A 144,179-nucleotide genomic window follows, 5' to 3' on the forward strand; every position below is an offset into this window, starting at 1 on the left:
ATAAAAGAGTGAGCGGAAAATCAATCTCAGCCATAAAAAAAAAAAAACATTAACCATTTTTTTTGCTCTTTCACTGCTTGCTTTTTTAATCCACAGCACTTCAGAATACAAAGCAAGCACTTTGTTAAATACCTTTGTAAATCAGCTGCAGGACCAGGTTCAGTGAAGCTGCTTGGGCAATAAATCCAAACCCATTTGTCTATATATGTACACACCAACTCATCTAAGCTGCAGTGAAATGTACATTGTTGTGCTAATAACGCTTCATAACTGGCATTAATGATGATCCGTGCAGAGAGCGGTGGGGCTTCTTATCCAGTTCTACAAATCTGTCCTGTGCTCCTCCAACAGAGTCTGGTTGTCTGCAGCCACGTGGACAGCAGACAGGAAAATCCCACACCATGAAAACACTGTTCTCATCATCTACTTATTTACAGTTATTTTTTTATTTGCTTGAGAAAAATAAATAATGAAATTTGGCAAAGCCTGCCAAAGAAACCACAAAAGTGTCATGGCCGGGCTATACCCACATGTCCCCCAGAACCTTGAGAAGGATCCGGCGTGGGCGGAGGGGGGATTAGCTCGGCAGACGCGTGGACACGGACGCGGCGCTCAGCCGCTGAGGCAATTAGGCGGCAGATCCCTGGGAGGCCGGGCTGGAACATGCAGCATGGGGACACGCCACCGGCCTTGCCAGCCAGGATAACTTGGACGCCCAGCTCATCAGAGCTGACGAGAAGTTCTGCCAGCCGTAGTGGTGTCTTCCCCATGTACCCTGAGATCACAGCGGGTTTTCATACATGCACACACACCTAACCACAAACATTCACACGTTATTGCCTCTCGTTTTATTGCATTATTATTGTTACGTCCCTGGACATACGCTCCCACATGTTCTGTGTGTCTGGCCGTGTTTTTGTGTAGTGTAAGGGTGGTAGTAGCCTAGTGGGTAACACACTCGCCTATGAACCAGAAGAGCCAGGTTCAAATCCCACTTACTACCATTGTGTCCTGAGCAAGACACTTAACCCTAACCCTAACCCTACAGGGTGACTGTCCCTGTAACTACTGATTGTAAGTCGCTCTGGATAAGGGCGTCTGATAAATGCTGTAAATGTAAATGTCTCTTTTAGGTTGACTTTGTGGGAGGAGTTGAATCCTACAAGCTCCGCCTATTGGTCACCACCACCTATATAAAGAGACTTCGGATGGTGCTCGGGAGGTCCCCACGGTCTGCTAGGCCCTTACTCTTTCAGGAGGTCCCCAGGGTCCATGGAGATCTGCATTTCCGTTGGGGATCTCATTCGTGTGTCTTGTTGCTTTGTGTGATAGACCCCTTTGTTGTTAGCTTGTGTTAGCCTGTTAGCTTTATGTGCCCTTTTTGTTAACTTTTGTGCTTTTTTGAGTTACACCCGCTGGACCACCCCTTCCTTTAGGCACTACTGATGTTGGTTAGCTGTCCTGAGTCCACTGTTGTATTGAAACCTGTTAGCACTCTATAAATAAAAGCAATGTTTTGATGCTTTGTTTGGTTGTGTGTGTAGACCTCCTCCTCTCCACACCCTTGTCGCGTTTCTTAGACCCCAGACTTAGGAACTTGAGAATTATTTTTATGCAATATTTCTGTTTCCTGTGTCTCCCATCCGGTCGCTGATGATGTCACTTCCTCAATGTGCAATTGTTACATTAATTCGATTTCAGGATTTTTGTGATATGTAATCAGATGGCTTGGAGAAGATGACGAAGTGGTCTTTCTTTACACTTTCTTTACAATGAAGTGGAAAAGAAAACTGAATGTGTGGTCAAAAAACATGAAACAAATCAGAACTCCTTCCGGGTCTGGAATGAATGTAGAGAATTGTTGAGTCTATATGGTAACAATAATATAATATTAAAATAACCTTGTTTTAATTATGAAATGGGTTTGGTTTTGTCTATTCTGCTAGATACTTGTTCTATATTGATGTGGTTAAATAGGATTGCATTACTTAAAAAAGACTAAATTCAATTTTCATTGACTAAAACTATGCTGAAATTGTCATGTATAATCCTGACTAAACTAAGACTAAAACTTGACTATTAAAATGAGTCTGGACATGACTAAAAAACGACAGCTTGACACAAAGACTAGACTAAAACTAAAATTAAGACAGGCCGCCAATAACAACTACACTCGGGTGTCACACTTATTCAGATGCATCAACCACAAATATCATGTGAAAAAAAACTATAGACCTGGGTGAGCACTGTAGTCTGTAGTCTTCTATGCTCTTTTATTTTCATGCTTTATGTTTCCTTTACATTCCGTGAGAAATGTAGAAACGGATCTTCATTGTAAATTAATGTCATTAGTAAACATGCACATCCCACTGAAGCTCAAACGACCATCAAACACAAGGCTTACATTCTCAGTTCTGGACTAAATCAATTCATGTCAGCGTAAACGACTTCATACAAAACAATTTTTTTTAATTCAGCAGTTGACAAAAAAAAAAATTCATAACCAAAAAATGTATACCGATAGGACCTTACAGCAGGTCCAGGTGTCCCCATGTGAAAGGGCAGACCGAGGATTTAATACCACTGATCCTTTTTTTAAATTTTATTTTAACGCTGCCTGACAAATACAAAGCCTCTTTAATGTCCCATCAGCCCCGCAGTTTCAAGAGTTCTTCAAAGGGTGCGGTGCCGGGGCGCATTTCACATTCAGGCCATAAGGGTGCTTCTGTGTGCCCCCCTAAATACCTTGAAATGTCCTCCAGAGCTCCCACTGATATCGCGTCCTCCTTTAGAGAAAAAAAAATCCTGCAATAAATTATGCTGATGCCCCTGCTCAGAATGAGGCAGGATATTAAAAAGCTGTTATGCTTCCCATTGCCATTGTCTGTAATGTAGCCCATGGACAGGAAGACATTATGATTCATAGTTGGAAAAAAAAGTCTGTCTCTCACACACACACACAATCATGGCTCATTGATCTTCAAGGCTTGGTGGAGATGGTGCGGATGGTAACCGCCTTTTCCCGTTTCATCCTATAGCAGATGCGCATGTCCTCCTGGATTCCCGTACTGGCGAGCATGTAAAGGACGGGGTCCACCATGCTGTTGAGGCTGCAGAGGGCCAGGGAGGCGGAGAAAATCCCGTGCAGCTTCTTCTCCGTGGCGCAGTAGGACTCCTCATCCATCAGCTTGTACAAGGAGCGCGTCAGCAGCAGGGCGTGATACGGCAGGAAGCAGATGGAGAAGATGACGATCACTCCCACAACCAGCCGCTTCAGTTTCTGCTTGCTGTGCTCATCTAGCCCCACGCTGGCTTTGGCCTTAGCCCAGATCTGGGTGTAGCATGGCACCAAGATCAGGAGGGGCAAGCAGAAGCCGAAGCCCACGCGCAGAAGGTTGAAGATGGCCTGCTGGGTGCTGATGGGGAAGGCCTCGTAACAGGTCCTGGTGACGCTGTTGAAGCCGTTATCTTTACCGTTCAGAAGAATAATGACATGCAGGGCCACCGTCACACTGAAGATGACCAGGCAAATAATCCAGGCGGTGCGCAAGCGACGGATGGATCTTGCATGGAGAGGGAAGCTGACTGAGACACAACGGTCCACCGAGATGCAGCACAGGAAGTAGATGCTGGAATACATGTTGGTGTAGTAGAAGAAGCCAGACAAGCTACAGGACCATGAGCTGATCAGCCACTGGTGGTTGTTACGATAATAATAAATCCACAAAGGCATCGTGCCAATGTAAAAAATGTCTGAGATGGACAGGCAGATGAGGTAGACGCCTAAGACATTCTTTCTTCGAATCTGCTGGACGATGGGAGCAAAGGTGAGCAGATTGAAAACGAGGCCGAAGATAAAGACCAGGATATATACGCTCATCAGTACGTTACTCATCTCACGGTTATCGTGTAGAGTGTCGGACGAATTCGCAGAGGAATTGGGACACATCTTTTTCTTTCCCACCTAAAAGCAAGGAGAAATGCAGATTAACGCTGGTCCTGTAGCCAATCACCTGAGAGCCTTTATTACACTGTCCAAATGAATTCAAAATGAAAAGAGAAATTAATAGTAATATTTGTGCAATAGGAACAATCAATATATTCCTGCCAATCTGACCAATAAGCATGCTCATTACATGCTAAATTAACATTCTAATTACATGCTCATGTACGGTATACAAAATGTAATCTTAATGTTTCAATTTACGCAGTTACACGTTACACAGCACAGTAAACTGAAGCAAGGACACAGACTTTTAAATTACAGAAATCATAATCCTATATATGTCATTATCATTAATATATATTAATGTAATTATACACACACACATTTTTCTGCATCACTATATTACATTTTCTTCTGACATCTTGTTCATGTGACAGCATAGGAAATAAAATATAGAGACTGTTCATTGTGTGCAAAAGGAACATGATCACATATCTGGAGATAACATAATGCTGGAAGCAAAATTTTAAAAATGTGCAAAAAAAAAAAAAAAAAAAAAAAAAAAAGTGTTATTCATAAACTGCCTGAAGCATCAACATTCAATTTCAAAATGCATGCACCATGTTTAGTTTTTCTGGTTTGTGTAGTGCCATGGAAATAATACTCTCCTTACCTGCTAATAATTTTGTTCTACACTGAATATGCAGAAGAAAATGCAATGCAAGCCATGGCACTTGTCTACTAATGTGTTTGTTATTCCTTGGAAGTTTCTGGAATGCCCTCTCTAATATGTGAGGTCATCGCTGGGGAAAATATATACATTTTGTTGACTCGGTTGCACCATAAGGTGTGATTCATGCTGCAGGAGCTGCATTGATCATTATGATTGGTGCTATTCTCATTGGGACTATGGCTTGGCCCCATCTGTATGAATTCCCATTGTTTTTTTGTTTTTTAAGTGAAATGTTTCATTTGGTTTGTTTGATTGATCCAGACAAACTCAATTTGTTTAGTTCAATTCAGACTGTGGCTGGAATACAGAAGGTCCAGGAAATTGATCTGTCAGCTCGCACCCTGGGGATTATCGTGAAATGAGTCCCGGCTTTGATTGGGATTTCAGTGTATTGCATTGTTTTGCATCGTAATGCTCTTAAATTGAATCAGGAGTTTGATCATCACCTGGGAAACGCGTTTAAATTCATCCCCAGCAGTGAGAGAGGACCCAGGCAGCGGAGCAGAGTGAAGGGACGTCCAATCCAAGTCAAAAGTTTGCATGCACCTACTCATTTATGGATCTTGCATCTTTTACTCGATAGAACAAATCTGAAGACACAGGACCATGAAATTACACGTGTTTCATCATTTGTGTTGCTAGCAGGAAGTTGCTTTTCACACCTGTTTTTTTTTCCCTGTTTTTATGCCTTCAGATTATCATTTAACCACTTGGCCAGTGAACGATTTTGTGGTTTTAAGCGTGGGTGGAACACAAAACTGTAGAGAAGCAGTTTCTATCCATCCAAGCTTTGAGGGTCTGGAATCACCCAGTTGGGACTCTACTGCAACGGCCATGCTGGATAGGACCTTGTTGTTCAATTATGAACAAAACTATTTTAACAAAGAGAGGTTCCATGCACTGCAGGTGGTGTATTTCTGGAGCACTGCTTCAGTTTTGTTGATAACCATTAAACAAACACCCATCTACCGAACACAAATCGATAAAACGTTTCACGTTTATTACATACTTCACTGCTGCAACGTCATGTGACAAGCTGCTGCCCTACATTGTGTTGCTAAACAGCCGAACCAGACTTTTTTTGTCTCGTCACAATAATACATCTGGGGTATTTGTTTATTGCGACCATGCTGTCATCTCTATGCATGTTTTTTTTTATTATTATTATTTCTATACTTCATGGTGCTAACTAGCCAACTATTTTTGTACATCCATCCTAAGCTGTGTAACACCGAAATTCAGGTACACGTACCTAATATGAACAGCTTGGGTTCCATCTAACCCAGATTATCAGGATTGTGTTGTTATTGTTGACACTGTCCCAGAACACACGTTCACACAGGGCACGGCAGGTAAGTGGTTATTAATGATGGTGGCAACCTGAATGTTTTACATCATCTGGAAAGCAGCACCTAAACTTCATTTACTTCCTGATGATATCTAATTCTCAAGCACCTTTCCCACTGGGTTCTTTTTTGTGACATTTCAAGACAATACACACAAAAAAACATGAACGATTTCATCATCTTCTTGACTTTTTGTTGAAGATCGTTGTGGTAATGTGGTACTGATCCTACTACTGTAGAGCCGCTCCCATCGGTCACTGAACATTTAAACTGGACAAGTTTACATCAATTTTAATTTTTGTTCATTCCCAAAGTGTTCCACCCTCAAGTGAAAGTCAACTCAACAAATAAAAAGGTCATGCAGTTCAAGAACATTGATAAATCCAAACTTAGGTTAATGTTCAAATTGTTAATAGCTGGACATGGCTGTACTACTTTTTACCAGAGAACGGTGTTGCTACACGATTTGGACTGCGCATGCGCAAAATACCATTACCAATAAGAATCGGGTCACCACACAAGAAACCATAGAACCGCCTTCCGGTTGTACTAAAATGTTTTCACTCACTCGAACATGTGTAAAGCTTCACTAATGCTATTATGGGGGCAGTGGTGGCCTAGCGGTTAAGGAAGTGGCCCCATAATCAGAAGGTTGCCAATGAGGTGACAATGAGCAAAGCACCGTCCCCACACACTGCTCCCCATGCACCTTTCCACTGCTCACCAAGGGTGATGGTTAAATGCAGAGGACACATTATGTTGTGTCACCATGAGCTGTGCTGTGTATCACAATCACTTCACTTTCATTGTGTTACTTAACCCTGAGTGTCTCATGGGACTTGCAAGTTGTTGTTGACCATAATCTCCTGCTGTGAGTCTTTGCCATAAAAAAAGTCAGGGTCTCAAACTGAAATGAATCTTAAGAGGTCACGGTGTAACATAAATCAGCAAAATGTATTTGTAGTTGAGAAAGGTGCTCAAGATATTTGACAAAAGGGTACAAAGGCAATACCTGCATGATTTACTTATAGTGTCTGACATTGACCTTTCCCCTTTTGTCCTTTGTGATTTTCCTCTTTTTGTCCTTTACCTTTTTGTCCCTCGACTTCACTGATCTGATGTTCATTTTGCAAAAGCATGATCATTACACCACTGCAGTGGTATGAAGCAAAACACATGGCCTTAGAAGGTTTGACGCAAATGTGCAACCGTTGCCATCCTGACGCTTCTGTACCTCCTCATTTCCTGTTTTGGCCATGTCGCCGCCCCGTGCATTCAGTCCCGTCGTCTTGGTGACACGACACGTTTCTAAATCACATGATTACGTCATCTAGGAGATTAACTAACAGTTAATAGTCTCAACCTCATCCGTATCAGGCAGCCTGAAAATGTCATGTGCACCAAACAAAGGTACATCCGCCAATTAGGAAATTATTCTTAACCGCTCAGTTTCAGTTTTTCTGGTATTTCAGCCAGCGATCTGCTCAGTCTGTTGCACAGCATGTCTTTCTTCATTCGCCCATGCCGACATCTTCTGTGGTTTGTGAGAGAACACGTGAACTGTGGCCGGCAGCCAGCTTCAAGTTCTGCCTGTTTCCACTGCACATTAATTCCATGCCAGTCTCAATAACATGGATATGCCATTTTTACTTTCAAAAATCAATGTCTGGGTCATCAAGTTAATTTGTTTGTAGTATTAAATTTAATTCCAATAAAAAATAAATTGCACATATTTACAGCATATTTTTTGACATGATTTGACAGAAATTTGACATGATAACAATAATAAAAATCTTCCATGGTAGCAACGGACTGACTGAGCTGTGGGAACCCCATTTAGAAATGGACTCACCTGTTAAAGCAGCGTGGGTCTCCTTCACCCTGCCTGCCTCCCTCAGGAGCAGCTCCTGAGAGGGTTCCTGGGCAGAAGGTGGTCAAATGAGACCCTTCAGGGTAGACTTGTTCTCATCCAGGGTTTGAGCACATCTAATAGCAAAAGTCGGAACATTGTGGGCCCTCTTCGTGGTTCTCAGAATCGTAGCCGTTAAGAGAGGAAATGTTGCATTTGGAGCATCTGAATCAACTGTAATTCCGTCTGATGCGGTTTTCAACAGACCCGGCAGCAGAGGGGGGTGGCTGTGGTAGTCAGACGTCTGCTTTGACTTCCTGTTTGGACTTTTTTTTTTTTTTAAGAGTAAAATAACATTTTTGTTCCTTCAGAACATCTGGTCGGGTGTTACTACGTGCAGCACACCAAGTAGCATAGGAAATATCCCTTTCTTTTACTGAGAATTACAAAATTCTATGCACAGAATGACGAATGTATTGCTGTGATCTGAATAAATCACCTGTATGCCTGGGGGAGTTTGGGGAAAGTCCTGCTCTAAGGACAGGCACAGATTTGGTGACATGCAGTCTCTGTGGTTTTTCCTCTACCTCACAGGGGAAAATGAATCTTCAGTCCCCTAAACGGGTTACCCGAAGGCCTTCACCACTGCCGTGCGTGTTGAGCAGGGCCAGACTCAATGACAGAGACACTTGGGTGAGAAAATGTCTTGGGATTAAAGTGCGCATTTTGTAACGGCTGCGTTGCGGTTCGAGTCTTGCGACAATGTAGGGGAACTAAAACAACCATCAGCATCTTATATCTACGCAACATCTTAATTTCTCAATTTAACTGACAACTCATTGATGCCATGACAACAGCTGTAATTCAGATTGTAAATCAGATATTTACTAAGCAGGTATAATCATACAGACCCTATACATAACATGTACTTTTACTAATACATTTACAAAACAAGCTTCACTGCAACATGTTCATCCAAAACTACTTCTCGATAACATGCAACATAATGCCATGCTATGTTCATACTGTAGTTAGTAACAAGTTTTATATTAATAATATTGCTCTCCTTTGAGGAGGGGTTTAACTACTGAGTTAAGTTAGGAGGAATACCTGGACCATTTCACCCTAGAATAGGAAAAAGATGTCCATCCCAGTCAAGTAAAAGAAACCTGGACCGCGCCTTTCACTGCTATACAAAGTAAGTTCAACTATCGCGGTCTTAATATTCTCCACAAACTCCTGCTGGAGACCGTCAGTGGGCATTATTATTTAAACCAAATGTTGTGTTCGGGTTTTTGATCTAAAAGAGAAGGATTTCAGAATAAATCTGTGGACTTGGAAAAACATACACATCAGCACAAGAGTGTGCGCACAGAGTACGTCTTCAGACTGGAAATATCAGAGCACAGAGGGGGCAGAGTGTTTCTGAAAAAGCCTTTTCCAGTCAGAATGGAAGTGTTCATTCATCATGGAAGGATCATTTCTCCACCCAGCATCTCTCTGCATCTTCAGTTCCCTGGTTACGTCACTCTCACCAAAGTACAGGGGAAGTACATTAGACAGAGAGAGAGAGAGGAAACGAAACTGAGCTTCTCCCAAAGTTGGGTCTTTTTTATGCCCTCCCCTGAATGAATGACTTGTGGAGGATTCCCATCAGTTTCTATAGCTGACAAAGCTACAGCAGACTGGCAGGGTTGGATGCAGGAGGTCATGGGCAGAGATGCTGTGTTATATTAATTAGCAAGCGAATCCACCTCGGAGTCCTGACACCCACTCACACAACGGCATTTTATTTTCTGTCTCCTCATCCTCAGAGGATGCTGACGCGCTCGGTCAGGCCCTGCAGGTCGGCGTCCTCCCTCCCTTCCTCGTCGTCATCGGACGCTCGCGTCGGCGCCACCAGGTGAGCCGGGTAGGGGAGGTTGTGCTGATGGGCGAAGTTCTGCCAGCGGCCGTCGTCGCTCTCGTGGGTGATGTAGCGCTCGCGGAGCTTGGTCTCCAGCTCCCGCAGGTCCAGCCATGTCTGGTAGTCCTGATGAGCAGAGCAGAGGGAGGTTCAATAATAGCGGTTCCATATCTGAAGCCAGTGATTTTAAATGGACCATGTTAATATATACGAACATATAACTCACATACTGGTTATACTAACATATAACTATAAATAGGCATCTCAATGATTCTGTGTGATGCTGCCCCCACTCAGCTGTAACTTCTTTTTAATTAGATAAGAGGCTTCACAACACTGGAATTGGATGTACTTATTGAACATGCACTCATTATGTTGTGTAGTATATACAAATTTTTAATGATCTTATATTTCATCATTCTTTAATGTCTGTGCCTTTATATGATTGAGGAGTCTCTCTCATGCTTGGGCCCTGTTTACGCAATGAAATTTCCACCACCCCCCCAGACCGCAGCGTGATGAAATCTGTCATGCGAGGAAAAAACCCTGCCAGACGAACAGCTCTTATCTGAGTATCTGTAACCCCACTTCGATTAAATGTACATGATCCCTCACCTAAAATCCTTCTGCTGAAATGCTAGAGAGTGAAGTACAAGCACGCGGGGTTTTTATCCTGCGGGGAAAAGAAAAGCTTCTATGCTGTGGAGTGAAGCCGGGTACCTGCAGGTATGTGTGACTGAGGCTCTTATCCACACTGTACCTCTTCCTCATCTTCACCTGCAGCAGGTTGTTGATGAGGTCGATAGCTACAGAGAGCATCAAGAAATGAATCATTCATGGAAGCAAACATCAGAAACGCTGATTCCTTTATGCTCAGTCAAAACTATGCACATAATTTACATTTAGGGCATTTAGCAGACGCCCTCATCCCACAGTTACAGGGACAGTCCCCCTGGAGACACTTAGGGTTAAGTGACACAATGAAAGTAAAAGTGAAGTGATTGTCATTGTGATACACAGCACAGCACACAGTGCAACCATCACCCTGAGTGAGCAGTGGGCAGCCATGACAGGCGTCCGGGGAGCAGTGTGTGGGGACGGTGTTTTGCTCAGTGGCACCTTGGCTGATCAGGATTCGAACCGGCAACCTTCTGATTATGGGGGCGCTTCCTTAACCGCTAGGCCACTACTGCTCCTGCTCAATGGTTGTAAGTGGGGTTTGAACCTGTGAATTTGTGGTCTTTTCTTCTATAGGTGGGTGTTTTTTTTTTACCACCAATTCAGGCCTGCATGCTAGCATCTTAGATGATGCTGAAGTTGTACTTTTTTCCTTTTGTGGCTGTATTTTTGTAGTAGCAGTTTAATTGTTTCAGTCGCTGATTCACCTACACCACACCAGAGCTTTGGCCCCATCCTCAGATTGATTGGTTGGTTGATTGATTATATATTACAAAAATAGATATTGCTGGAAGAGATGCAGTAAAAATCTGTACTGCTGTGAAAAAAGCAGGGTGTTTTTTTTTTGATCACCACACAATCAGTGATGGGCTTTCCTGGATCAGAAATTGAAAATCCAGTCCATGTCCAATCAACTAGCTGAGGCTTTTGTCATGGACACGCTGCTCTACTTCTTGGCTAAATCCGAATTCTGGTCTGGATTAGCAGTTTTTGATCCAAAAAAAATTACATTTTGGAGGAACAGCATATATTTTCTTTTTGGTGGTTTTCGTTTTTCATGTAGCACCTTCAGGGGAGATCTGCTTCCAGGGGTTGGGTGGATACATGAAGGCAGCGTTGTGGATCTGGTCGTTAATGTCTTCATCCTCATTGAATGGGAAGGTGCCACTCAGGCTGACATACATGATGACCCCCACCGACCACATGTCCAGGGAGCGGTTGTAGCCCTGGTTAAGTAAAACCTCAGGGGCCAGGTATGCTGGTGTGCCCACCACGGAGCGCCGGAAAGACTTTTCCCCGATGATCCGAGCAAAGCCAAAGTCACAGAGCTTCACCTGTGAAAAAGAGGAGAAAGGACGTGACCCAGTGAACAGAGGGAACAATTTACTTTAATTTGATTGTTGTTCTCAGTGATAATGGTGATTTGGTGGGAACTGACTGAGCGGTAATAATCTGTACCTGAGGGAAGGGTTCTGCTGAGGCGAGAAGCACATTCTCAGGCTTCAGGTCACAGTGCACAATGTTCTTAAAGTGCAGGTGCCTCAGAGCAGCCAGGATCTGAGAGAGAAACATTTACCAGTTAAAACCATTAAATAGCCAACAGTCAGCCATGAAAAATGCAACATCACACACACACACACACACACACACACAGACCTGTGTGATAAGGAACTTGGTCAGTCTCTCTGGCAGCCTGCCCTTCTCACTGGATAGAATCATTTCCAGCATGTCGCCATGGAGCTTCTCCATGACAACAAACACCTTCTCCGGAGTCTCAAACATGCATTCAAGGTTTACGATGCCCAAGTGTCGAAGACTCTGCAGAGATGAGAGAGAGGGGCTCACTAAGACCTTTCACAGGCCACTCGAGACAACACAGACAACCACCTGATATCACAATAAAAAATAAATAAGACATTTAATATTATTTTAATATATATATTTTTTTATCAAAACAGAAATAAAAACTGTAGAATTGTGTGGTATAAGCATCATGCCAAGTCCTGACATGTGTTTTAAGGTGGGACGCTGTGCATGTCACGTGGGATGAAGGGCAGCACGACTGAAGCCTCTAAAACCCAGACAGTTGTGATGCAGGCAGAAGGTGTCAGAAGATAAATGGAGGTCGAGGGTATGAAGATGTGAAGGAGATCAAAAATATTTTGACTGCAAGGTCATGGACTGCCTTTAAATATAGAATAAGGGTCTTCAAATTAATAATAGAGATAAATGAAATACATAATATATAATATTATACTAAATATATAATATATAATGCTTTATATTGCTTTTGACATTATAGCCCAGGGTACCAAATCTACTACTTGATTTCCAGTCAGAGCATGTACTCAACCATCACAGATATCACATTCAATCCTGATTTAAATTCTGTGCAACTCAGCATCACAACATAACATTATCACTTCCCTGTCTGTACGTTAGCCGTATTTCAAGGCTGTGAAAAGGCAGTCACTGTAGACCATTTCAGGCAGGACTGGCCAGGCCCCCTGCTGTCATGTGATTCATTCATGCTGCACCTCAGCCAGGGAGCAAGTGAACGTCTATTTGCAGCGATTTTGTTCACTCTGGTCATGTTAGAAAACACAGCACTTCAAACTGAGAGCACCAGCCCTGAAGGGAAGTGTGGTGCATGGTGTCGTGTTTTGAAGCTGCTGCAGGGTCTGGAATACAGGGAGGTCAATAGGAAAAACAACCCAGAAATATCAAGACCTCAGCCCCATGAAGACACTTTGATAGCTTTCCCAAGGAAGAAAAATAAAAACGTCCACGTGGAATTGTGTTTACATCACTGAGCTCTTTGACCTTGTAGAGCATCTGATGTGAAAATAGGAATAAAAATTAATTACAAACATAATAAATAAAAAGATTGGATGTATATGTATAGTTTGCTTGAATTTACCATATGAATTTAAATTAGATTAAATATGCAATATCGGCTGTGGCTTGCTGGCAGCCTGTGTATCTGCACTGACTCGCTGTCGCCCCCTGCGGGTGCTCACCTGCAGGATGGCCACTTCGTTCCTCAACTGGCTCTCCTGCTTGGTTGGGAAACGCAGCTTGTCAATCACCTTCACAGCCACGTCTCTGCCAGTCTTTCTGTGCTTGCCTGGGTAAAGGTATACACATTTTACACTTGCATTAAAATAGTAACACATGTATGTGAACTGCAATTAACTGCATTTCAGCATTTTGGTGCATTCACCGTGAATTATGCACCTAGTGGGCATGTCACAATGCTGAAATTTCAAACTAAGGATGGAACCTAAGGATGGAACTTGATACCCGATACTATTTTTAATACAACAGGGGGAGAAAATACAAACACAGAAACTTTTAAATACATTTTAAAAAAATAAATAAATAAATAAAAAGTCAGGAGACACACAAACACATAAAACCGTTACATAAACAAATTAATAAATAAATAAAAAAATTGACAAATGGATAACAAATTAACAAATACATAAATGAAAGAAATGTATTTTTAATGTTTTTGTGACAAACTAAAAGTGAAGCACTCCTCGCTTCTATATATTCTGAAATTATATGCGAGTTCAGCAATTACAGCTTTTATCGGGCCTGAAAAGTAAACCCAAAAAGGAACGGCATTTGAAAAACCTGGCTTTCTTTGCGCGAGCTACTAGAGCTATACTTTCACCAGCTATACTTCCAGGGCTATACTTCCAGGAGGCGCTCTGGGTTCTGTACGGAGCTATTAGCAATCTGAAGAACGTACACCCCTACATGACCATTCGTCGTCGCTGGAGAATTCAACCATGCGAATGCGAGTCAGTTCTCCCTACCAGATGCGCTGAATGACTTCTCTGCACGATTCGACAAACAGAAGAACGTGACTGCGAGGAAAACCAACCCTCCTTCTACTAATCAGAGTTAACTCCCGAAAGGCCGCTGGACCAGATAACATCCCTGGAAGATGCTCAGTGTCGTGTCTCAATGACTACGTCCCATTGCACTTACACCAAATTGCTTTGAGAGGCTGAATAACATATGAAGACCCAGCTGCCCTCCACCCACTGCAATTCGCCTATCGTCATCGATGCCATCACCACCACCCGGCATCTGACCCTCATCCACCTGGACAATATGGACACATACGCACTAATGCTGTTCATAGACTTCAGTTCAACATTCTACACCATCATTCTTTAGCACCTGGTCAAGAAGCAAAGGTACTGCAAGACTGTGCAACAGCTTCATTCCACTATGTACTGTCTAACGTGTATGTAGCTGAAATGACAATAAAGCTCAACTTCAACTTCCTCACCATTTTTGCATCTCTCTTGCAATAATTGAAACAAATCACCTGATGACGGTGGCCGAGAATTGCAAATCAAATTAACATTTTATTAAAAAAATAGCATTTAAAAAAAAAAGAAAAAAGAATCAATGAATAACATTTCATAAGTAAGATTTTGTCATCTGGTGTGTTACAAAATTGTGTTTGACATATAACGTGTTCATGTTACAGACAAGAGCGTGTCTTCCCACCCCCACCTCATAGGAAAGTTATACTTTGCAAAGTTATACAAGGAGGCTGTTGGTGGGTTACAGCTACCCCCACCACACAGGAAAGACACCTGGATATTTGCAGTTCTAGACAAAACTATACAAGATGCCTCTGTGTATGGACCTGCACTGTCTATAGTTTTATTCAAATAAGCAGGTTAATGGATGTTCATCTTTCGTATTAAATCCTCGTCTTTATTGTGTATTGTATGTAATGTGTAGTTCATTGTCTGTACACAATATATTGTGCCTGTTGTTTTGGATACACACGTAAATATAAATGTGTGAGTGGTAATGCTACAGGTTTTTTTTGTGGTGTTTGTATTACCTTGTTCTGCTTAAAGTAGGGGTATAGTTCAAGTTTATTTCGAATGAAAAAAATACCTATATGCAGATTACAATTTGATCATAAAAAAACGCTTCTCTATCAATTTATTTGTGCCTCAGAAGTAAATACATGTTTGAAATTTGAAACAAACCAAGAAAAAAAAAAACTCCTTTCAAATTTGCCGGTTTATGGTCCTTTAATTCTGTATGCCACTTTATCCCTGATAGATGTTCATTTAAAAGGAGCACTAACACTCCCAAGAGGGCGGCTCTATTGATGCATTCGCTCCCATAGACGGCCCTATTCAACACAACATCAAATGTATGTATCTATGGGGAATGGGCTGCTCACTGCAATGCCTGTTGAAAAATAAACCGGCAGATACAAAACTGGAATTTAAGTATCGATACCAGTTTGAATTGGTATCGAAATCAAGACTCAATTTTAGTATCAAACCTGGCTAGTACTACTTCAAAGGATCAGGAAAAAGTGCTGTCAAACATGAAAGTGTTGGTCTTTGTTTATGGATCTATGCATAATTATAAATGTTAGGACATTTTGCACATACTCACCTCCATACACAACCCCAAACTGCCCAGAGCCTAGCACCTCATCAGCAAAGATCTGGTACACGGTCCCAATATCCTACAAGAAACATCCGCAACAAGACCTTAACCATCAAGTGAGTGTGCCAGTAATCTTTTCAACTAATCTTCAACATATCATAAAAAATGTAATCATCACCAGACTTGCGTACTGATCTATGCTACAATTTAACCCAAATAATATCGGTAAGTTACTGAATATCTGAACTCATCTCCTTAAAATTGTTTCACTTTATCACTATGTATATGGTCATTATATAATGTGACGAGGTGCTGTCTGAATGACGTTGCTTAGCAACAACACCAGCAGCTGGATTACAGATTGAGCTCTTTTATTGCAGAAGCTAAATCTCAGTGAAATTTCAGGACTATAAATAGATACTAATGGGTAACAGTGGCTTAATTGCAATAATACACTTGGGGTTGCGTTATAATGTAGCACACCAATCACAATTTCTCACACACCCCCCTGCATAATATTTCTTAATTATACGGCTAAACGGAGTCCTAGCTGTACCACTTTGCCCTCTGAAAGCTGCCAGTAAATAGCATTTAAACTGCCCAAGAACCTGCATATGAAATCATTCTCAAGACTAAAAATGAATGTGATAACATCAGATATTATACTCACCACATTCTCCTGGATCTGACTGTTGGACACAGAGATGCTGACTGATGCTTGTCCTGCAAATAGGACGTAACATGACACAATGATTAAGCAATTACACAGTTCTGCACTCATGTCAGGAAATTAACACAGCGTGGATTAATAGAAACTAGGATTCATTTATTTAATATATTATTTAAAGCTTAATTAATCATTTTATTGGTCTTACCTCTATATTTGACCTTGTTTCAATATTTTAAATTGATTTTAATTAACATTTTAATTTTGGAGTTTTAAACTCCACTCGTGCTCAGGGTCAGTGTATGTAAACATCTGACCAGATCTTCATGTGCATCATGCTTTTTAACACACACCTAGTTAGCCAGTTAAAGATGGTGGTGCTAGTAGCCTATTGGGTGAGACACTTGCCTATAAACCAGAAGACCACAAAGTCCCAGGTTTAAACCTTACTTCGTACCATTGTGTCCCTGAGGATGACACTTAACCTATAGTGTCTCCAGGCGGACTGTCCCTGTAACTACTGATTCAATAAAATAGGACTTCATCTCCTCAGCTTACTGTGTGGGGTTTGTCCCTCCACAAGGGGGGCATCCTGGAAGATGACTGGCATTAGAGCTTGGCGAATAGCGCTCTCCCAGGCTTTGGCGACCTCTTGCCCGACCCCACTATTGGGTGCCACACAGCTGGGGGAGGCAGGACTGGTTTGATTGGCCATGTTGGATGACAGAGAGCTGGAGGGGTGGGGGTCCTCGCCCACAAAATAGATCATGGTCCCCGTCACAATCTCAAAGCAGTGGGGGCTGGTGCCTGTCGGAACCAGCGTGAAGTCGCCTGCTGGACGCAACTCCAGGATCTCTGAGAGAGGGATCTCCTGTAAGGAGAGAGGAAGAGTCGATGATGTTTTATGAATAGATACAGATACAGGCTGTAAGCCAGCACTGATTTAGAATGCTGGACTACTCTCAACACAGCAGGGACACTGACGGGGAGTGGGCTGCTGGTGTTGCGTTGACAGCCCAGTGTCACTTCTGGGTAAAGAGGGGTTCACTTCACTCAGTCACTCTACACATACCAAAGCGAGTGACACTTTTGATACTTCAAGAGAATCAGGACGATCACACTTAGCATAAAAAGCAAAAAGACAACTGCACCCTGAATTACGTTTCTGAAAAGAACACTTAACAGATGAAGAAACTGTTTGAAAAACACAGATTCCCTTCAACTGTGATGAATGAAGGATGTCAAGCAGCAGGGAGAGGGATCAACAGCAAGAAGTCATTCTGAAAGCACTTTTGATGCTTTTGCAAGTTGTCATATCTTCTTAGCAGCGAGAGAGGACTGCTGCAGTTAATCATTTGAGCAGGGGTGAGTGTGAGTGTGTTTGTGTGTCACCAGTGTATCTTGCTGTGGTCCAAATCTCATTTTAAAGACAGCAATCACAAATTTTGTAAAAGTGGCTCCTCGCTGGGAAATACTTATTTACAAAAGATAGAAATTTCATTTTAGGAAAAATAAAAGAGAGAAATATTTGCTTAGCTGAGTGCAGTCTAGAGATTTTATTACCCTGGCCTCCCCTCAAAGATAGAAAGCTGTGTGCACGTGTTTTTACCTTGTAGTATTTGTTGGTGGTGTCATTCTGGAAAAGGATGATGCACTTGCAGTCCAGGCGCCAGTAGTGACGTTTCCTCTGTGGGGTTGGGGGGAGGTAGAGGTCAGGGGTCAAGGGTCAACAAACGAGCACTCTCAAAGACTGGCGTGTCCCAGAGGCAGAGGAAAAGAATATGAGGCTGGAGGCATTTGGAAAAGAGAAGGGAGGAGAAGAGAGGACAGAAACCGAAAAGAAGCAAGATCAGTCAGGAAAAGAGGAGAAAACTACTAATTAATGGCTGAAAAAAGCATTAGAAATTGGGACACTAAAAAAATATTAGTGACAATGTCACTGTCAAGAGAATTTAGGGTTGTACAACACAGGCCATCTATTCTCTAGAGGCAGACAGAGCAAGTGTTTGTATTAAATGCCAACTAGCACTTTAAATTAAAACAGAAATGGCACTCCACCCGGAATTGGGTTTCAAATGCCAGTATACAAAAGGCGTCATGACACTAACAACTCTGCTATGCGGCTAAAGAGCAACATGTTCGCGAGCTGCCCAGAATGGTGAAATCTGGGACTGTACCAGGGTATCCTTGTTACTGTAGTGCACCATCCATCCTTCTTTGAGGGCAGTACTGGAGCGCCGGGTGGTCTGTCGGACGGACTGCACCACCCTCATCAGGGGTATATACACACTGAACAGACAGAGTGAGAGGTGATTAACAGTTATTTCATCTTTTTGTATTATGGTAACATAATACAATAAACAAACCATAATAAACAACCCTGTAAAGTGGAGTGAGTGCGTTTCCGTGCAGTTCAGTGGAGCTATCATTATTTTGTCACATCCTGGTTTAACTTGGCCAATACAATCTGACTACAGTCCTCGTCCCAGTACCCATGCAGAGGAGATTGCTTTACTTGGGTGTGTTATTTTTATTTAATACAACTTCAGTCAAATCTGACTTCATTTCTGGATGAGTAGTTGTTTAGTTTCACAAAACTATATATTTACTGAAAAGATTTACTATAAATATACATATATAACTATATATTTTTTTCTCAAACGTTTTATTGTATATAATCAATAAAATGCTGTAAATGCCAGAACACCATTTTTGTGTAAAAAAATACACTAGCGCAATCAGGTGTGTAGGAAGCCCATGACATGTCAAATGTTTAATTGCCTCAAAAAAACAACAACTGGCCAGACATCCCTCAAAAAGTGGTTGAGTAATATCAAGTATTTGGAAGGCGGGTGATCAACATTACCAAATGATTAAAAATGCTATTACTTTGCTGGCAAATTAAATTTATAAAGAAACTCAACAAATTATTAATGCAAGATAATTCATATATTTATTCATCTGAATGATGTGATTATATTGGGGGGGTTATATTGGCTGGATCTGACTTTTGCAGGGGTCATGACCGCCCTAACCCCACCTCAAATTACTCTTCTCTATATATAAAACAAAGATGCAAATACAAACAGCTGTGTACACGCGTGTGAGGGTGTGCGTGTCTTTAACTGACTTCTGATCTCCACTTGTTCCGCCCTCATTGCTCTCCGGGCAGAAGGAACCGGGGATACTGCAGGCCTCGTCTGAGTCGTCCATCAGAGAGGATTTGTCCGAGTCAGAGTACTCACTGCTGTAGTCCATTGGCACGTCGGCTTCCACGCTGGGGCTCCGCATGTCTGCACGAAGGATACGGCATGTAGGAAAATAGACCTTCGGCTCCACAGACAGTACAGTAACATCCAACATCCATTAACCACAGGGCCAAATTATCCTACCTATTGTGTCTCCTAAGCAGTCGTTGGGAACCTTGTAGGCACAGCGTTTGTGGCAGTTGAACTTACAGTCTAAAATGGGAAAAACAAAGCATTATTAAATAATGATTGAAGCCTTCAAAGTGCAAAAATAAAACACTGAACACTCAAGGCAACGAGTGTAGAACATACTCACTGACCTGTGAGTATACAACATTTATTTCTTATTTAGCCCAAAATCCCATGCAGTATGTCTCAATGGGCTTAATGTGTGTACACAACACACATCCCAAACATACTGGGGGAAATCCCTGTGTATTTGTTTTCTCTTCCCACTAAAAGTCCTTTTTTCCCTAACTTTTCTCCCAGAGTAAGATGGTGGTATTTCAGGAAATGTAATTTTTCTAACCAATTCTACTATTTTTGCAAGGGGTGGCAATAATAGATGAACACAAATACATGTTTATTTACCTTATGAACTGCTCTCAGTTCTAAAGAAAACGGCAAAAGGCTGAGAGACTAATTTAGCTTGGTCACCAGTCACTTTATGACAGGTTCTACCTGCTGTAGGGAATGAGCTGTGAGGGGAAAAAAAGCTATGAAGTCTGTTAGTTCTTATTTAAAGCTGTCAGAAAGGATGACAACATTGATTAATGTGAATTCAATTTTGAGCAGGGATGCCAGGATGTCAAAATCCATTAAGAAGGAGTTGGACTGTCCCTGTAACTACTGATTGTAATTCGCTCTGGATAAGAGTGTCTGATAAATGCCATAAATGTAAATGAGTTACTGCAATGTCAAGTCTGCCCCCGATCCTGCATGACTCTTTTCCGTTGAATGCTACTGACATATATACATGTTATCATATTTATAATAAGTTTGATGTTTCTGCTTAACTGAGGTCCAGATCTAAGCCGGAGTTTTGGGACACCGGATGTGCTGCTGAAAGATCAACACTAATTGCAAAATCAGACCCACGTTTTTAATATAAACACACAAATCCCAACCCTCCCAGACTGACCTTTGCACTGCAATCCCTGACGGAAGAGCCCTCGCAGCAGACGTTTGCAGTACTGGCACACCGTGGGCCGGGTGTAGGAGTGCACGGCAAATGTGTGCGGCACTTTCACCTTGCTCATCAGCATCTTGTCTAAATGCACAGGCCGGCCCGTGTAGAACCGACGCGTCTCACTGGGAGTCCGTGGCTGTGAGGAGTGTCAGAAAGGGCTTTATTTAATCCCGAATATCCACTGCTTTAGTGTTACTTTCTACACTGTGTGTGTATATGACTTTAAAATGAACTTCTGAACTTGATTTGACCAGGAGTGAGAACACATAGGTGGAGCTGTGGCACAGAATCCCTGGACACGTGTGATGTGATGGACATGGCATGTCCACAGCCAGGGTCCCTTGGCCCACTCTGATAGCCTTCACGAGTCATACCGCACCGTGGTTGGGGCTTTAGAGCCGTCGGTCCCAGCTGAATGTAAACAGACTCGTGACTAGAATTCTACTTCACTAAACTCCCTGGAAAGAATACCAGGGAGCGGAGAGCTGCAGCTGTAGGGTTTACAGGGCAAGAGGGAGGAGCATTCAACTCGGAGCACAGCCTACAACCAGACCTAGAACAATTTAACGCGGTCAGACTCATCTGCATCGTCTCTATGTGTCTGGCTGTGTGTGTGTGTGTGTGTGTGTGTGTGTGTGTGTGTGTATTGGAGAAGGTGGCATATGGTGACATGCAATCAGATAATTATGTTGCAGATGGTATTACAGCATTCAGTTAGATGGAAATGGAGGCTTGGCATGGTTTTGAATGTGTGAGTGTGTGTGTGTGTGTGTGTGTGTCTGTGTTTGATAAAGTATTATGTGTGTGCGCATGTGTGTTTGAGTGAATGTGCATTTGCGTCCTCTGTACCATCTGTGTGTGCGAGCGGATGAGGCTGGCGTCGTCGGCGGTGATGCTGGTGGAGGAGCTGCTGATGGAGTCTGTGGTGGACAGGCGCAGCGACTGGCTGCTGGTCAGAGACGTGGTGGACAGTCGACGCTTCCGTGCCCCGCTGCAGTTATTTGGGATACTGAATGCACAGCGCTTGTGGTAGTTCAGCCCACAGCCTGAAAGAGAGAGAGAGAGAGGTGGAATAGAATGAAGGGAATGAGAGAAATGACAAGAAGGCACATGAACTACTGTAGATAACAACCGGTCCTGGCACAAATACTGGCACACTGTTCAAAAAACATTCTGTCTTTCAAACCAAACACAGCAGAATGAATCTCACCATCACATTTCAGGCCTTGGCGCACCAGGCCAAACAGCATCTCCCCGCAGTGGTCACAGAACGCCGGGGCGCGGTACGAATGCACATTCAGGGCATGCGGCCGGATCTGGAAATCCTCAAAAGTGGCGGCCGCTAAAGGATGCACACACAATCACAACCGCAAAGCAGAATTAGTACAAGCCCCATATCAGTCCTGTATCCGTTCTGTTCTGCTTCCCGGTTTCCTTCACAAACACAACCAAACACTGTAGAATGATTCTTTCCACCTATGGATCTGAATGGCTGAACAAATGCAACATGCTGCAGGATACACGGCGTCCATTGAAAGTCTTTCTACAGCAACGCTTTACTTACTTCCCTTATGAGGACTGGGATAATCACCATGTACATAATTAGTAGACATTGGTACTATGGATCGTTGTGGTTTTCCACAGTTCTATTGTCCAAAAGGGGACACTTCAGTAAAATGGCCATCGCCGTGACCGTGTATGACACCTCGCCCGTGCTGATTCGGGATGGGCTCCGGCACCCGGAACCCTAGCGTGGATTAAGTGGCTCCTGAAAGTGAGTCAGTGAGTGTATTGCGAATGAGTGTTTTCTAATGAAACAGCATCTCCAAGATGACCAAACTGAACTGAACCTCATTATTCATCTTCATGCTAACATCTCAATGTGACTGAAATGATTTATTGTGGCTTAAAGTGCGTTCTGCAATTGAGTAAAATAATTATTAGGTTGCTTCATGCTGCCTAATGGGGCAGAGAGAGACCTGACAAAACAACAGAAACGGCAGTTGTGATCAGTCAAGAGATTTTTTTATCTCGGCCTTTCAGTAACACAGATGACACATGAAGATGTGGATGTGTAGCTGTGCAGCCTTCATTCACAAGCTTTAAAATATATAATATCATTATTTTTCTATATATTTAACTACAATCATGACAGACAAGACCGGTGGAGAGGGAGGAAAAACGAGAGAGAGAGAGAAGTTGGGGGAAGTCAACTATTTTTGTGACGGTCAATACACTAAGGATAAAAAAAAAAAATTGAGTAGAGAATATGCAAATTGACCACAATTGAGAAGAATTAAACAGGAAGTATGCACAAACTCCTTAGCTTCAAGTGGCATCATCTTCCAGAAACTGCAACCTTCCTGGATTCTGCAGCAGCATGGGGTGCAAATTGCACTGAATGACTGTCATTGTCAGAAAAGCAGAAAATCTGCCTCCTTTAAATGAAAACAACGCACGCATGTGACCTTTCTGATAGGAAGACAGATTGAAATCTAACTCTCAAAACATAAAAAAACAGATTCTGTGAATGTGACACTAAAGGAAATGTTGTAAAATAGCATTACTTGCAAACAATACCTATATATTTTTAAATATTTGAGTTTATTGTGACGTGACACCTCCAACTCTTGTCTGTGATTGGAGTCTAGGGAATAACAAAAATCTCATCTTGTCACCAGCTGTAAAATTATGCTGGTGGTTTGGACTTTTATTGGACTTTTTCACCATCCTGATTCCATAATAAAAATCTCCATAAACCATGTAAAATAAATATAAACTTTGGTTTGTAAACTTTTCGGTCTGATATTTAAAATGGATCGTAGGTACTTTTTTGTTGAGGGGTGGGAATTTAGTTCTCTCACCCCTCAATAAAGACCTGTAAAAAGGAGCTGAAGAAGCTAGACTGATTTGGGGCTACACAGCAGGAAATCTCCCTGGACAAGCAGCATATATTAAATATACTGTATATATTTTGCATGTGCATTTATGTATTATTTTTTACTGGGTACATATGTTGTATGTTTATATGTTACATTTGACTTTTTGCACTAGTTATTAATTTATTGTTGTAATATTGCAACAATCTTTTCCTTTATTGTGTACAGTGATAGTAAAGGCATTTCGAATTTGGAAGCTTCTGGATGTGATCATGATGCTTTATTATTACTCAGCTTAAAAATAAATTCATAAACAAATAAACAAAGGAAACAGCTCTGTTCTGGACCAGCAGGGGATCCCTTTTCTACTAAAAAACAGGCAAGTGCACATAAACACTTTGCCTTTGTAGCCACCGCACATCCTTTCTGAAATGTGTTTACAGTATCTGTCCTCCACTGGTGTCACTTTAGGGGCCGTGTTATGTAAAACACCCCACAGGGGTTGCACAGCGGAATGTGTTTCAGGTGCAAGTGTGTGAACAGCATAAAAGCTTTGTCAGGAAGGCCTGTCTGTTGCTCAGTGCACATGGAGATTACTGGTGCTTGACAATGGTCATACAGCACAGTCCGTCAGTCTTATTTCTTTATTTGTATATCTATACCACATAATGACAGGAGAAACAAACTGGAACCAAGGATCTGGGCCACAACGAGGACCTCAACAGGTTCTCTGCTACTTTGCTTCCACAGGTACAGTACAGGGCAAAGGTTTGGACACACCTTCTCATTCAATGTGTTTTCTTTATTTTCATGACCAGTAGATTCTCACTGAAGGCATCAAAACTATGAATGAACACATGTGGAGTTATGTACTTAACAAAAAGTGGAGACCCGACCTCCACAGTCACCGGACCTGAACCCAATCCAGATGGTTTGGGGTGAGCTGGACCAACAAGTGCTAAACACCTCTGGGAACTCCTTCAAGACTGTTGGAAAAGCATTTCAGGTGACGACCTCTTGAAGCTCATGGAGAGAATGCCAAGAGTGTGCAAAGCAGTAATCAGAGCAAAGAAACTAGAATATAAAACATGTTTTCAGTTAGTTTAACCTTTTTTTGTTAAGTACATAACTCCACATGTGTTCATTCATAGTTTTGATGCCTTCAGTGAGAATCTACAAACGTAATTTGGTCATGAAAATAAAGAAAACACATTGAATGGGAAGGTGTGTGCAAACTTTTGGCCTGTACTGTATGTAGAGAGCTGATGAATTATGGTCATGTCATATGATTTACAGCATATCATGGATCGGGGTGGTGTCATCGTCATCCTGGAAGTGGCTTAAAGGTGGCCACACAGTACTTCTCATTTTTCACCCGGCCTGTGTTTTATTTCCAGATTCACCCATTTTGAACAAGGGAAATGATCAACTCACCAGACAGCACCACTTCCACTAAATCTCCTTCCTGAATATCAGATGCAGCTTTGACCAGCTGAAGGATGTTGTTGCTGCATGTGTCATGCTTGAACAGGAGAATTTTGTCATATATTCCGTAGAAGCCGCATTCAGGGAACTGCAGGGGAGAGGAAAAGCAATAAAAATCCAATAATTTGATATAGTATAGTGTGGTTTAAAGGATGACTAAAAGGCCTTAAATTTATTTTATGCAAGATTTGTGTACTATTTTTGTTTTATACAATTGTACAGTAAAAAAAGGAACACCAAACCTTGCATGGCACAGTAAAAACTGTAACAATGCCTATGTAGAGCACAGCAAGATCATCAAAGGGGTGATGAAGGTATTTAAAAAGTGGAAAACATGAGCCCACCTATAGATATATTAGGGTTGTGGGGCAAGCAATGAAAGAAAATGCTAAACAATCCAAGAAAAATGGTAAGGCACATTAGATAAATACAACATTTTATTAGTAACATACTAGCAATTAATAATGCAATAATTTAATAATGCAAAATAGGTACTTGTATAATATAACATAACATAAGAATGAATGCTATATGACGCCAAACCATGGTGACACACACGTTGCACTCTTCCTGTTACAACCTCATTAAAGTGCATGAGGTTGTAATGTGTAATGTGTTCCCAGTTTTAAATGACAACTATGTCCAAAATGGGCTTCCAGGGTTGCTTAGGACAGGTGTTCTCAAACTTACTCACAATGAGAATCACCTCCAAATTTTTCCACATTATTCATTATATGGATATTATATATATTAGACAGTATATTTCAATACGGCAAACACACAGGAAATGAAGATATTAACTGTACTACACAGAGGATATAATGGATAATATCACACAGGGATGCTGCTCAGCCCACTGCTGTTCACTCTGCTGACACACGACTGAGCTGCACAGCGCAGTTCAAACCACATCATCACAGAGGACACAACAGTAGTGGGGCTCATCACCAACAACGATGAGTCTGCCTACAGAGAGGAGATAGAACATTTGGAGGACTGGTGCCGCAGCAACAACCTGACTCTCAATGTCACCAAGACCAAAGAGACGGTTGTTAACTTCAGGAAGAAACTGACTGTTCACACCCCACTGCACATCGATGGATCTGCAGCTGAGATCGTCAGCAGCATGAACTTCCTTTGGATCCATGACAGACAACCTCTCCTCCAACACCATCTCCACCACCGAGAAAGCCCAGCAACGTCCGCACTTCCTCAGGAAGCTGAAGAAGGCGACCCTCCTCCTCCCATCCTCACATCATTCTACCAAAGGAACATTGAGACTGTTCTCTGCTGCTACATCACTGTCTGGTTACGGGAACTCAGTGGCACCTCAGTGGCAGGAAGGGGCCGCTTCCTTACCCGCTAGGCCACCACTGCCTAATTTGTACCATCATTTGCATACCAAGGGCTGAGCATTACAATATATTGGTAATTATGACTTTTACAAAATGACATGAAAAAAACAACACTCTGTTTTGATGAGGGGTGTCGCCCACTGGCCAGGTAATTGTGATTGGGTCTTTAAAAGGTGAGAGTGGTGGGGCAGTGGTGGCCTAGCGGTTAAGGAAGCAGCCCCGTAATCAGAAGGTTGCCGGTTCGAATCCCGATCCGCCAAGGTGCCACTGAGCAAAGCACCGTCCCCACACACTGCTCCCCGGGCGCCTGTCATAACTGCCCACTGCTCACTAAGGGTGATGGTTAAAAGCAGAGGACACATTTCGTTGTGTCACAGTGTGCTGTGCATCACAATGACAATCACTTCACTTTTACTTTTGCACCTGGAGTACAGAAACACATATGGTGCTAAAGCATCGCCACTTTAATGAATGGCTGCCCCCTATGCAGGTGTTCTCTCTTGGGAGCCACGGCGACCCCCAACAGTCACTGAGCCGTTGCCATGGCAAAATGGAGCATGTCAGCATGAGCGCCATCTGTAAGTGTGGTCTTGGTGTAGATAAAATGTAATTCTGTATACAGAATTATAAAGAAACTCTGAAACTTTAGAACCGAGACTGTAAGAAATCAAAACTGATCTCTTTAAAGGGCTTGGTGAGAAATTAAATAATCAGGAGATTATAGAATTGATGTCTGGATTGAAAATGTGTCTTAAAAACAAGTTTGTGTCCTGCACGGGTACCAGGTACCAGTTGGCTGGGTGTAATTCATGAAGCTTCTTCTGCAAATCCATTCTAATTTGAACCGAAACAGGAGCGCCTTTTTTCTTTTACAGTCTGAAAGCCCCTCTGCTCAGGTTTCTGCTCGACTGCATTCAGGCTTTTACTGAAGCCAGGCAAAGGGCTGCGTTTTCAACGCAAATGAATAGAACCGACTGAACCCAATCAGCCGTGGTGTAGCGAGAGCCGAGCGCGTCCACGCGCTGGTGGTTAAAACCCTCGCAGCCAGCAGCACCTGGCGAACCTCTGGAGGAGGGCCAGCCTGACAGCGGCGGTATTCAGTGGAGGAATCGGATCCAGAGTAAAGAGATACAGCAGAGCACGCTCAACAATGACCACGAAGAAGAAGTGGGAAAAGAAATTCACCTGATGGTGTCGATAGTGGCAGACCCAAGCTCCTAAATCTTTCATACCGCGCCATTCACTTCCTGTCATCGGGGTAGCAAGACCAAATCTGACGCCATTGAATGACCACACAGGTCCAAACCCATTCGCCTCAGTCAGACTGACCAGGTCAGGCTCTGCGACAGACGGTGGCGGAAACAAGAACGGTGGGCGAATGGGCGTTAGTTATTTATTTACACGGAAAAGCAAATAAGACCGTATTTAATATGGAAGGTGGTATTGGCAAAGGAGAGGGAGGGGGTTCTTTTGGCCGCCCTCGAGATGATGAGAAGAAACTCAATCTGCTGTCACTCAAACAGCCTGCTCTAATTAGGCCTGGGGAAGTGACCGGGGAGCCGGCCAGGTGGTGAACTGGCAGCGGGAATTAGTGAAGGGAGGAAGAAATCAGCCGTGAAAATGGGGTCTGATACCAGTGTGGAGATGTTAATAGCCAGACATGTGGTACGGTGGTGGTGGTGGTGGTGGGTTACCCAGGCAGATATTAAATCAGATGGACTGAAGTGCAGAATGAGTTTTTTTTTTTTTGTTTTTTTTAATGACCACCTTCTCTGGCACTGTGGATCCTGACATTTCGGTTTAATTTCCTGTCGTTACAGTAGCCCAAAATTAGGAAAATTTGGGCCAAATGAGAGGAGAGAGCATTTAAGTCAACAGATGTGAAGAGCTGAGCTGGGTGAGAAGGCCATTAGTTGAAAAGCCTTACTCAGAGTGGGTAAAAAAAATATAAAAAATATTAAAAGAGGAGTGCCTAGTTTGAAACATGAAGGCTGCAATAATGAAGTGCCCTGCATGGTGCACTATGGATTATGACTCCCAAAGGGTGACCACTAAAGGAACCTAAATGGGATGCACTATTTTTCTTACAGGCAAATAAGCAAATTGATGTGCCCAGTGAAGAGGTGTCTCTCAAATGGACCGAACATGATGCAGTGCTGAATGAGTGTCCCTATACACTTAAATGTTGGAAGGTGCCCTACTTTGGTGGCCTTTCAGTAACACAGGGCCATAAGTAAAACGGGGACATGCTGGCTAATGTCGCACAACTGTGGTCACACAATGCCTGTAGTAGGAAAGGGACATTTTGTAATGCCTACTGACACACTCCCACAGACAAGGGCCATTATGAGTGTAGAGAACCAAGAGAAATGGAGGAGGAGGAGGAGAAGAAGGGATGCGGCCACCTGTGAGATCTTGACAGTAGGCACAACAGTGCTTTGCAAAATCACCAAAGTACATCTTCTATCTTTTGAAAATCATTAGAGCTGGATAGATATTTAGTTCCTCCTCTCAAAGTTCCAGATAAATAGCAAGCAGTCCTCTCCTGCCAGTATCTATTTGGATAATTATCTTGGCCCTAAGTATTTCCTTTAATGCGTCTCAACCAAATAATGAATTTCTATACGTCCAGCTGCTCAGCAAAGACCCAAGCTGTACTTCATGCTTCTGTTTTGTCCCCTGGCCATGCCATTCCCTACCCACAATCCCCCAGCGTCCTTGCTGAACATCTGGAGGCAGCTTCTGCGTTAACTGGAAACGGGGAGCCTCGCGGCCACAACACATCCCTCTATTTCTCTCCGTGGAATTTTGAAGGGGACCACAGTCCTGCAGCGGGGGTTGACTGCCCACCAAAAACCACAGGCCACGCCCGAGTGTATCATGCTGCTACTGCTCCAGCCACTCGCCACATCCAATTATCCTCTCTCATCCGTCAGAGCGGCTCCTTCTTACACCCACACACCCATTTACTGTCCTAAATCTGGTGCAGAAAAATGCCAGATAGGAATCCGACAGAGCCTTCCTTCACTGTCTTCATCCAGACCTGGGTAATGATGGGATATTAACCGCAGTACCGTAAAAGACGGTTTGATGGGAAATTATAAAACTCATTTTTTCATTATGTCAGAGTCGCTAAATTTGGATTTAGCTTTGGCAAGCATAAGTAGGTACAAAACAGCTGAAGGGAGAGACATGCTACATACTTCAAACTCCATTAACAAAGTGCTGCCATTATAAATGGACTGTTCATAAGGACAGATGCTTCTACAAAATATTAAGAAAATGCATTGAGGTCTAAGCAAATGACAACTTTGGAGAAAAAGTTTCTCCGTGTGAGAACTGGTTTAATGTCTGTGAAAGCACCGGTGGGAGGGTGTCTGGCTCGCCGTGTTTGTTTGTGTGTATATATGCACCGTGGACACATAAAAAAAAAAAAAAAAAAAAAAAGCTGCCATCAAATCAGGCATTTGCCCCGGGGACAGGGTCGCGTTTCCAAGGGTCCTTTGTGTCGCCGGGCGGATCGGGTTCCTCGCCCGTTCCCCGGCCGGCTGCACCCTTTGCGGTTCCTATGAATTATGAAGCCCTGCTTCCCTGCTACAACCTCCATGGTCTTCCTTGTCAGCCTGTACTAAGCACCAGGTGTTTCCCATCATGCACTGCATGTGGGCCCCACCTGCAGCAAACACCTTGTATAACAACTTGTCTGGACTTTGACCTTGCCTTAACCAAATCAGACACGCCAAGAAATTGACATGACATGATTTATATGAATAAACAGAAGACACAGTATTTAGAAATAAAATTTTACTTCAGTTCCATTCCAATTACATTTTAAATTCCATACGGAAACAGAATAAGTCACGGGTTATTGGTTATTTCTGTTTTGGATTACAAGGCCTATGTACACTGCGCTCTGTATGTGTATGTTTGTGTGTATGATGCAGCTGGAGTGCAGCACAATACACACAACATGAATCAGACGGCCAGGCCGAGCGCTGTGCTTATTTGGATTTTAATGATGAAACTAAACCAATAATCTAGAGTTTATTTTTCTTTTTTCGTCTTTGACCACAGATGCTGCAGGATGTAGGATGCCAGCAACCAATTTAGGAGCTGACAGCACAGTACTTTTCAGCATGGGGGAAAAGTCTGTGTTGCTCACGAGTCGTGAAAACAAGGCCCAGTGACCTCTCTCTCTGTCTTGATGCAAGGCAGGTAAGGAAGTGGGTAAGGAAATGGACCCATAGTCGAAAGGTTGCGGGTGCCACTGAGCAAGGCACCGTCCCCACACACTGCTCCCCGGGCACCTGTCATGGCTGCCCACTGCTCACTAAGGGTTAATGGGTTAAAAGCAGAGGACACGTTTTGTTGTGTCACCGTGTGCTGTGCTGCAGTGTTTCACAATGACAATCACTTCACTTTCACTTCTCTTGTGTGATGTGCCTCGTAAATTTCTACAAGCTCTGTAGCCAGTCACTGACAAGTTAGCTTCAGGTAGGTCAAGGGTGAAGAGTGACCGGGATATTATTGCCCGGTAATATTGTATCTAGTGTGCTGGTTGATGGTCACCAATGGAACATCCACTAATTCTTCAATTAACACTGACATGAATCACTGCTTATTGGGTTGGGAAGTGGATGTGGTACAGTGGTGACTACAGTGGTGTTTGTGAAGTAGAAGAAACTGCAATATGCAGAAGAGGGAAGGAGGAAGCAGGCTTTGGGTGAATTGAGGTATTCAGTTCCTTCAGCAGCACACATGCCCTCACCATAGACATGAATGTGATTGTATGAAATCTTAAATGCTAAAAAATAACAAAATACAAATTTGGTGGCTTTCTAATACCTAAAGTTTAAAAATGGAAGTGGGTGTATGTATGTGTGAGCATCTATGTATGTTTTTTTCCTGACATTGGCGTATATAAGGATGATCTATGCATAAAATGCTGTCCTCAAGGCTTTCCTTTTCCTTAAAATGCCAAAAACAGTATGTGAAAAAGGGGGGGGAAAAAAGACAGAGAACCTGTGAACCTCCTTCTGCAAACACTCCCTCGGGCATAGAACACAGTGGGACTCTATGGCCATGTAATCGGAATGCCTTCCCACACATTGATGTCACTCTGTGTCATCTCTCGTCCCACAGAGAAAACACAAATGCTGGTCCACAAATCCCTCTCATCTTTTTCATTTCTTTATCCATTTTCCTTTGTGTATTTCTGTTCTCATTTGATCAGACCTTGCGTTCACAGGCAGCTTCAGCTGCGCGAGGACATCCTGGCGAATCCTGAAATTATGGTTTTCGAACGGTGCGCTTTTGGATATGGCAGCTCAATATTGTCCTTGCTGAAAAATGGAGAACACGGACACAGCTCCCCTTCTCTATTGTTGTGCGGAGTCCTGCCGAGCCGCATGCAACCTGGCAAAATGGCATTAAAATGTGTGGATGTGCAGTATGAACGTGCAGCGCTGACACACAGATGCTGATGAGCAAACATCTATACACCACAAAAGAAACTTTTTTCCACCAGTACAGAAAGACATTTCACTTTTAAAAAGATAATTTTTCTTTGAAAGCCCTGCATCTGATACACAACTCTGAGTGGATTATTCATCCCATTTATACAAAGGTCACATGGCAAAAAAATATGGAATTAGATTAAAAAAAAAAAAAAAAAAAAAAAGGCACCAGTCCTAGATTTTCGTACATAGATGTCTTTGGTACCTTATAGACTAATTAATAATGGATATTAAACATGACAGGATCTTCCTAGTTTAAGACATATAATCAACACTAAAGTTCATTTTTAAAAATCCAGTCATTTAAGGATCACAATTCAGTCCCGCCCATTTTCCCTCCTTACAACAAAGCAACTTGAACTTTGCATTTGCAAAACACACTACAGGCTGATCCAACTTTGATGTGATGTCCTTAAAACAAGTCAAAATGAGGCTCAGTAGTGTGTGGCCGCTACGTGCGTGTATGACCTCCCTACAACGCCTGAAATGCCACCCCACACCATTACTGACCCACTGCCAAACCGGTCATGCTGGAGGATGTTGCCCTTTCATCTGTGAAAAGCACAGGGCACCAGTGGCGGATTTGCCAATCTTGGTGTTCTCTGGCAAATGGCAGAGTCCTGCTGCTGGGTTGTTGCCCTCCTACGGCCTCCTCCACATCTCCTGATGTACTGGCCTGTCTCCTGGTAGCACCTCCGTGCTCTGGACACTACGCTGACAGACACAGCAAACCTTCTTGCCACAGCTCGCCATGATGTACCATTCTGGATGAGCTGCACTACCTGAGCCACTTGTGTGGTTTGTAGACTCTGTCTCATGTTACCACTAGAGTGAAAGCACCAGCAGCGCTCAAAAGTGACCAGAACATCAGCAAGAAAGCACAGGAACTGAGAAGTGGTCTGTGGTCACCACCTGCAGGACCACGCCTTTATTGGGGACGTCTTGCTAATTGCCTATAATTGCCACATGTTGTCTTTTCCATTTGCACAACAGCCTGTGAAATTGATTGTCAGTCAGTGTTGAAATCAGATTGATTTCACAGATGTGTGACTGACTTGGGAGTTACATTGTGTTGTTTAAGTGCTTGTGGACAACATCCTGTGAAATTACTCGGTCAAACAAAGCACTGATCACAACACACAAACTACAGATCCCACAATGCAGTGCTTCAGTTGCCTTGCCAAACGCAATTTTTACACTGCAGCTGAATCTGTTCAGGAGCAGATTCAATATCGATATCAAAGGGGTTGTAAAGCAGCTCAAAAATCTTTTATTGTGCTTCAAAGTCACCAAATTCATCTATATAAAGTGATGACGAGAGATGAGGGCCGCGAGTTTGACAACCCTGCTCTAGTGAAACAGACAGGTGTATATATAAGTGTATGTAGGACTGTGAAGACCACTTCCCGTCTCAGCCTCTGTCATGTTGTGGTTACAGAAAATAGACCTGAAGATTTTCTTCTCTGCCAACAGTCTGCCAACCACTAATGTTCTCTTTTTCACAGTCAAAAACATTATACATTTAAGCATCATAAGCACTTTAATTCACACTGAAAAAAAAAATAAATAAATAAATATATATATATATATATATATAAAAAAAACAAAAAAAAAAATGGTTTATACAAAATGTCCAAAATCACCCCATGCTTGGAGAATGACGTTCAGCACAGACTTTTGTGGACTTCAGGCTACTGGCCAAATAAGCCAAATAATGAGAATTTCTAATTTAAGAAAACCATGACTCATAACTTCAGGGGTGCAACAACGAATCAATAAAAATCGATTACTAAAAGTGTCAGCAATGAATTTCATAATCGATTCGTTGTGTCGCACGATGGGGAGACATTTGATTATTAAAACAAAAAAAAAAATGCGGAGCAGAGTGAACATACTCAGTCTTTCTCCGCACTGGTGCTAGCAGAGCAAAAATAAAAAAATAAAAAAACTAACAAGCAGCGGTAGAGGAAAGATACAAGGTCATAACAGCCATAATTCGCCTGGATTTTAACCTGTGGTTTTACGCCTGTTGCCTGACGCCACCAGTGGAAGCAGGCAGCAAGCAGTGGACTGTGCACGTGCTCAACACGACCACGCGTTACGGGCGAAAGGCACGGTCCACAGCGTGGTGGTGTTGTAGCAGACGTCTGGTCCGGCCCGCCCACTTCTCCTCCCACCACAAAACAGCGTGCTCGTCAGCCCACGTGACAACAGAATCGCGAAACCGCCAAGGTGCCACTGAGCAAAGCACCATCCCCACTCTGCTCCCCTTTCACGCTGTTTCACCAAGGGAGATGGTTACAAGCAGAGGACACGTTTCGTTGTGCTGCCGTGTTTCACTGTGACAATCACTTCTGTTCAGATGGCACTGAACAATACAAATAAAAAAAGTCTATATTTGGCAGATGTAAAGCATACATGTGTGTGTTTTTTGTGTTAGTCCATTTTTATGTTATTATTATAACAGCTAGAGGAGCAAAATGTTTGTGCACTTTCTAAAGATTTTAGTTCTGTTTTAAATAAAGGCTTGGAAATGAATGTTTTTTATTTTTTTAAATCCGATTCTACGATTAATCGATTATTGAAATAATCATTAGTTGCAGCCATACTTTATTTATGAGTGCTAATTTTGTTGCATTACTTTTGGTCCATTAAAACATGGAAGGTACACATACAAACTGTTGTAATTCTTACAATGTTCATCTGATTTGGGTGTAAATACCCTGAATTTAAAGCACATTGTTTCAAATCCATTGTGGTGATGTTGGACCATGTTTGGTCCAAAATGTGGCAGCCCGTCTCATCTTCAATCAGCCAAAATACACCCATGTCACGCCTCTTCTCACATCTCTCCACTGGCTCCCGGTAGCTGCTCGCATTGAGTTCAAATCCTTGATGCTGCCTACAGGGCTGTAAAAGGAACTGCGCCCTCCTACATCAACACACTACTAGCCAGCTACACTCCAGCACACTCTCTCAGATCTGCAAATGAAATGAGACTGAAAATGTCCTCTTCACGGGGTCTCCGATTCCAATCAACTCTGTTCTCCTTTGTTGTCCCTGGCTGGTGGAACAACTTGCCCTCCTCCATTCGACTAGCCGAGACAACCACCACCTTTAAGAAGCAGGTGAAAACCCGCTTATTCAAAAAGTACTTCAGACAAATCTAACACTTACACACGCACATGCGTACACACTGCACAAAATACATCAAAAAACCCACCACCCCTTTTTTCTTCTTCTTATTTCTTAACAATTTCCAAGCATGTTCTTTTTCTAACAAGTTAGGCCTTATCAGGGCTCTTAGTTTGTAAACTCTAAATCTATAGAAATCGAACGAGAATTGCTGGTGTCTTCCTCCTATAAGTCACTTTAGATAAAAGCGTCTGCAAAATAAAGTAAAGTGATGTACTGAGTCAAAAAGAATTGTGTCTATGGCCCAATATTTATGGTCCTGACTATCTCTAGCCCAGTCTCCAGTTCACAGAACTGCTTTCTGGATCCTGTCTAGAAGATAAAGCAATGGCTCCAATGCTCTGTGGCTTTATATCCACGAACAGCACTGGCACCTGTAACCCTAGAAGAAAAATATCACAGTGCCAGTTCTGTGGTACCACAGGTTGCAGCTGAAAAGCGCCCATCCCACAATACAGGCTCCTCCTGACCTGGGACGTGGCCTGTGCCTTCGTAGGTTAACACGTTGGAAGTCAAGCTCCCACCTGGCCCACAGGTAACTTTGGAAAGACGGCCAGGACCGGACCAGGAAAAATACAAGGAGAGGAGCTTCTGAGATGTGTCATGGTACAATGTGTGCTGTGTGAAGAAGAGGAAGTGGTGGAAACTGATTAAAATCACAGATATCAGTTGTCCAGGGTGCCATCATTACAGATACAGACACACACACATGCACAGATTGTAATGTAAAGCGGAAGAAAATGGAAGAACAACAATACTCCAGTGTTCTCCAGCTGCCCTGCTTTGGAAATGCACAAACACAAGGCATCAGAGGTCTGGACGTAGTCCTGCTGGTGACGTCCGCCCCGGTGGAAACATGGCCCGGGAAAGCGGGGCTGTAAAGCGTCTACAAACACACATGATTAAAAGCCCCATTGTCTCAAGGCTGGGGAAATATCCTACTAGAGCGGAGCGCCTCTGATAGGCCCACCATGACGTAGGCTATAGATAGAGTATCCTGGCTTGTGAATATGGGTGGCTGCACCGCTTTCGCTGCCAAAAGGGTAGGGATGGGTGTTTAATGACTCATCGCCGTGGAGACCCGGGTGTAAAAGACGTCAGCGGCCTGGCTTCATTAGTGGATGAGGGTGAAGCGGGACGAGGAGGTGTCGTTGGGGACTTGTGCAGTTTTTGTCTGCACCGCGTGTCACAGCAAACGCCGATGTTATTTTTGGAGCGGGTGAGGTCATGGTGATGCAGAGCAGGTGAGAGGAATGCCAACTTCTTTTATTCCGGGTTTTTTCTTTTCTTTTCCCCCGTTTGGCCCCAGGGCCCAGAAGCCAACATGGTGGTGACAGGCCGAGCGGAAACAGGTTCTCTCTTACTGCTGTTTCATGGGTAGACAGAAGAGACTTTCAGCTCACTGGTATGACCTGACATCATTTTTCCATCAGCATTTTTGCACTAATTTTGATACAACATTATTTTTATTACAAGCAAGCATAAGCATAAACTTACAAAACAAATATGAAGGGTGAAAAACTTCAACATCATCATCAACTCAACAAAATATTCATGGAGTGTCAAAACGGTACTCCTAAAAATCACTGGGATATCAAAACCTTTTGAAATGAGCACACGACCACTGCACCTTTCAAACAATGGACCAGGCAACGTTGGGGTGCAGGGTGCACCAGAACACAATAAATAATACAGTACATCCCTTTTCACACAAGGTCAAATGGCAAGTTCAGTAGATGCGCACACCAGGGCCAATACCTCACCTGTGAACCAGAAGACCACAAAGTCACAGGTTCAAGCCACAAATGCTACCATTGCGTCCCTGAGCAAGACACTTCGGCAGTGGTGGCCTAGCAGGTAAAAAAAGTAGACCCGTAACCACACACTGCTCACTAACTGTCCCTGTAACTGCTGATCCCAAGTCGCTGTTAGCCATTTCCATGCATCACTACTCCGCCAGCAGTTGGTCACGTGACGTAGCGTCAGTAAACAACGCAACAAGGCGGAATGACAGTGATGCGTCAGAGGGACGTGATGGTGTGATGTGGTCACGCCCCTGTGTCCTCTCAGCAAAAGAAAATTCCAAGGTATATATGTACAACACGCCTGTCCATGGCAGGATTATGGGAAAGCTGGAGCCAGTTCCAGTTATCTTCGACAGCACACCAGTAACCAGTCTGACATAGGATGAACGTACACATGGGTCATTTCCCCAAACCAGCAGGTAACAGAGAAAACCACAAGACCATCAAATTATATTAACCGGCAGTTCCCAAACCACCAAACAAAGCCAACAGTGTCTGTTTGGTCTAACTGGACCAGTTTAGTCCAGCCATTAATCTTGGGCTACATACACAATAAATTACTTCCCATAGAGGAAATTCAATAAATTCAATAAATAAGGTGTGTTATAGCCGCACAGGGGCACCCAGATCCCACCCAGTCATACATTTATCTTAAGCTACATTTAATATTCATTTTGCATGTTATTATTTCAATTTAAAAGTCAAATTTACCCCATTGGTATATTAACAAATGGCAGTAAATATTCGGTCTGACAGTGTTTTCTTCAGTCTGAATGTATGATGCATTGCGAGTGAAGCACGGGTACAGAAAGTTCAGGAAATGGGAATGTACTTTTTTATTTTTAAAAATTCTGCTGCCCTCAATGCTGTGATGTGATATGAAGAAGAAAAAAAAATCCAGACAACTCCCATCTTGACAACTCCCATGATTCGATTATCATTATAATAAAAAGTAAGATAATATGTAGAAGCGGAACATAAGAAAGCTGCAGAGCGTCATGGAACCGATGGATGTCCCAAATGCACATTCCTCATGTCGTTGTCCACATTCCTGAGAGTGAGCGAGTCACATGCTGCATGTGTGCACGCAAACCGCAGTAAACAAACGCGCGCACTTGCGATGGAAACTTAATCTTCCCTGCGAATGCAGCAAGACAATTTTACCATAATCATGTACGGCTTTGACCACATGAAATGAGCTACTGCATACTGTCGCACAGCGCAGACACACACTTTCTCGACTCTTGAAACTAACCACTGACACTAATGGTCAAGCTCAAAAATGTATTCGTTATGAATGTTGCATGCAGCAGTGTGTAGCAGTATTCATGTGGATGTGTGAATGCGATGTGCTGGTGTGTACTGGTAAAACCACATAATTACATGTCCGCATTTGTGCATTGCAGTATGGCATATTCCTTTCCGCATGTTCCTGAAATGAATTTATATATTTTCTTTGTGGGTGTATTCTTGTTAGCGGGAGTCGGACAGACTCTCCTATGTTTAAAAAAAAAAAAAAAGTGTCTGGAACTGTGGTTAGGAAAAACAAAGCCCTGTTTGTCCTGTTCAGGGGCAGCGGAAACGTGAGAGGAGAGGCCGGCAGAGCGAAGGAGCGAAGAGGACGGGGGGAAAAAGGGGGTCTGAAGGGCGTGCGCTCAGCTCCACTGAAGCAGGCTGCTATAACAAGGTATGGGAGGAGGAGGCAGGGATCGCGGGTAAGTTGAGAGGACGCCTGTGTGATCCGCAGGGCACTGGTCCAAACACAGGCCATGTCTATTCATGACATGAGAAATGAGAGCGAGAGAGGACAAGAGCTGGCGGTATAAGAGGATGAGGGGACAAACGCTGGTAATAAAGGCACAGGAGACAGAAAGGGCGGGAATGAAGGCATGAAAGACGGCAGCTAGATGTGAAGGGGTTGGAAAGAATGGGATCACTGTGACTCATGCTGGCTTCTTTTTATTGCTCCATTCACCCTCATTTGTTAGAAATCCCCACCGCCCCTTTTCTCCGTATGAAACATCTACGCCACCCCAGGCCTGGCACATTCACTTTCTTACCCCCTCAACTGCCAAAAACACACACATGGACACACACACACACACAAAGCGAGCCCAACCTCCCAGTGTTGAGGTCATGTGTTTACCTACTGTGGTGCCCCACCCTGCCCTCTCCATCAAGTTTTCACACCCCAAATAAAGACACACACAGCGCTGGTCTAGTCAGAATCATATGAACGATCCTCTACGTGATGAACGGGACATTTTGATGACACAAGTGACTTTATCCCCATGACTAGTGGTCAGAACTATGAACAAGTGTGCCACGTATGTAGTACTTACTGCTGGGTATTTTAGTGTTAAATTAGGACAAAAGCCATACAAGCAGTTTGAAAACTTGGCATGTGATGCACGGGACACAGAAAACTAGTCTCACTGGTTAAAAACAATTTCCACATTAAAATTCTGTGAACTCTACAAGCGATCAGACAAAACTATTACACCAAATATTTCAGTGTATAATGGGTGTCACGGGACAACAATGTCAGTGCTCTAAAAGCTACACGAGTGCTGTTAAATTTAACATATAATAGCCAGTCCTAACAATTAAAATGTGGACCATGATGCAGTATTCAATATAACATAGATAAACTGGACTTTGAATGTCTGGGTTATGATAATAATTTGCTTTGAATCTCATTGAAAAGAGTAAAATTTCTGCAAATCCTTCAGTTCTTTTTAAATACATTGAAATTAAAGTATGTTCCACATTATCTGGGACCCATCTTAAAGATTAGGATATGTAAAAGTGCAAAAATTACAGATTTTTTCGAAAGCGTTTTGGTGTCATTTTCCAGAGAATCGCAACTACATACATTATTTTATTTATTAAATATTAGAATATGATTGTGATTTATTGATGATCTTGACAGCCCTCATTCACTATAAAATACTTAGCGAACATATATTATTATAACATCTTCAATTTAAAAATGTATTATAATACCACAGCTACCGACTGGAATTTCTCATAATATCTTTCACACGTCCCTTTCATAAATCATTCTGTCTTGTTGACAAGCTGCCGCCTGAATTATCCCCAGAACATGCTGAGATCAGAAATACGTACGCTCAGTTTACATAAAATCTAATTCCTCACACAGTACACTCAGCGGCCTCGGCCTGACACGCCTTCATCACAGCACTGCAAGTAAAAACACACACTTCATATAGGAGTAAGAATTTTAGCTTGTGTTCTCATGTGACTAAAACTGAATGCCATTCAATCACGCTGCAGGGCCAAAGGGTTCTGCTTTATCCTCATTTCCCCATCAGTTGTCTTTGTTTACTCCTGTTCCTGTGTGTGCAGTAAAGAACCCTCTTCCTATTACTCAACACATAACACCAGTTGCCCTCTTCTTCACAAAGGCTCATCATCCCATCTGAGGGCTCACCCAGTTACACCCAGGAACACTTCAGCACTGAGCTCCATATCCAGAACGGCCTCTAGTTGCAGGCCTGCACGTTTTCTCCAACTGGTTTCAACTCGATGGCTAATCGCCGTACGCAAACAAGCAACCACCCTGCAACAAAAGCCTAGGTGGAAAAGATGTGGACGAGTCTGGCTTAAACCGTTACTACTAATTACTATTAAATGCAATATACAGTTTTTTTTTTCCACACAGCAATGTGTTCCGATAAAAAAAAAAAAAAACTAACTGTTAATTTCAAGTTCAAATAACGAGTAAGTCTTTTATTTCATATTAATACCTTTTAAGGATTAAATGTACACTAATTAAACTCATTGGTTGCTTCCAAGTTAATAACTGAGAGTACAAAACACAAAAAAACTGTTAATAAGAATGTATAAGCCATGCTTTTTGCAAATCTACCGTGGTTATCAAGTACGTTTTTAATACACTTGACTATTGTTATTACTGATGGTAATATGTAGGTACAAACAATTCCATTTAGGTAGGACTGTAGACACCAACACAAACCCTGTACGGTTTATTGAGCATTAATATAACGTTGGCGCAGAACCCACCGGACAGGCACGGTCAGGCTGCTTCCCACAAACTTCCTGCATCTCGCTTTTTTCCATTCGGTGCTTTAATGGCTTGTTTACTTCCTGCAGGCCTTCCTAAACCTCCCCTGCGTGTGTTTGCGCGGGCACGCGTGCTGCACAGCTCAAAGGGTGCCGTGACACGTACGGTGGGAATTACCCACAATATTGCATGTGTGCAATCGGGTAACGCAAATATTTGCGCGCCGGTGAGTTGCGTGACGGCTGCTGCCATCTCTGACCTCATTAAAAAAAAAAAAAACAATCTCAGTCAGAGAATATTACCTCCTGGCCAGGTATATTACACCAGTCACAAACACACACACACACACACAGAGGGGCGTAAAACTGTGCACAGTCCGCACTGGGCTACTACGCGCAATTCTAAACGCAGACGCAAGCGGTCGGCGAAGTGGTCTGTACCCGACGCGAGCCATTTCTGAGGGATAGCATATAGCATTTTATATAAAGCTCACAAAAAGGTTGGAGAGTGGTGGCCGAGCGGTTAAGGAAGCGGCCCAGTAATAAGAAGGTTCCCGATTCAAATCCCGATCCACTGAGGTGCCACTGAGCAAAGCACCGTCCCCACACACTGCTCCCCGGGCGCTCACCATGGGTCGTGTCACCGTGTGCTGAAAGTGAAAGTGATTGTCGTTGTGAAACACTGCAGCGCAGCACACGGTGGCACAACGGAATGCGTCCTCTGCTTTTAACTGTCCGGGGCGCCCGGGGAGCAGTGTGTGGGGACGGTGCTTTGCTCAGTGGCTGCTCAGTGGCACCTTAGCGGACGGGGATTTGAACCGGGCTGCTTCCTTAACCGCTAGGCAACCACTGGCCAGACAATGACAATTACTTCACTTTCACATGGATGTTTTGGTGTAAATAAGAGAGGTCGAAATACGACTTTACAGATTTGTTGTGATGTCCATTCACTGGTTACTTTAGGGACACCCATCCTGACTCTACAGCTTGTAGATCTAGAGACCGCAGTCCAGCCGGTGATGTGCACAGTTTCTGTCCAGAGTCTTCAAGCCCTTTCTCGATGGTCCACTGGTCACCACATAAAGGCTCCTGTCCCTCATTTCCACCACGCTGGTGCCAGGTGCTGAACTGGGAACCAACCGAGAACGTCTACACTAGACCGGAGCCCAGTGCAAGCCCCATGATAATACACTAAACAGAAGTCCCAGCACCCCAGAGTCCATCACATCGTATTAGAGATCTTTTGGGACCTCCGCCTTGTTATGTGACATGCTGCCGCCTGAATTATCCCCAGAACATGCTGAGATCACACAGTACACTCAGCGGCCTCGGCCTGTGATTCCACAATCACTCTGACACGCCTTCATCACAGCACTGCAAGTAAAAACACAAACTTTATAGAGGAGTAAGAATTTGTCTTTCTTCAGTTTAGCTGATTGACAATTTTGTTGTTAGTGTGAAGCCTGCGACTTGAAGTTCTTCCCTTAGTTCTTTATACACTTCCTTCTAGTGCACTTTTTAAATTGTTGTTGGATTTTGGTGGATGTCCAGATAGCTAGAAGAGCTTTAATTTCTTCAGCGCCCCACGTTACCGTGACGTCACCGGTCGTCGCTGCTAGATATAATATAATCTGACGTTATTTCAGCTTTAAGCAATAGCGATAACGATAGTTAATCTGTGATTAAACTCTTCGTCTATCTTCGCAGCTCACATCCAGGTGATTGAGTGGTTTTGGAATAGTCAAATATTACCATAGCATAGTGCTACATTCCGGAAATACTGCGCTGCCATGCAAAGCCACTCCGCTTTCAGGCAAATGATCACACACACACAGTCACTAGTGGCTTCCCTGCAGACACCGGACACCGTGTCCTCCACCACACCTGATAAATGACACCAAGACAAGGCCAGAGCTGCTGCTGCCGCCTTTGGGTTTACTGTCAAACGTGGCCTGGACAACCTGACGTTATTACTCACATGCTCTCACTCCCGATCAGAAAAAGATTAGCCCAAATCCAGCTTCCTTTCTCAGCTCCATCTTGCCGTTAATGAGTCAAGCGAAATGACAAAAATGTGCGTTACACCATGTTCCTTGCTGAAGATAATTACAAATATCTATAAACAGTCATTATGGGATAATCATGGAGAAGGTTGGCCTTTGGGCATATTACATTTACAGCATTTATCAGACGCCCTTATCCATAGTGACTTACAATCAGTAGTTACAGGGACAGTCCCCCCCTGGAGACACTCAGGGTTAAGTGTCTCGCTCAGGGAATGATGGTAGTAAGTGAGGTTTGAACCTGGGTCTTCTGGTTCATAGGTGAGTGTGTTACTCACTAGGCTACTACCTACCATATTACATTAAATACATTTTAAATGGACATTTACTAAGTCTCTGGCCTGTAGTGAAGTCCTATTATATATAACATGGCTGCTGCACTTGGGATCACTGCAGCATTACTGCATCTGGTAAACAGGAGATGAGACCTGTTCAGGGAGAACGATAGAAGATCTGTGCATTCCACCTCCTACGTGGGAACAATGCACACTCCGGAAGTTTCTGCACAGGCTGTCCTGCATGACCCGTGTCCTCCTCGAACCCGCAGCACCTTTTACTCTCGTACGTGAGAATATGACATGTCATCAGTCATGATCCTTTTCATCCTTTTCTCATGAAGATTCATCCCGTTCATAAATTGGTTTAATACGCTATTAAGGCTTACGTATACTTTTAACAACTTTTATTTTGGTGTGTACACCTTACACCGTGGTGTGTGCATCCTGAAAACCCGAAATGTCAATCAGAGCGTGGCAATAAGTCCCCGAATGTCGCAGAGAGTGACACTGCTGGCACAAGTCGGCCATGACCGTGATGATTGAATCAAGGCGGCGACAGAAAGCCCGCCGAGGCACCTGAACCATTTCGCTCCACACGCGGGCGCAGAAGGCTGCGCCACGCCCCGCAGTGGATTCTCTCGCAGAGCTGGGACATCCGTGCTCAGCGGCAAACGCATTAAGCAAAGCTCAGCCAAACCTACAAAAAAAAAAGGGGGGGGGGTATTGTGTTCGGAAAAGCGACCTTTCAGGATTCGCGCTCTGTTGGTCAACTGTGGTGCTTCATTTTGATCTCCAGCTCGCTGAAAGTGACTCCCGCCCATTCACAGCGGCTAAAGCTGCCCCCCATGTTCCCAGCGGCTAAGGGGCTCAGCACGGGGCGCCGAGAAGCCTCACGCTGGGACAGGCGACCCTTCAAAGTTCCAAAGGGGCGGTGTAGCAAGGGCAGAACGTCCCAACAATTACTTAGGATCTCTGAAGACACCACACCTCAGCGTCCAATGGGAAAGGGAGGGAACACCCCCCTTCCCCCCAGGGAGGAGTGTAGAGAAGGACGAGATGGAGGTGGTGGAGGATGTGTCATGGCCCCGAGATCCTCTGGGAGGAAGCCAGCCCCATTTCCTCCTCTTTATCCCACAGACAATGGCAGGCCAATAGCGAGCGAGAGAAAGGAAAAGAGAGAGCGGGCGTCGGCGCTGGCGACGGCATCAGCTTCTCGATGACGATGAGGCATAACCTGGGCGCACTGTAATCCCAGCCCAAACTGGTCTGAATGCAGGGAGGGGTGGCTGCTTTGGGAGGATGTTGCCACAAGGAAAACCGTGGAACGGGGAGAACGGGGTGACTCAACGTCTCGGGAAGGGGGGCGACCAGCGGCCTTCTGGGAAAACAGGAGCGTGTCTGGGTACACAGATACGCCCACTCACCCGCCCTATGAAAACCGGGGCCCCTCGGAGAGTGACGGAGGGCACAATGGCATAGCTGTGTTGCAGATTATTCAGCGACTGCGGTGAAGGAGGGGAGAGAAAATCTTACAGGCGCCTTGCCGGCCCGCCTCCGGATTGGCTCCGCTCCACGCACGCCAAGCAAGACGCGATTGTGGCCCCAATACGGTGTTGACTTAGAGATGAGGTCACAGCGAGCTCGGAGGACCTCATCCGGCCTGGTCCAAATCGTGGTTCTGGAAATCAGAACTATTGTGTGGTCTTATTGGCAGAAAGAGGGGGGGACATCCATGCCTTTCCCTTGTCCCTCCACGTTCCAGATTTAAATAGAGAGAGTGAGCTCTTGTAAAAGGGACGTTATGCCCTGGCCTTGGTGGGCTCTGTCCATTTCGATTATTTAGAAGGGCGTCCATCTCACTCCATCCCAGACTTTCCTCCTCCACTGGCTCGCTCGGAGGGAGAACAACCGTGCGAATAAAACAAAACCAAAAAAAGACAAACGCAGGATGACTTCTGTTATGTACGACTGTGGATTCCGACAGACCTGCCTCACATTTACAGCATTTACCAGACGCCCTTATCCAGAACGACTTACAATCAGTAGTTACAGGGACAGTCTGGAGCAATTAAAGGGTTAAGTGTCTTGAACCTGGGACTTCTGGTTAATAGGCGAGTGTGTTACCCGCTAGGCTACTACTACCTACCTGCTTCTGTTTACATCTACATACGCTGCACAGTGTACGGCATAAATAAAAATGTGGTACAGTCTCATTGGTGCAGTTGTGGATTTTTTTTTTTTAATAAAGAATTTTTAAATAGCTGATAGCTCGTAAAACTGGCAGCAATGTCCAGAAGTGGGGACAGTGGGGACGGCGGGGACAGCGGACACTCACCTTCGTGTCCACGATGGAGCAGGCGATCTGCTTGACGTAGGCCAGGTCCGCAGACTGGGGGAGCAGCACCGACTCGCGGGTCAGACCGATCTGGATGATGAAGGACACTCCGGCCGGAGCTGGGGGCGCCGAGGACAGGGACGCCTGTCCCCCGGGCCCCTGGTGAGCCCCCATGTCTACGTGCGGAAATCCTGGGGTCATGGAGGTGGACGGGGACGCCACCGGGGGTCCATGCTGCATAATCACAGATCCCGGAGGAGAGGAGCCCCCGGGGGGGAAGAAGACCTGAGAAAGGGGCCCGGATGAGATGCACCCACCGGCGTTCGCCATCGGGCCCTCTGGGACGTTGCGGTCACACACCTGAGGAGGGGAGTGACACTCTCACACACACTCACTCACTCACTCACACACTCCCATTCAGTATGGTGGCGTTGCGTCCCCCAGAAAATGTCCCCTGTGTACTAGGCAAGAGTCCCTCTGTTCCAGCGGCCCGGGATGAAGTAAGTGTTCAGCTTTACAGCGTCTGTCTCTTCCTCCCCTCCGCCTGTTCCTCTTCTCTCAGAAGCTGCGGAGAAAGTCCAAACTTCAGCAGGAAACTTGCCAGAAGAATAACAAGAAGGTGGGGGACAATGTCGAAAGACCGAAGAGCAGAAAAGCAAGCAAGCAAAAGTTTTCTGGCGTAAGCTGGTCCTTACAAAATGGCCTCCTTCCTCAGGACAGTGAGCGAGAGCGCCCGGTCGGTCTTGCTTTACGAGTCGACCTCTGTTTCAGTTTCTTGCCGAGGTAAGTCGGCTTGATGTTCGGAGAGGGAGACGCTCCGCAACGGCCACGCCTTCTCCCCACAGCCCCGCCCCTGTCGGCGGCGGACTCCGTGAAGGCCAGAAAGAAGTGCAATGATCGGCAGGTCCATCAGCCAATGGGCACGCGGGAGCCAGTGGCCTCTGTTAGCCCCGCCCACTCACCCTCCTCGAGTTTCAGCTCGGCCCCTCCCCCTCCTCTCCCGCTTGACTTGTTTGCTCGCCTTCCGCGCGCAGATTATTTCTTTTTTTTTTTTATTTGCTTCTGTTACAGTTTTTTCTTGCCATGTAAACTTGCTGGGCTCATTAAAAAGCCCATTTTCCCGTCAGGACAGCCGCATACCTGCTAAATTCGGTTCTCCGGGGACACGGCGGATCGCAAGAGACCGGCCTGGCCGGTGCGGGGCATTGGGGATTATTCCGTGGTGTTCGATTAGCTTCTCGGGCGTGGCTGGCTCTGGGTGTTTCTTCAATAAACAGCATCTGCAGAATATTGCACTTAAAACAAGGAATAACACAGATGTCGGTAGTTTTAGTGTAATAGTTTTAGGAGTCGGAATGAGTTTCGACTAAATTTACACCAGCAGATTTCATAATCTGATTTCTTTTATCGTGTACAGAGTAAACTAAGGTTGTGTTTTCTTAACCTGTTTGCAACGAATTGTAAGAACTTCTTTTGTTCTGTACAATTTTATATAATTCACACATTATATTCTTCCACTATAAAAAAACTGCATAGAGAACTCGCATTGTCATCAACTCAATGGCACCTTTTTAGACCAGTTACCTTATATAAGTAGTTTTAAGTTTCTGAAATATTATATGTAAGCGTAATTAACTTGTATCTCTAGTTTCTGTCGGTCAGTCACGTGGGTTTTCTGTGCGTGACGTCACAAACGCGCCATTTTTGGGGTGTTGTTAAAAAAAAAAAAAAATTTAAAAAGCCCACTGTCCACGCATCACCTTATAAGGGAGAAGCGTCCCAGATATAAATGGGCCTTTAGATCCCAGATCTAAATGGGCTTTCTGTCTGAACAACATCATGTTTGCTTCTCGTCAGATCAGGTTAAATTCAGAAACACAAAGCAATTAATCTCCATTGGAATCGAATGATTAATTCTGAAATAAACAAAAACAGCAGAACAAAATTCTCTTGTTATGCATTACTCTTTCATACAGAACAAAACCAGGGAAAACGTTCAAATGGGTGATTCTTCTTTTTTAAGCACTTTGTCTTGAATGAGTTATAGGTCACCCATTACAGATCAGTCATAGCATTTGCACTTGCAGCATTTATCAGACGCCCTTATCCAGACTTACAGTCAGTAGTTACAGGGACAGTCCCCCCTTGGAGACACTCAGGGTTACGTGTCTTGCTCAGGGACACAATGGTAGTAAGTGGGGATTGAACCAGTGACTGCTTAAAAGCAGACGCATTGTTATTTAGGCTTCATACAAACGAAGGAAGATGGTTATTTTCTAGAAATTCTGGCCACGTCCTCAATACGAACACAGCAAGACAAGGCAGGACTTCAGACGTCTATATACAAAATTGTATCTTTTATTTGTGTTTTAAGTGACATACAACACAGGACCTGTAAAAAAAAAAAGAAAAGAAAACTACAGAAAGAAGGAAAAATAAATGTCAGCTAGAATGCATTAAACTATGTAAAGAAGTCGAAATAAATACAAGGCAGGTCTCTTATCCCTTGAAGGTAGAGGATATTGTTTGAATACAGCTTAATATGATGTACAAAATATCACACAGTGATAAATTGTTATTACAAAAAAAAAAAAAAAAAGTCCTTTACCTTGGCGTTGGACTGTTAATGTTTTTTATTTTAATTTTTTTTGCTCTTTTGTCCTATTTCCATTCTAAGCATTTTTTTCCTCATTGCAATTTTCAAAATCACAAGCAAGTTCTAAGCAAGATCAAAAATGATCCACTTGTGGTACTACAGTATTCATACATCTCAGTAAATAATTCTAGAAAGGCAATGAACAGGGCTGAAAACAATGGACATTTACATCACACAATGGCAGCTCATCTTCTCGACATTTTTTCCCCTTTCTTTTTATGCACAAAGATTGATTTGTCTCATTATATTAAAGGAATGCTTTTCTACCCCTCCCACCCACACACCCGTTTACTTCATAATTAGGGAATTTACAGAAATTGTCATCAAAATTACAAAATGGAAAAAAAAGGAGAGTAACAGAGTATGTTTAATGCACCCATGCAATCTGAAATGATGCAACACCCTGTGAAAGTGAAAGCTCAGGTAGTGTGCCAAAGAGCTAACTGTTAGTGTGTCTAAGGAAAGAGGGGAAAAAAAAAAAAAAACTCCAAAAAAGGAGTCCGTCGCCAACATCCAGCATTTTTGGCAGCTCCATTTTAAACAGCTAAAAAAAAATCTGCCATCCATCCCAACGCTTATTTGGCTACAACCACAAATGGCAACACCCGGCGGGGCGTGCACAGGATCCCATTAGCCGGCTTAGCTTCGCTGGTTAGCGTTTCGAATCCCAGGCTTAGGTGATGGCCTGGAGCGCTTTTAATGCGCACGTTTTTGCCCGGTTGAATCGGTTACTGATTGACCGCGCACCACGGTCACCATCACCGCATCACACGCTTTCCACAGTTCCACACTGGCCTGCAGGAACGCAGAACACAAATTTAGCAGCCAAGCGGAAACCAGCGCGTGGGACGACCCCTGACCTCCTTGAACACAAGGGACCAGTCCTGCAGACTGAGTGAGAGAAAAGCCCCTCCCTCCCTCTCTCTCATTATTCCTCCTATTCCAGGAACAAGAACCTCCCAACCAGCCGCTACTGGTTTGGTAACAACCGTATAATAATTTCAGCCACTGTTCTGGCTCCTCTCCCTTTCACGTTCCCACGCTATTTTTCTTTTTCCCTGTGGGAGGGGCAAGTGTTCTCTGAACCATGGTCCATAAACAGAAATGTGTGCAAAACTGTCACTAGAAACAGTTTGTACACAAACTAGCCGTTTTACAGAAGTGTTACGACATAAAAAGCTGTTTCTGCACACGGTTTAGTCACGATGGCCCCAGCACTCGTATGCCACATACTGGACTTCTTATGGAAAGGTTGGCTGCCTGAAACACCCTGTATTTGTGGCCAATTTACAGTAAATTGGCTTTAAATTTAAGGTCCTATGGCACCTATCCGTTTAACCCTTAAAGAAACATCCAGCCATTTGATCCCCACCTTAAAACAGTTGTTTATATACAGGTATAAAACCGGGCCACAAAATCAGAAATCATTTGAAGAAAATGCAACGCAACCTGCAGTACACAGTAGTGTTACCAAAAATTGGAAAACTTTGCACCCTGTACTTCACTGCCCTCGTTTTATTTTCTTTTGTAAAAAAAAAAAAATGAACAAACACCACCAACAGGTCCCTGAATCAGAAGATATCTTAGCACCACGGTAAAGAGATCGGATGTATGAACATAGCATGTTTTTTTTTTTTCTGGCTTTGTGCTCTCTCACCCCTTTGGAGTCGAGGGGTTAAAATCCGCTACTGATGAGACCTGGATGAGGATGAGGGTGTGTGCGGCACAGCTGAAAAGATCCATGATTGCAAAGGAGACGATCATGATGACGACTGTGGCAATGAAGTTGATGACGATGATAAAAACGGCACTTAAACGGAGGCCACAATCAGAAACGTTCATGCGCTACCCTCACACACATTAAAATGTGCACATATGCACAGAGTGCCGCGGATATGTGAAGACACAAGCTCTGGGTGGGATGTCTCGTAAGTTATGTAACAGAGGGGTGGTCAGTGGTGAGACACACACACACACACACACACACACACACACTAAGGCTTTGTGCAGGAGGGCGAGAGTGAAATTAAAGCTGATTTGCCTACTCGGCTGGAGAGCAGCAACAGTGCGGCGTCTTTGGGATGAAATGCGTCGGCTTGCTGTCGCTGACAAAATCACAAGTCAAAAGTCTGAAAACGTACTGTGCTGTCTATAGGAGTAGGAGTTTTTGCAAGCTGAAGTGTATCTGTTTGTGTGTGTTATAACGTGTGCGGCATTCAGCGGTATAAAAAAACAAAAGCTTGATATTTCACTGAACGTGTCCAAATGTGTCCCAAAAAACTGGGGAGAAAAAAAAAACGGAAGTGATGCAATTCCGATAAGATCAAGTTTCCGAGGAGCATAAGAGATCGGGTAGGAGGAAGCAGGAAATGGTTTCCTCTCTGCAGCGTATATGTGAATGAGCGTTTATGTAGGATGAGAGGTTTGTCTGGTCCAGCAGTAGAGGTGGATCTCCTGAAAGAGAAGGAAAAGTTAAAATAAATAAATAAATAAATAAATAAAATGCGCACAAATTCGCACACTTCCAAGTGCCTCCTTCTCACCAGTCCGAGGGGATCTCTGCTCAGACAAAGATTTTGGCGAGAGCGTCTGCCCCGGCGCTGCCGATGAAGGGCTGTGAGGGGTGGAAGGCCACGTCGTGGATGGCCTCGTCGTGCTTCTTCCTGTGCGCCGTTATCTCCTGCACGCAGGTGCGGCTCTCCAGCATCCACAGGCGCACAGAGCAGTCGTGGCCTGCATCGGGAGAGGCGCGTGCTTATTACAGTCAATCGTCGACTAATTACTTCCCAATCACACTCTGAAGCCAACAGTGTGTGTTGCACTCGTCACCCGCTACACACTGATCATCACTTTCTGGAATAATGTCGTACATGTCAGTGCCTACAGAATGGATAAAGCCATTGAGGGAGGATCCTGGAGATTATGAGACATTTTCAGATAAATCGTTCTTTAAATAGTTAAATAAAATCTACAGGGTCAAGGGAAATACGAGCTTTTGGGTTTGCCGTGGTTTAATTTTAGGGTCTGAGAAACTTGTTTTTTTAAAACCTATTCAAATGTTTTGAGCTGTTGTAACAGTCCACAGTCCACATTATGCAAGCCCATCAACAAAGATTTGGTCCCAAAAGATTTGGATTTTAGATTTGCCTGTTGCAATCTAAGCCTCTTGAACTTCAACACAAAACAAAGCACTGTAGTGATCCAGGTCTTATGTGATAACAGTGTGCAATAATCCTATGCAAATATGTGCAAAAGTGAGAAAGAAAACAGATGTAACGTGGGTTTTGGAAAGAAACATTTGAAGGTAAAAATGATTCACGATTCTGTTCAAACCAGAAGAAAGCAAATTGACACCCAGGGTACCAGACATGGATTTGTCATGAAAGGCCAGTTGTGCTTGATCCAGGTTGAGGTCCCAGTCAAAAACAACAAGACTACTACAGGTACAGTATAGGTCGGACGTACACGATCATACACCATGTACATCTACAACTCACATCTTGCTCCATAGTTCAGAAGCTAATGGACATTTTCTGGTAAAACTAGACCTTGTGATCTTCTCGTGAGGAACCCTCCCACTGCTGTGCGGACAAGGACAGGAAAGTGCTTTTTGTTTAGTTTCAGATCTTCTACTGACATCTTATAATGGAAGATGAGAGGTATGATTAAATCAGTTTTTCCAGTACAGTCAGTGTCAACGCGAATCAGTGTATCCAGAGTGCCTATGGAATCCTTAAAAAGAAAAGTGGAGGGGACAAGATGTTCATAAGGAGCTCCATGATATTTGTGTCCTGAAGAGCTCAGATGGAACAAACTCCTGGCTTGCAATCATTAAAGCTAATCAAATCTGTAAATCAAATCAAAGTATGCACTTGCATTCTTAGCTTGCTGGTTGACTGAATGGAAACATTCTTTTACAGAAAGCTTTCATAGCTTCAAATCGGATCACCAAGACAGATTTTTATATTAATTCATATAAATTTATATTTTTAATATACATGTTTAAAAATTACGAGGAACAGGTCAGGTTTTACTTCTCTCCTCAACACACGCTGCCGGTAGGTGATGTTAGGCTCAAACGTGAAACAGAAAAATAAAACCATCTGGATATGAACAGTTAGTCCTGGTTATTACGAGCCAGAGCATCTCGTACACGGCACAATTTCTCCCCTAGAAACATTTGTCCGTGAAATAGCAGAAGAAGGAAGATAAGCCACTTACAGTGTACATCAACAAGTATCTAATTAGGGCAGAACCTCGTACTGAGAAATATCGAGAATCAGAGCCAGGAATTACCCAGAGAGACAGTGTGTCATTGTTCAACAGAGGTGAAGGGTATGAGGATGGCAGAGGAGGTCAATAGGAAGAACAGAAGTGAGAAGGAAGAAGTGGAAACAGAAGAAGGTCTTCAGGCATGTACAGAAGGGAAGGTAGCTATTTGAAATTACAAGGGATGCCCGGGGAACAAACACCAGAAACTCAGCTTGAAAATGTAAAAAAATATTAAAAATAAATAATACAAACCACTGCTGCTAGCACCTGACAAAAAAGTGATCGGAGGTAAATGTAGAACACAACCAATCCAGTTTATCTCATTCACATAATACTAGTTAATAATCTGTCCTGTGCACTATTTGCCTGGGCAAAAATGATTGTGTCATAGACATTAGCAAAGACCTCTTTTAATGAGAAGGACTGCGATGTACTCTACAGAACTCTAATGAGAACACCCTGATGGCAGGGCGACTTTTCATCACCGGCGTGAAGGACCCTGCAACGTGACCACAGTGTCCCTGCACTGCAAAGTTCTTGAGAAGATGGGATGGCTACTTAAATTCGAACCCAATGTCTGCTGCGCGGTTAATTGAATAATTTGTGTTCCAATTGCACAAGAAGTAGAGTGTGGTTGCGAATCTGCTACGCTTCATTATTCAAACTCGGCAGGAGACACAAATACAGGAGCACTAACATGACCACTTCTGCTTATCATCACAATCAACATACACTACCACACAAAAGTTCAGGGTCATTTAGACATGCTCCTCAATTCTAAGAACCGTTCTGTCCGTTACAATAACATCAAATGAACCAAAGATCCGGCACAGATATAGTAAAATGTCATAAATAACTACCATAGTTGGAAAAGGCTGTACAATGAATAAAATAGCTGCATGCACATGGAGAGGCTCATTATCAGCAACAATTCATCTCGAGATCCAACGGAATGATGTATTCACTAACGCAGGTCTGTCTTTTTGAAAAGTTAATTCATAATCTTAGAACAGCTGATTAAAGACTCTGATAACTGGTCTTCTTCAGACTACCTAAGGAACGGTTGCATCAGAATTTCTAATTGAAATATAAAATACTACAGAATCAAACACATTTCAAACCTTACATACAAAGGTCTTGCTAGACGCATTATAAAATTTGTTTTATACAAATATTTTTTAATACCTATTTTTAATGGGAAAGTTTGTGGATACGGAAATACTTAAACAGAAGAAAAGTAGATATTTTCAGGTCCTCAGGTGAAACTGTGTGCAATGGGCCTTGGGGCTGTGCTCAATCATATTAGAATATATTTTAACTTGCGAGATAGCTGCCCAACCAAGCACCAGAGCCCCTAGCCCTGATTATTAGCCATCAGAGAGTGTCATTTAAACAGAAATCATGTCTCATAAAAGGTCACTTCAGACTGGATTTGCATTTTGGTGCATGCCTGTTGGATATACCACTAACCAAACCAAATGTGCACATTCACATAATTGGATGTGACCACTACCCAAAGGATACTGTTTTTTCTAAATAACTACAGAACAAGCCACATGCCTAAAATGAAATGCTGATTCTGACCTCTGTGTTACGATATCAATCAGTGGTCAGAGTTATGAATGCAATTGAAAATGGGCAATTAAAAATATGTGTACATTTGAGGAAGGACCGTACTAAAGGAAAAAAGAACTTCACTTGGTCAAGGCCCATACTCTTGATTTGCAGCTATGCTTTTCTCACCACTGCACATGTGTCAAGCAGCAGTTCTCAGAACTTCATTACTTTCACTTCCATCGGTTAACCAAAGAAGAGGGGATATTCAGTTCAGTGCTGCTGCAGCAAACCACTACAGATGTCTGTTACAAACACAGCAGTCTTTGGGCACTTTTATTACAATTTTTTTGTCATTCATTCATATATACACATACACAGGCCAAATGTTTGGACACACCTTCTCATTCAATGTGTTTTCTTTATTGTCATGACCATTTACATTAGTACATTCTCACTGAAGGCATCAAAACTATGAATGAACACATGTGGAGTTACGTACTTAACAAAAAGTGGAGACCTGGTCTCCACAGTCACCGGACCTGAACCCAATCCAGATGGTTTGGGGTGAGCTGGACCGCAGAGTGAAGGCAAAGGGGCCAACAAGTGCTAAATACCTCTGGGAACTCCTTCAAGACTGTTGGAAAAGCATTTCAGGTGACGACCTCTTGAAGCTCATGGAGAGAATGCCAAGAGTGTGCAAAGCAGTAATCAGAGCAAAGAAACTAGAATATAAAACATGTTTTTAGTTATTTCACCTTTTTTTTTTTTTTTTAAGTACATAACTCCACATGTGTTCATTCATAGTTTTGATGCCTTCAGTGAGAATCTACCAACGTAAATGGTCATGAAAACACATTGAATGAGAAGGTGTGTCCAAACTTTTGGCCTGTACTGTATATATATCTAACCCAACCTCAGGGGTTGCACGTTCCATTGAAAATTCCATTCCATGAAAGTACAGTGTCTGGTTTGAGATGCAGAGCGCAGTTGGGAAAGTGTGCACTACTTACTGCCCGAGATGAGGTATGTGCCCTTGGGGTCTGTGGTCAGGCAGGTGACAGCGTCCAGGTGAGCGACCATGGAGTGAACCACTTTACCTGCACAATCATTCAACAGCTCCATTTAGCCTCAAGGGGTGATTTGGGTGAACAGAGACTAAAATGTACAGAAAAAAAAACAAAACAATTCACATAAAAAACAAGCACAAAAAGACATGCACACACCTGATTTGTTGTCCAGGAAGCGGATGGTACGGTTCTCATGTGCAGTGATAGAAACGGGTGTGGAGGGGTGGCTGACCACACAGTTAATCAGCTCACTGCCTGTATGGAGATTAACAAACAGATAAAACTAGTCACAAAAACACTCATTTTTCACCTAATTTATAACAGGACTGCCTTGTTAATTGATCACTCTTGACATTGTGCTGTAAAAGGTAACACGTTAATGCTTGTGATTACTGGAATTCTTAATGCAAATAAGTGACATATGCTGATCCCAACACATATTCTTCCCTTTTAGTTGCTTTGGTAAAACGTCTCCCTGGTATTCTTAATGACCACTGGAATGTATTTTGGTCTGTAAAACACGTTTTTTTCATCCATATTGAAGTGTAAGCACAGACAGCAACATCAGAAGATTAGGGGCAGTGGCGGCAAAGCGGTTAAGGAAGCGGCCCCGTAATCAGAAGGTTGCTGGTTTGAATCCGCTAAGGTGCCACTGAGCACCGTCCCCACACACTGCTCCCCGGGCGCCTGTCATGGCTGCCCACAACTCACTAAGGGTGATAAGTGAGCTATGGATGGTTCAGATGTATGTTGAGACTGAGACAAAGGAGCCAAAACAAACCCAAGGCCAGCAAACTTGATGCAAGCCTAATCTTGTTTTAAAAAAAAAAAAAAAAAAAAAAAAAAAAAAAAAAAAAAGGACACCCAGGTTAAACCCAGGCAACATACACTGATGGTCTTGAGGCACACTCTTGCTCTCATTCTCCATGCTGTTAAATAATGTCCATAGACCATTCAAATTTTATTATGTCAATAATCAGTTGTAATTGCTATTTTTGGATGTGGAGTTACATTATCACTCAGATGCATGTGGAGCTTACCATCCTTCGTCTGGCTCTCCAGGGCCATAATGCTCTGCTCCGTGTTGAGGTCATAGAGTAACGTCTCACCCCCATCAAAAGAGACCACCACTTGAGAAGGGTCGGAGTTCACAAAGGCCACGGATGTGGGTGTGCCGTGCTCTGAGAGAGAAGATGCAAAATATATATTATATATATATATATATATATACATACACACACACACACACACACACACACACACACACACACATATATATATAAAGTATATACATACACCACAATAAGCACAGAAATGCAGGCATGTACACAAGCACACACCTTTCTCCTTGTTGAAGACAGACTGACAGGGGGCAGAGTTGTGAGGGTCCCAGATTCTCACAGTGCCGTCTGCTGAACAGGATGCCAGGCGTCGGAGAGAGGCCGAGTAGGCCAGACCCCACACCGAATCCTCATGTCCAGACAACACGCTGCTCTCTATACCGGGATCTAAATCACAAAAAATAACTATAATAATTATAATAATAATAATACCACTGCTGCATCAGAAGGCGCCTGAACCTATGCAGATGCCCGTCCTGCAAAAAGGAAAGAACAGAGATGACCTCTAGTGTTGGAGAATGAGAATTACACTTTAATGCTCTCCCAAGTTCAGAAATCCCCCCTCTGCACAATTTTGAAAAATGGGGAAAAAAAGATTAAAATAGGGTGTGGCTGTGTGATCTGAGTTTTTCCCAGGGTCAGCACAGATTTTTAAACAGGGTATGTTGTTTTGATTCATTTAAAACTGACAATGATTATTATAATAAAATACTAACATCTTCCTTAATGTGTTTCATTGTAGTAAAATGACTTCACAGCTTTATGTTATACACACACACACTCCTTAATGTGCACATCTCGTTAAAAGTGGGCAAATGTGGAGAGAAATTGATCCAAAGGAAAAATATGAAATATAATAATGTGAGTAACATTACTCTATGACCTCATTATGGAGCAGAGCATTATGGCCCTGGAGTTAAACGGTTAACGATGTAGGAGTTAAATCCTACATCATCACGATAGTTGCATGCACGTAATGATGTAGGAGTAAAAAAACTAGTCATGCTACAAGAAAAGAGGTGTGGCTTAAGCGGTGCGGTTTCCTCCTGGAATGCTGATCAACAACCATGTGGCAACCCTGAACGAAAAGAAAGGAAAAAAAAAAAAAAGATCCTTGCACACTCAAACCACTTCAAGCTATAAACTTATATTTACATTTTATATATTAAAATATTCAATAAAATAAAGACTCATTTAGAAAAATGTGTGCCAATAAATCCAGCATACTGGTCAGAGAAATGCAGCAGGCTAATATGCAAATATGCAACATAATATATCCAGAGTGAAAACCTCACATCATCCTTTATCTACACACACACACACACACACACACACACACACACACCTCCTGAGAGAGTGCGACTGGCTGCTCCCGTGAGCAGGTGTGTGAGTGTGAGTGTGACGATGAGTGACAGCAGGTTGTAAAGCACTCTGACAGATGGTTGCGGCACGCTAAAGGCTGAATAAATCTTCTGCTCAGCCTCTACTGAAGCACAGGCCTATCACACATCAGGAGGCGGCAGGACGACTGCAGATGAGTGTGATTTACTGTGACTGCACGAGACAAGATACTGTGGACTACAGGGCAAGAGTGGGAATGTAGGCGAGTTTACTGAGAGGTATAATCTGTAGGGAACACACCCACCCCACGCCCATACAGTCTGGTTCTGCATTAAGAGAACAAGCGTCTGAAATCAGACCTTCCTTTATCACATTCCTCAATTTATGACCAGAGACCAGAGACAGCCGCTGCTCCGCCAGCCGACCACACAGAAACCCAGCTAACCTCTCTCTCACACACACACACACACACACACACACACACACACGCTAAATAATGGGGGAATTACCAGATTCGTTGCATCTCGCCTGTCTGCTTACATGAGGGTTTGGACCAAAGATGCGCTAAGTTATCTGCAACACCATTCTGCTGGTATAAAGCTTTAACCTGGTGTCTAGTTAAATGTGAGCTAGCAACTTACCCTTATAACTAGTACCATGATTAGGTGTGAGTGAATGAATGAATGAATGAATGTATGTCACAGTGTTATATGTATTCCTCTATTTCTATGTTTTATGTGGTCCGTTTAGCAAAGGTTTTGTCTGTTCAATAAAACCCCTAAAAAAGCATTTTAATGCAGATGTATCGAGTTTCCTGTGTTCAAATATAAGGTCACTGCACCGTAAAAGTTTCCAGCAGCTCTTTACGAAGATTTTTTATTAGTAATGGTAAATAATTACATTCCAAAATGGATCTAAAAATACATCACCATGCTTTAGACACGAGCATCATAATATACCGATAGAATAGTGTTTGTGATTCTGTTGTGTGTTGAGAGAGAGAGAGAAACTTGCCGTAATTGTCATAGGGATCCACATTCAGGTCCGGAATCTTCCAACAGCGCACAATGCCGTCCAGCCCACCACTGTAGCACGACTCCCCCTCCTCCCCCATTGCCAGTGACAGAACCGCTCCACTGTGCACACACACACACAATCACACAACATTGTAGCCATGCGACACACGCAGCAACAGATGTATGTAGGCTGCCACGTTGTTGAAAGAGAAGCGGTGACTACAGGTTGTCTGGCTGGCCGATGGCTCCTCGCTCACCTGTGAGCTCTGAAGGTGTAGATGGGTTCCACATCCAGCGCCGCATTCCTGCAAAAAAACACAGGGACACGTTCAGAAACACAGGGCCTTCGGGCCCTTCTCACGCCACATGTCGTAGCACGCAGATGACGACACATCTGCCAGTTGGCATGTTAATAACCAGTCCGTTCCTATGGAAACAACCTGATGCCAGATGGTGACCATATCCAGGGTGGATGGTTCCACAGAATATTTTAATGTATTATTAACGAATCTCAATCAAGAAACTGACAATAATAACCACCAATATGAAGCATCTACCATTGTCATAAACACCCAAAAAAGGGTATCCATCTGTTCTTTGACCCCTTCATAGAACATTCCTTCAGAATGGTGATTTAATGAATGTGATTGGCTAGTAGGCCACTACTCTCAAAATACTGTAAAATTAATCTAAAAACAGAACATTACTGAATGTAATGTTAATATTCTACATCCAAGTGGTTTGCCACTGGACAAGGCTGTCAGAAACCTAAAAAAGCGTGTGTAAAACAGTGTTTTAAATGCCACAAATCTTGCTTTATAACCAGTTTCCAGCATTTAATCTTAATTATTTACTCTAACTGGAAGAGCACAGCACCAAACACAGCACTTTCACACAATCTACAAAAAAAATTCAAATAAACCCCCAAGAGCATAAGCAGTTATAAAATGTGAATTTTCTCTGGGAGGAAGAACCTGGTAAGGGCCAATTTCATACTTTTTGGAGTGCATGGCCTTGTTGAGGTTCCAAAGCTTCAGCGTCCCGTCCTCAGAGCCTGTGAGCAGCACTGCCTGGCTGGGGTGAAAGGTCAGCGCACGGATGGCGTCAAAGTGGCTACGCAGCGTGAAGCGGGGGCTCCAGGTCTTCTTTAAATCCTCCCGGCTGTCCTGAAGCTGGACGGAATCAGATGGACAGTCAGTCGCAATCTGGGATATAGTCTCTAAATACAAATACAAGACCAACACTTGTGGCATCATCTCCAGTTTCAGGACGCCACCAGTCACCAATTTTCCAATACAATGTTCTTCATGAATAATTTGTCCTATGCAGATTTTCAAATAAATGGATTCAATTGGATTCCACAGCTGTGCACGAAAAGTGCACTTAAAAGAGAATTACCCAAAACCCGGCGAAAATTGAAGCATTTAATAGGTAGTCTGTCTCTGTGAATGTAACCAATTTGTTCCTCAGGAAGGATAAGGAGGTTCAGATTAAAGCTCTGCTGGGAAGAAGTTCAGCAGAAACTGATGTCAATAAAGAATTCAGTTTCATGTACTTGTTAAAACACAAGATTCTTAGGTGAAAACTGAACTGAGACCAAAAATGTGATCGAAAAGTCCTTGATCTCATGCCAGGATGTCCCCAACCCACTGCTGCACCCAATCGTTGTTTTACCAAATCATTCATCATTTCATAATTAACATACATATGTACATCAGTTTTATTCAGGGCTATTTTTGTGGCACAACATGAGGCAAACAGTGTGGAAAGTTTTTGCATGTGTCATGCCTGCTTGATCACAAATCAGAAATTATCTTGGTATCTATCTACACACTTGTTTTTCATTGTGGGTGTGGTCCTAAGACACCTACAGCAGTCCACCAACATGCATGTGCACAACATGTATTAGCAGTCCGGGATTTAGTTATGGACGAAATAAAAGAATGCAAGTTGTTTTGTTCAGAGAACATTTGGTGAACTTTCGTAGAAAAAGGCGTGATATGATATGGACTGGTGAACGCTGAGCTATGCATAACACGGGTCTGGGGATTGACAGCAAGTGAAGTAGGAACAAATATACTGGGCAGAAGCTAGACGACACCCGGTAACAGCAAGCGTGCGATGGGCATCTGGTCCTCTACAGTCAATAAACACTCGAAGTGAAACTGATGGCTTTGTGTTGACAGCCATGAAGGCACAGGTCCTATTATTCACATATTCAGCGGCCTGTCGGGAAAAAACTGTGAAATTTCCCAGCCCCAGTAACATACTGCATACGCAGTCACAGAGCTGAGCTCATCGTCCACAAACCCACTCCAGACTTCCAGGGAACCTCTACAAGTGTGAACATGACATCATTTAAAGCAGCTAACGAAGCCAAGCAGTACAAGCCAACAGTCTGAAGAGCCAAGAATCGGAACAGTTTGAGCATCACATTAAGTGGGGAGACTCACGTCGATGGTGAGGTCGTTGTCATTAGCAACAGTGAGGTCTGCCAGCTCTCCCAGGTTCATGTCACCCCCACCAACCGCATCGAGGATGAAGACATCAGATGAGAAGCCCAGAGCGCCCCCTGAAGGATGGGAGGTATAAAACTTTGCAGCAATTACAGAGCAGGACAGAATTTTAGGGTTCAGTGTTCTGATCAGAGAAACAGCAGACAGTAGTAAAATTGATTCATCCTCAGTTTTAATTAATAGTACTCCACATTGACAAACCTTTAGGTTTACAAATGTTAATTCAAAAGCCACGGAAATAGAGATGAGGAGAGCATAAAGAGTAAGGAAAAATGCTTTTTGATGTTTCATTGCTCTGTCCTTTTACCTTACACAGCACATTGGTTGACTAAGGTCATTTAAAAGTGCTCTATAAATGAATAAAATGGAGACATACCTTCACCTCGAGCCTGGCCTGGCATAGAGGGTGGTGGTGAGGGTTTGGAGGGGAAGTCCGACATAATGCCCTGCAACTTGTTCCTCCGGTTCTCTATACCCACACAAGACCACAATCATGGAAACACAGGCAAACACATCTCATTCATAAAACTTTACAAAGGAAGAAGGCCTTTTTAAGGTTCTCTAATGAAGAGGTAAAGAAAAAAAGTTTAAAAGGGCATTTGTGATACGTTGACCACACAAAGACGTTTCACAGGAGGCTAATTTGGCTGGGCACCCCAAGAAAGAGTCCGTCTTGTCCCTGTTTTTTCTATTACGGAGCAATAAAATCAATTAATCATTTATGACTCGGAGATTCATGAATTACCAACAGAGGTTTCACACACAAACACAACCACACACACACACAGACTTAACAATTGATATATTTATTTTCTCAAAAGGTTTTAATTTTGGAACATTTTGGAAGGGAAAGGTTTGGTCTACAAACTTATAATGGCCATCCATAACTAAATGAAGTCATTGTGCTATTTACATTGTGCAGAATATCTTGAATCTGGAAAGGATTTTAAGAAATCATTCAGATTTCATTCAAACTGAAGTCATTGTGTGGATGAAACTGCAAATGGGAAATGTCTTAAAATGAACTCTTTTCAGTAAGATGCTTCAGGTAAAACCAACAAACAAAATTTGCACAATAATATATAATTTGATAAATAAAAAATAACACCAGCCATTTCTGAGTTGTATTTAGCAGAGTACATGACGCATGGACGCAAATGAGCAGGTTGAGTAATATTTTTTAAAAGGACAACAAACAAGATTTTTGCCGCCAGGTGAACGACATCTGAGAAAAATAGCTGTTCAGTGACTGGGAAGATATAAATGGCGGACTGAGTAACGGATACGAAGAGCCAAACTTGTTCTAACTTTGGTGGGACTGAGTGCTGCTCACTCTCGCCCCCTGAGGACCACAGAGGTATTACAAGAAAGGTCATGTGCCGCTAGCCGGTTAGCATGCTAACCTCAGTAAATATCTTTGAGGCACAACACACAGATGTTGGACAGTGTCAAAACAGTTTCTTCATATTCATTTGATATTCTTTTTTAGTTAATTGAAATAAATGGCAACATTTTTTGAAGCACTGACACTCTGTGTGCATGAATACAAGCTGAGCTAATGCTAATAGTTTTAGCAAGTAAACGAACCTAGAATAATTGGGACATGGATGATAAATGTTTTGATTTTATAGGTCTAATTTTTCTTTTTCCTGGGTGTGAAATATGCAAATAAAAGAATGTAAATAAAAAAAAATTATGTGTAATGTCCCTATCAGAAAAAAAGATATGGAAAAGATACTGAAGAAAGGACACATAATACATGAGACCACAGCAGATATTTCATTGTTACCAAAAGATAAAATTTAATTTCACATGAATAAAGAAAAAAAAATAATTGTATGACAGAGATTGACAGTAAACAGTTCAAAAGAAACACAGCAAAGCGTGTGTTGTTCAGAGTGTGTGTGTTACTATACCAAGTTCTCGTCCATCCCCAGAGATGCGGGCCTCTCCAGCCCCTTCCCCCTCTTCTCCTGAACCCAGGAAGTCAAACTCGCCTAAAGCATCTTCTGAGTCATCTTCATCATCATCATCATCCTCAGGGTCCAGGTCAGGGGTCAGGGGCTCTCCAATCTGTTTGAACATGTGCAATTTGTAACACAGTCACAAGCAGCCTACACGTTACAGTCTGGTTACACATTCAGAATAGAAAAGGTGCAGTTCATGCATTCAGGTGAGCACCTTGCTCCGCGACTTCTTGTTCTTTCGAGGTCCATCCATGCAGTCTGCTGGCAAACCCTGGAAGTCATCTTCCTCATCACTGTCATCCTCGTCATCATCCTCGCAGCCTCGCAGGAAGGGGATCTTATCTAACACCGATCCTCCAACACGCTCCCTAGAGCTCTCTTTACCAGCATTCCTGCAGTGCAGTGCAAAAGCAGATTAAAGAAATAAACTAAAAATTTTAGGGCCATTAATTTCCATGAAAAAATAAAATGGGTTGAAATATGAAAAATTACAAAAAAGAATAACAAATTATGATGTAGTCTAATCTAATCTGTTTGCACTAGTACTAGTGTGGCCAGTTTTATTGATGCTTTAATCAGTGCAGATGTTTTAAGACTCAAAGTAATTGAAAAGGTTCTTCTAAAAATTCACGAGGGTTCCTGTATGCAGATATTCCATCATCCCATGCAGATTTTTCACCCTTTTCACCCTATCAAAAATGAGGACGTTTCTAAATGACCCTAAATGTTTAAACAGTAGCATTCAAACCATTGCAATAATAGCAGAGGAAAAGTACAAGAAAGTTGTACCACGTGAAACCACACAGAACTAACGTCAGACTACCGTATGGATGTCAATGTTGTGCTGGGACAGTCCCACATAAAAAAATATCTGACCTCCTCATTTTTGACCAAGAGCAACTGACCTCTTTATCTGCTCCTCGATTTGCCTGACCAGCAGGGATTCTCCGCCTGCCGGGAGCTCTGGATCAGGGGGTGGCTCATTGGTTGGAGGTACATTGGCTTCTGGGCTGTTGCGCCCCAGCAGCGAACGAACACGCTTAGAACGCATGTCCAGGATGGTGTCTGAGTAGCCCACTTCCTCCAAGTACCTACTTAGACACACACGCGCAAACTATTTAGTCCATGTAGTGCAGGCAGCGTAATTACTAATTATTAAATGTCCAAATTGGAGAAACACTGACTTATGCAACAATTGGCGTCCTTCTTTCCAGGACATCTGATTGGCTGTTTCTGGCTCTGGGTCCGCTGGCCCATTGGAGACTGGTTCAGAAAAGCAGACATTTTAAAATGATGCCACCAGTTTTTGGCAAAGTTTCTTGGAGTTTGAGCTTGTGTGTAGTATTTTTTTACAGAACAGGGCCATGTGGTGACATTTGATGCTAGAATGTGCTGATGGGTGTATTATAGCTAAGAGGACCAAATGTACTCACAGAGGAAAATATGAAATTTCAGTACAAGTGGGGTCAGGAAAATGCCTGTTTTCAATGGCAGGCAGTAACCTGGTGTCATTAAGCAATATTTACCATGAGTTATTCATGAATTGCTCCAGTGCAGGGTGACTGTACCTGTTAGTGATTATTCTAAGTCACTCTGGATAAAAGCATGAACTAACACATCGTCTTGTCTTTAAGTTGCTTTGGTTTATCTGCAAAATGCTATGTGACAAGATAACCGTTGAGTGAAAGATTTGGTCCTTACAGAATAGTTTGTGTGTGTGAGAGAGCACTGCTACACTACCAAGATCAGACTCAGTCTCTGGCTTCTTCTCTCCTGGACTCTGGTCATTTCCACTCTTCAGCTTCTGGTGCTTGGCCCTGATGGTGGCAGCATTAGAGAGAAATAAAAAAGTCAGAACAGCAGTCTGACAAGCATAATTTGAAGCAGCCTAGGGAGTGAGGTTTCATTCAGTCAATAAATATCCTGATTACTAGGGGTGTGAATAGGCAAGGATCTCACGATACGATACGGCATCATAGTACACAGGTCACGATATGATTTTATCACAATATATTGTGAAATTCTACAGTTCAATGAAAATGTAAAAAACGAGCTGAAATGCCAAGCAGTGATTCAAAGTATCCAGCTGTACAGCGCCATCTACAGGAGTGGAGGTCAGATTCTCATCTCTATTGACCTCAGTAAAGAAAACGCTCGACAGCACCACCTGCTGGGCCAAATTTGTATACAAAAAAAAAAAAATCGATATTTGATGTCCCTGTATTGATACAATATCACCACGTAAAAATATCGCAATATATTGCTGTATTGATACTTTCTAAAAACCCTATTGGTTACATAAGAGCAGAGACCCTAAATGCTTACAAGAGACCAATATGCTTACAAATTTAAAAACCATTAAATTACATCATTATCATTTACACAATTTGTTAATTTTGTAGACATTCTTAATATCACCTCACTTTTTCCCACATTTTGATATGTTACAGCCTTATTGCAAAATGGATTAAATAAATGTTTTTCCTCAGGATTCTACACATAACACCCCATAATGTGAAAAAAAAACCTGATTTTCAAATTTATAAAAAAAAATTAAACAGAAGACACAGCCTATCACTATCAACAACACTGATTATCAGACAGATTTAAATGTGCATTTTCCAAATCACCTGTAATATCGCAATTCATTAGGTAAAATTCGACATTCGGGATGAGGCTTTGACCTGAGGTCTAGGTTTGATTTCTCACCTCTCCTGTTTGAGGGCGTACTCCAGCATCTTGATCCGCCGCACCAAGTCCTGCTTCATATTTTCCTGCCCTTTCCTCTCCCCCTGCAGGAAGGTCACTTGTGCCTGTAAACACACACACACACAAACCTTTCACAAATGTGCATGTCCACAAACAAAAAACCTCAAGGCGACACGTAGAAAGGGATCCGTTCCAGACCCACACCACAACGTTTGGCTTTTTTCTGTTCTCACAGACAGAAATAAAACACTTAAGTAGACGCTGTAAAATGGCACAGTGTGTTTATATTCAGGCCCGACCGAAACACGATTGAATGTGAAGCCCGGGGGAAGGAGCGGCCGCAGGCAGCGATTTCACTCGCCGGCCTCTCATCAGCGCACCATGGTGTCCTACCGAGCATAAAACCACATCAATCAGAGAGATACAACAACTGGGACACATCTGGACAAAGGATGATGGGAGTTCTTTTATTTATTTACTTATTTTAAGAACCTCATACATCCTTTACAGGATCCCAGACTAGCTTGTTGCAACGGTGCGTCTAACTTACTTTCTCAGGAGCACCAATTTTTTTGACGGCATTGCATTTAATATTGCAGTTTTACAGGTTCATTGTTATTTTTGTTTTTTGGTTTAAAACGCTGTGAATATAGCATTAATGGACAGTCTGGTTAACAGAAAGTTCTTTATTTGAAGCACGATTTACCAAAAAAGGTAACGTGTTGGTGCCTGAAGTGCTTCACTGAGCTGAAATTAAAACACGATAGATGGAATAAAAAGAAAATCTAAATGAACAGTGCAAGTGTTTCAAGGGCTTGAACGTGATCATCATCTCGGCCTGATGATGACACGCGGCCAGTGGAGTTGCATCATGCCTTTTCAGCACCATTTGGCTTGGGCTCAGGCGGTAAATGAGCGGTCTGGTGATTCATTCCGATTAACGCAAAAATGGATGCTAGCTTCTGCCGATTACGTTCTGGCTGCACTGGCAACAAAAGCAAAGTCTGAGGAGAAATTGTGTTAAAAGAAAAATGTATAAATGGCTCGTAATCCACACCCGCCGCCAAAAACTAAATGTGGGGTTTTAAAGAAGCTGTACTTGTCGGGCTCAGGTCCAACTTTTAAGGCCTGGTTAAATCTCTAATCAGTGGCCACATCCACTCACTGCAGCACGCACGCTTTCAAACGTACAGGAATATCTGGCCCGTGACCAATCAGAGGCAGGCCCCGCCCTTCACCATCTCTGATTGGTTCAGAATAAAATATGTTCTTAGTATGTATGTTTGGGCGTTAACAGAGACCCCCCTCCCCCAAACAGCTGGTTGTATCGACGTGACCTCCGTTTTTTTTTTTTTTTTAGTTGAGAACTAGATCCCTGCTTTATGCGCCCATATTTTTTTCTCACTCACTCACTCACTCACTCACCTCACTCACCTCACTCACTCACTCAAAAAGAAAGAGGAACGTCACAATGTCGCTGCTTTGCGGGTTAAAAATACACCCGAATAGCGTCGTGGCAGGAATACAACCCAAGCCCGGGGATGAAATAATCTCATTCTCACCTCCGTTCACACCAATTACACACACTTACACACTGTGCGATACGGCGAGACACCGATCCAGGCTCAGATAAAGTCCAATAAATACCATTAAAACATGAGCATCTGGGTCATTTGCATATTTTTAGATTTAGATTAAATCTGCAGGCCGACGGCAACCAGATGTAAAGTGCGACATGTCAAGACGCCGGCAATATCGGGAGATATTCCGCGTCCTCGTTTCGTCCCCTTCCTCAGCTGGGCCGGGCCCTCCCCCCTGTCACCAGACCCTTTTGAAAAGCGTCTTCCTGCCGGGACCGTGCGTGACAACTTCACATGCGCTCTTGCTCTGTCTCCTACTGCTGGGTAGGACAGCGGCGAGGACGTGCCCAAACCACACTTGCACGAACACGTCGGGTTAAACCGGATTCGAGCCGAAGCTCGTCGGACCGTGCATCAAGACGGGCGCCGCTCTTCCCGTAGACACCTCCAGACTTTTCGGAGTCCTAAATATCTAACTATCAATATGGGGAAGAAAAAAGGTCCGGCTCCGCTTCCTCAGGCGTACGTGCACAAAAGGCCACTTCCTGTTGGCCGGTGACATTTCGATAAGGAGCAAAAAAAAACGTTTAAAAAAAAAAAATAAAATGTCTTGCTTCCAAATATAACAGACACCGGTATACGACTCTTCCGGATGGAACAAAAGGTCCCAGCGTGCACCTGTATTCAATTCACAATACGTGTCCCGTGAAAACGAATAACTGGAGTAAACTATGTGCATTAGTTGTCTCTCGGACGTGCCGGCGTATTGCGCTCTCCGGTGTTTAAGAACAGGGTCAAGGGCAGCCGCCCACTCTCCTCAGAGCCCCCCGAGAGTCACTTCAACAAGTAGAACAGACTTTTCTGGGACGAGCGGCCTGCCGGCTCTATGTGGGTTTGTGTGTCAAAAGCACTTTTGAAGTTTGCGTATCCCCCCCCGCAAGTCAGTGCTGACTTTCATTTTTATTTTTAAGTACCTGGACAAGCTAAAGTCAAAAATCACGGAATAACAGACGATTTTTTTGGGATGAGTAGAGTGAAACTTTATCAACCACGTTCATTACACAGGAGTAAATATCAGGCTGTCGCAACACGGAGCAATTTATTCCTCGGAATATTCCACCTCACGCGGACACGAACAGCCTGCTGCTTTCTCGCGTTAAAACCGGCGCGGACCATCGTCTGATCGAGGCATTTTCTAACGTGGGGCTTTTTAAAGTATTTTATTTATTTAAAAGGTTAGTAACATACCTAACTAAAACGAGTGAGAATTAAATGGTCCGGTCAATACGCTGGCGTGCGCAACGAGGAACGTCAGACTGCCCGGCTACAATCGGCCTAATCCGAAATATGCATGAGCTGTAATTTTTATTACACTCTTTTACGGTGCAATTCACATTCAAGCAGCATTTTCTAACATTATATTTGAAGCATATTAGTCAAATGTCAGTGCATCTTGTTAGTGGGCCACTCCACACTGATTCAGACAGCGATCAAATCTTTTTATCCATATGACCATGACATATATCTATATATCTTTACTTTACTTTACTTTACTTTACTTTATTTGGCAGACGCTTTTATCCAAAGCGACTTACAATGGGAAGACACCAGCAATTCTCGTTCGATTTCTATAGAATATCAAGTATACAAACTAAGAGCCCTGATAAGGCTTAGACTTGTCATTGAAGAACATGCTCGGAGAGTGTTGGGTGCTAGACTAAGAAAAATTATAATGTATTTATACATCTTGTATTTGTTTGTTAAATGTGTATGCATGTGTATGTGTTAAATTTATCTGTAATATTTTTGGAATAAGAGGGTTTTCACCTTCTTCTTAAAAGTGGTGATAGTCTCGGCTAGTCGTGTGGAGGAGGGTAGGTATCTATATGGGGCAGTGATGGCCTGGCGGTTAAGGAAGCGGCCCCATAATCAGAAGGTTGCCGGTTCGATTCCCGATCCACCAAGGTGCCACTGAGGTGCACCGTGTGCTGTGCTGCTGTGTATCACATGTGACAATCACTTCACTTTTTTTTTTATATACACACAAACACAGTATATAAAATACCGGTATGCAGTCCAATCAATAATCAGTTTGGTGAATGAATCAGCTACACCAACAAGTAAAAGGACCCGAGGTGCACAGGACGGTTCAGCCCAACTTCGTGCTGAATGCGGCGTGTTTGCAGATGCTGTGAGTTTAGGGGAAAGCGAATCCGGGACCTGAAGAACAGAGGAACCAACTGTAGGGTGTGTTTAGTTTAGAACCCAAAAGGCAAGGAACCGGGCGTTTACGCTGCAAGAGAGTGTGCATGATGTCCGTGCAAGTGAAGTAAACTGCAGCACGTCATGCTTAAGCGAGCAGAGGTTTCAATTAGGGCGGAGTTCGAGCCTAGTGATTAAAGGTACGAGACCCCATGAGAGTCCATCTACGTGACATGGAAGCACACAATTCCATCGGAATTTTTTTTCACTTTTAAGTTCAAAATTCTCACGCTTCAATTATTAACGAGAATATATATTATACAATCTTCATTTTGCTAATTTTTTATACCATCTTTAGCGCAGCCGTCTGGGTTCAAATCCCTGCTTCGCCAATCGTTGGGGCAGTGATTGGCCTAGCGGGTAAGGAAGTGAACCCATAATGGGAAGGTTGCCGGTTCAAATCCTGAACCGCCAAGGTGCCACTGAGCAAAGCATGGGTCATGAGTATATATTGTGATTCTGTACATATTATGAAATTCTACAATTTACCAGAAATACAAGATGGTGAGATCGACCGGTCATGTTTTGCGATTGCACGTTGCCTGAAGTGCCAAGCGGTAAATTAAACTACCCATCGGTACAGCGCCATCTACAGGAGTGGAGGTCATACTTCTCATCTCTGCTGACCACACTACAGAAAACGCTAGACAAAAAGATCAACATTTGATGTCTGCGTATTGATACAATATCACCACGTAAAATATCGCAATATATTACTGTACCGATATTTTCTGACACCCCTGGTCATGAGAAAGTAATGTACAGGGGACAGGGACACACAGCCACAGGTGTCTTCATTTTACGACCAGTCCCTCTGTCACCACCCATAACAGCAAGTCCGCCTGGATGCCACATGTCACTCACGCTTCTATTATTAGACCTTGTATGGCACCACATAAGTGTGTGTGTCAATGTGTAAGACAAAGAGAATTATTTATATAAGTAAATACACGTCCCCCACATGTGTCCTAGCCCAAGGCACAGACGAGCCAACTGCGCTCAGCGGCACATTTCCGCTGGAACCAAGGCTGCAGTGGAAAAAAATCAAAGCATCCGTCCTCGCTGGCCACTGGGCCCTGGCATCATCTTACAAATTCCCCATCCTCTGGTGGCACCAGCTCGCCGTTCGCAGAGACGGACACAAGCAAAGAAGCTCATACCCCATGAGGACGTTGGTGACTTTTTACTGCATTTACCAGAGGCCCTTATCCAGAGCGACTTACAATCAGTAGTTATAGGGACAGTCCCCCCCCCCCTGGAGACACTCAGGATTAAGTGTCTTGCTCAGGGACACATGGCAGTAAGTGGGATTTATGTCCCTTACGAAGCTGCTTGGTGACGACCTGAAACGAACTTGAATCGATGTTTTCACATAAAGATTCGAGGTTTAAGATGACATTTCGGCCCCGTGGAGCCAGACTGAGGGACAGACAGGGACAAAAAGAATCCCAACGCTGGCAGACGGCGCGACGTCATCGCCCGTCGCCATGTGGCCGCTGGATTTACAAACGGTCACGTGACGACCAGAAGCCAGAAGCACCGACAGACAAACACGATAAAGGCCGAACCCGCCGCCGCCAGCTCGCTGTTTACCTTCAGGGCCTGGACCGTCAAACCGGCCCGAAGGAAGCCCGCGGCGGGAGAGTAAAACGAGAGTCAAGACACCGTCCCCCGTCCCCCGTCCCGGAATCACACAAAGACGCCAAAACAACAACAGGCTGCACCGCGAACACCGGCCGTAATAAGTTACGACGCGCGCCGTTCTGTACATTAATTCCGAGTTATTACGGACGGCCGCGTTTTATTGTCGTGTCCTCGTCCTTTGTGGCGGCCGCGCACGGTCCCGCTTCCCGCGGCTTACCCGGAGTTCCTCCCGCTCCGCCTCCCAGCGACATTTCTCGGCCTGGAAGCGGCCCCACTCGAACTGGATGAAATGCAGGATCCCGGGGAGCGACAGGCCCGGCTCGCCGTCCTGCGGCTCCCGGGGCTGGGACGCGGCGGACATGGCCGCGGCGGGTCCGAGCAGCGATCTGGGCCCGTTCGGGTTGCGCCCCGCGCCGCTGCCGCCCGTGGTGGGGTTCGCTCCCCCCGTTACTCCACCGGATCTTTCCGCCTCCATGGATTCGTCGGGGCTGCGGGCAGCACAGGGAGGTGAAAAAAGCGGCGAGAGCGATAATAATATCGCCCCCCCAACACACACACACACACACACTCCCTCTCTCTCTCTCACTCACACACACTCCCTCCGTCCCTCTCTCTCTCTCTCTCACACACACACACACTCCCTCTCTCTCTCTCACTCACACACACTCCCTCCGTCCCTCTCTCTCTCTCTCTCACATACACACACACTCCCTCTCTCTCTCACTCACATACACTCCCTCCGTCCCTCTCTCTCTCTCTCTCTCACATACACACACACTCCCTCTCTCTCTCTCACTCACACACACTCCCTCCGTCCCTCTCTCTCTCTCTCTCACATACACACACACTCCCTCTCTCTCTCACTCACATACACTCCCTCCGTCCCTCTCTCTCTCTCTCTCTCTCACACACACACTCCCTCTCTCTCTCACTCACACACACTCCCTCTCAAGCGCTCCTCTCTCTCTCGCTCACACACACTCCCTCCGTCCCTCTCTCTCTCTCACACACACACACTCCCTCTCTCTCTCTCTCACTCACATACACTCCCTCTCAAGCGCTCCTCTCTCTCTCGCTCACACACACGCCCTCTCTCACTCACATACACTCCCTCTCTACCTCAATCTCTCTCACATACACTCCCTCTCTAGCTCCCCCCCTCTCTCTCTCTCACACACACACACACTTCCTCTCTCTCTTTCACACACCCTCCCTCTCTCTCTCTCTCTCTCACACACACACACACTTCCTCTCTCTCTTTCACACACCCTCCCTCTCTCTCTCTCACTCACACACACTCCCTCCGTCCCTCTCTCTCTCTCTCTCACACACACACACACTCCCTCTCTCTCTCACTCACACACACTCCCTCTCAAGCGCTCCTCTCTCTCTCGCTCACACACACTCCCTCCGTCCCTCTCTCTCTCTCACACACACACACACACCCTCTCTCACTCACACACACTCCCTCTCTCTCTCTCTCACTCACATACACTCCCTCTCAAGCGCTCCTCTCTCTCTCGCTCACACACACGCCCTCTCTCACTCACATACACTCCCTCTCTACCTCAATCTCTCTCACATACACTCCCTCTCTAGCTCCCCCCCTCTCTCTCTCTCACACACACACACACTTCCTCTCTCTCTTTCACACACCCTCCCTCTCTCTCTCTCTCTCTCTCACACACACTCCCTCTCTCTCTCAACCTCTCTCTCTCTCTCTCGCTCTCTCTCACACACACACGGTTGTATCGCTTTACTTTCTCGTCGACGCTGGCTCTCGGAGTGAGCCGCTGCCAAATAGTGATACCAGCGTGTTCGCGGCTTCCGGACGGCGTGTAGCCGTCTGCCAAAAAAAGGCTGGTGTTGCCAGATCTCGACAGAGACACGTGTAACCAGGCTTAACAAAACACAAGGATAACTAACAACGAATGTAGTGTAGAAAATTTAATTAACGTAAAAGAGTGATTGTGGCTTATTTGGTAAAGGGTTGGGTGATGGAAGGAGAATGTTTGTCATACAGATAGAAACGCAAAGTGTAAATGAATTTCGAGTTTCTGGCTCAATATAGCCACCATTAGTTAGACTATATTTTGTTATTGGTTTCATTTGCTGAGTCACGAAATCCATTTAACTGCATATCAAGCTGCGTGTACCAAGGTTTATACGCGACCCACGAAAGCGCAAGAGCAAAGAGGCTTAAAGTAGGCGAACCTGGCAGTAGTGGAAACCCAGAGGAAACTTCCTGCCACATAGTGATCGCCGCGGAGTTTCCTGTATCACAAATGCGGAACGACACTGGCGAGGATGCGGCTCTCTGACTGGTTGCATCGCGGGGAATTCCTGGGAAAAGAAAGAATCGGGAATCGCAATTTTTTTTATCAAGTACATAGTCTATGGAAATGATCCCATTACGAGATGTCGCTGTTCGCATGCATCTCACCGATGCGGTGAATATTAGTCGCAGTGACGCTTTAGCGAAAGAAAAAAGCATGCTATAAAACTCAAGGATGACATTATGATGTATTACCCAAGCAGTTTCAGCAGCTAGCACTGGTGCAGAAAGGCATTGCTGGACCCAGGTACGTTGCACCATTGAAATGCCCCGGCAGGATACTGTAATGTTTTAATGGGGGGGTCAGTGACTTAACGATCCAATTCATTGCAGCATGGGAGTGAAGTTTCCGTTTCAGTGCATGATAACATCAACAAGAAAAAGTCGAGTCTGCTGCACAGTTGCTACACGCTGCACGTTACATAGTTCTTGCATGCCTCACTGTTGCTGCATGGTGCACAGTTGCTGCACACCTCACAGTTGGTGCACAGTTGATGCACGCTGTAACATGCGTGTGAAGTCAGATCAGGTGGGAGAGTCGTAATTGACTCGCATGTTAAACATAAGGTCCCCTGGCTCGGATAATAGGACTCAATTTTTTATGTACTAATGTATTTTTTTAACAGCAGCTTCTTATAAAGCATGTATGCTGAGTTGTAACACACTCGCCTATGATCCAGAAGAGCCAGGTTCAAACCCCACTTACTACCACTGTGTCCCTGAGCAAGCCTGAGTTGCTCCAGGGGGGACTGTCCCTGTGACTACTGATTGTAAGTCGCTCTGGATAAGGGCGACCAAACCCCAGTTCTTCTAGCACATCACTAGATATCATTGATTTTTGCAAATCATTATTGCCCGTATCGTGTCTATACTTTTAGGTAGTCTCTCCCAGAACAATTTGAGAGCTACTGAAATTCGTTTCGCCTAAAACCTTTGCACAGCGCAGTAGGTTTTCATCTTGACCGCTAGAGACCAGACGAGCGCGTTTAAAACGGGTATTTCAGTTCACGCCGGCGGCCAGGCTGCCCAGACAGTTCATCTAATTCAGCCTCGTCCTCACCACACAATTATGAGCAAAAAAAAAAGGGCGTCCAGGATGAGCACCACGTTAGGACATCAGTTAGGACATCAGCGTCCGATTATATGGCACCTAATCCGGTTTCTCCCCCCAGGACCAGCATGCGCGTGAGTTTCTGCCAGGCCCTGCTCGCGGGGGCCATCGCGCTGAACCTGCTGATCCTGTATTACGTTTCCCGCGCCCAGCAGCAGATGATGGAGAAGCGGAGGGAGCAGCACGGCAAGGCGTCCAAGAAGGGCTCGGGCGGGGCGGCCGCCGGCCTCGTAGGGGTCAAGGCGGCGGGCGGCGTGGAGGCCAGAGGGCCCCGCGTGACGGTGCTGGTCCGGGAGTTCGAGGACTTCGAGAACTACGTGGGCGAGGTGGCGCGCTCGTTCTTGCGGCAGAGGCCGGACCTGCCCTTCCTGGCGGTGGCCGACGCCCCACCGTATCCGCCCCTGGCTCTGCCGGAGGGGGCGCGCCTCCTGCCGCTCGTTCCCGCCCCGGACCAGCCCCCGCAGGCCCACCGACCGGAGTTCCACGTGCAGACGGAGTTTGTGCTGCTTGTTCCTGACGGAGTGGAGCTCGAGCACGGCCGACAGGTAGAGGCTTCTGTTCACGGCACAATGTGTAGGGTGGCAGTAGCCTAGTGGGTAACACACTCGCCTATGAACCAGAAGACCCAGGTTCAAACCCCACTTACTACCATTGTGTCCCTGAGCAAGACACTTAACCCTGAGTTGCTCCAGGGGGGGGACTGTCCCTGTTGCTCTGGATAAGGGCGTCTGGTAAATGCTGTAAATGTAAATGTGTGTGGGTTTGGGAAGGTTTATCACCAAAGATCACATCACTTTGCAGCGTTCCTCGTGACAAAACAAATGCCACCCCCACCCAACCTACAGACAGACTTTCGGTGCACATACTTTTGCTCCAGTGCACACGTTCCAGACGTCATTTAACATCGCTACAACGAGCTGCCCGCCGGCCATTACGTTATGCGAATGCGCCAGGAATGTCACTGATGACCGAATCCAGTGGCGGAATACGAGCTTCTCCTGAAGGGGCTCATTATTGGCTCTCGCGGAATAGGATGGGTTTCCTACTAGCCGGATAGCAGCCCAACCTCTCTGCAACGTGAAAAGTCCGAAAGGCTTAATTGACAAAAAAAACCCCACATCACCTCACACTGCAGTAAAACGAACATTTGTGCTCATTAACCACGTTTGTTAAGCTGCTGTCAGAAGCGGCGTATTGAGTCTCACTTTGGGAGACGGATGGGAACAGATGTAACTTTTGGGGCTTTAGAAGGCTGACTCCATTTGGAGGGTCGATCAAGTGCACCCCCATGGCACGAAATGCACGGTTAAACTGGAAGCTCTCGTTTTTTTTTTTTATTCCTTGTAGCCAATGTCTGGCTTGTACCCCTATTTATTGCTCCTCGTGCTCTTTCTCTCCCTTGACAACAATCTCAGTGCATTATTGACTGGGATTTACTGTACTGACGGATTACTGGTCATGGGGTTCTTCACTCTGGATTTGTTCTGTTGTTCATTGTGAATGAACAGCGGTGGCCTAGCGGTTAATGAAGAGGCCCCGTAATCAGAAGGTATTCGGTTCGAATCCCGATCCGCCAGGGTGCCACTGAGCAAATCACCGTACATTTACATTACATGTGGTGGTAGTAGCCTAATGGGTGACACACTCGCCTATGAACCAGAAGACCCAGGTTCAAACCCCACTTACTACTTACTTGTCCCTGAGCAAGACACTTAACCCTGAGTTGCTCCGGGGGGGGGGGACTGTCCCTTTGTGCCGTAAATGTAAATGCCGTGAATGTAAATTTGTCATGGCTGCCCACTGTTCACTAAGGGGGATGGTTAAAAGCAGAGGACACTTTTCGATGTGTGCACCGCGTGCTGTGCTGCCGTGTATCGCAATGGCAATCGCTTGACTTTATTATTAATATGCGCAGGTGGAGCGGCTGATCCGGGAGCTGGAGGGCGAGGGCGGAGGCGCCGTGCGGATGGTGGCCTCGCCGGTGCTGAGCCGCGCGGCGGTGCAGTGCCTGCAGCTGCGCGTCAGCCTGCGCGAGTGGACGGCCTCCTACAGGCCGGGGGCCACGGGCAGCAGCGGCAGCGTCTGCGCCGCGCTGCACGGCGACGCCGTGCTGCTGCTGCGCTCGGAGGACCTCTTCAACCTCTCCACCCCGCTGGCGAGACCCCTCTTCAACTCGCTCTTTGTGCAGACTGCCTTGCGAGGGTGGAGGGTCAAGCTGCTGGAGGGGCCCTGTTTTGCCACCAGTCGACGCCCGCTTTTCAGCTCCGCCCACAACCAGTGGAAGGCAGAGAGTGGTCAGAAGGAGGCCACGGCGAAGCTCATGCGCGCGTTCGGGATCAAGCACCTCGTGCAGTACGACGGGAAGGAGCAGTGGTTCGGGTGCAGCAAGGAGACGCCGCGGTGCTTCGGAACCGTGCGGGACGACACCCCGGATTACCTGTACCTGGAGCGCTGGACCCCGCCCTGCTGCCTGCGCGCGCTCCGCGAGACGGCCAAATACGTCATCAGCATCCTGGAGAGCTCCAGCGTCCGTTACTGGCTGGAAGGCGGCACCCTGCTGGGCGCGGCCCGTCACCAGGACATCATCCCCTGGGACTACGACGTGGACCTGGGCATCTACCTGGAGGACGTGCCCAACTGCGACTACCTGAAGAACCTGGACGCGGGCTCGCTGGTGGACGCCAACGGCTACGTGTGGGAGCGCGCCGTGGAGGGCGACTTCTACCGCGTGCAGTACAGCGAGGTCAACCACCTGCACGTGGACCTGTGGCCCTTCTACGCCCGCAACGGCGTCATGACCAAGGACACGTGGACCGAGCACAAGCAGGACGTGGAATTCCCGGAGCACTTCCTGCAGCCCCTTGTGCCCATGCCCTTTGCCGGCATCACTGCCTACGGCCCCAACAACCACCGCGCCTTCCTGGAGCTCAAGTTCGGCGAGGGCGTCGTCGAGAACCCGCAGTACCCCAACCCGGCCAAGAAGAGGCTGGACAAGGGTCGGCAGTAGCATCACGCCAAGGAGATGGCGGCATTATGTTGCCAAAAAGCCCAGCGACAAACCGCTCTAAACGAACGAAAGTTCTGACCAGGCAGCTTCCTTGTGTTTTTTTCTCTCGAGCGGAAGAGAGGAGTTTTGGTGGAGTTCCGGGTTACACTCTCCTCCACGGCTTTTCCCTGAGCAGGGCCGCGCCTTCCCAGGACATTTTGGCTGGTGTTGGAGTCTTCAAGACGAATTGGACTAGTATTACAGATGGTTGGATGATTTCAAGTCTTTCACAGGGACGTGGAAACACGACTCTATAGGACAAATATCCGATTATTATTATTATTTAAAGAAACTATTTAACTGGGGGGGAAAAATTCAGGCCAAACCCCCACTTTACTGCTTTAATTATTGTGGCAGCACAAGCCCTGAGTCAACCAGCGAGACTACTGTCCGTGAGAACACCTTACGGTGTGTGGCATAGGTTCACTTTATTAACAATTGTTTGCACAGTTTATTGTTTTACTACGTGTTAATATTTTGTCGTCACCTGCTGAGAATGAACCACTGGAATTTTCCTCGGGGTTCCTGTTTGCAGCTACACTGGACCCATTCAGTGCCATCTGTACCTTATTATTGCCCTGTCTGAGAATAATACCTTTTCCAGGATGAACGTTGGAAAAGCACATCATGATTTGAATGCCTTACTTTACTAGAAAATTCGTTTTTTTTTGCAAAATTGTACTGCAATCCCAACCACCAGGAGGCGCTGCAGCCATTTAAACCAGAAGCCAATACAGCTGATTTCGGTCTCCATGACCACTCGGGGGGTCACGGCTGCCAGACTCACCCAGGGTACACACACGAGGGATTGTGTGTGTGCATAGGAGTCACTTGGAGCTGAATAATTAAACCCAGTAAGGGCCTACGTGCGTTGTAGGGTGTGCAAAGTCCGCGGTGGTGTGTTTCCCGGGGACGGGTCCGGTTTCCTTCCTCTTTCAGTAGCCACACGTTTACTGACTGTGAAACAGGAGATTTTTCCTTCATAGATTATTCCGCTGCACGGTAAGGCGAGCAGGGTGCTTTCTTAAATTGAGGTTCCTGTAATCTAGAACAGATTGCCCCACCCCAAAAAATACAACACAATGCTCATTTTGAACTATGCCAATTTACCACCACCCCCCAAAAAAATTAAGAAAATGTCAAACTCAAAGGATTTGTAAAAAAAAGAAAGAAAGTCTCCTGTTTTAATGGAACAAATGGTGAGGAGTACATTCTGAAGGTATTTGTAGTACCAGCGGTTGTCTTTGGCTCTGACAGAGATTGGCGGGTCTCATGACCACTGGAAAAAAAACAAAAAAAAAAAACAAACACCTCACATGCAAGCACTCAAGTCACCCTGATAAGTGATGGAATGATTAGTCTGTCGCAGGACTGAGAATGTAGAAAACGCCCCCAAAGAGCGCGCCTGACCGAAGGGCCCAGAGCCTGCTGGGAAATGTTTTATTCTTGGCGAATTCGGACTTACTGGACCCTTCTTCCCACGGTGCGTGATCTTCACCCACAGCAGGAACAAAATCAACACGTACTCGCACACACTGTGCTATTCAAGACTTAGGAAGCCCAGCTCTTCAACTTTGGTAAGAACAATCTTGACAATTACACATATTGCACTACCGACTTCTGGACAACAGAAAAACATGCAGCAGTATAACATTGTATAACAGATAAGCGTTTTTTTTTTTTTTTTAAATGTGCAGAGGTGTCTGCAGCTGCAAAAGCGAGCAGAGTTCATCTGAAATCATGTACTGAAAATATCATATAAATTGCTATAAAAAAAAAAAAACCCTTGCCTGTGCTACTGAGCATTCCAGTAACTGTGCAGATTTGTCAAACGCAGGGTCCTGTCATGATACTAGAAGTCCAACTCAAATTCTTAACTTTTTTTTTTTTTTTTTTATACATCAAAATACGCTGTTGACCAGCAAATATAAATGAAAATGTTTGGGGTTAACTGGTCGCCCCTCAACATTTCAGACCTCATCTGCTCTGTATCTGTTAACGGTACCTGCTGTCCGCAGCCCCTTTATGGTACCCCTGGTCAGTTTGAGGTCACAGGCTGGACAGGGCCTAGTGTCTCAGTGTTCCACCGGCCCAGCAGAGAGAGCAGTAAAGGAAATGTATGGGTTAACCACTTCAGTCTCACTTCCAGACACAGATATAAAAAGCCATACAACTGGCTGCAGGCCCAACACTGTAAAAGCTTTGGGTCGAGGGTTCTTGTGCAGAATTAAGCCTGGTCCACAAATGAAGTCTTGAGTTAAAAAAAAAGAAAAAAAGAAATAAAATCTCCATTACACACAATCAAGCAGCAGCCTATAGGAAACAAAGAAGACCTTGTGAAATTAAACGGCTTTGGCTTTGCAAGATCCTACTGTGGGTAACTCGAGACAGAATATGGCTTTACAAAGATTTACAAAAAAAAAAAAAAAAAGCAAACGGAGGGTTCAACTTTTCAAAGTTGGAAACATAAAAGCTCCTTAAATGACTTAAATTAAAAAGACTTCAAAACATAAACAACCTTGATATAATTAATAAAAATGATTCCATACTGGCCTCTAATAAATACAAAAAAAAAAAAAAAAAAGAACCTTCAGCCTTCCAGCTCTTTAACGTACTGGATTAAGAGTGATCGGAGCATTGCGATACGGTCAAGGACGGGGACCGGGTGGAAGCATACGACATTTATCCCCTCATTGTCAGGGATAAGCAGAGTACAGTTGGTGGACCAGGGGTGGGGAGGATTTGGGGGAGGGGGTAGCAGCTTTACATGGCTGACTCTTTTTCGCTGGGCCTGGACACTTCCTGTTCGTGTCCTCGTCTCTCCATGAGGGGCGAGTGCTCGTGTATGTCTTTTTCGGCCGCCGTAACCTCGGACAGCTCGGCCGCTGGCTCCCCTTTGGCCGTGCGGTCCACAAAGTACTGCAGCAGCCCTGCGCCAAAGGCGTCGCCCTCCACGTTGATGACTGTGCAGGTTCGGTCGCTGCAGGAAGCAAGGGAGACGGGAGAAGACACCACATCAGCACAAACCCGTCTGGAAACGTATCCGGACAAGTCCACCATCAGCATCTAGATCCATACGTCACATTCTTCCCCCCCGGCGTCATCGTCTCAGTAGCAGAAAACGCGCGACGCCCCCCAATCACTTACACAAGCCAGTCCACGGCCAGGATGAGGGAGATGTCGCTGGTGGGCAGCCCCACCGCTTCCAGGATGATGGCGAGTGTCAGAACCCCTCCTGCCGGGATGCCTGCTGCTCCCACACTGGACGCGGTCGCGGTCACTCTGGAAGCAGGGCGGAGCTTTAGTTCCAACGCTTTCATCACGCTGCATGACATTTTTTTGCGGTTTGAAGAAGAAAAACCTCACAGGATGGTGATGACCTGGATGAAGTTCAGAGGGATGTTGTTCAGCTGAGCGATGAACACCGCCGCCACACACTGGAAGCAGGCGGCGCCGTCCATGTTCACCGTGGCCCCGATTGGGAGGATGAATCGGCTGATGTGTTTGGACACGCCCCTCTCCTCCACACAGCGCATCATAAGGGGCAGTGTGGCTGAGCTGAACACAAACACAACAAAGATGAGGCTCTATAACACGTGTCAAACTGGGCCACATGCCGCGAGATCTGTTATTATGGCCCGGTGACATGACGCGCTGATAACACACAAACTCCAGATCCCATAATGCAGTGCGCACTTTGCTGCTCCCTATGTACTGAGTTCGCACGCTGCTTTGGTGACTTTGAAGCTGCAGTGTGCAGATAGTGTTGGGCAAGGCAACTGAGGCATTGCATTATGGGATCTGTAGTTTTTTGTATTATCAGCGCTTCATATCGCAGGGCCATAATCATAGATCCATATAAAGTGATCTCTCTGAACACTTTATATAGATCAATTAATTGTGCCGCAATGGCGCCCTCTGTACTCCACAATCCCTTACAAAGACCCTCCAGGGGGTCACACCCGTTATCATGGCAACAACGTTTAGTGTACAGAGGAGGTGTAAAGATACCAGACTTTCCAAAAAACTCCATTTGCAACGATCAAGGTTCAAGAGACGAATGCAAGAGACTGTGTCATAAACAGTTACGCTGCAAAGGCAGAAATAACTCGAAAAATACATCCGCAATACCATGAGGGAGATGTCGTAGAAAAAAGGCGCATGGAAGGCTTGAAACGCACCTTGAGGACGTGCCGAAGGCTGTCGCCAGCGCAGTGACCAGCCCCAGCAGGAAGGTGTAGGGGTTCTTGCGCGTGATGACGAAGTAGATCAGGGGGAGGACCAGCAGGCCGTGGATGGCGTGGCCCACCATGCAGCAGGCAATGTACTTCCCCAGGCTGGCAAACAGCATCCCGACGTCATCCATCTCCACAATCTTACTCGCCACCAAGAACATGATACCCAGAGGAGCGTACCTGCAGAGGGCAGAGCGGTTAAAAACGTTGTCATTCATGGACACGTGGACCACGAACGCATCTTCATGTGCAAACTCATGTTCCTGGTGACCTCCAGCCAACATTGTGCTGTATAATCTGTGTACTGAACCATCAATAAATAAAGAGCAGGAAGGTGAAACAGTCAGTAATGACAACTGATAATAACGGCCCCGGTCAGGACTGCCATTAAACCAATTTGCTCGGGTCGCCACGTTCAAGCTGTAAAGCTGCATCCGGAGCCTCTTACCACATGATCCAGGAAACCAGCACCATCGTGGCTTCGTTGAAGGAGTTGAAAAACCTGATGAGGATTTCCCCCTCCTCCCCCAGCTTCCGCAGGGCCACGCCAAAGACGATGGCAAACACCACCAGGCCCAGAATGTTCATCCCTTCCACCTCTTTCCCAAACGGTATCTGCAAACACACGGCAACAGCGTCGGCGTGTGCGTCTCGCCGCAGAGAGAGAGCCGCTTCGCCCCCCACCTACCTTCTCGACGGTGAAGTTGCTGGTCCCGTTCACCTCCTTCAGTTTGTACTGAGTGGCATACTGTGAACAGGGGACAATTCCGTAAATAGCCAGCTCGGTGAGATCCGAATGGATTATTCTTATTATTCACTTACTGACTGAAATGCTGCGGAAACCAGGTTGGCGGGAAAAATGTTCCTGTCGGGCCAAAAAAAAAGTATAAAATGAATTTTATTACATACAGCGCAGAAGCACAAAACTGAGATAATATTGTATTGAGTTATTAAGATATTAACTAAACAATTGGATTTATTTTACCTAATAACCGTGGCGAGAACATTTTGTTCTGATTTGATGTTAAGATGTTACATTTTTCACCTTTTATTTCTAATAACGTACAAGATTTCATTAACATAGTTAGTTGCCAATTTAACTGTGTAAAACAGTACATTTTTGGCTGTCATGTCTCAATTCAACAATCTGACATACAGCGGACATGTTGCCCTTTCACCAGGACAATGTAGAATTATGGAATTGTTGGAATTATGTAATTACATTAAAAAAAGAAGAAAGATTAGCGCTGGGCCTCTCCACTCGAACCCGACTCCGCTCAGCCATGAGGGAAGGCCGTGGGGCTTTAGGGATTTCAGCACCCGGTGCTTCCAGGAGGGTCAGTAGTTCGGAATGCCTTTTTGGTCCGCGCGCACTCAGGGAAATGGGAGTAATACGGGATTAGGGGAATAACGAGTGGGTGGTCTGCTCGATCTGCTTCGAGGACCAAGGCGTTGTGATGAGCTTGTCGGCATGGATGTGTGGACATTAAGGTCCTCGTTCAGAAGAGGAACGCTTTTGGTTGCCAGGTCCAACCATTCATTAAAAAGTAACAGGAGGAAGTGACTTACAAAAGAAAAATTCCCAACGATTCATAATATAAAGACAGAAGTGACGTGTCCTGTGCGTATGCACCTCAAGGAACAACTTCACGTCAGGGCTCTTGGTAAAAAGGGGTGAGAGGGTGACCCCATCCCCTCATCTGCTATTCAGTGAAGTCACATAAGAGTCAAAAAAAAAAACCTAATGGCAGCGTAGGGGACACGCGGGCTGGTTGAATGCGATCTTCGAACACGCACACCACTGAATATGGGCCACAACTGTAAAACTCACTTTATTGCTGGATTCGAAACGCAAAGTTAGAGCTCAGCCACTTTCCTGCATTCTTCAGCAGACTGCAAGTGAACGTTCGCCCCTGGGGTGGGCGTTTATGGGTTGAGCTGCCCTTCAACGCAGAGGTGTGTGCGTAATTTTTATAGCTACATACATATACATACACTCACAGACATGTGAATTTTGTGACATTCCTGAGAATCTTCATTAATGGTGGTTCATAACAGAGTGTCCATGTAAGAAATCGAATTGGCAATGATTCTGCTTCCAAACATCCCAGATAATAAAAGTTGCATGACGAGAGCAACCAGGCCGAGCATATACGAGTTTTTCCACGTGCCTAACCGGATTTTAAAGTCCAACCCAACTCGCGTATTCAGCCCTCGCCGACTTGAAGGTGACAAGCTTTAAGTGCCATTTATCGCAAGTGAAGGGTACACAAAACGTGACGTGTTTGCTTTTGTGCCGTCAAGTGAAGTTGAGAGAAGGCCGACGCCCGGGAGGGTGGCGACGGGGACTGTATGAGCTGGCATGCATATAAAAAAAAAAAAAAAAAAAAACTGTCGAACGACAACGCTGATACAACATACACCAAACGTAAGCTGAACGCCATGACGTCACACGTCGTGGGTTAAACGCATTCTTGTAATGTCTTGTGCTGCACTAGTTTAGTAATAGATTACTCACATCTCAGAGGAAATGACATTTATTATAGCTACGGAACATATTTCGTTTCCAAAAAGAACCTTCTAGGGCCACTTGACTCCTATTCTTTGGCAGAAGTGGGTATTGTGAGTGAAGACAGAAGAAACGAAAAATTGAGGAGGATCACGAGAGGTCGGAATTGAAGAGTGCCAGTCCATCGTGGCTCGATGGTATAAAGGACCAGTGTTTAAACCAAACCCATTATCGGCCCGCGGGGGAAGTTCTGAGAACCGAGTCCTTGCCGGTTCAGGTGATCCGATTTCAATGGAGCCTTTGAGAAACCAGAGTCAAAGTTGACCGAGGGCACGCATAAATCTGAAGCGGCATTAGCCAAGTCTTAATGGGACTAATGAAAGCAGCCTTACAATTTCACATAATCTACAACGCCGATCAAACAACGCTCAGTGCTGAAACAGAAGAAAGGCCGTTTTCTTGAGAAAAGATGTGGGTTGGGACCGGTTCTAAGTCCAGACCACCTCTGCATAACGACTCAAAGGGCCGAACGCGGGTCGGGGAAAAGGACGAATAGCCCGGTCACATGCTTGTATAATGATTAGGTGTGCGGTGGAATGTTTCCAACCCACACTGTGGACATCACGCTCGGGACTTGCCCATTAAGAGCCGCGTGGTCTTATTTAAGGTTCGCTGGAACAGGACTGGAAAAGAATGAAATTTACATTTACAGCATTTACCAGACGCCCTTATCCAGAGCGACTTACGATCAGTAGTTACAGGGACAGTCCCCCCCTGGAGACACTTAGGGTTAAGTGTCTTGCTCAGGGACACAATGGTAGTAAGTGGGATTTGAACCTGGGTCTCCTGGTTCACAGACGAGTGTCTTACCCACTAGGCTACTACCACCCCCCAACAAATATGGGGTGATCCTTGCTTTTTTTTATGAATCCATCCCTATAAAGCAGCCATGGCAAGTTGGTGTTTTATACATACACATGACTGTAAAACGACGCTTGGAATGTGCCACGTTTTCCCTTTACTGTTCCACATGAACGGGAGCCACGCCATCTTGGCCTGTGGGACACGAAGAAGCCAAAAACTCCTGGCTGATGACTAAGGGGTCTTGTTAAGAAAACGGAAGGAATGTAATGTTCCCAGATCCGGAACGGAACATTTTTCCACTAGTCAGTCACGGCTTTGGGGCGGCTGGTGCCAGCACAGTCAGCAAAGTGTCTCGCTCCACAGGAAGCGCGTAAAAACACGCCCGCCTTCCAGATGGAGCACCACAACCGCCGCCCGGCAAGTCACAGCCACGGCGGCTTATTTAGCGACCGGTGGCCACCCAGGGCGAGCGCCTGCCCACGGGACACGCTTCGTTCTGTGGCGGGGATGCGGCCTGAGCTGTCGAACCCGCAACATCCAGGAAGTGACGCTGTACTGCACAGGCGCAACACACAACATGACACCGGGAGAGGGAAATAAACCACACGTGTACATCATGAATAAATAACACAAAAGGGAGGCTGAAAAAAAAAATATATATATATATATATATCTCTCGCAATTTCACCACGCACCAGGCGGCTCAGCTGCTTAGACTCGAACTCGGGTCCGAACGACCGTTCGCACAGAAAACGCGCGGCGGAAACGGACGCGCGCGTCGGGACATGACGCAACCGCGCGGGGCGATTTCAGTGCGCGCCGCCGAGGGCAGGGGGGTCACCTCATCAGCGGGGCGACAATGTGTCGTAGTTTCGACGTGGTCGGGGTCTTCGTGGAATTAGCGCGGGGTCACGGGTTGACCTTTATCGCCAAAGACCATCAACTCTGAATTTAACTGCATTGAGATGTTAATTATGTGAAAACAGGGGACAGTCCCCCCCTGGAGACACTCAGGGTTACGTGTCCTGCTCAGGGACACAATGGTAGTAAGTGGGGTTTGAACCCGGCTCTTCTGAATTTACCTGACCAGGTCCAGGAAGGAGTCCACCACCTCCTTGGACTGAGGCACGTCGGCGGCGTCGCCCAGGCCGGCGGGTTTGAAGCCGTCGCCGCTCACCGCCCCGGGCCGGATGATGAAGGCCATGACCACGCCGATGGCCGACGAGATGAGGGTGGTCACCAGGAAGAAGAGCATCGCCCATCCGCCGAGCTTGCCCAGGGCTTTGGGGTCGATGCTCGCCGCCCCCGAGACCAGGCTGCACACGACCAGGGGGATGATGATCATCTTCAGCAGGCGGATCAGCAGCTCGCCCGGGAAGCCGAAGTAGATGATCTGGACGGCGCTCAGACCCGCGGAGCGCACGGCCAGTCCGATGAAAACCCCGACGATCACGCCGGCCACCGTGAGGATCACCAGCAAGTTGGCCATGGCCAACTTCTTCAGCCTCTGCCCCAGCGTCGGGGGGGACTTCTTGAGGTCGCCCAGTCCGTAAGCCATCGCGGGCTCGTCCGAATGCGCGTCTCCGTTGGAAGGCTTACCCTCCTCTATCGTTATCTTCTCGGCCATGGCGCACCGGGTCGGGGAAAAGATAAATAAATACAACAAAAATTGGTTTTGCCGCTTATTAAAAAGCCGAATAGGACGCGCTCACGACGAGGCGCCGCCGTACGAGTCTGAAGCACATGTACATCCTGAGCGCAAAGCCCGCAGAAATAGGAGATTAGTTGCCGGCGTGACGTCACGCGGGGCGTGGTCAGATGGCGGGGGGGCGGGGCGTCTCCAGTATCTACTTAATCCACAGCGCTGCACAGAGTGCGTTCAAATTCAAAACTGAACACATTATAACGTACAGACAGTACCGGCCAAAGTTTGGACACACCTTCTCATTCAGTGTGTTCTCTTTATTTTAAAAGGTCATATTTAAAGTGAAATAAAAATAATTGGGGTTTGAGCCTTTGGTTTGCAGTAGTGAAGTTCATTCACAATTTGAATTGTGCTGTGTAAAAACAGTAGATGATCATTATATAAAACATAATTTGGATATCATTTGAAATTATCGAAAGTGACACAATTTTAAAGCAAATCAGAGGGGAATAAAATACCTTTTGAATGTTTTCACCCCAGGCCAGATTATCACTATTAGACAATTAAGGATAAATTGATGTTCCCAGAGGTCATAAAGCTGTCAGAACACATATGGCAACGGCATTCGCAAAATGGCACGTTGCAGAAATTGCTCGTCAATGGCTGACAAATATGACAAAGAGGTCAAGCAATTGACTTGGCCCTCAAATTCCCCAGATCAAAGTCTTCCCTCAGCGGGTCAGGGCTGCTCTGCATAATTAAAGGCTGTGGCTGATCAAAACATTTAATCTTGCATCCTTTTCCCTTGTCCACACTTGCCACAGTCAAGCCCTCCTGCTTCCAGGGGGAGTGCTTTAGGAACTCTCACATCATTGGACATTGGGCTTATACAGTCATATCGTCCCACATGACCATAGGTAGCAGCGGAAAGGGCCTGCTGTAACAATGCAATTCCTGCAGCGTGGCCATAAAGTCATTAAGAGAGTTACTTTTTTTACTGTAAGAACAAAAATACCCCGCTTTAGTTCACTGTTTCTGTAATCAATAGAGTTCAGGGTTGAAGGAGGCTGCCCGTCGTATTCCAGTCAAAAAAACGACTTCCACGTCACGTTGATTGATGAAAAATGAATTGAGCGTAAGGGAATGGACTGGGTCGTTTTATTTTAACCCGCTCATGTCAGGAAACGAGTGGTAAAATCAATTCACTGACAGTGACATCCACAAAGGGAGCTTGAGAAGGTAAAGCTCAAAGCCCAACAGGACTGCAGGGAGCAGGCCGCCGTGATAAAGAGAGGCGAATGAACCCAATCCGAGCCGAAGCGCAGCCAGGTCAAGCCATTCCACGTTCGTACGTATATGTGTTCGAGAGATAAGGCAGCACAATAATCTCTCGACAAGTGCGGCAACTTTCGCCATCCTTCCAACCAAAGTTTCGGAACTAATTTAGGTCAAAAGCTAGGGAAGACTGTTCGTTACAGTTTATCCAGAAGACTCCATGGATGTTCAATCCGTAACCCAGGCTGTTAGCTAATGTGTAGAGGAGCAGAGAGGTTTACTGAAAACATTCCTCTCCACGTGATATTTTGTGGTCCAGGAGAAGAAGGGTCTGGATTTACAGCAAACGTATATTTCTCACGCTGGGAATACCGTCCCAGCATTTTCCCTGGACGGGGGACCTGTCTTTCGCCTCGCCATTTTGTTTTGTCAGGGCTCATCTTTGTTTCTTCATTCCATGCAGGCAGAGTTACACAGGCTAACCTTGCCGCCGTGAGAAGGCCAGAGAGTTTGTGGGACAGAGACGGCCGCATTAGGAAATCAAAGCCGCACCGGGGGGACGCAAGAGGCCCCTGTCTTGAAAACACAGACGTATGGGGTGAATGCATCAGATCACACGCCACTGGGCACCCTGCTGTGTATGTTTTGCAAAGCCGACCTTCTGGGTGCCCCTGAGAACCTCAGTCGCCCCAGAGCTGGACATTCTGCTGGACGTTCTGGACTCGTTGACACCAAAGTTTAAAAGTGTGATACATCACCTTATGATGGAAGAGACGCCATTCCGGCATGGATGGCAGCATGAGGGGAAGCTGAACTGAGAATATTTCGTCAGGCTGGGCTCTCAAAACGTGCAGAGCCTGCTGTGAGACGGGTTGTCGCCTTTTTTGGGGCCGCCTACACTCAAAAGTCCCTACACTCAAAAAAATGATTTGTTCAATTATGACACCTTTTCCCACACATTTGAATTATGCTATTTGAAACTAAAGCAGGCAAATGGCACCCTTCATAATTGAATTAAGTTAACCCGACAAATCACTTTTTTGAGTGTGCATGCTTGTACAAAGCACGGTGTCCTTGGTGCACCTGCGTAAAGCGATTCTGGGAGCACATGATTGAGGGAACAAAAGGCAGCGGAAACATGACACTGGCGTCATGTGCTCCCCCCGCTGCAGCCTGGGGCACCGAAAGCGGCGGAACACAATGCAGCGTGCCCTCGGTGGCATGGGAAGGGCAGGTAAGAAGGTCCACGGGAGAATCCATTGCAAAATACACACACCCATAACCAGTGCTGACCTGGCTAGAAGATGGATGCATACCTCAGATGCAAATCATCACTGGAGGACAGTCAGGGGGCTGTTTTTTTATTATTATTATTATTATTATTATTATTATTCTCCTCCTCTCTCCTCGTGTAAATCCGTTTTCTCTGTTCTTCAGGCAATAAAAGGAACTAAATTGAAGCTTGAACTGTGAACCTCACTTAGCTGCAAATGTACAGCACCATTAGTGTTGAGCAGTGTGCTGAGTCACTCTGTGGTCTGTAGCTTCTCGCTGTCATGCACCATTCAGCATTAATCCGGTCTGCACTGTTCGAGCCGCTTTCACACAGTCAGACCTAGGGGAGAGCAACGCACCATGCGCTGCATTCCCGTACAGGGAGGGTAAATGTGGCACGCTCACTCAGGATCATGTAAAGCCCTTTTTGATCTCCGAGAGCCCTGTGTGACAAAATGGCTTCTCTGAGCATCAACACATTTACACCAAGTAACCCGAATCACCCACCAAGCCCTAACTTCTAAAAAGGGAGCCTAAGTAAAAGTCTGAACACGTTGCAGATAGGGAGGCTCAGTACAGCGTATAACGGTCCGGAAGGGCTTAGGTGAGTACAGACGGGCATGGGCATGCAATGCCTAAACAAGCAGTTTGCAGAGGACAAGCTGGTCTGCTTGACAGACGGCATAAAAGACGGCAGTGGAGTCAGCGTTTGGCTGGATTTAGCACTTGTTGCATGCTTTCGGCTTCAAGGTAACATCAGGTCACCTGAACATGGTTGCTTCCATCAGAAGCCCAGAGCTGATGGTTGGTCTTCTGAATGAGCCACAGGCGCGGCCCACGTTTTACATGCTCTGAAATGGCCTTCCAGACTGCAGAAGGTGATAGGGTTTCTCAGGCTTCTCAGACCAAGGCTTAGGCAAAAGTTATAAAACCATTACTCTGTAATGAGGTACATGTTGCATGTCACCATAACCGTGTTTTGCTTACCAGGAGTTAATGATCTGAGTCGAAGGTCACCTACTGAATGCAAGGATGGAGAAACATGTTCCGCGTTGCACAAATCAATTTTAAAATGAATGTAATCGGTTTTTTTAAACATGGAATCATTTGAGGCATATTTAGACTTGTGTATGTATGAACAATCTTGACATCCTTATACGAGTAAGAAACTAATAGCTGGAGCGGATGTGTCCTTAATATATCTCACAGCTTCTTTTTTTTTAGTTAGTATATAACAGATACCAATGTGACTGAGATGTGATAGGTTTGTAAAATTAAGTAACATTAATCAGCTTTGAAACTTCACATTTTGTCTGATTCTTTCCGTACTACAAGAGGTCAGAGGTCAGTCTCTGTAACAAAAAGAACTGCGGCTATGATTCACCTCAGATGAGATTATCTCCTTTATAAGGTGGTCACGTGGCCTAAGGCCATTCACTCTTTTCTTTTCTTCTCACACACCCAGGCTTCATGGTTACATAATACCATCACATTCATTCTGAACATTAAACCAGTCGGAACCGAATTTGCAACCAGGTCAAATTGTACAAATCGTACGTCGTAAGAAGTTCTTTTTAACTTAAGAAAGACAGAGACCTTGTGTGCTTGTGTTGTTTACTTTCCTTCTCAGAAGCGGAATGTGTTTGTGAGACCATAGCTATAATTTTGGACCTGAGGCTTTAGTGTTCAGGAAAGAAATTCTTCACGGGTCAAGACAAACACATATCAGTGACAGCACGGCGTGTCTGCTACGAAGTTTGTTTTTCAAACCTCTTCACGCGCCCTCTCTGCTCCCCTGCCAAGTTAACAGCCTGCATGTGTTCTAGAATCTATATGTGCTGCCCATTGAACAGAAACACATCTGGCTGGGTTATACGGTGGCACAGCAAGGTGCCACACACACACACCCACACACCCATACACAGAGTGTTCATGTCTGCTGCTGCAATGTCCCACGTCCTGTTGCATCTCCACCCGAAGGACGCAGAGACCTGAAGAGCTGCCGACACAGCGGAATTTCTGATTTCTAGGAATAGAGCGGTATGCCGGGTGGTGGTGCGTCTTGGTGGGAGATGTCAGCTCGTTCCTCCACCAGTGAACCAAAACAGACTACCGAACATCTGTTATCATGTCAATACAGGGACAGCAACAAGAGGGCGATCCAGTTAATATTTGAACAATGTTCACCGAACATGGTTTTTCATTAAAAGCTACATCTTTTTTTTTTTTTTCTGCTGAATTGATTCTTTTTGCCAGGCCGATGGTCCACAGGCCTGCACTTTGAAACAAACAGCAGCTGATGATGCCAAACACTGTAAACACAGCCAAGGGGACTTGTAATAATTGAGCAGGAATGTGGATGTTCCCTATGCATGGACAGCGGTGAAATGGTAACGCCAGTGGGAAAGATTGCATAGTACTCGCTGGGAAATCCGTTTTGAGATGTAATGTGTATCACAAAGGGAAGAGGACTGTGCACATACCATATTCTCACTGTACTCAAAGAAGCCAGCTCTTACGGTGAGTGCCCTTCGTCACAGTCGGGTGATTAATTTACCTGATGAAGGTCACACCGTTGTTTCCCTGGCAAGGTGACATTTGTACCGTCAGTCATCCAGGTGTGTGTGTTTAGGTGAGAGTGACAGAATTGGTGTGTTTGTGTTGTTATTACCGGTTGATCAAACAGTCCTAATCAATACACTTTTTCCAAACTGAAATCAGTGTAGATATTTCCTGCTTTTGTGCAGTCACATAAGTTGGTCTCACCATACCATAGGTATGGTGTAAAATATTTAATTTATATATTTGATTTGAAATGCGTTCATAAAGCCTCTTCCCTTTCTCCTCTCCACCTCTCTTTCTCTTGCTGTAAGGGTAAAAAAAAACTTGATCAGAGGTCGTCTGACCTTCTAGAAATGTAAAGAGAACGGCCAGAGGACTCCAGGTCCAGAGCTCTTATTGTACAGTTCACAATAGGGCTCAATAAAATATTTTCAAATTAGCTCTATATAACTTTTTTGCTAGGATATTGTAGAGCGTTTAAGTTCATGTCCAAAATGCATGGCATAATGCATGATTAAACCAGTCACATAACTAATAATAACTAACTAATAATAGTCATAGCAACAATTCCACTGTTTTCTACAAGTATTGTTTCATTTAGTCACTAAACCAGTTGGTTAAACCACTGAATTACTGTTTACGCCAAGCCATCAAGCGTCACTTTTCACATACTCACAAAATAAGCAGCAGTTTGAACACACTGTTCGACAGAAAAACGAAGGCAACGGTTCTATTATGCAAAAATAAGAGTGAGCACAACTGGTTTCTGCCAAGAAAAAAAAACCTACATTCTGGAACTCAAGTTTCCCAATGGAAATCTTCAGCGCTGCTAGGGCAGGAAGGATTCTGATTGGCTGATACAAACACGCCCTCCATGTCACACCCACTGTTCCTCATGATACATGATCTAAACTTTCCCCATTACCCTCCCCCTTCTCTGTCTCCTTCCACCCCTCTTTTTCCTACAGGTTTTTTTTTTTAGAAAATGAAAAATTAGGGAAGGGCCCAGATGCAAAGAAATGAGTTACATCCATGACACAAATGTAATTGTATGTGTGCGTACAAATGCGACGTGTTGCTTTTCTTACAGGACGAAACCCGACACCTCCAACCCTTTTAACCCTATAATGAATGTTTTTCATACTATGGTGAGTTCAGCTTGGATGAATTAGTGAAAGTGAAGTGATTGTCATGGTGACACACTGCAGCACAGCACACGGTGCCACAACAAAATGTGTCCTCTGCTTTTAACCATCACCCTTGGTGAGCAGTGGGCAGCCATGACAGGCACCCGGGGAGCAGTGTGTGGGGACGGTGCTTTTCTCAGTGGCACATTGGCGGATCGGGATTCAAATTGGCAACCTTCCAATTATGGGTCTGCTTCTTCTACCCGCTAGGTCTCCACAACCCACTTGGAATTACACTCACAGGCAATGATTTTTCATGCTCTGGTTGTCCACAGTGAAATAGAATTTGTACCCAATGTTCATGTCTAAATCAGACCGCCATGTGTACAGACACCAAGTACTGGTTATGAAATGATAGCTGTTTGCATGTGTTGTGGGTAGATTACATAGTTGTAGTTGCCAGGTACAACATGTCTGTTACTCAGAAGCTAATTTTTTCCATGTCAGTAATGAAATCTCTCATAAACAGCCTGGAGGGCAAAGTGGGGATGTTGGGTTTATATTGTGCAGCATCTGACTTTAAACAACCACAAAAAAACAGTGAACGTTCAGATATATGGACTGATTAACGGTCAGCAGTGTTAGTCACCAGACTGTCAGGGTGTCATCTGACACATTAAAAAAAGACACGTGTGCGTGTATGTGTCCAGTGTTGACCTCTTGTTGACGTCTGTCCACCAGGGATCCAGAATGGGTGGCATTTGAGATGAATTCATGTTGGACGGCACAACCTCTCATCTTCTAAATGCAGGCCAGGTAGCACAGTTTGTTCATTGCTTTTCCGTGTTGATAGTCCACAATGGTGCCCTTTACTGTTTGCCTTACTTGAAGTGTCAAATAAAACTCAAACAAATGGAACGGGGGATAGGAACAAGGAAAGTCAAAGACATAAATGCTTACGTAGCAAAGGGAAATTATCAGATCTGCTGATGTGGAGACACATTTGTTTAAATACCTTTACTGTTATTGTACATATACAGTGTACTGAAATGAACAATACATTTGAAATAAAATCATTATAAGGATACTTCACATATTGCATTTCATGACCCATAACAATATTTTTTTCTAAATAAAAAGACATTTAGCATATAACCTTCCAAGGTTATGTGCTGTGGTCTTTTCACCAGTTTCCTTGCATTTTTTCCATGCCCACTTCCTTTAATTAGGCTCAGATGGTCATCAACAAACTCAAGATGCACGTGGCAGATGGAATGAAGAAAAAACTAAGCCTTGTCCCCTTAGTCATGGTAACTAAAGTCATGCATCAGGCTGATGTGTGCACTGGGGTTTCAGAATAAATGTTTAAAATTAGCCCCCAACCCTGTGTCCACCTGTCTCATCAGTGCTCCGCTGTCATCGTGGGCACAACAGCATGTTATATTAATACACTAGTTCTCCATATGAAACCATATGGATTCACTCCAGGTCAATGGAAATGAAATGTGACATCTAATGACTCGCACCTCATGACTTCTGTGCCTGATTTAGCAAGTACCTTTGTGGGACCATAACTAATGGACATGACTGAAATTAGTATGAATAACTGCAGCCTCACCTCCATTTGTGAAAATGAAGTGATTGTGAGTGTCATTGTGATACACTGCACCACAGCACATGGTGCACACATCGAAATGTGTCCTCTGGCTTTAACCATTACCCTTGGTGAGCAGTGGGCAGTCATGACAGGTGCCCGGGGAGCAGTGTGTGGGGATGGTGCTTTGCTCAGTGGGACTTCAGTGGCACCTTGGCGGATCAGGATTTGAACCGGCAACCTTCTGATTACGGGGCTGCTTCCCAGGCCACCACTGCCCCCAGTATGTCTTCCACATTATCAGAAATCAAAGCAGGGGAGCAACATATGTGAAGTTGTCCTACAAACCAGTCCTGTCTTATTAGTGTGCATTTACTTATATAAACAAGAAGACACTTTCTTTTTTTGCACTGGCCACAATGCCATGCAATGTTCATATTTTTGTTTAATAGTTTATAATATTGACAGTTGTAAGTAGAGTGTGTCTTGCCTGAGCAAGACACTTGAGTGTCTCCTGGGGGACTGTCCCTGTAATGAATTGTAAAGTCGCTCTGGATAAGGGCATCTGACAAATGCCATAAATGTAAATGTAAAAGTTTTAAAATCACCGCTTGCTTTCAGGATTAGAAATGAGCTTGTAGACCACAGAGGACCTGAGATCCCAAAGGAAACCAGTTCTAACAATGACAAGGCCAGTATGTCTGTCTGTCTGACCTTTGAAACCAAGGGGGGCATACAAATCCCGTTAAATATTCCCCTGGCTGAAAATCAAGAGATCAAAACCTTTAAATTCATTTTTGAAATGTACTTATTTACTCCAGTATGCTTTTGTCTCCTCAGGGATATGGTGCAAAATGAAAAGAAGAATGAAACGTTGCTCTTTCCCACAGCACTTTACATTCCTGGAATCGTAACAAAAAATAATATGACAGTCTAGCCCTGCCATATGAGGTCCTGGTCCCAAAGCGCTGCTGACATACAGGAGAGAGGCATCCATCACTTTTAAGGCTGGAAATCATTGCTGCAAATTATAATAATCCTGTACTGCTGTTCTTAAATTTTGCCACTCATAAACTGGTACACTTTAAAAATAGGTACAGTGAAGGGAGGTCTAGCCTAGTCATCTGAGAACCATTGATCCATTATGTGATTCCTTCCATTTGTGCATATTCTGGTTCCTGGTCTGACTTGCCACTGCAGCTTTGCCACATGCCTCATGTTCCGGTCAAAAAAACAGTGAACAACATTTTTTATGCTATAGTGACACCCTTTAAGGGGGAGTATTTTATATATTCAGTCGGTTTTAGAAGCTGATGTGTTAGAAGGAGGGTAATGATAGATTTTTACCAGCAACCGAAATATTTATGCAAACTATATACAGTCCTACGTGTAAACACGTTTGGCTTGTTTTCAGCAGGAGCTTGCCCCTTGCCACACAGCATTTTCCTCCAAATTCACCACAGCTCAGACTGATTGGGCATCTGTGGTATCTTCCCCAGAAAATGAAGTCCATGATCCTCGGAGTGTTAATGCATGGAGTAGCCAATATTGATGGGACAAGTCATTAGCTGCATTCAGAATCAGAATCGGAATCGTATTTATTGGCCAAGTAAGTGCAAGCACATACAAGGAATTTGATTCCGGTAGATGGTGTCTCTCAAGTACAGAGTAGAAAACAACAACAACAACAACAAACAACAACAATGGGCAATGAATCCTTCTTTAACAAACTCTGTAATGCCATGTCAAGTGAATGATGAGGCACAGGCGCACAACATGATGCAAACATCCTTTTCTTTTTACTAAATGACTACAAAATGGCATCCAAAAACTCAAAAGCAAAACAGGACTAGACACAACAGAAGAACACAGAGGACCACAAAGACCAATACAAAAGCAAAGAAAATTTCATAATAGGGGACCTTTAAAGTACGATAGGGGAGTGAGGACAAAGGCAAACATAATAGACCTGTGTGTAATCATTACCTGCACATAGAGAATTTGTGCCACCTGGTGGGCCACACCAGGTGGCACATAGAAATGGCTGAAGGCAACTTTTGTATGCAATTGCACTATTCTTTCATGAATCCTAACTCCGTTACAGGCCAACCCACAAACTGTGTTTGCACAACAACAGTAAATTCGGGGCTCAAAATCAAACACTTTTGAAAATAAGCCCCAGACCTTTGACTATATAGCTCTTGTACGTGGACCTCAAGCAGCCAGACATATGTTCTATCTCACCAAGTACAGAAGTAAAGGATCTAGGTGTCCTCATTGATGCAGGTCTCTCATTCAATTCGCATGTAGATAATATCACTAGGATAGCATTCTTTCACCCTAGAAATATTGCAAAGATAAGAAACATGATCTCAATGCATGATTCAGAAAAGTTGGTCCACGCCTTAATACCATCAAGGTTAGATTACTGCAACGCTTTACTGTCTGGATTTTCTAGTAGGTGCATTGGAAAACTCCAGCTCTGCAGCCAGAGTTCTAAGTAGAACTAGAAAATTCGACCACATCACCCAAGTCTTACAATCACTGCACTGGCTACCCATCAAATTTAGGATTGACTACAAATGGAATCTTCAAATGGACACACAGTACAGACTATGATAAAACTCTAAAACCTACTCTGAAGTGAAAGTGAAGTGATTGTCATTGTGATACACAGCACAGCACACGGTGACACACCGAAATGTGTCCTCTGCTTTTAACCATCACCCTGATCAGTGGGAGCAGTGGGCAGCCATGACAGGCACCCGGGGAGCAGTGTGTGGGGACAGTGCTTTGCTCAGTGGTACCTCAGTGGCTACTTGGCAGATCGGGATTCGCACCGCCAGCCTTCTGATTACGGGGCCGCTTCCTTAACCGCTAGGCCACTGCTTCCCCCACCCGGGCCGCGGTGGTGAAAGTGCCAAATCCTAACCACTAGACCAGTACCTCCAAACATGGACATTAAACTGCACTTTGGACTTTTCCACCACTACAACTGTAGGACTTTTTCTTGGGCAAATCATCACAATCCCTGTCACTGACACCAATTGCAGGCTCACTCCTCACTGGAAGGGGGTCCCAATGTAGGGCTTGTCAAAGCCCATTGAGACATACTGTATGTGGTTATGGGCTATATAAGAAATAAATGTTGTTGATGTTGTTGCTATACAGCCTTTTTAAAATTATGATGCTGTAACCTGGGCATGCATATTTACATGTACATAAATTGGTTTAAAATTAGATTTCCATGATAAAAGCAAGATAGTCCTGTACCAAGATCTTCATATTGTACCAGTTGTGTATATTTTGTGTATATCCCAGTTTTTGGGAGTCAACTAGACAAAGAATCTTTCATGGTCTCCAAACTCGCCTGGTGGGAAAGGGCCATGAATCTGAAACAAGTTCGTTTGCTTCAACACCATTGAAATTATCCTGTCAAGTGGCCTGTCATATGTGGTATGCCAGCTGCACAGAAGCTCAGAGCCAGTCACAGTACTCAGCTAGGAATGTTCCTGATTAAGAGATTCAGCGGATAGATACTGTCACAAGGAAGAAGGGAGGAATGTGGCAAGATTCAGCCTGGAGGACAGAGACAATAAGGGAATAAATGAAAACTGAGGAGACTGGAGGAACGTGCAGAGCTGAGACAGACAAAGCAAGGAGGGGGTGAAAAGGGACGAGCCTCGCGTGAGGTCAAGGCAGAGGTTGATGGGTTTAAACTTTTGGCTGCTGTAGTTTTTATTTGTCAGAATATGCTGACTTTCTTACACTTACACAATAGTGCTCTAAGCTATCATAGACAGAGCAGATAAATAGAAATAACACACAATTTGATGTGTTATTGCATGATATATAACATATATAACCCATATATTTATGGGTGTATAGGCACAGATTTTATCATTAAAAATGCAGGATTCCTTAACCATCCAGGACATAAATTCCATTCTTACGAAGCATGTGTTACGTACATGGATGATATGAGCCAGCAAGATATTGATTATTAGCTCAATTTAGCTTCATCCTATGGAGAACTGTCTCCAAATAGAATCACGCTTCATGAACTTGTCATCATGGCAACTTGCTGCCTATATCATATGTGTTTTCCTTCCATTCATGACCCCCACTCAGGGCTCATTGTATTAGTAACAGGATTTGAAAGGATTTGTCACCTGTGTGAAAGCTGATTGATAGTGGAGTTCACTGGCCATTAGGTAACTGCAATGATCTCACAGTTCTGTAACATGATGAGTTTTTAGAGTTGTCAGTTCATTTCTGCATGGCTAGAATGTCTATTTAGCTCATTAATTATTGCATCAGAGCATGAGAGTTCATAATGATCTGAACAGCTACATGCTAGATGTCCCTAGAGGTGTTCAAAGCCTTGTCATTGAGCAATGAACATTTTAAATAGGATTAAATTATTTAATAAATAATTAAATACAATTAATATTTATGTAAAATACATTTTTGGTGAGTTGTTTAGATTGTATACTTTGTAGAAACTGCATATCAATGTAAAAATGAGAAAATATTGTTTTGTGTATGGGACTGTCACCTGTGAAATAACCTTATAACTGACAGGTGGAAGCATAAGGTAACGCAAAATGGTTCATTCCAAAGATATTGACTCTTTGATTTAAAGACTTTGAGTCAATCTCATAGGAATTCAGCATTCACATACAGAATGTCACCTGTGTTGCCTTGCAATGTCAACATGTCACGCGTTTCCGCAATAAAGGACACAAAAAAAACGCTGAGGGCTGAAAAGCTAAACCTATCCCGCTGAATCCCTAATGAGAAGCACAGTCCAGTCTGACCCAGGGATTTAGACAAGTCTGTTTTGACTGTGGGTTGTGCAAACCTCATATTGGGCAAATACACTGCAACTATGAAAGTTACTCATACTTCAAACCAGAAGTACTAGTAGTCAGTTTGGATTACTATGCAGACAGTGTTACTGTCATGATTGATTGCAGTGACCACACACCCATCACTCAATAATGAGGTCAAAGTCAGAATGACATGGGGGCAAAACCCTGACACTCATAAATATACAAAAAGGTGTACTTACACAATAATAACACTTAAAACAGCACGCCGCATACACACACTTAAACACAGATGGACCAACAGTAAGAAGTGGCATAGCCAACTAGGGAAGCCGACTTTCTCGGATCACTTTCTTGCAGGTGCTAGAAACACACATGGCACCACAGTGCACTTTTTATTTAGATTTTCTAAACACATTTAGTTTTTGCATCAGTTTTCAGTATCGCAGATACCAACCTGAATTTTACTTAGAATCTGATCAAAAATAAAATCTGGGGTATAGCACATCCCTAGTGTAAACTGCTCCTGTGCAGTTTCAGCTGCAGTGTAAAGATCACGTTTGGCATGGCAAGTGCTGCAGTGAATAATGGTATCTGTAGTTTTATGATATCATTTTTTCATATCGCTGGGTCATAATAATCAACCTATATAAAGTGATGTCGCAGGATATGGCCCACACTCTGCGAGTTTGACACACCTGAAACAGTCTATAACTCACAGCGACGAGTTATATTTGGGGATGTCCCAGACTATACGGGACGGTTGCCAACCCTAGAGCCAACCAGTGTACTGACAGTTCAATTGTAATGTCCTTCTGCATCTTGCCTACCAAGTGGTGTTATATCCTTGTGTCTTTATTTTTGGCCATCGTGACTATTTTATGCTCTGTTTGTTTCATTTTTTTTAAACCTTCACAATGTCATCCTCTTGTGCCTTTGTCAGGATTGGCTCCAGGTGAGCTTGCCAGCTGGGGCCAATCCGGACAGCTATTAAAAGCCTGTGGCTCCGCCCCTCTGCAGCAGCGACATTTTAGTGAACTCTTTGGTGAACCTGATACTTTATGTATGTGTATGTGTATGGTTTGAGTTCTGGCAATCGCCACATGCCTGCGGGCTCATTTATGTTCTCCCCTTTGCGGCCACCGAGCTGTGTTTATTTGTGTTTTCTTATGTTGTTTGTAATAAAATCCTGAATTTCCTGAATGTCCCACCTCTGCACTTCCCTCCCCCGTCAGCTCGCTGGCGTGACAGCCTTGTACTTTAACTGTGACTTCAACAAGGAACACTCAAGATGCATGTCTTCCATGTACTTTAGATTTGTAGACAATTTTTTTTTATTCTGATGAAAGCAACTAAAAGAAAGCCAGTGGAAAGATTGTAGTAGTAGGTTGGTGTGGAAGAACTTGCGAAGCATGTAACTAAATGCATAAAATATTGACACAAAAGATTAGATTTAAATACTCAAACAAATATAGGAATTATATTTTTACATTATTTTCGTCACTGTAGACCTTGCTGTATTATGAATTTAACTCTCTCTGCCTGTGTAAGCACATTCTGCATATCTGCACTTTCTAGGAAAGACCTTCATGCACAAGGTCAGAGAAAGGCAGAAGCTGTCTTTCGAAGTGAGAGTTGATAGCCCACTGCGTCATGGGCTGGCAGATGCACGTGACAGTATGAAATACACAGTGATGTTGAATCATGTACACGTCCCCAAGTTATGCTGCTTGGGGCCTGTCTGTTGCCTCCCTACACTAAATCATTAAGGACATTTCTGTGTGTACAAGAAAAATAAAATCAGTCAAACAGACACACCCCTGGGTCCATTTACACAGATAAACTGTGTCCACACTGATGGCAGACAACTGCATGGCAGAAAATATTCTGTCTTTTGTAATCTCTTTCATGCACAGAATTCATGTCAGAATTTTTTTTGTAAAGTTTTTGTGATATCAGGCATCAGTGGAATGTGTGAGTGTGTGCAGCTATACCTATTTTACATGTATGTGCATGTATGAGTTAGGAGGGAGTGTCAATTATGTGAAGGGCTGAAAAGAAGTGTACAGACATACAGATTTTACACACACACACACACACACACACACACACACACTCACACCATCTCTGTTGCAGAATCCAGTTGCTTCACTGTCAAACATCAGCTGCTCCAATGGTCCCCTTTCATGCTTTTGCATACTTTCTGTTCTTTTAGGGTCAAAAGGAATCACAAAAACTTTATTAAAATAAAGATGCCTGAAGATAAAGAAAGTGGATGACACTCATTGAAACTTTTTGTATGCAGTTGCTAGTGTTGTGGAGGATTTTGCTGAAGATCGGATCAATAAACTCAAGCAACAGTAAACCATGGTAGACAAAGTAGTTTATTGTAATCCAAAATATGAAAAAGTGTCACGATTGGGTGCACCTGGCACCAATCTGCTTGACATCAGGGCTCCAGTCATGGAACAGGTGTGCTTAATTAGGTAGACATGGCTGGATAAGGACTTGTTGAGCAGCCCATCGAGGCTGCAACATTTTATGTGGACTGTACGACTTACGTGTGTGTGTCTTGTTTTCAGTTCTGGCAATCGCCACATGCCTGCGGGTTTCTTTATGTTCTCCCCTTTTGTTTTCCCTGCTTTTGGCCCTTGCGCCAGTTTGGTTTTTGTCTTTAATAAGTCATTGTTTGCTGTATATCCCGCCTCAGAATGTCAGACAGAATGTTGCAGCCCACAAAAGAAGCGCAGAGCAAAAAGGCAGAGGAGAACAATGCAGAAGAGCTCAGCCACACCATCCAGCTGGCTGAGTTCTTCTTGTTTTCCCTGTTTTTGGCCATCAAGCCTGGTTTTGTTTCCTTGTATCAATAAATCTTTTTTCCCAGTATGTCCCGCCTCTGCGCTTCAGTCCCCGTCAACGTTAAGTTGATAAGTTGTGTGATAAGGTGATTAATCTTGTCTGGGTGATCGTCACCTCATCGTGTTCTACACGCATTTTTGTGCTGGTAAAAAAAAAAGCTGTTCTGGCAGCTTTCATTCCCCCACGAACCCACCAGCCTCGCAACTATTTTCACAAGCAACACACTAGCCTAGTACTTTTTCACATCGCATAAAAGTAAAAATAATATCCGGTGTTATCTTCAAAATAATTTGCAGCTCCCGGTACTTTCTCCTTTGTGTAAAATGTTTCTAAATGTCTCTTTGAGCATTAAAGGACTAAAAATAGACTAAAATGTAACTGTTTCGTTAACTAAAAATAAACAAAAGTAGTCATTTATAATTCTGACTAAAATAATACTAAAATGAGCAAGACTATGGTTGAAACAAATATTTGACGTAAATTATTTGCATCGAGGCTTTGTTTAATTAGTCACCAAATTCTATTATGGTGTCACTCCTGCTTTGTAGACTACTGTTTAAACTGAAGCACATTTTAAAGTTCTAAGACAATGTTCTGCTTAAAAGGTTTAAAACAAACCTGAATCGAAAGCATCCTGACGTGAACTGCACATCTCCAAGTGGACTCGGAGCTTCTACTGAAGCTGAATAATATTATTTAACATTTTCTTGCTTATTGGCATTGGAAATTATACACTGAACTTATTTACAGTAAATTTGTAGAAGCAAAATATTCAGATATTTTTTATTTGGTATTGAAATCTGATTGAAATTGGATACAGTTGCAAATTGAACTGTTTAAATTGGATCATTAGTAAAACTTGAATTGTTTATTCGTATTTTCTCAATTTGTACTGATGAGCTTTAGCACAAGGTACACAACTTTTTCTTTTTTATTAAAATAAAACCAATGACAAATAGATTAACCTATGTGTGTGAAGCTGTATTTCATATTTTTTTCATGTACATCATAAATGTTTCACAGAAAGGTTGATTAAATGGGCTCAATTCTGGAGCAAATATGCCAAAGGTTTTAAGCTTTGATCTAATGAAAGTGTTGAGTTTGAATTAAAACCTTTTTTGCTAAGAATAGCAGCAAATTGCTTGCTAATTTTAAGAGGCCTTTCATGTTGCGTAACACACTTCTGATATAGTTGTGTACAAATGTTATTTATCCGAGTACTCGCTTAGTACTCAAATACAAAAAGATTCGATAGTTCCAGCCATAACTAAGACTAATAAAAACTAAAATGACAGCTTAACGCAGAGAGTAGACTAAAACTAAAAGGATCACAGGCAAAAACAAATATGTCACAGGTAAATTTGCATAAAACAAATGAACTGAGGGGCCATTGTGACAGGCATCAGGATCTGTGTGTTGATGACTATTGTCCTGGTCTGACCTCTGTTGGTAAAGTTTATTATTACAGCTCAGAAGGGGTGAAAAGAGGTGGTCTCGCAAATGGTCTTGGTTGTCTTGTTAATTGCTGAACCATATTCTAGTTTTCCTTTACTGTCCTGGATTCTGGAGGATCCAAGATGGCGCAAGGTGACCTTGTTTGTTTTTGTCGTTTAAGTTTATTTTGAACAACCCTTCACCGGCAAATCCACCACAATTGAGCGCATTAAATACAATAGAAACACTCTTGTTTCTATTAGTATACAATGCACTCACAACATAATTTTTTTAATTTTCTCCTCTGCTTCACCCAGCGGTGCCGGACCACACCATCCAGCTGGCCGAGTTCTTCTCGGTTCACCACATGGACAGGACACGGGGCTCGGGGAAGTCCAGGGGAGGCGGCATGTGCTTGATGGTAAACAACAGCTGGTGCGTTGTTCCTCTTGCACGCTCCTGCACACCCAACCTGGAGCTACTGACCGTCAAATGTCGTCCTTTTTATCTTCCACGGGAGTTCACATCGGTCATCATCAGCGGCACTTACTTTCCACCAAAATCAGACACGGACACGGACACGGACACTGCCCTATGCGAGCTGCATGAGGCACTCACACAGCACCAAACACAGCACCGGGACGCTGTGCTTATTATGGCAGGGGATTTCAATAATGCCAGCCTCAAACACGCTGCGCCAAACTTTCATCAGCACGTCACCTGCCCCACCAGGGGCGATAGGACATTGGACCATTGTTACGCAACAATTAAAGACAGTTACAAGGCACAATCTCGTCCACCATTTGGGAAATCCGACCACGCCGCAATCTTCCTCATGCCTAAATACAAACAAAGGCTCAAACAGGAAGTTCCGGTTCAGAGGGAGGTGGCACGCTGGACGGACCAATCGGTGTCCGCTCTTCAGGATGCACTGGATGATACGTTTTTTCTGAGTTTCATTGGAAAGCTAACGGATGATACTGTGCAGAAAACGATCGTCAGAACGTTTCCCAATCAGAAGCCATGGTTGGAAATCTCGCACCGCTACCTATAAAGTGGGGCTTGCATCCGGGGACATGGAATCGTATAAGGCTGCGTCATACAATGTCAGGAAACCAGTGAAGGAGGCGATGCAGCGCTTTGGGAAGAAACTAGAATCACAACTCGAACAGAGTGACTCTAGGAGCCTGTGGCAGGGACTAAGAACGATCATCTGGTATGACGAACGTGGACGTGTCTCTGGCAGACGAGCTGAACACATTCTATGCTCGCTTCGAGCCTGCAGCTAAAGAAGCTAGTGATGATACGGCTTGCGGCGCCTACAGCTGCAGACAGGAAGACACTGACAGCACGTTCATCGTCACCGAGCATGACGTGAGGAGAGCCTTCAGGAGAGTGAACATCAGGAAAGCAGCAGGACCATATGGCATCTCGGGGAGAATCCTCTACAGACCAGCAAGCACCTGTGTTCACAGAGGTATTCAGCCTCTCTTTATCTCAGTCGGTGATCCCCACATGCTTCAAGGAACCCATCATTGTTCTGGTCCCAAAGAAACCCCATCCTGCCTCCCTCAACGACTACCGCCCTGTAGCCCTCACCTCAGTAGTGATGAACATCTTTGAACGGCTGGTCAGAGACTTCATCATTTCTTCATTACCGGACACACTAGACCCACTACAGTTTCCCCACCGTCCCAATCAATCCAAAGATGACGCCATCTCCCATCTCCTCCACACAGCACTCACCCACCTGGACACTCGGAAGGGAAAATATTTTAAAATGCTTTTCATGGACAACAGTTCAGCATTTAACACGATAATCCCTTCCATACTCAACACCAATCTCGTGCACCTGGGACTCATCTCTGTGTCAGTGGATCTCCAACTTCATAACTGGGAGATCAGTAAAGATGGGTGGACATATCTCAGCCACCAACACTCTCAGCACTGGAGCCCCCCAGGGCTGTGTTTTGAGACCCTTCTCTGTACACCTACGACTGTGCAGCCACTACAAACTCCACCACCAGTTTGCTGACAACACTGTCGTGGTGGGCCTGATCTCTGACAACGACGAGACGGCCTACCTGGAGGAGGTTGGAACTCTGGAGAATTGGTGCGAAAGGAACAATCTCCACCTGAATATTCAGCAGGACAACGAGTTAATAGTGGACTTTTATTACCAAGCAGGAGAGGACCTATCAGACCCCTGTCATCAACAGGAGCCCAGTGGAGAGAGTGGACAGCTTCTGATATCTTGGTGTCCACATTACGCAGGACCTGTCATGGTCCTGTCACCTCAATACCGTGGTGATGACCGGCAGCGTCTCTACCGCCTCAGAAACCTGAGAGACTTTAGACTGCCCTCCAAGGTGCTTAGCAACTTCTACTTCTGCATCATAGAGAGCATCCTGATGGTGAAACATCTCAACCTGGTCCAGGAACAGCACCATGCAGGACAGGCGATCCCTACAGAGGGTGGTTCAATCAGCTGAACGCATCATCTGGACCAAGCCCCCTGACCTTCAATCAATCTACAGCACCACTTGAAGAAGAAACTAGAATATAAAACCACATGTGTTCATTCATAGTTTTGATGGCTTCAGTGAGACTCTACCAATAATCCCCATAATCAGAAGTTTGCCAGTTCGAATCCCGAATCCCCAAGGTGCCACTGAGCAAAGCACCGTCCCCACACACTGCTCCCCGGGCGCCTGTCATGGCTGCCCACTGCTCACTCAGGGTGATGGTTAAATGCAGAGGACAAATTTTACTTTGTGTGCTGTGCTGCTGTGTATGACAATCAGTTCACTTTAATGTAAATGGTCATGAAAATAAAGAAAGGTGGATGGATTATGCCCCTAGCTGGGGATGATGTGATTTATTTGTCCATTGCCCTTCGTTCTGGAAGCGAGAGTGAGTACAGAAGGCCCGGTGGGAGCAGTTCAATCATTAATTCGTAGGGTCTATGGGGGGGCAGATCCGCCGCTTTGTCTTTATTTCAGGAGAGGAAACACTCAGCATGCTCCTCTGACCATCAACAGTGCATCTGTGGAGAGAGTGAGCAGCACCAAGTTCCTGGGTGTGCACATTACTGAGGATCTCTCCTGGACAAATAACACCACTGCACTGGCCAAGAAAGCACAGCAGCATCTCTACTTCCTCCGCAAACTTAGAAGAGCAAGAGCACCAGCCCCCATCATGTACACATTCTACCGAGGAACCATCGAGAGCATCCTGTCTAGCTGCATCACTGTGTGTTTTGGAGCCTGCAATGCGTCCTGCCAAAAAACTCTCCAAAGCATAGTCAGGGCAGCTGAGAGAATCATCGGTGTCCCTCTCCCCTCCCTCCAAGACATCTACAGCACACGCCTCACCAAGAAAGCATAGCAGCTGATCCCATCCACCCAATGCAAACCTTCTTCAGCCTGCTGCCATCAGGGAGGAGACTGCGGAGTCTCCAGGCCAGGACCAGCAGACTGAAGGACAGCTTCACCCATCAGGCTGTCAGGAAACTCAACTCCCTCCCGGCTCTGCCCCCACTCCCCTCACTCCCCTCTTCTGCTCCACAAAATTTCTGAACCCTAACACACACAAACTGACCATGCACCAGTCACTCTGTGCAGCTTTGGTCTGCCAACTACCTCACTTGTCACTTTGTCACTTTAAACTTACCTCTGTTGCACTACATGGTTTTGCACTCTCCACCATGTGCCCTTATTTGTATATGGTGTTTTTAAAATTGTATATATATATATATTTTTTTATTGTATTTATATTTTGTATTCAATGTTACTGTTACTGTTTTTGTATTTAATGTTACTTGTATGGGTCAGAGAGTAACGTAATTTAAATTCTCTGCATGTCCTGTACATGTGGCAGAATTGACAATAAAGCTGACTTGACTTGACTTTATCGTGGATGGTCAACCATGGTTGTCCTAATACAATGCGGTCATGTGGAGTCGTGGTGAGATAAAATACTTTGGTTTCAATATAGTTAGGTTCAAAGCAGATGAGTAAGTATTCAGTCTGGAAAAAGTACCCAACCCGAGCCCAGCGGTCCAGTCCTATGACTGTGAGTGGCGGATCACTCCGGGTTATAGGGAGATGAAGCCGGGTGGCCAGATCGATGCCAGTCAGACTCATGGCCGCTCTGGAGTCCACTAGTGCTCGCCCCTGATGTTGGCCAGGCATGGGTTTCTTCCAGCAGATTGTGAATGGGAGCATGCAGTGGGTGGCAGGATTTAGTGCTCACCTGGGGGCTCCGGACCTCTGCCGAGCGGGGGCATTTTCTGATGGTCGTGGTCTGGGTCGGCGGTTAGGTCAGTAGGCTCTGAAGTGGTTCTGTCCACCACAGTAGTAGCACAACCACTGCTGCTCTCGTCGACCTCGCTCCTGGGGGTCGGGCTCGACCCATCTGAATGGGTTGGTCAGTTACAAGGGGGGGTGGAGCCCTAGGGCCATCAGGCAGGCGTGCTGCGGTGGCACGGTGGAGAGGTGCGTGCTGATGCCGTTCTTGACTCCGCTCGGTGAGACGTCGGTCTATGGACGAGGCCAATGTGATGATACTGTCCAGCGTGTTGCCCCAATCACAGTTTACCATGTCATCTTTCACCGCCTCCCGGAGGTCTTGGTAGAACGCGGCAGGGAGGGCGGCGTCAGTCCACCCAGTGTCATTCGCCAGAGTACGGAGTTCAGTGGCGTAATCACTCACGCTCCGATTCCCCTGGCGTAAAGTCATGAGTCGCAGTGACGCCGCCTGTCACCCGGCCTCCCCCTGGAATACGGTTCAGAGGCGATCCAGGAAGGCGGAGACAGACAGATCGGGTCGAACTGCTCCACAAGTGGAGTGACCCACTCCAATGTGCGCCCCGACAGCCGGGTGAAAATGTAGGTGACCACCGTTTCTTCATCGTGGAGGTGGGCGGCTTGGAGGTGGAGAAGAAGATGGCATTGCATTATGAAGTCCTGACAACCACTGGGATGACCATTGTAAAGTGAGGGTGGGACGGGACCCACGGGGGTGGAAGTGCATGGAGGTGGAGTGGGAGTGGAAACTGTGTTCAAAAGGAAGAATCAATCAGGCTTTTGGAAAGAAGGCTAGCGTCTTTAAACTGGGTGCTGCCCGCTCTCACTTCCGCTTCCGGGTCGCTGTCTCCTCGGTTGATCTTGCTCCCTCTGGTGGGCTGGAGTGGTTCTGTCCACCACAGTAGTAGCACAACCACTGCTGCTCTCACTGTTGGCCTTGACAATTATATATATTACCTTCTATCAATTTTGGTCATTAATTATCTGTTATGTCTGTTATATTATTACATTTTTTGGCATTTGCCTTGTCCAGAACCACTTACAAAGTAATTTCAGGTTACCATCAGCGAAAATAATCAGTTCTGGCTCATGAGAACAAATATGAATACAATCATTTATAGGGACAGAGAAGTCAGGGGAGAAGGATGCAGATACAGAGCAGGATGGGGTATTTCCCAGAATTCAGTGACACAAAATTTAAAAACGAAAAGTAATTTAAAAAATACCAATTAATCATAACATTCAACAGGTATTTTTTGTGCCACTGATGATGACCATGGTAGGTTAAAAAAGACAGAATGACGTGCTTGTTTCTGTCACTCTGTTAGCTTGCAGAAGAATATTACTTAATTGGAAATCACACACACGACTCTATAAACTTATTAAAAGATTGTGTGATGGCACTGATACAACACAAGATGGCAGTGTTGGACACTTTTTTTTTTTTTTTTTTTACCAATTATGCAAAGACACATACAAATGCAATATGCAATGGTAAATGAAACCAAGTTAATCCAAGTTATTAAAACTGCATTTCTCAAACAAAATAAAAACATTTTAATGGACATAAGACATTTATGACATTCTGTTAAAAAATGGCTGTACAAAGAGTACTATCAAGTATTTAAAACCACCATACTTTTCCATTTGATACTTAATTACTTTAATTTTCAAGTATTTTAAAGTGCCAAATGTTTGCATTAATGATTCAGATCTCTGAAAAATCACAATCTTTATGTGGAATTCTGCCATTTTAGGTGTTAGGTGTTAGGTGTGGTGTGATATTTAATCAAATTCTAAGGTTTGAAGAGTTAAATATTGTGTTGTTCTTGCCCTCATTTGGTTCCAGTCCTTGATGTCTATCAAGCAACATGGAGTTCTTAAGCAAACGGTTTGAGAGAAATAATTTGCCCTTCTTATATTCAAGAAGATGAGGTTAATCTGCCCTGTAGTAGCCTGCTGATCAAGAAAAATGTATGCATTTTCCTCCACTCTATAACTGATAACAAACAATGAATGAAAAAACATTACTGTGAGTAAAACACCAGGAAACAATGATGTGTTTTAGGCAAGAGGCTGAAGGCAGAGTTCATTAGAGCACCACTACCTTATACCATTGTTTAACACAAGGAGTCAGCGCAAACAGCATCTCAGCTCGCTTGTGTGGTTTGGGGTTCAATACTGGAACCCGGAGCACTGATGCAGGCAGCCATATATAGTGCAGGGAGTCAGGTGCAAGGAGTCAAGAGGGGCGTGGACTGCACTCAATGCTCTGGGAACTCCTGTGAGCTGTGCTGAGACGCCATCAACAAAAATGCACAACAGGGCATGTACCATATGTATTTATGTGAGTAGGTTCCTCTAACAGTCACAGACAGAGGTCTACTAACTGTGCCAGATCTGACATGGTGGAATGTGATGACTGCCATTGCTCTTATTTACCCTCAAGATTAATTGGAAGCTTGTCACATGGACAAACCTAAAGCCTTCTGGAGGACATTTCTATTGGGATGTTTGGCCACAATGATGAGGTATTTAAACTCTCTGTACCAACTGTCAAATATGGTGTCAGTAGCACCATGAGCTTGAAGATTGGAAAAAGTGAATGAAATAATGAATGACGAACTCTAAATTCTTCTGCATCACCTAATGGTTGAATGGTAAATGGTTGAAACTTTGTGCATAATTGGATGGTCTAATAGGACAATTATCCTAAAGACACATCATTGGCCATGGAATGGCCACCAGGCTTTTGGAATGGCTTTCCTGAAATCCTGACAGCAAATCTATTGAAAATGTCTAAGTCCAAGGCCAAAACATCTGACCATAACTGAACTAATTAATAACTGCATGGCTGTACCTTCTCCACCACCGACAGAATTGTTCTTGGGGCAGTAGTACTTGGGGGCAGACTTGATGGTCCAGACTAAAAACTCTGCTATCGCCAGGTACAGAGTGGTATTTTGAAACGTTGCTAGCTGGTTAGCATGCTATCTTTAGAATAATATATCAGCAGCACGTTGACAATATTGACATAATGTGGGGTACATGTGTAACTGTAGTTGTGTGAAAGACTACACTAGCACTAGTGGAAATACACTAGCATTTCATCGAGAATTTAATTAAAATATCATCACCTTGTGACTATGATGTGTCTCAGAGTACATAAAATGCTCACCAATTACAAGTGACCAAAGACCCTGGCGCTCTTCCACGCGTGTTGAGTTACAGTGAACACAGGGCAGTGAACACCCTGAGGCCCTGTATGCAGTGGTAATTGCCTCCACCACCCAAAACTCTTGCATGTACAGTTGAAGCAAAAAAAGAACTGGTTAGAGGTATGAAAACCCTCAGTCCTATCGATGTATGGACACAAAGACCTAACAGAACATAACATGAGACAAATGTCTTGCTGATTGGCTGGAACTGCTGTTAACCTTACTTGCTGATTAACAAACTGCGGAGACAACACCTTTGGCAGGAATGCAGGATTAGGCCAGAGAAAGACATTGCCAAACAGGGGGCCTCAGCGGAGGTGCTCACTGAAGGGGCATGCAATTTACTGACCATTTGAGCTGGTTTAATGTAAAGGGGTAATGTAATGTAAAGGCTGTTTTAAATGACAACCACTTAATATCAGTCTCTATCATGAGCTCTATCAGTTTTATACAGGTGAACAGGGGCACACGATGAGGAAGACAGTCTCCAGAGAACACCAGACCAAAAATGGATCCACTGTTCACTCCACTCAAGTCCCCTGGGTCCCCGGTGATGCTGTCCCAGACTGAGGCATGACCCCTTTGTGGGGGCCCAGAAACAGAGTCTATGGTCTGCAGCAGAACACACCTCAGGTCATTGTCCTGGACCATCTTGGGCACCGCTGAGAGCACCTGGACTGCGTGGTGGGCCAACTCAACCCTATGTATTCCATTGAGGTCCTCAGCCGCCAGTAGACCCGTCCCAGGTATCACCGGAAAAAGGGCAATGTGATGGTTTAGTTGATCCTGCCAGTCAGGGAATACAGTGAAGTATTGGGCTGGTAATGTGATTGAACACTTTGTGTGGTTGAACACGTGTGGTTTCAGTTCCTGAGGGTTAGTTTTAGTTCCTTTTGTGTTTTGCTTTGTCCCTTTTGGCCCTTGTGCCGTTTTATGTTATCCTTAAAATATCCCTTTTTTGTTACGAAATGTCCTTTGCATACGTTTTCTTCCCCCGTCAGCACGTGGTTATGACAGTCTCCAGTAAACTCCAGTCCAGGTCAGTGCAAGGTCAGAAGCACTTCCATCAGCAACCAGCCATGTACCACTTACACCCCACCCACACCATACCGCTCCCAGCCAAGAAGCCCAGCGTTCTGGTGGGGGGTTGGGTGGGACACCGTGAGTGAGAAGCTGTACCTGAGACAACCTTGTCAGGTTGTGTGCACAACAATGTCTCACTAGCGTGTCTGTTGCAGAAGCTGTATCTAGAATCAAAGAAGAGAAACATAATGCAGTGTATTTCCCACACAAAGGTGGCCAAGCCCTGCAACAATGGATGAAATTCTGTCTGGAGTTGGTGAAGCATGAGTCCAGGGCCAGACTGATGAAACATCTCTACCGGGATTAATTTCATCCAGTTCACCCTGAACCAACATCTTGCAACATCTTATTCAGGGGGTGCAGCACAAACAAGCCAATCATTCAGATATGGAAGAATCCTTATGCCCTCCCTCTGCAGTGACTCTAGCGCAACCTGCACACACTTGGAAAAAACCAAGGAAGCAGGACTCTGCAACAGCAATGATGGAAGAGACAGAGGGTGAGGCAGGGACAGGCAATTGGTTGGCAACATCAGGTTCAAATAGGAGACAGGCAAGAATAATCCATAAGAATAATAAAATATGTGGCAGTCGGTATGAGGATTGGTCAGTCAGAAAAACGGCTTGCAAAACTGAAGGATTTAGACAACAATTAGCTTGCATTTAGCCAAGATGTCCTCCGGCTGTTAACAGGCAATACCGTGAGACCGTGGGACAAAAACTTTTAGATATTAATTAAATGCCTGAACCAACCATTTTCCTTGGTTGGCTAGAAAGTAAAAAAATTGCCGGGGTGGACAGCCAGGTGGAAAAAATCTATGGCCTTTTTGTGTAATAAGTTTGAGTTGTGCATCACTGTATGTCATAGCCCTAAATACATTGGAGACTGCAGGCAATACTAGTGGATAATTGGCAGTAGTTATTGGTTGGATATAATCAATTTTGTAGCAATCCAACTGTTCTGTGAAAAGTCCTGTTTACAGGACGAAGGCTTTCGTGTGTGTTTGTGTCACTTTTGTGTGTCTGTCTCTTTTAGGAAGCTGTGGTGGGAGGAGCTTTTGACCAATTGGCTGAGACAATATATAAAAGTAGACCATAGTTCAGTTTCAGGAGGACTGCAAGAGATTTCACCCTGTGGGTTTGTTGTGGTATTTGCTATGGTTGCTGTGTATAAGATTTGTTGCCTGTGTTTCCTTAGTTGTTCCCTAATACCCCCTGACTTTGTTAGACCTCTGTATTGTGTGTGTTTATTTGTGGTGAAGGTTTCTTTAGTTTCTTGTATACAGCTTAATTGTAAATAAATGCACTCTTGTACCATTTTCCCAAACCCATCCTGGTCGCTTTCCTCTACACCCCGAAACGAGGACCTGACACACATCTGACTGGGTGGATGAAGGTTGAGGGCTTTAAAGCTGAGTTGCATGGCAAGCTGCAGAAGATGGCCTATAGGGATGTCCAGCAGACACACGAAGGTCAAGAGCATCTGCATCTTTTGCAGCTGGTCCAAGATTCTGGTGCCAATATGTCTTAAAATATTCCTGCATGAGGAGATTGGGCTAACCACAACTGTCATTGGGCCAGCACCCATGTGCCCAAGACTGCCACACTGTCTGGCAATGACACCCATAGCTTGCAATGAGAGCTCCAGGACTTTTGCCATTAACAGGTCAGATAATGTCAGAGTAATTGAAGAATACAACATGACAAGCATATGTGCCAGAGAGTTAGAGACTCTGCCAAGGAATGCTTATACGCACATTATACGCACAGGAAAAGTGCCTTCCATGTGCCGACATTCCACATTGGTACAATCCTGGCAGAGTAGCTCATCAGGTGACAGAATAAGTGAAGCAAAGCTCGGTTTGATGGGGGGCATGATACCCCCCTGCCAACTACCTCTGGATCTTGCAGTGCCTGGGACATCTGGTCTGGATGGACTGCTTTTGTCCCTCCCTCCAATGCAGCAGATGTCACAGAGGTGAAATTGTGGCATGTGATATTAATATACATCCAGAAGACAGAAGTGTTCCGCTCAGCGAAATACAAAAGGGAAAAATCTTGGCAGTTTTAATTCAATTGTCAATGAAGTGCGGACGCAAGTGCATTTCCACTAGTGCTTTCAGCACCACCCTGGTGGTCTGGAGGGATGGAAATAAAACATAAATTTTTATTCTTTCTTTTAAATATTTTTTGTTATAATAATGTTATTTCAATTAATGTTATTTCTATTGACAATGTTTTAAACTAAATAGCACCATTAAGTCAATAGACATCGTCCCTCTTCAGCTGCTCCTATTAGCGGATCAACTGGTCTGGTAGTCCGCACAATCGACATGGCACACTGTCAGCACTGGAGATCATGGATGCACTCAAAGACATGGTTGAAGCGCGATTATTCATGAAGGCCGCTGGATTGAGCTCAGGGGGACGTGGGCAGTGGGGTAGCACAGGGCAAGGGAGGAAGGCTTGGGTGTACTGTGGTAGGGCAGAACAGGAAGATGGTTGGCTTTATCAAGGTCCAAGAGTGAGAGTCAGGTACGAGGGCGTCGGAGCTGTCAGAGCTTGTGGCAATGGGCTTGTTGTGGCCTGAAGATGAAGTCAAACGCATTTGATCGAGGCAGGCAGCAAGCGGTCAGGCAAAACTCGTAGTCGGGAAAACAGGCAAAAGGTAGTATCTCGAATGGCAGTCAGTATTTCAAAATTCTAGCCTCTACAATCAAAATAGACCAAAGAGTGGGCAGCACCCAAGATGGCCACCTGGGCTTTATGCTGGACACTGACCCCATTGATTTCCGGGTCGCGGTCTCCTTGGACGGGTGTGCCCCCACTGGGCGCCTGGTGGAGGGATGGCAGTCGTGACACAAACATTTTACATGAGATGCCTTTCCTGACGCAACCCTCCCCATTTACTTGGGATTTTAACATTCATCTTTCCCATTGTATTTTTCAATTGCAGTTGTTTTTTACTTTTTATATTTTTATATTCGTTCATGCAGGTTAGATGGTTGTAAGATTGTATTCAGACTGAAGAGAAACTGACCCGAGAGCAAAGTGACTTGTAACGTGAGAGACATTCAAAACACCATGGTGGGACAATAGGGACTTTATGACATCATCCTGTTCGCTGCTGAAGGCATTCTGTCTTTAGCTGAGTTTGTGCCATTTCCCATACCCCATTGCAGCAGTTTATATTCTGAATCATATTGATTCAATTGGATAAGTGTTATATCCTCTTGCTTGGTCCCTGAACAGGGACTATCATACACCAAAATTGTAAAAAATTACAGTAGTAAATAAAACAGATTTAAACCATTTTCTCTTTGAACCACAGTTACAGTTTCAATCCATTCTTTGTATGTTATGCTCATTTTTGCAATGTAATATATTCAGTCTGTGTTGTTTTTAAAAGTTACCAATTTCTGTGCGTGTAAATAACAATTTGTCAAGTTACATAGTCCACTGTCCACTGTATAGTCTAATCCACTGAACTTTTCAACTTCACTAGATCTGCAGCTTGCAGAAAAGCAGCATAACCAGTGCCAAGGTCATCACTCTCCAAGCAGCTGACCTGAAGTTCCCCGGCGTGCTGATCTGCACGTAGCAATCCCTCTCTTTCTCTTTCTCACTATCTCTCACTGTCGATCTTTACCATTTTTTAAAAAATTTATTAGAATATCCTTCTATGATGTTGAAGGTATTTCTGTGTTCATTCATAGCATATGTAGGGGAAAAAAGAGAGAATAAATCACACACAAAAAAGGTCACAGTGGATCTTGCCCATCTGAGGTGTTATTTATGGACCGTATTGGGCACACTGTTTTGACATTAAGGTTGTTTTTGTGTGTGTGTGTGTGTGTGTGTGTGTGTGTGTGTGTGTCTGTGTGTATGTGTGTGTGTGTGTGCGCATACACCTTTTCATGTACGCCTATAAACAAAATAATGCCATCTATTGATTTTTTTATACATTTCAAACTTTAAAGATGATATCAGTTTTTGTGAGACAATGATAGATTAAAACTAAAATAAGATAAAATAAGGAATAAAATAAGGAATTGTTATTAATATTTACTAATAATTAACATTAACTCATAAAATACTTTCTGTGGCTTGGTTGTGTTTCTGACCGAATTAAAACAAACAATACATATTTGTACCTATTAATCAAATATTCATTAATCACTATTAGATAACACGTATATTCATTTGTGTATGTTATAATAAATGATCTAAGCACTGATTAAAAAAATTGGTTTGCAGTCAATCAATGTGTTTAAAGGACCAGTAGTTGGCTCATCATTAAACCACAATTCACAAAGCATCTCACCCAGACTAGGATCAATATTCTCTTATGACAGCCTGCATTAATGTCACCTATGACTAACCTGTTCTCAGGTCAGAAGGTCTATGAGACTCTAGTAAAATGGAAAAACAAGTACAGACTGGATTTAATGATGAGACAAAATCAATACATTTATGAAATTGTTGATCTACACTTTCATTTTTACCAACGGTCATTGCCAGGCTATAACTGATAGAATTTTGGGCTAAAAGAATTATGTGTCTGGCAACTTTTTTTATGTTGTGCTTAACCATGACAAAGGAACATACCAAAAGTGCTCATTCCTGTGCTAATATTAGACTTAAGATGTCAGATATTTAAAATAGGCCCATGAAGAGATATTTATTAGGAGTTTGAAAGAGGGGGTCTAAGCATTTTCTTGATTTTTACAAGAAAGGAAGACAGCTTTGTGGAGATAGTCTGTCCCCTATTTAATGGAATTTTCCTGGTGGCACATTGCATGTCAGCAGTTCACTCATAAAAATCTGCACCACAAAGACATGCTATAGCAGAGCAATACGGCAACAGAAAAACTACAGCAAATGTTGCGTTGGTTCACAGGTGTCACATCCTAAAGAGGGACAGTTTTAATTTTGAATGTGTTTTTTCTCATCACAGTAGTTAAAAAATATTAGTTTGTTTTTTTATGCATATGAGTAAATAGTTTTTTCACTTTTCACTTGACTTTAATCTACTGACAGCATGTTTATTCACATTACGGCAATGATAAAATACTAGATGTGACAGATTACTTGAGTCCCATGGGTGGATTGCTTCTGTCGCAACAAACTCCATTTGTCTCCATTTGTAGGGTGGTAGTAGCCTAGTGGGTAACACACTCGCCTATGAACCAGAAGACCCGGGTTCGAATCCCACTTACTACCATTGTGTCCCTGAGCAAGACACTTAACCCTAAATTGCTCCAGGGAGACTGTCCCTGTAACTACTGATTGTAAGTCGCTCTGGATAAGGGCGTCTGATAAATGCTGTAAATGTCTCACAAAACGATGCCTTGTTTTAGATCTTAGCGGGTGTGAAAGATCTCTACAAATCTGCTATTGTTATAAAACCAACTGTTAACAATTACATTTATAATACAGTAATACAGGCTGTACATTCACCATTCTACAAGCCACTTCTCCCAAAGATTCACCAGAACTTCTGACTCTGAATTTGCATGTGGATGAACTGGATGCTTGTGTCCAGTGTTCCATAAGACTGAGAAATGTGGAAATACAGTAGCAGATAAATGGTACGCGTAAATAACCAGTTTGTCAATGACTGTGATTAATGAAGAAGATCTAGTTTTAGTTGCAGTTCTAGTTAGTTATATAACCCCTCATTAACTGGCTAAAGTGGGTAATGGGTCATTGAATGCGCTGTGCAGATGCACTTCCTGCACAGCGTTTCCTGGGATAAATGTACCGCCATCACCATTGTTTCATTTCAGGTTTTCCTGAACACCCTCTTTTGTTGACTTGTATTAATTGATTTTGCTTCTAAGCTTCCTACTGAGTACAAACGCTGCAGTTGTGCGGCATATTTCTACAGGGCCTCATGGGGAAAACTCTTTTTAAGGCACAAAAGTGGGACAAGAGAGCTTCGGAAACAACAGGTGTGACCTGGTATCACTGCCTTACAAAAATCATCAAAATAATGGATCATGATAATGTCTTTTTATATGGACCTGACTACAACACTGTTATATAACGTAACATGTTGACTGTTATCCCTGAATCACTGTGATCCAGGCTCATATAAAGTCTTTGTGTCCTTTGCCAAAGAATTCATGCACTATCGGTATCAGCCGTCACTTGGCTCGAGAGTTTCTGCTCGGATGACAGTGACGTCAGTGTTTGACGGCTGTATTGGACAAGAGTGGGTTTCTGTGTACCCAATACCGAGAAAAGCAGCTGTCTGTACAGGGATCATTTTATTCCACTGGAAGAACGTAGGGGACAGACATTAATCATCAAGTTATTTATTAATTGGTGGAGCAATAGACATTGCTTTTTATCACATTAACGGGCTCTACTCTGGTTTGGTGCCACATGCTGCTTGTTTTTCTGACAAGTGCGTTCCTGTTAACCTTGATTTTTAAAACAGCATCCTTTGGCATTTAAGCTGACCTGCCAGCGGGCATGCCCTTCTTTCCTAATCCTGCTGAGCTCAGACTTACGGAGATGAGTCACCAGAAAAAGGTTTCCTGAGAACTCCAGTACTATTAACAGGAAATAAGAAAAGCTGTGACTCCTGGAAATGACAGGGCATCTGCACAAATGGCATAAATCTAAAATCATGCAATTATGTGTAAAAGGGGGGGTTGGTGCACGGTAATTCAAAGCTTCTTTTCCCAGGATGTCAGTAATGTCGACTCTAGGTACAACTTATTTAACCTATTAAGTGTGAAATCAGCAAAAGGACCATCAGAACACGGCACTTTTTATTATGATAGGGACCATTATACTAGATGATTTGTACAGCACATATTTATATTTAAAAAAATGACAATTGTCAGGTCTTATAAAAGGGTAAAATAAAGTCAGAGAAGAGTCTAACATTTGATGCAGCTGAAAAAGTGAAGTGATTGTGATACACTGCAGCACAGCACACGGTGCACACAATGAAACATGTACTATGCTTTTAACCATCACGGTGCTTTGCTCAGTGGCACCTCAGCGGCCACCACTGTCCCAGTTTGGAGTAAATGCAAGCTAACATGTGTCAAGAATATAAAGGTGGTGTGTAGCACTCAACAGTGCATGAAAATATCACACCATTGTACAAACCAACTATTCTCCGAAGGACTGTTCATATGTGTCCTCTGCTTTTAACCATCACACTTGGTGAGCAGTGGGCAGCCACGACAGGTGCCCAGGGAGCAGTGTGTGGGGACGGCACCTCAGTGGCAACCTTGGTGGCTCGGGATTTGAACCCGCTACTCTCCTTACCCGCTAGGCCCCCACTGCCCCAATAATAGATCAATATAAAGTGATCTTTAACACCCCTGAATCAAGTCCATAACTCACTGCAACGTTTGCATGAGTTTGGCCAGGCTTTTGCCTTCTGTGAATATGGGATTGGAGCAATATTTCAACAATACCCCTACCAGCATCATCAGCGATTTACGGCATTTATGGCATTTACAGCATTTATCAGACATCCTTATCCAGAGCGACTTACAATCAGTAGTTACAGGGACAGTCCCCCCCTGGAGCAACTTCGGGTTAAGTGTCTTGCTCAGGGGCACGATGGTAGTAAGCGGGGTTTGAACCCGGGTCTTCTGGTTCATAGGCTATTACCACCTTTTTAAGCTCAATTATAACGTAGTCACGAAAAAAAAAACCCAGTAGACCTCGCTCCACACAACCCTCTTCCACACACGCACGGCGCTGCGGGCCACATGTGCTGCGCGCGGGCCCGTTTGTTGTGGTCGCGTCCCCGGTCACGTGACGTCGCGCTGCGCACGTGTGGCTGACAGAGCGGCTCATGGAGTGGCGACGCGTTCCGGCGGGCTCTTCATTTTCCCCTGCTCTCCCGCTGCACGTCGCCATTTTTTTCCACTTTAATCGATAGATTTCTCTTCTTCTTCTTTTTTTTTTTTTTTTAATGAAAACCGCCGCTTTACCGCAGTAATGGGGACGTGCGGAGTACACGTTCTTCCGGAAATCCTATAGAGCCGGACCCGGAGCAGCTGGCTCGTACAGCGCGGCCACAGACACAAAGGTGAGAAAAAAAGGATCTTTTTTACCATTTAATTCTAGCGGACACGATTATTGTTGCTTATAAAAAAAAAATTAATAAGAACGCTGGCAAGTTAACGCGGACGGTAAACGGCGAGCGACGCGGTGGCTTGACGGTCTAATTTCGGCCGGTTCGGTTCAGTCGACACCCGTCACGTATCTTTATTATTTTTATTATTTTTTTTTATGTAGATAAACGCTGCTGACGTTGCTCCGGTCCCCACTTCACTCGAAATAAAAACCCCGCCGCGCACTGAAATAAGCCTGTAGGTGTATATATAACATTACAACGCGAAATATTGAAACCTTTTTCATTATTTGTATTTTATTTTATTTGTTCTAAGTGTGTGGTAGAAGAGCAGGGCGTTAGGGTCACAACTTTTGCTAGTTGGCAGTAGGGATAAAAATAAAAATAAAAAAAAATCAGGACCGGCCGACTGTTCTGTGGTAATTTAAGGTAGATTTGGAGGCTATTTGGTTGTTTAAGTGCTATTAAATGTTATATCTGTAATTGTTTTTGCCACGTCTGCTCTTTTTTTATGTTTAACAATATGGTTTAAAATGCAGTGAGTTTGTTTCTATAAAAAAAAAAAAGAAAAGAAAGGCGTGTAATAAAAGTTTGTGCTCCGCGCTCGCCGCAGGCTCCTCTGGCGGAGGAACATGGACGATGGGCGGGCGACGTGAGCTACGTGACGCGATGACATGGCGGGCCTGGGCCGTGCGGACGCGCTGAGCGGCGCCGCCGCCGAGATGGGGCTGAGCGCGGCGGTGCCGGCCGTGGCGGCGCTGGAGCGGGAGGCGAAGGGCGGACTGCCGCTGTACTACGGCTGCGGGGTGTGTCCCTCCGCCACCACCGAGGGGAGCTGCAGCGGGACTCTGGCGCAGACGCCCAACGGCCTGAGGCAGATGAAAGGGGCGCTGGAGACCCCCAGCCGAGCCGCGCATCCGGTGGAGAACGGGGACACGGGGGGACATGACACGTGTGCTGTTTTGAAGAGGATGAACGGGGACGCCAGGGTCCGCCAGCTGCAGCATCAAAGGCACAAGGACGGGGAGAACCGTGACACCGGGCTGGGGGTCCCGGCAGGAGGGTCTGGTACAGGGTCACCTACGGTCTCGGACGAATTTGCCAAGTGTAAGAGGCGACGATTGGAAACGGACACAAACAATCCAAAAACAGACTCCCCCGGCAAAAGTGTACGGGCGGCCTGCGGAGGCCAAAACGGCGTCACAGCTCAGAACGTCCCGTCACCGAGCCGCCCCCCGGTGACACCGGCAGGGCCAGGCTGGTCGGCGGAGGGCGTCGCCCTGCAGTACATCGTCCCCTGCATGAAATACTACGGCATCTGCGTGAAGGACGACTTCCTGGGCCCGCGGCTCGGCGAGCGCGTGCTGGCCGAGGTGGAAACGCTCAACCAGAGCGGCAAGTTCCGGGGCGGCCAGCTGGTCAGTCAGAGGAACATCCCTTCGCGCAACATACGAGGCGACCAGATCGCGTGGGTGGAGGGCCGCGAACCCGGGTGCGAGAGCATCGGCGCGCTCATGGCCCACATTGACGAGGCCGTCATGCACAGTGCCGCCAACGGACAGCTTGGGGACTGTGTCATCAACGGTCGCACGAAGGTAAGGATGTGGCCGGAGAAGCTACGTTTACGTCACGTGACCTTCTCCACTGCTACGCACTCCTGTCAACGGTGAAATGACGGCACCAGTAGATCACGCCACCACTTGAAAGTCCCTACACGCACTTTGCCGGCATTTCACGCAGTAACTGCATTGCCACCACACCGCTACGGAATGAAAGTGGATAAAACCGTCGAATCGGGTGTCCAGTACAGCAAAATAAGTAGCTAGACGCGCATCATATGCGTCGTGTAATTGTCGATGGACCTAAATGGCAAACATTGTGCTGCAGTCTGAATCCCATTGTTTTGTGAAAGTGAAGTGATTGTCACATGTGATACACAGCAGCACAGCACACGGCGCACACAGTGAAATTTGTCCTCTGCATTTAACCCATCACCCTGAGTGAGCAGTGTGCAGCCATGACAGGCGCCCGGGGAGCAGTGTGTGGGGACGGTGCTTTGCTCAGTGGCACCTCAGTGGCACCTTGGCGGATCGGGATTCGAACCGGCAACCTTCTGATTACTTAACCGCTAGGCCACCACCACATGTATGGCATGTGCGCCAACCGCGTCACGGTCGGACCACTCCGCATTGTTACGAAGTGTTGCGCGACCCATAGAAACAATGCATGAAAGTAGTGGCAGTATGAGATTAAAATTTGGGCCAACGGGAGAGACCGTCCTGCCGCACCCGCAGGACCACGGCTACTTGCAGCACGATGCATTCTTTTTTAGAAAATGGTGCAACATCAATACTCTGACCTCAGTAGTTGATTTCTGTATTCGACAGACATGCACAGATCTTCGCTGTATTTTCTCTTACTCGTTTCACTTTTTTAAACCAATTTTTAATACATCTGCTGCACTTTTGACTGGATGCGATGTGTAATAATAAAAGTTCCGAACAGAAAGTCCGGGAATGTGCCTTTTAGCCTGTACATCATGCAGCATGCACTTTCACACAAGCCATAGATGATCGGGTTAGGGTTGGGTTTACGGCTTAGGTCGGGCTTAGGCTTTAATTTTAAAATGTTGCGAACCATCAAAAGTGCAGTGAGTGGAAGAGTGGCTGTTTTATTAAGCATTTACTGACTGCAGCAATTCAAAAATCTATTAATGTTCTATTAATGCCTGTCAAGTACAGGACGTATCTTTATGGGAGAGATGTTCAAATGTTATCGTATTCTTTCTATAAATGCAGATTTGCACAATAAATAGTCTACTTTCACGGTTACTTTGAAATGTGTAAAGTTCATTATACAACTTCCTGCTGCTGTGCCTTTGCTATGGACATGTTACCCTTTCAAGAACATTTTAAATTTACAAATCAAATTTTATACCGCAGTACATACCGTATAATTTATAATGCAATATGGATTTTCCTAAAACCAAGATATATGAATAGACCTCCTTTTTTATTTATATGCTCATATTTTGTAATATTTGAAAGCCAATATTACATAGTTAAAAAAACAACAAACAAACAAGATAACACTATGCAACCAGATGGTTTGACCCACTGTGTCGACCCCTAACGGGACCATCTGAGAGGAGAAGAAGAATTATCTCTGAATAGTGAGATATTTAATAGACACGCGTCCCCATAGCAACAACAATAATTTTAAAGCAAAAAACATCACTTGTATCGTTATTTGCAGTAATGTAAAATGTGGACATTCCACTCTATACATATAATATACATAGTTTTCCAGATTAACACTGAAATAAGTGGACTTTTTGTCGTCTTGTTATTGGAACCCCTTTATTGAAGGCTACAGCATTATCATTATTTATTTTCTAGGTAAGATATTGTTAAGATATTTTGTGATGGAAAAATCCATTATTGACCCAAGCCCTTTGGGTCGGAGCTGGTTGAGACCTGAGCAGGCCGTTACCACCATGATAAGCGCCGGGACTGGCGTAGAGCCGCCCGGAGAACGCCAAGGTCCGTTTATGCTGGGGGCGCTGGGCACTGCCCGCCCCGGGCCCAGTCTGTGCATGCCCCTGTCACGATGCCAGGCTGGCAGCAGCCTCAGATGTGAAGGCGCAGGTTGGCTATCGGCACCGGGGATCGGCGTTTCTCGGGCTTTGAAGGCTACCCCCTCCAAGGCCAATCTCGCACCCGTACGCAAACATGGCATTCTTGCAGCTGGTTTGGTAAGGTGGCCCGTGTCTGTGTATGTTGCTGCAGGCATTTTCTTGAAATTGCGCTATCTCCTGTACCGACAGATGCCTGATTTTTGCCGTTTACACCGAGCAGTGCCTCGTGATGTGGTCATGGAAAAATTGCACCACGCTCACCCAGAAATACTGCAGAGCCCCGAGTGACGCAGGTCCTGACATTTTGGCGTGGTTGCGCCGGGGTCCAGTGTGCTTTGTGACAGCGCGGCCGCACAGTCGTCAGTTCCCGTGTCAGCAGTGAGAGCTGTGGGTCTCGAACCCCTGCCTGGTTTACTGCAGGGTGAGGTATTGGCATGACGTTAGGGACCTTTTTTTATCTCCGTATGTTTTCACGTGAAAACTGTATAATTATGGAGTAATTTATGGAGGAACAGTCTGTTTTGTAAAATAAAAGTGCTTCACATTTAAAACTTACACAAAAATGTTTGCATGACGTTTGAAAGTCTCTTTTTGTGAGTTTTTTTTTGTTTTTTGAGGTCTGCCTCAACAGGCATACACTGCAGTGGCCAAGATTCATTGGAAACTGTTGCTTTGCGTTACCCACTTAGCCTTGTCAGGGTTCTGTCTGCGCTTTTCCACATCGCAGTAATCAGAGTGACTTCATCTGAAGCATCTGTGAGTAGAAGTAGTGATGCAAGATTCCTGGTCTTACTTGTGAGATGAAATTGAATACAGAGAATTTGTGTCATTTTTATATTTTCAGAACAAATGCTAGGTTACTATTAAAAACTATTAAATGTGCTGTTTGCTGAAAAAATGACTATTAGGACAAATCATGACTACTGTTTGTGATTGTCATTGTGAAACACTGCAGCACAGCACATGGTGATACAACGAAATGTGTCCTCTGCTTTTAACCATTACCCTTGGTGAGCAGTGGGCAGCCATGACAGGCGCCTGGGGAGCTGTGTGTGGGGACGGTGCTTTGCTCAGTGGTGCTTCAGTGACACCATGGTGGTGATTCGAACCTGATTATGGGTTCGCTTCCTTACCTGCTAGGCCACCACTGCCCTCCCATAAAGTACATTAAAAACAATAGTTGACCAAAGTGCTGGACAATATGCAATGAACTGATATAGATGTAATTAAAAAAAGACAAATACACAGAGTTAAAAGCCAATTAATAAAAATGAGTCTTCAATTGAGACGTTGATGTGCAAAGGCAGTTTTTCACATGCAAGTAGCAGCTACTGCAAAAGCCCGGTCACCACTACATTTTAATCCGGACCTTGGAACATCGAGGAACATTTTGTTCAGCAGACCCTGGTGACCTAGTGGGAGGATGCAGACTTAAAAGATCACTGAGGTAAGGAGGTGCTAAACCCTTTAAAGATTTAAAAATGAACAGTCAAATCTTAAAATCTGTGTAGGGAGCCGGTCCCAAGAAGCCAATATTGGATGGGTGGTAGTAGCCTAGTGGTAGTAGCCTAGTGGGTAACACACTCGCCTATGAACCAGAAGACCCGGGTTCGAATCCCACTTACTACCAATGTGTCCCTGAGCAAGACACTTAACCCTAAATTGCTCCAGGGAGACTGTCCCTGTAACTACTGATTGTAAGTCGCTCTGGATAAGGGCGTCTGATAAATGCTGTAAATGTAAATGTAAATGGATTCTGCTTCTGTGAGCCAGTTAAAGGTTGAGCTGCAGCATTTTGGACCAACTGTTCCAAACGTTGAGCAACGTGACGAGTGTGAATGACTATACGTGTGTGAGAGGTTGAGTTTCAGTTTCGTGTGCAAAAAGATACTAAGTTACTGCAGCACCATTACTGTAGGAGTTACTAGAGGTTTGAACAATAACACACATACGTACAGTACAGGCCAAAAGTTTGATCACACCTTCTCATTCAATGTGTTTCTTTATTGTCATGACCATTTACATTAGTTGATTCTCACTGAAGGCATCAAAACTATGAATGAACACATGTGGAGTTATGTACTTAACAAAAAGTGGAGACCCGACCTCCACAGTCACCAAACCTGAACCCAATCCAGATGGTTTGGGGTGAGCTGGACTGCAGAGTGAAGGCAAAGGGGCCAACAAGTGCTAAACACCTCTGGGAACTCCTTCAAGACTGTTGGAAAACCATTTCAGTTGACGACCTCTTGAAGAGAGAATGCCAAGTGTGTGCAAAGCAGTAATCAGAGTCACACATCTTTCATAGCAGTAATCAAATATAAAACATGTTTTCGGTTATTTCACCTTTTTTTGTTAAGTACATAACTCCACATGTGTTCATTCATAGTGTTGATGCCTTCAGTGAGAATCTACCAACGTAAATAGTCATGAAAATAAAGAAAACACATTGAATGAGAAGGTGTGTCCAAACTTTTGGCCTGTACTGTATTTGTACCAATATTCATTAAATGTAGGTCAGAGTGGACCTTTCAAAATTACATTTTTTTCCCTTGGATTCACATAATCTGTACATTTGCAGATATCGATCTCAAAGCTTTTATTGTCATATGCACAGTAGATTCCTCTGAGCAATGAAACTGCTATTTTCCACTGTCCACACAATGCCGAACCTTTAAATATAATAGAAATAGTGGAAAAGGAAAAAAGCGACAACTCATGCTCATAACTGGTCATAGGTTACAGTGACAGCACCCAGTGGGCCAAGTCAGCGTTCAGTGTCTTTCTCAGGAAATTGGTTATGTTTCACACATATAAGGAGGGCAACATGTTATTGTTACAGTATTTCTTTTTTTTTTTTTTTTTTTTTAAGAATTTTGCTAAATATGCTGTTGCAGCCTTGCTCAATAATGATATTGCTTTATGACCATTTTGGATATTTTTACATGTAATTGTTTGCATACAGAAGGGTCCAAAAGTTTGATCTGTCCTTGTGTAAGGCATGAATTTGGTGAAATTTTCTTCTGGCTTGTGTGATGCAATGAAAATTGAATAATTCTTTGTTTCTCTACATTAGAGGAAAAAAAAATCACCAGCATGGGGTACGCACCAGGTCTGAGCATTGAATTGAATATTACCGGTATTCGTTACTGGAAGAGACAGCCATGTGCCAGTCACGGGTGACCTGTGGCCATAAATCAAGCCTCCGACGGAATGGAACAAATTGACTGACACTCAGAAGGCTGGAACCAGTGACGTTCAGCAGCTACGACGCTCCACTGGTCTGTGTTAACACGAGCCGGGTGACCTTTGCATACTGAAGTTGCTGGTGTCAGATCGGCCTGCAGATCACATGTTTCCTGTTGGGGTAGATTAGCAGACCATGGCTGTGGGACTGCGGTGGGTCACCTCGGGACCACCGGTCATGTTAACGCATGACGGGCAGTTGTCACCACTGCCCCACGGGAACTTTTCTCTACGGTGATATGACAAGCTGGCGTTGACTCGGGCTGAAAGGCAGTGTGACATATATCGAAATCGAACCAAAGTTTGAATAATTGTTTGTTGAAGGGGGCATACAGCAGGGTAATCAAGTAAACGGTACTTAAAACGTAACGAGTAAATAGTAAGCCGCTTAAAGACCGAACACAACATGCACTGTGCATCCCGAGAGGTTTATGCTTCCACTTCTGGGCTTAGTTAAAAAAATAAGTGTGGTTTTCTAAACTCCTGATAAAACGATAATGTCGCGGATCTCTGGACACTCGGAGACTGATAAGGTCAGCTTTTCCTCCATTCCCAATTTGTGTGTGTATTACGAAGGGTGAGACTGAACCTTCGTCCTTGCTTTTATTCTATTGGTCTCGGTCCACAAATTGAAACTTTGACCGAGTGACTCGCTGCGCCGAACAGCGCAAGCGGCCTTGTGCAGAGGAAACTGCCCTTGCACCGCACAAGCCATAGAAACAAAAGTGGGTTCCGAGCAAAAACAAAATGCGTACAGCGGTTACAGCTCAGCCCAGCATGGGTGGGGGAGTCCAGTCACCTTACGCTGATGTCCCTGTGTGATAGACAGTCATCATCGTCAATCAGATGTGTGACTTAAAGCGCAGCGTCGCACTGCTCATATTTCAATGAAAGCTTGTGCTGCAGTTTTGAAAATACACATAATGCAGTGAATAATTGCAAAATTAAATCTCAATCTTGCTCACGATTCGATTTGAATGCGATTATCAGGTCAGTGATTTTTTTTTTCTTTTTTTAAATGTTGATTCATCCCAATGCATTTTACCATTTTATACATTTTTTTTTTCATATTACTTCAAATAATGTTTTTCAAATACGTCAGTGAGATGAGAGTTAATTCTGTCTGGTGTGGCGCTGTACACAGATCAGCCAGCCACAGACAATACCGCTACTTCTTTTATCTTGAATCACCAAGCAACGTCATTGTGATTTAAGCGATTATCTTCTGCACTGCATCAATGCAGAATCGTCTACATTTGCATTGCGATGCATTGATTATGAGATTAATCTCAACACACATAGCATGTGCGTGTGGTGGCGGGAACACATTTGCGTGTTCGTTGGAGCGGTTGGTTGTGTTTAAAATCTTGTTTTTTTTTGTTTAGCTTTTCACTTCAATGTATTAAACAGACAGTAGACATGAAACATAACATGAACATAACAGGTGCCACGCCCACTGCAGATACTGCAGGGCATTTCACGTCTGTTACAAAGTGCAGGAACATGACAACTGTCGTAAAGCCTCTGAACCTGAACATGCACAAAACAAAAACAAACTGAAACCGTGGCCCAAATACAAACCACAGTACCCTAGTTAATGAGAATCTAAAGTGCCATTATTTTTGTTTTCTACAAAACTATGTGGCAGAACTATTACTTGGTACGTTATCTGTATTGAGCATGAGGGAGACGCAGGATGTGCAATTACAGGAATGTGATTGATAATACCAGTAGACCTTACCTGTACACTTGTTCATGAATTTTATGATTTGATCTGTCCTCCTATCCCCTACATGCCTTTACTCTACTGTATCTGCTGAAATACAATTGCGTCGTAACCTGCACATTTGCATTCCCCCCTCCTAGACCTCCTTTTCCCCTTGTGTCTTATCAGCGCCACTGCGGGTGGGAATATTTCCTTCTGGTTTCCCTGGAAACCAGGCATGCAGCATGTTGGCAAGTGAGCGAGTCGGTTGGGGTGGAGATGCCTCGAATTTTGTCAGTGACGCATCCTTTTTAGGGATGGGCAATGCGGCCTACAAAGGGTATCAGTGCAATGTATTTATCATGAAGAAAAGGATGTGAAGGTTCTTGTGGAAAGGCTTAAAAAAAATCTCACAGAATTATTTTCTTGACTATGAATGCATGCTGTATCATAATATAAATATGGATATTGTACAAATAATATGAATTAGAGGTGCGTGATTAGAGGTGGTTTTCCCTTTTTCACTTGAATGCAGTTCTGGTATGAGTTTCTGTTCTATTCTTTTGTTTTTCTTGAAAGACATGTAGTTTCCATGACCTTCACATGACACATTTACTCTGTGAAGATACTTTTCCACTGTAGAGGCAGCATTTGAAACCTGCACCTATCCATCAGATGAATTTTTCTGCATTAAAAAGAAGCGATGTTTCTCTTGTAGAAAAGCTGACACTGCTGAATATTTCACTCATTAATGGAGTAGAACACAGAACGCAATAAGCATGATCTAGTCACAACAAATACAGGATCATGTTTGGTTTAATTTACAGCTATGGATTTTGCCAGTTATTAGCCAGTCTCGAAGTTTCATTGATGATTGTACAGTCCACTTTAACCTGATGTGCAGTTTCAGTGCCATTCATTTGGCTACATATTATTTTGTCATTTGGCTACAGTTTATGTACGGTACAGGCCGAAGGTTTGGACACACCTACTCATTCGATATGTTTCTTTATTTTCATGACCATTTACGTTGGTAGATTCTCACTGAAGGCATCAAAACTATGAATGAACACATGTGGAGTTATGTACTTAACAAAAAGTGGAGACCTGACCTCCACAGTCACCGGACCTGAACCCAGTCCAGATGGTTTGGGGTGAGCTGGACCAACAAGTGCTAAACACCTCTGGGAACTCCTTCAAGACTGTTGGAAAAGCATTTCAGGTGACGACCTCTTGAAGCTCATCGAGAGAATACCAAGAGTGTGCAAAGCAGTAACCAGAGCAAAGAAATTAGAATATAAAACATGTTTTCAGTTATTTCACCTTTTTTTGTTAAGTACATAACTCCACATGTGTTCATTCATAGTTTTGATGCCTTCAATGAGAATCTACCAATGTAAATGGTCATGAAAATAAAGAAAACACATTGAATGAGAAGGTGTGTGCAAACGTTTGGCCTGTACAGAATATGTAGTGTCTTTTGAGATTTGAGATGATTTTTTTTTTTTTTTGTATGGCCACTTCTCAGATTTTGAAATTCAGTGTAATTGTTATTTTTTGTCAGTATGACAGACCATTTACTGTTGTGCTGGGAACAGGTGTTTTGGCCTCCTGCAGGTAGCCATTGAAGTTAGTGACACACAAGTCCAGACACACAATTTGACATATTGGATGTGTTGGTGCCGCCAACGGATATTGGGGAAAATCGGGGAAAACCTGGACAACTGGGGAAAAGGCTAAGAAAGCTGCCACTGTTTCATTCACCATTGCCACGCTAAAACCCCACGATGCAATGAAACAACTTTGAGGCAACCAATATGTCAAACCATGTGGAGAGGCCAAAAATAGTTTGAAGTGTGCTATTACTTTTATAAGCAATTCAAGTAGGCGTGTCTGAGCTATTGAAATGGTAGGAGTGTGCTGAATTATAATTTTGGTAGCATTTTAAAAACACCGCCTGCTTACAAACGCTTTCAACAAAATGCATAAATTTCTCTTCAAATTTTGTAATGTGTGTCAAACACCCACCCTGAACAGGTAAATACAGTTGTTTTGAACCCGCGCTTAAATGAACCCTAACAACCACCTACATACTCATTACCAAACAAACCCAATCACAAACCAGTCACTTTGTTAGGAGTGTTTGGTCCTTCGGCCAATACTTAGGAACACCTGGTTCTTCGGCCACTTTATTAGCAATGCCTTGTCTTTCAGCTACATTACTAGGAATGCCTGATTCTGAAAGCACACGGCGACAACACGAAACGTGTCCTCTGATAGGTGTCCTGCCGCTAGGCCACCCACTGCTTGGGCCACCGTTCCCGGACAGGCACATCGAATTTTTTTTATCTTTCTTTCTTTCTTTCTTTCTTTAATATTGAACTGGTTTCTTTTTCTATTCTCTATACAGCACTTTGGGACATAGGACTAAATATTGAAGTGCTTTGGAGGAAACAGGTTGAAAAACACAAAAAAAAAAACACTTTTTGTCTGAGGATTAAACTCTTGCACGTTTGTCGGGTGTTGGCTGCTTTAACCTTCAGCCACCATGGAAAGAAAACACCAAGTTGAGTGACCGGTTGTGGTCCGGCAGGGTTTTTTCTGGGACATTTTGTTCCATTTACTCTGTTAATCACCACCCCGGAGGTGGCCCCGAACCCACCCGCCCAATGACTATGGCGGTGCCCGTCCCTAAACCAGATGCAGAAGGGTCTTATCAACAACTATACAGATGCTTCAGGGTGAAAATTATCGGGGTATGTGCAGTGTCACTTTATGATTGAAGCGTTTCGTACCATCCCCTTTATCATCCTTCTGTACTTACCATGTGGTCGGGCTACCCTCAGAAGCAGTGTTATTTTTTTCAAGAACATTGCTTATAAGACTCAATATTGGAAAGTGTGCTGGCCTGTTTCAAGTTACGAATTGCATGGAGTGTATATTGCATATTCAAACTAAATGCAACTTTTTTTTTTTTCTTTTAAACCATTTTACAGCTTTCGTTCTGGAAAATGATACATGCCACGCTTTCACTCAGCAACACTTCACCTGTAATCCATTTTTATTTGCAATATATGTATCATGTGAGCAATATTAATGTTTTTAAACTGAATACATATATTATTGTCCCTATAACATAGTCCTCCAATGTCCTACCCTTCAGATAGCCCTCAATCTCAAAAGGGACTGCTGTACAGTGGACATGTACAGTGGAAACTTGATCATGATATTCTTATATATGAATTTTTCTTGCTCTAATTTTTCTAACTCTAATTTGCATTATTTACGAAGATGTCTGCACACTACTGTGTGTATACTTGATTTTCAAACCAGTAAAAACAGAACTGTTAGTTAACTGCTAGTTAATGTAACTAAAATATCAAGTATTGATCCATCTAAGCCATTTTTTGCAGAATATCCTTATTTTCATGAAACAATTCGCTTTCTTTCTGTTGAATACTATTTATGTATTTCATTTTGCTATAAATTCCACTGACTATATTGTTTGCTAACTGTAGATTTGTTTAGTATTTCTCTGTAGGGTTCTTGCACGTCCCTCACCAGTCATCCTTTTACCAATAATTGTGTACTTTCATAATCTGTGCAGGCTCTCTTGCTTAAATATGTCCCAGGGTGCCTAGAACTTATAACTGCGTTCCCATAATTACCTATTCACCATTGCTTTATGACATCATTGTAAAATCAAACGTGTGTGTTTATGATTACGTGTGTTGCTGTGTGTGTGTATAGCAGTTGTGTTTGCCCTCTTCTCTGCACGGGCCATGATGGTGTGCCTGATAACCATGCCTGAGGAAAGATAGAAAGGGCCGTTGTTCAGTCAGGACATCACATCAGAGCCGGAGGGCTGAAAGGCAGGGATGAAATGCTCCCTGACTGCTGAGGGGTCCGCTTTCATTCTCGCTGTGGAAATGCAGGAGGTGGACCACGACGGAGCCAAAAGCTCACAGCAGCCAGTAATAGCAGCCGCGGGCGAGGAGATGCCACTGCACCTGTTAGAAATGATGACCCGCCTTGACCTCCGCGATTTTCTGCACATCACAACCCTTCACATGTTCAGGAAGGGTTTCCTAAATGTGCTGACTAGGTCAGGCAATAGCAATATCTTTACCAGTGAAAGGCTCCTAAGCATGAGGATGGCAGCGTACGAAAATGCGTGGCGTAACGGTCCACGCTGTTCTGAGATGAATCGTTGAGTTGTCCAGTAAACTCTGGCCTCAAGGTGACGCTTGAGTTGACTGGTTCCTAGAAGACAAATCAACATTTGTCTCATATATATATACACTGCAAACTGAATATTATAAGTTTTGCTATTTTGTTTTGTACCTAATGTGCTTATCCTGCCCTGAACCAAATATAACATTTAACTTGTGGTTATCTTTCTATCACATTTAAAATGTTCTCATGTTACAACATTTGTTTCATTCACCATATTATGTCATTCACTATATTATGTGAATCAAAAACCATATCATAACCGTACCTTGGAATGAGTTGAGAGCGTGCGTTGCTTGTGTTTAAGTGGGCGTGGCTTTAACATCTGATTGGTGAGCATGACTGTCTATGAAAAAGGGACATCAGCCCAACGTTGGCGCACGACATGTGCTTTTCCTCTGAAACCCATTATTTCCTATGGCTTTAGTGGCTTAAGCGCAGTTGTCGATGTCGAATCCTAACCACTGCACATGCATACTCCAAAAGCCACCATAGTACGGACTAAACCTAACACTACTCTTAAATTGAACTCTAACCGTTGTGCATGTGCAGTCCAAAATGGGTTTCCGGTCCAAATCGGGCAGCCAAAAGGGAAAATACGTCTTTGGAGGGAAGCGTTGCAGAAAGTCTGTATTGTACGGATTCAGACCTAGTGTCTAGATGGCAATACAGGCAATTCATTAATAAATATGTTTGAGGTGACTCGTATCTCATGAAGATGAGTGAGTTTGTCGAACTTTGACAAACTCACTTTCATTTTCACATGACCAATAGAATCAGCCAGATCTGCCCCTTCATACACACACACAAAGCAGGAAAGGTTGAAGCTGGAAAAGGTTGAAACATGACATTATCGTATTACCAGGAGTTTAGAAAACCACGCCTATTTTGTGGCGTTCGCCCGGTTCGTTCTCCCCACCGCAACGTCGCTGCAGCTGCCTGTCCTCTGCCTGCATCCCCACTGGCCCAGGGGGTCAGCAACAATCCAGCCTCTCGCTCACCAAATGTCTCCAGTCAACCCAGCATGTCTGCACATGTGTCTTCCCGCAGCAACCCTGACATTAGCCAATGGAGCAGAGCCTGGGGTTGCAAAATCACATTGTTGCGGCTTATAAAATTGCGTTCATTCAAATTGCGGTTTCATTTCGATTTTGCCATATATATTGTTTAGCCCTACACCCGTTCACTCTGAATCCCATCCTTGTGTCATGAGGTGGTAAATGGTTGTGGTATAAATATATTTATTCACCTAAAAAGAGTCTAATTATGGAGTGGAGCAATGCAGTAGGACAAACATTGCATTTAATAACATTTTGGTAAACAAGAAACAAATTTTTGTGCAAAACACAATAGAACAAAAAACTATCTTTTCTAAAATAAACGTTCTTCATCTTTAAAAACAACGTATCAAAGAAATAAACATTGAGAACACTTTGAAAACATATGTTGGGCTCACTTGCATACTGAACTGGTACCATGTTCATGTATAATTTTTTACAAACACCTTTCACAAACATCATCCTCTTTTGTGGTCATCTTTGTTCATGCTAGTGATACTCGTCCACTAGCGCGAGTATGTCAATAGGCGTGTAGGATGCCCTAGATGTGACTAATGCTTACGCAGCTCCAAAAAAACAAAGAATTCTAGAAACCCGACCCAGCTAAAAAAAGAGACCTGGAAATTGTTTTCCTGTACTGCACTGTTATAGGGATCAATTGCTTTGGATCGAATCATTTACTTTGCAGGAAGCCACTTGCTAATGGTATATTTACGGATAACATGATGAGAAAAAGAAATTAATTTCCACTCAATGACAAATGAAGACTCATTTAAGCTTTTGACAGTCCAGATGTTGCAGTGGCATATCCTGTTCCTCAGGCTCCAGGCTTCGTCTGTTCCTTCAAGGAGAAACTGTCCTGCCACTAATGATGAAAACAGGAAACAAATGCACTTGAGGAAAGCTGTCATGGTTGCAGGTGCCGGCATGGTAATGGAGGATGCATTTGCACATTTTTACACAGAAAAGGGCATAGTGGTGGCCGAGCAGGTAAGGAAGCAGACCCCGAATTGGAAGGTTGCCAGTTTGAATCCCGAGCCGCCAAGGTACCACTGAGCAAAGTACCGTCCCCACACACTGCTCCCCGTCGCCTGTCATGGCTGCCCACTGCTCACCAAGGGTGATGGTTAGAAGCAGAGGACCCATTTCGTTGTGTCACCGTGTGCTGTGCTGCAGTGCTGCTTTCACATTCACTTTGAAAAGGCGATTTATTACAGACAAGGATGCAATGCACACATAGTAAGACTGGATAAGACATATAAAACATGCAATGGCCTGACAAAGCATCATACGAACAGGGCAGATTTATAAAGATAACAGCAGGTGCAAACACTCAGGAATTAGGGAAGCACAGTCCACAGTAATCTCGAGTCTGGATGGGGATCTGGAACACTCCACAATGCCAGTCCATGACAAAAGTTGCTCTTACCAAGTGGATTGCTAATGCCTTGTAAGGTCATGTTCCCTCTTGGGGCCCTAGGTGAGGGAAAAGGCAGAAGAATGTTTCAGACCTTCCATTAGCTGCTTTGAACAATTGTTTTATCCAGTGTGAACACAGTAATTGTACTTAGGTCTCTATGAATAAAATGCAGCACAATGCCCCTTTGGTGACTCCAAAGCATCAGCATGCTTTTTTCACTACACTGCACTACACTACATATCCACTCAAATAAGGGTTTTGGAAAAGATAGACTTAATCTAAGTGTAGTGTAAATTGATATGAATGAAATTCTACTTTCACCTCATGTCAAGAATGTTAGGAACCAACTGAACTTGACCTCCGTTGCTAAGCAGTAGGGGCTAAAGGGCAATACAGATGGTAATAAGTTGGATGGAGGCGTTGCATAGTGACCCTGACAACTGGAAAATGCACACAGCAAGATACAACCTGGAGACTGTATGAAACGGAAGGCAGCAGTTTCCCTACCAGGCCTGCATTTGGGTCTCCAAACCTGCAAATTGACATTTACAGCATTTATCAGAAGCCCTTATCCAGAGCAACTTACAATCAGTAGTTACAGGGACAGTCCCCCCCTGGAGCAACTTAGGGTTAAGTGTCTTGACACGATGGTAGTAAGTGGGATTTGAACCTGGGTCTTCAGGTTCATAGGCGAGTGTGTCGCCCACTAGGCTAATACCACCCTCTTTACCAAACTCTTTTGTCTGTGTTTGTATTAAAAAAAGAAAATAGGCGGTAGGCATTATTTTTCAATGGTTAATCATTAAATGCTGAATGTCAGTGAGGGCAATGTGTGATTAAGTGAATATGAGATCTGATGTTGTTAAGCTCACTGGAATGTCCGTTTCATGATTTTCCCAATTTTCTTTTGACACTACAGTGTTTACCAAAAGCTGGTACTTGATTTTATTCTATACTGCATTTTTATAAATATGCTTATATAATCCTCTCTTTACTTTTGTTTTCTTAAAGTGCTGTGTAGTCATGTGTGAAACATTTATTGACCTGTACATCCATCTGCAAGGAGGGAAGTGATTAAACATTCACATGCACACACGCAGACAGATATATATATATATATATATATATATATATATATATATACACACACACACACACACACACACACACACACACACACACACTTACTTACATCACAGCGTGGTCATGTGTTAGCACTGTGCTGTGCGTTTAACGAAACACGCAATCATACTTGTGCATTTGTTTGCATAATGGGGATAATGGGGTTGTCTGTGAATATAGAGACACAAAGAAAAACCTACAATTTAGCTGAATAGATAAGTCATAGTTTGTCACTGACTGGTTACCAATACCCGATCCAGTTATTTGTATCATTATTTTACTGATATTCGATCTAGATGTCTGATTGGTGCATCCCTAATTTATATGTCTGGCGGCTGTTTTTAGACATTTACAAGTGAAATTAAATTAATTTGGTGATGTAACTCAGTATAATCATATACAGAGTATGATGTCTTCAAATGGTTATTATAAAAACATACACATTTTCCCTTTCTCAGGCTATGGTGGCTTGTTACCCAGGAAACGGCACAGGATATGTCCGGCACGTAGACAACCCAAATGGCGATGGCCGCTGCATCACCTGCATCTACTATCTCAACAAGAACTGGGATGTGAAGGTACTCCCATCTGCCTCTACTTCATCCCTGTATATACTGTATGTGTGCAGTAAATGAACAACTCCACTATACTTAGTTCCACCCTCTTGTTGTGACGGAATATTATTCTGAGGAATATTTGACTATATTAGCATCATGTCTGACCACATGCCAACTTTTTTAGTTTTGCTATTTATTTTGAAATGTCTTAAATTCATGTTAAAAATTAAACTGTGGTTTATGGAGAATGAACACTTGTAATATACAGTAGGGCTGCAGCAACACATCGACGCAGAGACATTTGATTATTAGAATAAAATTTAGTTGACACACTCTGTCTCTCTTGTGCACTGATGCCTGCACAGTTTGCCGGCTCATAGACAGGGCGGTGCAAAAAAACAAAAAACAAGCAGAGGTAGAGGAAAGATACAAGGCAATATGGGCCATAATTCATCTGCATTTTAACGTGTGGTTTTACGCTAAACACATGCGCCAGTGGAAACAGGCAGCAAGCAGTGGTCTGTGCACGTGATCAACACGCGTTACGTGGGCTAAAACAGACCACGCATGACTCCTGCTTCACAGCGTGGTCTGTGGTCCCGCCCACTTCTCCTCCACCACAAAACAACGTGCTCGGTGAGCAAAGCACCATCCCCACACGCTGCTCCCCTTTCACGCTGTGTTTCACCAAGGGTGATGGTTACAAGCAGAGGACAATTTTCGTTGTGTCACCGCGTGCTGCACTGTGACAATCACTTCACTTCTTACCCCTGCGTCCCTGCCACATCAACACCATGTGAGCGGCTGTTTTCTGCAGCAGGCAACATGGCCTCAAAGAAAAGAGTAAGCCAGGAGCTCGTGGTCATGCTCACATTTGTGCATTGCAATGAAAAGTGTCTGAACAAAGGGAGAGTGAGTGTGTGTGAGTCATGTGTTCGTCTGCAAAAGTGTGTGTCTTCTAAAGATTTTAGTTCTGTTTTTGAATAAAGGGTTGGAAATGAATGCGGCAATGAATGGAAATGAATGCGGCAAACTGTGCAGGCATCAGTGCACAAGAGAGACCGAGTGTGTCAACTAAATTTTATTCTAATAATCAAATGTCTCTGCGTCGATGTGTTGCTGCAGCCCTACTGTATATTACAAGTATACACACACACACAGTCCAAACCAAAAGTTTATACACATCTTCTCATTCAATGTGTTTTCTTTATTTTCATGACCACTTATATTGGTAGATTCTCACTGAAGGCATCAAAACTATGAACACACATGGAGTGTGTCTAAACTTTTGGCCTGTACTGTATGTGTGTGTGTGTGTGTGTGTGTGTGTGTGAGAGAGAGAGAGAGAGAGAGAGAGAGAGAGATATATATATATATATATAAATTAACAGATTCATCTTATTAAAATAATCGTTAGTAGCAGCACTAATATACAGTACATACAACACTGCAATGCTGTTATCCCATACCAAAGTGGCATTCCCTCTTTTAATGGCTGTAATGTTTTACGGTTAGGGTTCAATGTCCTGACTGTATTAAATGAGAAAACATTGCATGAATCGAGACCAAAAATGCTATTCAAATCCCTCTGATGGTGGCATTCATCTCCCCTACATGCTGCTACACTTACAACTTGCGCTTTCATTATGTTAACAATAAATGAGAACTGTTTTCTCATTTAATGTTTAACTCTAAAGTGTACGTAAATCATGTAATCTTTATTCTGTTTAGATTAGATAAGACTTTATTGTTTGGAAATTTACCGTTAAAAAATTTAGCCTGTAGCAGAGATCACTTGGGTATAGGTATTATTAAATACGTACTACCAATCAAAGCCTTTGTCAAACTTCTGCAGTCTGTTTCAGATCTCTTAGTTATGAAAAGGAACAAAAACCAATAGGTGGGTGAAAAATCAATCTTTGAACCCTTAGCAAACATGTACGTTTTTTTTCCTGCAGGTTCACGGCGGTCTTCTGCAGATCTACCCTGAGGGCCGCTGTGTGGTGGCCAACATTGAACCGGTATTTGACCGCCTGCTCATATTCTGGTCAGACCGACGCAACCCGCATGAGGTTAAACCAGCCTACGCCACACGGTGAGTTACCTTTACCCTACCAGCGACCTCCTTGTCTTATCTAAGCACACTCGCACACGTACACATGCTCACACATATACATTCTCACTTTAATCTCCCCAAACATCTTGCACGCAATGTGCAACGGCAACCACACACACACCCACACTTCCTGGCAACACCAGGGCTCCAGGACCTCTCGGTGCAACAAAGCTTTTAAACTCTATAAACAATAATTGCACGCGCCAACATTCCTCATACGTTACACACTCGCATGTACACTGCACCCCGCACTGTTCATCAGATGTTGTAACTACTCCAGAGAATGTGGGGCGCAACGATGTTTTCAGTGAAACCTGGATTTGTAAGTAGGTGTCCAGTCTAGCTGCGGGGGGCGAGGTGGGTGCAGGAAGTACGTTTTTCCTGAGTGGTGGGGGTGGTGGTGGTGGTGGTGGGGGTGCTGCTACACTCACGAGAGACACAGGAATAAACAGACCAACTCTGATCTCTACCTCCACTTAACCCTTAAATGCCATTCTGCTGGCTGCATTGAAAACAGAGGGCGGGGATGTTACATCGGAATTAGTTCAGCTACCTACGTACACCTTACAACTAAAAAGCGGAAACATAAACATACTAATAAACAGTTTCTCCTCTTCATATTCACTGCTTTGCCGCTTTAAAATAATTAGATGTTGCTAATTATTAGATTTACTGACTGGTTTAATACCTCTCGCTCCCTCTATCTGTGTCTCTCAGGGACATCACTATCGTTATCACTCTCCCCATTCCTTCACTCTCTTGTTTCTCGCGTACTATTCTGTGTGAACATGACTTTTTTTTTTTAATCTTCTGTCGACTGTTCTGGGAATTAACTGGAAATCCACCAACTTTGAATGGCACAAATGTTAATGTAACATTTCACTAGATACTATGTATGTACCAGAGGTGGAATGTTATTAAGGGTAAATGCATTAACATGTGTGTTTAATATGCGCACATATATATATATGTGTGTGTGTGTGTGTATATTACATTACATTACACACTCACAAACAATTAAATCATGGTCATACAAAAATAAACCAAAATTTTAAATGTTAAGTAGTGATCTGTAATTAGTCTGTTTGTTTGGATTTACTGTGTGAAATGTTATTATGTTACAAATTTTTATTTATTGTAATTTGGTACATATTAAAGTGAAGTGATTGTCACATGTGATACACAGCAGCACAGCACACAATGCACACAGTGAAATTTGCCCTCTGCATTTAACCCATCACCCTGAGTGAGCAGTGGGCAGCCATGACAGGCGCCCGGGGAGCAGTGTGTGGGGACGGTGCTTTGCTCTGTGGCAGCTCAGTGGTACCCTTGGCGGGTCGGGATTCGAACCGGCAACCTTCTGATTACAGGGCCGCTTCCTTAACCGCTAGGCCACCACTGCCCCAATAAGTTGTGGCCAGTACGGAGGTCGAACCCGCGGCCTTGGTGTTATTAGCACCACGCTCTAACCAGCTCAGCTAACCGGCCTCATAATACACAGCAGCACAGCACACGGTGCACACAGTGAAATTTGTCCTCTGCATTTATCCTATCACCCTGAGTGAGCAGTGGGCAGCCATGACCGGCGCCCGAGGAGCAGTGTGTGGGGACGGTGCTTTGCTCAGTGGCACCTCAGTGGTACCTTGGATTCGAACCGGCAACCTTCTGATTACAGGGCCGCTTCCTTAACCGCTAGGCCACCCCTGCCCGTATTATGTACAGTCACCCAGTTCACCATTCAGGGCTACAAAACTTCAGTTATAGTTTTTATCAATCCTGCAAGGTGGGTTTTTCTGGCTATAAGATAAGATAAACCTTTATTAGTCCCACAAGTGGGAAATTGCACTTGTCATGGCAGAAAGTGGACAGAAGCAGTAGGTAATAGCAGCAAAAACAGAGGTAATAGCATCACCAAAAAAAAAAACAAATCCAAAATATATCTACCCAAAATATATACATTTTTGTCTGGTACACGAGGATGCAACCATACAATTTATTGTTTAAACACACTGTACATTTATATTTTTAGGTCAGTTTAAGTACAGAGTACATTTGCCAGCTGGTTCAAGATACTCTCACATTCATTTAATTGTACATCAGCATTTATGAAACATAATTTTCTGTTGTCTTTCTTACAGATATGCAATCACTGTGTGGTACTTTGATGCAAAGGAGCGGGCCGAGGCAAAAGAGAAGTACAGATTGGGTGAGTAATTTACACCCAACACGTCATACAAAGTCCGCCATGACACATAGGCTTAGGTCTGTGCTCATAATTAAGCTTACAAAGGCTTGCAAATGAGTTTCCAGTTGAAGCAGTAGAATGTATTCTAGACACCAAAGGTAAGAATGTCCACAGAACTGATGATGAGGAAAGGAGTTACTGGATTTCTTGCACGTATTTACATGGCACGTCTAGACGTCTGAGCTATTTTATGTTCAGCCATTGCACTATTCATTTGCACACTTATCAAACGTATACACTTGTTGCGTCATGGATCCTTTTTTGGCATGTGGTATGCTTTTCAGATGAATAGTATAGGTATCATAACTAGTTAACTAAATTAATAATAGGACTGTCGGGACTGGAAGCAGCAGACAGGGTCAGGAGAACACAGAAGATCAGATCAAGAGCCAGTGGGAAATGGAGGGTAATCATTCTGTACACGGTCAATATAAAAAAAGCTGCAAAATGTTTTAAATAGTTTTTGTGGTCAGATCTTTTACATCACAGACACCTGGCATTTTAATATCCACCGTATGTTCACAATTAAAAAATATTCCCAAGAACTCACTAAATAGCGAGTCACTAATTCTAGTTGCTTGAGTTATGTTTTTAGAAAACTATTTGTGGTACTTGGATCTTAAAATGTGAACAACAAAAATCTCTGGCATGCTTTATCTCGATGTTGTCTTGACATCTTAGGTGTTGGCATGCAATGTGGCGGCTCCACGTGCTGACCAAGTGTGTCTGTCTGTTTATTTCCTACAGCAACCGGACAGAAAGGTGTTAAAGTGCCTGTCACTCAAAGCAGCAAGACCTAACCCTCAGCCAGTCCTGCCGCCAGAGCTGAGCGCCTGCGCAAGTGCCTTCCCCTGCTGCTATTGGATGGGGGGTGTATGGGGAGGCTCGGGAAAACACAGCAGTACAGACCACGCCCGCTTTCTCCTTTCAGCCCAACCCAGCCCTTCGGTGAGGATCAGGGTCTGGTCCGGGGACAGCAGGTTGATTGCAGGGAAGATGAGAGTGGAGAGGTCGTTGTCTGCAGGAACCGACCAACATTTTTTTTTTTTTTTTTTTTTTTTTTTTTTTTTACAGTCCTCAGAAATCATTATGATCAGAAACTAGATATTTGATTTGTATTTAATAGTAGGTTTCTGTAGCTAGACGTCATGATGAAACAGGAAGTGACTGTGTGACCTAATGTCACAGGACTTTCTGGTACAGGATCGAACCTGTAAATGGTCAATCTTGAGGAGCGGAACTGGGCGCCCCTGCTCTAACATATCATAACTCTGGATTTGCAGCCTAGCAACAAGTGCCATGGCGATTGTGTACTGAGACCTACAGTGGACGGACACCAGCGATTCAGTATTCTGTGGACATTAAGGACAGCGCATGTCTGTGGACTCCAAATTTTATGTTAAACTGCACCGGCCTCATGCTGACTACCGACCCTGAGACTCAAAACACACAGAGCATCTTCACGCAGCTGAACATACAAGGAAACGTATGAGCTTATGGTTCGCGGAATGTGAGGGGGATCCCCCATGTTCTCCGATGTGCTGTTTCCACACTAGTGCATGTCTGAGAATGTAAGAACGGTGCAGAGAGGGATTGCATAAGCAGAGCAGTTTTTTCCCTTTGTGTGGCCCTGTCCTCATTCCCGTGTTTTTTTTTTTTTTTTTTTAAAGGGACACCTTGTACAAGGACAGTTCACAGAGGCAGTGGTTGGGAAAATTTAAAATGGCTGACAGTTTTAATTGGGCACACA

At 44.1% G+C, this 144,179-nt stretch overlaps 6 protein-coding genes and 1 non-coding gene across 9 annotated transcripts; 2 read left to right on the forward strand and 5 right to left on the reverse strand.

The window, feature by feature from the left end:
* Nucleotides 1-2,264: 2,264 nt before the first annotated feature.
* Nucleotides 2,265-8,586, reverse strand: gpr184 (G protein-coupled receptor 184). 2 transcript variants are annotated; one of them, XM_028961902.1, is made up of 2 exons: nucleotides 7,878-8,586; nucleotides 2,265-3,964 (listed from the first exon to the last, which is right to left on the reverse strand). In XM_028961902.1, exon 2 carries the CDS (start codon nucleotides 3,947-3,949, stop codon nucleotides 2,981-2,983), a length of 969 nt encoding a protein of 322 aa, XP_028817735.1. In that variant the 5' UTR covers nucleotides 3,950-3,964; nucleotides 7,878-8,586; the 3' UTR covers nucleotides 2,265-2,980. The 2 variants fall into 2 exon arrangements, with proteins under 2 accessions (XP_028817735.1, XP_028817737.1); XM_028961904.1 differs by lacking the exon at nucleotides 7,878-8,586 and adding an exon at nucleotides 5,126-5,171.
* A 151-nt stretch (nucleotides 8,587-8,737) lies between these two features.
* prkd2 (protein kinase D2) lies at nucleotides 8,738-46,796 on the reverse strand. Its single transcript, XM_028961901.1, has 19 exons — nucleotides 46,658-46,796; nucleotides 45,963-46,527; nucleotides 25,318-25,456; nucleotides 22,215-22,346; nucleotides 21,854-22,050; nucleotides 20,957-21,140; nucleotides 19,960-20,028; nucleotides 19,698-19,860; nucleotides 18,745-18,856; nucleotides 18,177-18,254; nucleotides 17,126-17,438; nucleotides 16,571-16,623; nucleotides 15,907-15,979; nucleotides 13,479-13,585; nucleotides 12,115-12,276; nucleotides 11,917-12,015; nucleotides 11,525-11,792; nucleotides 10,501-10,586; nucleotides 8,738-9,906 (listed from the first exon to the last, which is right to left on the reverse strand). Exons 2-19 carry the CDS (start codon nucleotides 46,290-46,292, stop codon nucleotides 9,685-9,687), a joined length of 2,787 nt encoding a protein of 928 aa, XP_028817734.1. The 5' UTR covers nucleotides 46,293-46,527; nucleotides 46,658-46,796; the 3' UTR covers nucleotides 8,738-9,684.
* A 4,020-nt stretch (nucleotides 46,797-50,816) lies between these two features.
* On the reverse strand, nucleotides 50,817-73,501 carry strn4 (striatin, calmodulin binding protein 4). Of its 2 annotated transcripts, none has more exons than XM_028963065.1 (19): nucleotides 73,431-73,501; nucleotides 71,888-72,158; nucleotides 66,185-66,288; nucleotides 65,216-65,292; nucleotides 64,660-64,738; nucleotides 64,381-64,566; nucleotides 63,690-63,867; nucleotides 63,425-63,581; nucleotides 61,885-61,977; nucleotides 61,446-61,564; nucleotides 59,989-60,164; nucleotides 59,250-59,297; nucleotides 58,991-59,112; nucleotides 56,855-57,022; nucleotides 56,555-56,695; nucleotides 55,671-55,769; nucleotides 55,458-55,544; nucleotides 51,162-51,351; nucleotides 50,817-51,072 (listed from the first exon to the last, which is right to left on the reverse strand). In XM_028963065.1, exons 2-18 carry the CDS (start codon nucleotides 72,143-72,145, stop codon nucleotides 51,182-51,184), a joined length of 2,262 nt encoding a protein of 753 aa, XP_028818898.1. In that variant the 5' UTR covers nucleotides 72,146-72,158; nucleotides 73,431-73,501; the 3' UTR covers nucleotides 50,817-51,072; nucleotides 51,162-51,181. The 2 variants fall into 2 exon arrangements, with proteins under 2 accessions (XP_028818898.1, XP_028818899.1); XM_028963066.1 differs by lacking the exon at nucleotides 73,431-73,501 and adding an exon at nucleotides 73,031-73,041.
* Nucleotides 73,299-79,797, forward strand: fkrp (fukutin related protein). The gene is made up of 3 exons (XM_028963069.1): nucleotides 73,299-74,252; nucleotides 75,178-75,661; nucleotides 77,032-79,797. Exons 2-3 carry the CDS (start codon nucleotides 75,185-75,187, stop codon nucleotides 78,121-78,123), a joined length of 1,569 nt encoding a protein of 522 aa, XP_028818902.1. The 5' UTR covers nucleotides 73,299-74,252; nucleotides 75,178-75,184; the 3' UTR covers nucleotides 78,124-79,797.
* Nucleotides 79,316-87,633, reverse strand: slc1a5 (solute carrier family 1 member 5). Its single transcript, XM_028963068.1, has 8 exons — nucleotides 86,853-87,633; nucleotides 83,220-83,262; nucleotides 83,086-83,145; nucleotides 82,846-83,012; nucleotides 82,344-82,577; nucleotides 81,529-81,720; nucleotides 81,310-81,444; nucleotides 79,316-81,142 (listed from the first exon to the last, which is right to left on the reverse strand). The coding sequence occupies exons 1-8, from the start codon at nucleotides 87,395-87,397 to the stop codon at nucleotides 80,926-80,928; spliced, it is 1,593 nt and encodes a 530-aa protein (XP_028818901.1). The 5' UTR covers nucleotides 87,398-87,633; the 3' UTR covers nucleotides 79,316-80,925.
* A 33,237-nt stretch (nucleotides 87,634-120,870) lies between these two features.
* Nucleotides 120,871-143,482, forward strand: egln2 (egl-9 family hypoxia-inducible factor 2). The gene is made up of 6 exons (XM_028962942.1): nucleotides 120,871-121,045; nucleotides 121,704-122,685; nucleotides 137,970-138,089; nucleotides 140,027-140,163; nucleotides 142,323-142,390; nucleotides 143,177-143,482. Exons 2-6 carry the CDS (start codon nucleotides 121,765-121,767, stop codon nucleotides 143,227-143,229), a joined length of 1,299 nt encoding a protein of 432 aa, XP_028818775.1. The 5' UTR covers nucleotides 120,871-121,045; nucleotides 121,704-121,764; the 3' UTR covers nucleotides 143,230-143,482.
* Nucleotides 141,599-141,672, reverse strand: trnai-aau (transfer RNA isoleucine (anticodon AAU)). The gene has a single exon. It is a non-coding gene; the product is annotated as a tRNA-Ile (tRNA).
* Nucleotides 143,483-144,179: the final 697 nt, after the last annotated feature.

Source organism: Denticeps clupeoides, chromosome 19, assembly GCF_900700375.1.
Source record: "Denticeps clupeoides chromosome 19, fDenClu1.1, whole genome shotgun sequence".
NCBI classification, from domain to species: Eukaryota; Metazoa; Chordata; class Actinopteri; order Clupeiformes; family Denticipitidae; genus Denticeps; species Denticeps clupeoides.

Bases quoted from the DNA above. Each gene is read 5' to 3' on its own strand.
- gpr184 (XM_028961902.1), bottom strand. From the start codon at position 3,949: ATGTGTCCCAATTCCTCTGCGAATTCGTCCGACACTCTACACGATAAC.
- egln2 (XM_028962942.1), top strand. From the start codon at position 121,765: ATGGCGGGCCTGGGCCGTGCGGACGCGCTGAGCGGCGCCGCCGCCGAG. The intron at 138,090-140,026 runs GTACTCCCATCT...TTTTTCCTGCAG, and splicing joins ACAAGAACTGGGATGTGAAG to GTTCACGGCGGTCTTCTGCA. The intron at 140,164-142,322 runs GTGAGTTACCTT...TCTTTCTTACAG, and splicing joins AAACCAGCCTACGCCACACG to ATATGCAATCACTGTGTGGT.
- prkd2 (XM_028961901.1), bottom strand. From the start codon at position 46,292: ATGGCGAACGCCGGTGGGTGCATCTCATCCGGGCCCCTTTCTCAGGTC. The intron at 22,051-22,214 runs GTGAGATTCATT...TCTCTCTTTCAG, and splicing joins CCAAGGCCTGAAATGTGATG to GCTGTGGGCTGAACTACCAC. The intron at 10,587-11,524 runs GTGCTACATGAA...TGCTCTCTGTAG, and splicing joins GAAGCAGATCTCCCCTGAAG to CTATCGACCTCATCAACAAC.
- fkrp (XM_028963069.1), top strand. From the start codon at position 75,185: ATGCGCGTGAGTTTCTGCCAGGCCCTGCTCGCGGGGGCCATCGCGCTG. The intron at 75,662-77,031 runs GTAGAGGCTTCT...TAATATGCGCAG, and splicing joins AGCTCGAGCACGGCCGACAG to GTGGAGCGGCTGATCCGGGA.
- strn4 (XM_028963065.1), bottom strand. From the start codon at position 72,145: ATGGAGGCGGAAAGATCCGGTGGAGTAACGGGGGGAGCGAACCCCACC. The intron at 64,567-64,659 runs GTCAGTGTTTCT...GTGTCTAAGTAG, and splicing joins GGACGCCAATTGTTGCATAA to GTACTTGGAGGAAGTGGGCT. The intron at 57,023-58,990 runs GCAAGTTTCTCT...TTTGTGATTTAG, and splicing joins GGATCCCTATGACAATTACG to ATCCCGGTATAGAGAGCAGC.
- slc1a5 (XM_028963068.1), bottom strand. From the start codon at position 87,397: ATGGCCGAGAAGATAACGATAGAGGAGGGTAAGCCTTCCAACGGAGAC. The intron at 83,146-83,219 runs GTAAGTGAATAA...CCCTGTTCACAG, and splicing joins TTTCCGCAGCATTTCAGTCA to TATGCCACTCAGTACAAACT. The intron at 81,445-81,528 runs GTGAGGTTTTTC...CCCTGCTTCCAG, and splicing joins ATCCAGGTCATCACCATCCT to AGTGACCGCGACCGCGTCCA.